Source organism: Scylla paramamosain, chromosome 29 (assembly GCF_035594125.1).
Source record: "Scylla paramamosain isolate STU-SP2022 chromosome 29, ASM3559412v1, whole genome shotgun sequence".
NCBI classification, from domain to species: Eukaryota; Metazoa; Arthropoda; class Malacostraca; order Decapoda; family Portunidae; genus Scylla; species Scylla paramamosain.
This window is the reverse complement of record NC_087179.1, coordinates 5,694,923-5,839,101: the sequence shown is the minus strand read 5'-3', so window position 1 is coordinate 5,839,101 and position 144,179 is coordinate 5,694,923. Positions and strand designations below refer to the sequence as shown.

General features: G+C 40.4%; 2 protein-coding genes across 2 annotated transcripts in view; one reads left to right on the top strand and one right to left on the bottom strand.

Annotated features, from left to right (window-relative positions):
- The window catches only part of LOC135115197 (uncharacterized), a 4,183-nt gene extending 4,063 nt beyond the window's left edge, over positions 1 to 120 (top strand). The window contains exon 2 of the mRNA XM_064031704.1: positions 1 to 120. This exon is cut by the window's left edge and continues 1,879 nt beyond it. The gene's annotated coding sequence lies outside the window, so the exon portion shown is untranslated.
- A 70,186-nt stretch (positions 121 to 70,306) lies between these two features.
- LOC135115196 (prolow-density lipoprotein receptor-related protein 1-like) lies at positions 70,307 to 119,240 on the bottom strand. Its single transcript, XM_064031703.1, has 10 exons — positions 119,137 to 119,240; positions 118,043 to 118,109; positions 115,133 to 115,176; positions 92,567 to 92,682; positions 81,995 to 82,085; positions 80,437 to 80,695; positions 79,666 to 79,953; positions 78,289 to 78,561; positions 70,714 to 70,958; positions 70,307 to 70,459 (listed from the first exon to the last, which is right to left on the bottom strand). The coding sequence occupies exons 2-10, from the start codon at positions 118,097 to 118,099 to the stop codon at positions 70,447 to 70,449; spliced, it is 1,386 nt and encodes a 461-aa protein (XP_063887773.1). The 5' UTR covers positions 118,100 to 118,109; positions 119,137 to 119,240; the 3' UTR covers positions 70,307 to 70,446.
- Positions 119,241 to 144,179: the final 24,939 nt, after the last annotated feature.

Here is a 144,179-nt window from a genome sequence, read left to right as displayed (position 1 = left end):
AAAAAAGACCATCGCAGTATTGCCATGCTCAATAAGCGGTGTTGAGTACCGGCAAATGATTGAAGAGAAACAGAGAAAGAAACGAGAGGAGGAGAGGGAGAAAATGGAAAGAAAAAGAAAGAGAGAAGAGAGAAAAAAAATTAAAGAACAAGAAGCTGAAGCAAAGAGAAAGAGAATGGAGGAAAAGAAAAGGCAGAAGGAAAACAACAGGAAAGAAAAAGAAAAGAGAAAAAGGAAAGAAAAACGATTCAGGACACTTCAGTATGTTTCCCAAAAGCAGAAAGACAAGGAAACAGAAACTTCAGAGAGTGCGGATGAGCCAGTCTTGGACGATGACTCGGATGATGTAATTGATGATATGAACGAGCTCTGTGGAAAATGTCAATGTGAAACAAAAGGAAAGTTAAGGATAAAATGTGTATTGTGTGACAGCTGGTGGCATGCAGAATGTCTGAGTGAGATGAATTTGAGTGAAAAGTCTCAGGAGGACATTGATACAATGGATACTGAGTTTTTTTGTAATAAATGTAATTAGGCTATTTTGATACTGTTGAATGATTTTTTTCTCGTCCTTCTTTAGTCCTGAGGGATTGCTGTGCATCCTCCCGTGTGCTCCTTATTGTTCACAGTTAGTCAGCAGCTGGCCTCCAGGCCATGAAGTCATAACTCTATACCTGGCAGTCTTTCTATTATACTGCGAGATATTTTACACTGTGCTGTTATCCCTGGACCTTGGACATTACTATATGTGCTGGCTCATCACCCAAGTCAATATTTGGTGGCAGTGGTGGAATATGAACCCACGACTCCAGCTTCCAAAGAGAGCTCACATGCTTCTTGAGCATTCCGTCTGCTTTGACATGTTATACATGCTTGCTGTCTCCGGCTCTGAGACCTCGCATGTCTCTTGAGTGTCCATCTAAATTCTGTCTTGTTCATGGTCCAGGTAATCACACGACAGAGGAATGTTTCAAAATTCTAGAATGGAAGTGAGAACAAGTTGTGACAGCTTCTCTGTCAAATTTTCTGACCTGTCAAACCCAAAGCTGGAAAAATTAGTGCTGTCTTCTCCGGAGCACTCTCTTGCTCTTCCCAATGTCATTGCTGCCTTTCAAGGTATGCAAGTTTACCAGTGCTTTTCTAATGACACTCCTCTTTCCTTGGCAGTTGGCAATGGTGCCTCTTGTAATCTCTTGAGTGTCCAGGCTTATTCCAAACTGAAGGACTTAAACTTCCCTTACAGCATAATGACAATAATCTTTTCAGTGTACAAAGTTGTTCCTTGCATGTCCTTGAGTAAAGTTGTTCGACCCTTGTCTCTTGCCAATAATTTACTACCATATGGAGCAAAATTTTTTGTAACCTCTGATTTTGTCTTCAACAGTCATGGTCTATTAGGACTTGACTCACTTGTAACTCATGGTATTGATGTTTTCCTCAACATCATGTTATCCCCTATCAGGATATTACTATCTCTGCAATGGATATTCCAGCACCACCCATTTGGATTCTAAAGTCGTGAGATTACTGCCTTTTTTATGCCATTATGAGTTGCTCCATGCCCCAATAGGTTTATGTAATTTATCCCTGACTTGCCAGCAACTTGTTAATTCTCTTTTTCGAGGTCTTACTGGTGATGGTTAGTTTGTATACCTTGAAGATTTGATCTTAGTGTCACATGATCTTGAGTCTCATTTTGACAAGCTTGACCTTGTTTTACAAAAATTCCAAGAAGTGGATCTTAAACTTAACATGCCTAAGAGTAAATTCCTTTCCTCACGCAGAGTTTTTAGGTCATGCAGCTGACAAGGATGGCATTCACAATACTGATGCTAAAGCTGGGGCAGTTAAAGACTTTCCTATCTTGAAGTCAGTAAACCACATGTGTTCTTTTCTCTGTCTTATGGGTTATTACCGTGCATTCATCAGAGACTTTGCATCCATTGCATCACCTCTCACATATCTTCTCAAAAAGGATGTCTCTTTCATATGGCACAACACCCCGCAAACTAGCTTTGACCGACTCAAACATGCACTCAATCATGCTCCAGTCCTTGTCTTTCCAGATTACAGTCTGCCTTTTACACTCCGTACTGATGCAAGTGCTTTAGGTGCAGGCGTTGTTCTAATGCAGCTGACAGAGTTCTCCTCCTCATGTCATTGTGTATGCCAGCATACCCTGAATACTGCTGAATCTTGTTACTCTGTTATTCATCTAGAGGCTCTGGTACCAGATGGGCTTTATGTCAATTTCATGACATCATCTATGGCTACCAATTGACTGTTTATACTGATTATGTTGCCTTGCTTCACATCTTCAAGGGTAAAAATCTATCAGGTCATCTCGCCAAATGGTTAGTCATAGTTGATGAATTTAACCCGATGCTCAAGTATTTGGCCAGTAAAGCAAATGTGACTGAAAGCACTCTCTCTCTCTCTCTCTCTCTCTCTCTCTCTCTCTCTCTCTCTCTCTCTCTCTCTCTCTCTCGAAATGTTGCTGTTGCTTTTGTGCCAGAAATTACTAATTTCTCATGAGGAACTTTTTGCTGCCCAACATGAAGACCCTTTATGGTATGCTGTGGTACAGTAAAATCCCTCTTATTCGGCATCAACGACATGCCAGACATGCCAGATACTTGAATATTGCCGGATACTTGAATAGAAGCGAAATTATGTCCATAATCACCACCCTACACTCACGCATCTTACCATAACAAAGATCAGCTGATCTGATCAGCTGCTTAAGTGTAAGCACAACACGCTTCCTCTTTTCTACAACTTTAGGCATGATGAAGGCGTCAGGCGATAAACAGTGCACACATGGGACTGAGTCACTGAGTAAACACAGTGCAGTGGGCTGCAGGTGATGCGAAGCAGTGCGCTCTGGTGGCAAGGGGACAAAGTATGCCTCGTGCGGGAATTTTAATCGATTTTACGAGTAAACATTGATTTCTTATTGATTTTAAGGCTCGGGGAAAAATGTGCCGGATACTTGAAGCTGCCGGATAATTGAATGCCGGATGAGTGGGATTTTACTGTATATGCCTTAGAATCAGGAGATGAGTCTGCTTTACTCAAGTTGCATGTTCATTTGTCTCAGTTTACCCTTACTGATGGTATATTATGTCATACTGTGTCAGTTCATGATCAAACAGCAACAACTTGTCATCCCTACTTCTTTAGTTCTATCACAGCTTCAACTCATTCATGGCGCTCCCCAGTTTGGTCATCCAAGACGTAACAAATCTTTAACAATGGCTCATAAGCATTATTACTAGCCTACAATGAGCCTTGACATTAGAAATTATGTACCACAATGTCTTTCTTGTGCATAAACTAAAGGTACCACTCACATAGTTCCTATGCTTGAATATCCAACTCCTGCTGATCCTTTTGATACTGTTGCTATGGACCTTCTGCAATTACCTTGCAATCATCAAGGATCTTCTTATGTTTTAGTCTGTGTTGATCATTTCAGTTGCTTTGTTATTCTTGCACCTTTGCCTAACAAATCTGCTCCAGTTGTGGCTCATGCTTTGGTGTCCCACCTCCTTTGTCCATTTACTACACCTTCAGTTTTGCTTTCTGATAATGGGTCAGTTTAAGAATAAGGTCCTTAATATCATTTGCCAGCAGTACAGAATTTCCCAGTACTTTATTGCTGCTCACCATTCAATTTCTAATGGACTTGAGGAACGAACTAATAGAAAAGTTTTGGAAATCCTTTAGCATGTTGCAGGTAAACTTAATGAGTCATGGGAAGATTGGCTTCCACATGTAGCTGTTTCCATTAGTGGTTCTGTGAATTTGTCTACGGGAAAGACTCCTCACTATATTGCCTTTGGCAAAGAGAAATGTCTCCCTCATGACATACTAGTAACTTCATGTGTACCAATGTATTCTGCTGATGACTATGAACAGTCTTATATTCACACATTTCAGACTATCCATGCATCTGTGCAAGAAAGCCTACAGGCTTCACTTGTGAAGATGATTAGTCAGCAACACAGTACAGCCACGCCTGTGTTTCTTGGTGTTGGTGACGCTGTCTTTAAAGCCTCACCTTTGCGTCAGTCTAAATTAGAATCTAAATTTTCATGGTCTTTTCTCATTACAAAGAGCCTTTCTGGTGATATATTTTTTTTTATCCAAATGTTAATATTTCAGATGTTGTCCATGTTGACAGGTTGAAGAAGGTTCGGGACCACACCTTTCTTCTGCTTCTCCAATACCTCAGTTTCTGCCTGTCTCTCATATTTCTGTTAATTTTATCCCTACACATTCCTATCATCTTTGTAGTAAGAATATGTAAAATTTTTTGGGGGACCTCATTTCATATTTATCATGCACTTTTTCTTTCTCTTTCTCTTTGCTGTCCCAAGAGCTTGTCCATTTTGTTGTGCCCTTGGGAGGGTTTATTATTTTTTTCCATATGTTAGGATCAGACTGATTATTGTTTTTGTGCTGTCCTGCAGTGATATTTCTTTTTTTCTCCTGCAGGAGGGATGTTTTCTTAACATTTTTGTGTTTATATATTATGTCCTTATATTGCATCATCTCGTGTGTCTTGCAAAGATATGCCTGCTAAACATCCAAATCCACATATTTCTTATTGGTATCCTTATTATTATTGCATATTGTGATATTTTCTTAACTTTTTTCTGTTCTACATTCTTTACTGTTATGTCATTGTCTTTTGTGTGCCTTCCTCAATTACGCACACTTAAACATTTATCCCTATATAACATGTACACATATTTCACATTATCATTATTCTTCTTCTTGTGCCTCATGGTAATTTCTCTACATTTTTTTTTTTTTGTGTGTGTGTACTTACATATTTGTTTTGCCTTTATTTTAATTACTTTTGTGTGCCTCACACCGATAAGCACACTCCACATTCATATATCCATATTTCTCATTCTTATTCTTATTGCGTTTTCTTTCTTTTTTTTTTCATATTTTTCTATTTGATGTGTTTGTGCCACTCATATAATATATATATATATATATATATATATATATATATATATATATATATATATATATATATATATATATATATATATATATATATATATATATATATATATATATATATATATATATTTTGTTTGCTGCGGGGTTGCAGCATAAGTCTGGGTGTGCTATATGATAGGATGTCCATACATATATTATAAGTTTATTTTCTTCTTATTATTGTTATTATTATGCTTCTCATTGTTACTACATGAATTCTTATTTATCATTTATTCATTCATTTACGCAAGACGCTTCTCATCTTTCTTCTGTCCTGCAGGATTGCTGTGCACCCTTCCACACACTCCTTGTCTGCAATTAATCATGCCAAATCTCTCCCAGGTCCATTTTTCTCCCAAGTGACACCAATGCGCATGTGCAATGTATCAAGGGGACAGCATCAAAACATCACCCACGTATTTTATATATTTTTATGTATAATCAACTACTTTTAGAGGTTTTTATTGGCAAATTGCCATTGCTTCATTGTATATTGACATGTTAGGATGGGAATGCAGCGAGTAAACAAGAGTAGAGAGATAACAGAGCACCAAAATCTTCCTTTGCATATGTCAAGTCCTACCACTATGTTTTATGTTTATGTATTTTATGTATTATCAACATTGGTATGGAATTTTACTGACAACTTACTAATGGCCCATTGTCTGTGGAATATTTTAACCATACAACATGGTGGTAGGACTTGACATATGCAAATTGAAAAGATTTTGGTGCTCTGTTATCACTCACTATTCTTGTTTACTTGCTGCATTCCTACCTTAAAATATTTCACAGGCAATGAAGCATTAATAATTTGTCAATAAAACTCTATAATGATGTTGGTAATGAATAAAATACATAACATGATGGTAGGACTTGACACTTGCACAAGGAGAAGATTTTGGTGCTCTCTTATGATCTTATCATTCACTACTCTTGTTTACTTTCTCAGTTCCTAGTATATATCCTTATACTATGAAGCAATAGTAATTTGTCAATAAAACCTCAAAAAAAGAGTTGATAATATGTAAAAATAAATAAAGTACCTGGGTGGTGTTTTGACGCTATCCCTCAATATGGTATGCATGCACAGAGGCATCACTTGGGAGAAATATGGATCAGGGAAAGATTTAGCATGACACCGGCCTCCGGGCCATGAAGTCAAAACACTGTACCTGGCAATCTTGGTATTATACTGGGAGATATTTTACTTAATGTTCGCTGTTATCCCTGGACCTTGGATATTACTATATATGCTAACTCACCACCCTACTACAAGAGTGATTCCATCGTCATAGCCAGATGATGGAAAACTCGGAAGGTTATTGTCCTTGCGACATACTACAGGGAAGAGAGCACCGCGCATGCTCTGGTTCCCTACTCCACTTCACTTTGCAGCATTGCTAAGTGTTGACTTATATCCTTAGTACCCACACCCTTTACTTCCTCGCTATTGTTTCTACATACATTTTACACAACTCTTCACACACACACACACACACACACACACACACACACACACACACACAGTTACTAACATAGACACTTCCCTTACCAGTTTGGCTGTTTATTTTCTGACCACTAGTCCTTATTAGATTGTTTGTTTTTGGTTTGTTTATGCTTAACCTCTCCTTCTTACAAGGGTATCACTAACCCCTGTAGGTGCATTTGTCTGTGCAATTGTGTAATTTCAACAACAAGAAGAACACCACTTGCTCTAGCAGCATAAAATTTCCAAGGGAGTTGACCTGAAGCCATCAGCCCCTGCACCAACCCTGCCCAATCCTGACCCATTTTCCCACCAAGCCACACTATGCACATCCTGTTGTGTTGCTGTTTTCAGTCTTGACTGCTGTTGTTCCTGTTTCTTCTGTTGTTTAAATGACTACTACCGTTGCCACTCATTATGTCTTCTCTCCTCAGACAATGTAATGCCTGTCAAAGCAAGTTTGCTGACCAATACTCTAGGAATTCCTCAGCTTGTGGGTTGTGCCACATGCAGAGCAAGATTGAGAGGCTGTACAGAAGCGGTTTCAAGCGGCTTGTCCAGCCACTTGAAGTTCTCATGGACTTTGTTTCTTCTAATATTAGTTGCTCTCTCCCTGATGCTGCACCCACCACTGCCCTCACCCTTGCCAGACCCACCACCATCCCCGCCAGGCCCAAAGTGCCACGTCTCCCTGCACATGAGGAAACGTCCTTCACCATAGCCAGGAATCGTGCCATCCCCATTAATAAAAAGAAATTCCTCCCCATCTCTACCTACAAAAGAATCAAGGTCCTGAGTAAAGAGGAAGAAGATACCTTCAAGACAAGGCTGGTTGGTGACTCTATAGTGAGAGGCCAGCTATCCAAATTTTGTGGTTGGGCCCTTGAGTCACAGAAACGTTTGTGTATGCTTGGTGGATACCTAGTCAACATTACGGAACCATGCGATGAGGCAGCCAGTGGAACAGAAAATAATGCCCTTTTTTTTTAATCCACACAAGTAGTAATGATGTTGAGAACACCAGATCCAAGGAGCTGATGGAGGAGTACAAGAGGATGATTCAGCATCACAAGATTAAATCTCAAAATATTATTGTTGCAGGCATTCTCCCCTGGACCAGAGCACCGGCCATCTTCTATGATAGAGCCTTTAGTACTAACAGCTGTATAAGATCTCTCTGTGCAGATGAAGGTGTGGACTATGTGAGCCTCTGGGATGACTGTATAATAAACCCTTCCTATTCCAGGAGAACGGTTTGCACCTCAACAGCATGGGAGCAGCATGACTCAGGAGGTTGCAAGTAAAAAAGTTTCAGGCCAAAAAATGCCCAGCAGGATTGCACAGCCTCATCTACATAGAAGACTCATCATTTACTCAAAAGAAGCTTAAGGTCTTCTATGTGAAGCTTGCATAACAAATCTTCAGAGCTAGAGGAAATAGCGTTCACAGAGGATTACATTATAATAGGCGTAACAAAGTCACAGTTAAATGTAGAAGTCAGGGACTATATAGCAGAACATAAAATTCCTGGTTATATAATATCTGAAAAAAAAAAAAAAAAAATATGTAAGTAAAACTGGAGGTGACATCTTATTCTGCATCAAAGTCAGTCCCAACCCAGTTCTATTATCAAAACCTCTCATTGCAAATGTAGGCGCTCCAGTTCTATTATCAAAACCTCTCATTGCAAATCTAGATGCTCTATTTATATTATTAAAAAAATAATTATGGGACAAAACTAGATTTAGCTCTTATGTACAGACCCCCAGCCCAGTCAGTCCAAATTAACAACATTTTCCACCAAATCAGCAAGATAAGTGACACACATGACGCTGTAATCCTTGATGATTTTAATCTAAGGGTGACTAAGTGAGGTGAATCACTCACCTGACACCACGTATAATAACTTGAAGAAAGTTCACTTAAACAATTTGTGCAGAACCCGACATGTGATAACCATGTCCTTGACCTCGTGCTTTCTATGAATGATGAATTAGTAAAATATGTGAATGTCAGCAAGGAATTTAGTAATAGTGACCACTGCACAATCACATTCATCATAAATTTCATGGCTGACAAGTCAAATAAAAGCAAGGAAAAGTCCCTGACTACAGAAAAGCAAATTTCTGTAAACTCGAATCAGTGCTTAACCAAATCAATAGGAGTCACTTATGTACCACCACAGATATTAATGCTCACTGGAAATTTTTCATGGATAGATACTTAAAAGCAATACAAGAATGTGTATTGATGAAAAATTGTCCCACTCAAAACATCACGCCTAATTGGTGAAACACACAAATAGCTGAATGCTTGCATGCCAAGAGGGATGCCCATAACAGATTGAAATCCTTCAGTAATAATGAAGAACGCACTAGATTCATTAAGACGTGAAGCAAAGAGGTTAATCAAACACAGCAAAAGGTCCACCAAGTTATGTGTTGTGAACCAGAGTAAAACGAACAAGCTTTATCAGGGAAAAGAGAGTGATTACTTCAACTATCGGACCCATAACTGATGAAAATGAAGATTACACCAATGACAAGGAGCAAATAAGTAACATTCTAAACACTTTCTTTGCCTCAATATTTAAAGCAGAAGACCACAGTGACATCCCTACAGTGCCAGCAGTCCAAATTAATAACAACATCTTAAGAAGCATCAATATAACAAAGTGACGTGTCAAAATGCATCGATAAACTTGCAGTAAGAAAGTAACCCAAGCCTGACAAGATCTTACCACACATCTTAAAAGAAGTGAAATCCAAATTAGTTAAACCACTGTTCAATAAATTTCTTCCGTCCAGTACAATGCCTGATGAGTGGAAGCTTGCTAACATAACTCAGATTTTTCAGAAAAGGCAGTAAATCTTTACCATGTAATTACCAGCCAATTAGCTTAATCTCAGTCGTATGCAAAATGCTTGAAACACTAATAAGAGATAAACTCGTTAATCACTTAGAAGAAAACAACTTACTTAAAAGTATTCAACACAGCTTCCACAACAAATGCTCATTTCACAAACCTCTTAGATTTCTTCTATGGTATTCTGAATCAGTATGACAAGAATAAACTAGTAGATGTATCTTGATTTTCAAAAAAGCTTTCGACAAAGTCTCCCACAAATATTTACTGATTAAACTAAAATCACGTGGTATCCAAGGTGATGTGTTGAGATGGGTAGAAAACTGACTACACAACTCTAAACAAAGAGTAGTAATAAATAGAAAAGCATCCAAATAGATTAATGTAACCAATGGGGTGCTACAGCGATCAGACTTGGGACCTGTTCTCTTCCTTGTTTATATAAATGACATAGATGAGGATGTTACCGGTATAATATCATTACCAGTATAATATCAATTCCGTTGTCTCTAACTAACAAGTAATAGAAATGCAGAAAAATCTAGACAAGTTGTTAGAGTGGGGGCACAGCTGGCAAATGAGCTTTAACACAGATAAGTGCAAATTGCTTCACATAAGGTATAGAAACGAGAAAGCAAAGTATATTTTAAATCAGGATGGTCCAACTATGGGCCCGTGGGCCACAAGTGGCATGCCAGTTAATTGCCTGTGGCCCATGACTGATTGCATGATAAATTTAATTTGTGCATGAAAAACACAGGTGCAGTTTTTCTGTCTGTATATTAAATATTACTAGGAACTAGGATTATATATATATATATATATATATATATATATATATATATATATATATATATATATATATATATATATATATATATATATATATATATATATATATATATATATATATTAGTGGCCCTTCATGTAACCATTTAGTGCTGTAATGGCCCAAGATGTCAAAGAAGTTGGACCACCTTGTTTTAAATGGTACCTAACTTAAAAGTGAAATAGATTTAGGAGTAACAATATCGAGTAGCTTAAAACCAAGCCAACAATGTTTAGAAGTTGTAAAGAAAGCAAATAAAATAACTGGCTTAATCAGCAGATCTTTTAAATATAAATCTAAAATATTCAAATCTATAAATCTCACTTTGTATAACTCTTTAGTCCATCCCCTTTTGGAATATTGTATTCAAGCATGGTGCCCCTGCTACCAGAAAGACATTGATAAATTAGAATGAGTTCAGTGTAGAGTAACAAAAATGATTCCAAGCCTAAGAAACAAATCATATGAAGAGCATCTTATAAAATTAAATCTATTTCCATTAATACAAAGAAGACTATGAGGTGACTTAATACAGGTGTTTAAAATCATCAAAGGCATTGATAACATGGACTGCAGTAAATATTTCTCTACAGATGCTTCAAATTACACACAAGGTTGCAAAATTGTTGGGAATTCCTTCAACTCTCATGAATCAAAAAATTTTTTTTCCACTAAATGATAAAAATATGGAATGAGCTTCCTTGAGACATGATAGACTGCAATACTGTAGAGACTTTTAAATGCCATCTTGATAAATATTTTGCCTGCAATTTGTGGCCAAAAGCATTTGTTTGTTAGTGATTAACTTACTTGCTTTGAGGAAATACAGGTACTTCATTTCATCTATTTTCTTTCTTTTCTATAAATTTCCTTAAGTTTTTTCCTTCTCTAACCCTCTAAGGTATTTATTTCTGACCTGTTTTCCTGTACAGCTTATGCTGGAGGGAGTGGAGGGTGGGGAGAGAACCTTCTGCTTTCCTGTCTGTTTCTTTTACTATCATCTTAGTAGTCCTAGGTCAGGTTGCCTCATGACGACCCCAAGGTTTGTTGTGGCTTGGTTTTCTATGTAACTCTATGTAAGGTGGGCATGAGATCAATTTAAGTCATTGCGCATATAGAAACAACATCCAGCCTTGGATTGAAAATGAGGATAGAGAAAGTAGGAGGGAAAAGAAAAAGGGTTAGTGTTAGATGTCTCAGACACATATGTTTCAGCGAGGAAAAGAAGATGAGGTCTAGTAGAGAGGTGATGTTCTGCAGATTGGAAATAAAATCTAAGACTACAAATGTTGCATAAGTTAATGAAGAAAAAGTTAAGAGGGTTGTCAAAACACTTAGGGTCTATACCAGAAGAGCTGTCTGACCTGGGGACATTTATAGTCCCCTCCCTAGATGAGGACTATGAGGCTGGTGTAGGAGTTGTCATACTGATTATGAATTTTGAGTGAAAGGCATGTGTGTATGTGTGTGTAATTAGGTGCTTGTAGGTTTGCGTGAAGGAAGAGAGGTGTCCATACCATAAGAGCAGTCTGAACAAGGGACATTTGTGGTCCCCTCCCCAGATGGTGACTCCGAGGCTGGTGTAGGAGTCACCATGATAATTTTGAATTTTGAGTGAAGGGTGTGTGTGTTATTACATGCTTGTAGTTTTGTGTGATGGGAGAGAGTTGTCTTTAGAAGGCAGGCTGTGACTTCCCCTTTGTGTTGTGGGAACACAAAGGGAAATGTTCAGTGAGGATCACACCTGGGTTTAATTATAAATTCATAGCACCCTCTGATCCAGTGCTTTAGACCTCACTGGGAGTAGTTATTGTTGTGGCATGTGTCTACTGCCTCCTCCTCCTCCTGGTGAGATAGTATTAGGAATTCTTGTTGAGAATTCATTTTGTGCTGATTCTCTGGTCACATTTTAAACAAAAAATAATATTCAGAGAACAAAAGCTTATATATGTATGAATCAGTTAGTGTATCTTGAAGACTGAAGTACTCCCAAAAGTTGACCATGAAAACTGGCTTAATTGAAAAAGTAAATAAGAAAATAAATACCTTTACTTAAACACTTGAAAAAAATAAATAAATAAAAATAAAAGACTGAAGAAGATCCCTAATACACTAAAAAAAAAAAAAAAAAAAAAAAAAAAAAAAAAAACTGAAGAAGACCCCTATCTGTTAAAATCTTCTTTGGGGTGCACCACCTAACTAAATACTATGGATCCCGGAGTGCTTATCTGTCTCTATGTTTAGCGGTCATCTGCGCAGTTCCTTGAATGCAGGTTGGGGTCTAGCGACTTTATTATTAAATTCTTTCTTCCTATTCCTGTCCCCTTACCCTTCCAAACTTGGCCGTTTGTGCTATTATTAATATCACCCATCCCCATGGATGTGTTTAAAAATGCAGAGAGGAGGGTGGGATGGGATAGAAAAAAAGTGTTGACTTGGCAGGGTGAGAGTCGTATTATTAAATTGCCCCTTCCCCGTCCCGTCCCTGACCTCATCCGCAGGGCTTGGGTATTTGAGAACATCCCGTTACCATGCCCGGGTTCACCACAGTGGCAAAGATTAATGCTGGTAGCACTTTCAAGCCAATAATTCTGAGAAATGAGACAATGAATGCATTTTTCACTTACATTTTCACTAATATACATTATATAATGTAAAATAATGCATAAAGTTGATGATCTACAAGTAAATAGCAAATTAAAAAATCAGAGATATGTTAAACCTTGAAGATCACTTGCGGGAGTCCCAGAAGTTGGTTAGACCTACCAGTATGAGTTGCCAGTTATACCATGCATTTATATACACCATTGTCTAATGTTTACCAGTCTTGCTCTATATCACTCTTTGCCAAACACTGCTGGTAAGAGATGCTCACTTTCACAGGTAATATGTGTGTGTTGAGGAGCTGCACACCATTCTCTGGTATGATGTTCCCTACAGTCTCTCTCTCTCTCTCTCTCTCTCTCTCTCTCTAGGTAAGATTGATATATGAACACATTTACATCTCTAGATGGGTATAGTGTGTGTGTGTGTGTGTGTGAGTGATTCACTTACGGTCGTCTGCTGGTCACCCAGCCAGCCGTTCCCCTATGGAAAGTGACTGATCTTTGGGTAGGATTACCACTTACACCACACACTGGGACAGTGAGGTCACAGCCCCTCAGGTTACATCTCGTACCTACTTGCTGCTAGATGAACAGGGGCTACACATTAAGAGGCTCGCCCATTTGCCTTGCTGGGATTCAAACCTGGGCCTTCTTGATTGTGAGCCAAGCATGCTAACCACTACACTAAGCAGTGTGTGTGTGTGTATAGTATCTAAAAAAATGCATACCATTCTCTCTCTCTCTCTCTCTCTCTCTCTCTCTCTCTCTCTCTCTCTCTCTCTCTCTCTCTCTCTCTCCAGGCAAGACTGAGATATGATCACGTTTACGTCTCTAGATGGGCATTTTTTTTTTTGTGTGCGTGTATGTAGTATCTAAGAAAATGCATACCATTCTCTCTCTCTCTCTCTCTCTGGCAAGTCATGCCAGCAGTGGGAGGCCGCACTGCTGTGGGGTATGTTTACAATCACATGGGAACACCAATGTCTCCAGAAACATTATAAACATATCCATTTAAGTAGTCTGAAAAGTTACATCATTCATTTTTTTACGTTTATAAATGTATTACCTTTATAAAAGAAAAACAAATAAATGTGTTTTGTTTCCAAAAATATACAAAGGGAAGGTGAAGGTGTCTTGTCTCTCACCCCACCGAGTCAACACTTTTTTACCTCATCCTACCCCCGTATTTTTAAACACACCTCGGGGAATGGGGGAGATTAATGATACCAAAAAAGGCCAAGGGAAGGTTAAGGGGATGGGAAGAGGAGGGGAAATTTAATAATATGGCTGAAGACACCTTCAACTTCCCTTCGTATATTTTTGGAAACAATATTTTTTTTTTTATGTAGGAAGGACACTGGCCAAGGGCAACAAAAATCCAATAAAAAAAATGCCCACTGAAATGCCAGTCCCATTAAAGGGTCAAAGCAGTGGTCAAAAATTGATGAATAAGTGTCTCGAAACCTCTCTCTTGAAGGAATTCAAGTCATAGGAAGGTGGAAATACGGAAGCAGGCAGGGAGTTCCAGAGTTTACCAGAGAAAGGGATGAATGATTGAGAGTACTGGTTAACTCTTTCGTTAGAGAGGTGGACAGAGTAGGGGTGAGAGAAAGAAGAAAGTCTTGTGCAGCGAGGCCGCAGGAGGAGGGGAGGCATGCAGTTAGCAAGATCAGAAGAGCAGTTAGCATGAAAATAGCGGTAGAAGACAGCTAGAGATGCAACATTGTGGCAGTGAGAGAGAGGCTGAAGACAGTCAGTTAGAGGAGAGGAGTTGATGAGACAAAAAGCTTTTGATTCCACCCTGTCTAGACGAGCAGTATGAGTGGAACCCCCCCAGACATGTGAAGCATACTCCATACATGGATGGATAAGGCCCTTGTACAGAGTTAGCAGCTGGGGGGTGATGCGAAAAACTGGCGGAGATGTCTCAGAACGCCTAACTTCATAGAAGCTGTTTTAGCTAGAGATGAGATGTGAAGTTTCCAGTTCAGATTGTAAGTAAAGGACAGACCGAGGATGTTCAGTGTAGAAGAGGGGGACACTTGAGTGTCATTGAAGAAGAGGGGATAGTTGTCTGGAAGGTTGTGTTGAGTTGATAGATGGAGGAATTGAGTTTTTGAGGCATTTGAACAATACCAAGTTTGCTCTGCCCCAATCAGAAATTTTAGAAAGATCAGAAGTTAAGCGTTCTGTGGCTTCCCTGCGTGAAATGTTTACCTCCTGAAGGGTTGGACGTCTAAGAAAAGATGTGGAAAAGTGCAGGGTGGTATCATCAACATAGGAGTGGATAAGACAAGAAGTTTGGTTTAGAAGATCATTAATGAATAATAAGAAGAGAGTGGGTGACAGGACAGAACCCTGAGGAACACCACTGTTAATAGATTTAGGAGAACAGTGACTGTCTCCCACAGCAGCAATAGAACAGTCAGGAAGTAAACTTGAGATGAAGTTACAGAGAGAAGGATAGAAACCGTAGGAGAGTAGTTTGGAAATCAAAGCTTTGTGCCAGACTATCAAAAGCTTTTGATATGTCCAAGGCAACAGCAAAAGTTTCACCAAAATCTCTAAAAGAGGATGACCAAGACTCAGTAAGGAAAGCCAGAAGATCACCAGTAGAGCGGCCTTGACGGAACCCATACTGGCAATCAGATAGAAGGTTGTGAAGTGATAGATGTTTAAGAATCTTCCTGTTGAGGATAGATTAAAAAAACTTTAGATAGGCAGGAAATTAAAGCAATAAGACAGTAGTTTGAGGGATTAGAATGGTCACCCTTTTAAGGAACAGGTTGAATGTAGGCAAACTTCCAGCAAGAAGGAAAGGTAGATGTTGACAGACACAGCTGAAACAGTTTGACTAGGCAAGGTGCAAGCATGGAGGCACAGTTTTGGAGAACAATAGGAGGGACCCCATCCGGTCCATAAGCCTTCCGAGGGTTTAGGCCAGCAAGGGCGTGGAAAACATCATTGTGAAGAATTTTAATAGGTAGCATGAAGTAGTCAGAGGGTGGAGGAGAGGGAGGAACAAGCCCAGAATCATCCAAGGTAGAGTTTTTAACAAAGGTTTGAGCGAAGAGTTCAGCTTTAGAAATAGATGTGATAGCAGTGGTGCCATCTGGTTGAAATAAAGGAGGGAAAGAAGAAAAAGCAAAGTTATTGGAGATATTTTTGGCTAGATGCCAGAAGTCACGTGGGGAGTTAGATCTTGAAAGGTTTTGACACTTTCTGTTAATGTAGGAGTTTTTGGCTAGTTGGAGAACAGACTTTGCATGGTTCTGGGCAGAAATATAAAGTACATGAGATTCTGGTGATGGAAGGCTTAAGTACCTTTTGTGGGCCACCTCTCTATCATGTATAGCACAAGAACAAGCTGTGTTAAACCAAGGTTTAGAGGGTTTAGGAATAGAAAATGAGTGAGGAATGTACGCCTCCATGCCAGACACTATCACCTCTGTTATGCGCTCAGCACACAAAGACGGGTCTTTGACACAGAAGCAGTAGTCATTCCAAGGAAAATCAGCAAAATACCTCCTCAGATCCCCCCAACTAGCAGAGGCAAAACACCAGAGGCACCTTCGCTCAGGAGGATCCTGAGGAGGGATTGGAGCGATAGGACAAGATACAGATATGAGATTCTGATCAGAGGAGCCCAACGGAAAAGAAAGGGTGACAGCATAAGTAGAAGGATTAGAAGTCACGAAAAGGTCAAGAGTGTTGGGAGTATCTCCAAGACGGTCAGGAATACGAGTAGGGTGTTGCATCAATTGCTCTAGGCAATTATTGATTTTTTTAATAGAAGGTAATAAGTTTGTAAATGTAATAAAAAAATAATGAACAATGTGGCATTTCAGACTTTGCTTAAACGGATATGTCTGCAATGTTTCTGGAGACAAGGTTCTTGTGTGATTGTAAGCATACCCCACAGCATTGTGGCCTCCTGCTACTAGTATGAGAGAGAGAGAGAGAGAGAGAGAGAGAGAGAGAGAGAGAGAGAGAGAGAGAGAGAGAGAGAGAGAGAGAGAGAGAGAGAGAGAGAGAGAGAGAGAGAGAGAGAGAGAGAGAGAGAGAGAGAGAGAGAGAGAGAGAGACTGTAGGGAACATCATACCAGATAATGGTGTGCAGCTCCTCTCACACACACACACACACACACTGCCTGAAAAAATTAGCATCTCTTGCCAGCAGTGTGTATGGCAAAGCGTGATGGAGAGCGAGACTGGTAAACATTAGACAATGGTGTATATAAATGCATAAATCACCCACACTGTAAAAAATATTGGGTAAGATAAAGGTAAATCTGGATGAGCTCAATGTAAACTTGGTAAAATAGGTAAACTGGGTGTACAGTTAACATTTCCCCTGTACCTAACCCTTTTTAAAAGGGTAAATCTTATTTTTAATTTACCCTTTGTAAATACCTTTTCATTTCCTCATTAACTTTCAATGTATCACTTATTTGGGTATTCATTTCTTTGTAAAACAGGCTTTGCATCATAATTATGACGGATGAAATGATAATGCCACAAATTTTCATAAATTTCTTTAAAAAAAATAAAGAAACAGCTCTTAAATAAAATAGGATACAAGTTGGTGGCATTTGGCACGTTTTCCATGGTTGCCAGGTATTTGCTGGTGCTGGCCTTTCAGAGTGCGGCATGATATATATATATATATATATATATATATATATATATATATATATATATATATATATATATATATATATATATATATATATATATATATATATATATATAATGTGTTGCACGTCTGTCAATCATGCTGTGAGGAAAGGAAAGACCCCGCCTTCAGGAGGTAAACATTTCACGAAGGGAAGCCACAAAACGCTTGACTTCTGATCTTTCTAAAATTTCTGATTGGGGCAAAGCAAACTTGGTATTGTTCATTGCCTCAAAAACTTAATTCCTCCATCTATCAACTCGATACAACCTTCCAGACAACTATCACCTCTTCTTCAATGACACTCAAGGGTTCCACTCATACTGCTCTTCTAGACAGGGTGGAATCAAAAGCTTTTCGTCTCATCAACTTCTCTCCTCCAACTGATTGTCTTCAGCCTCTCTCTCACCGCCGCAATGTTGCATCTCTAGCTGTCTTCTACTGCTATTTTCATGCTAACTGCTCTTCTGATCTTGCTAACTGCATGCCTCCCCTCCTCCCACGGCCTCGCTGCACAAGACTTTCTTCTTTCTCTCACCCCTATTCAGTCCACCTCTCTAACACAAGAGTTAACCAGTACTCTCAATCATTCATCCCTTTCTCTGGTAAACTCTGGAACTCCCTGCCTGCTTCTGTATTTCCACCTTCCTATGACTTGAATTCCTTCAAGAGGGAGGTTTCAAGACACTTATTCATCAATTGCATAGTTCAAAAGCTGCCCATGTGGTCATGTTCTATTCCCTGGTAAGATTGATTTCGCTGTACATCGTCCCTGTTCTCCCTGTAAGTACCCTCCTGTGGTCTCTGGGTGCCCATGCTGTGCCAGGAAACGGGGGGTGTGATATGGGTAGCTAAAGAAACACCGTCAGCGTCATAAAGCTAGTGAAATAGGCAGAGGTTTTGTGGGAAATGGAGAAACATCCAGGCCCTGAGTACAGTGTGTGGGTCTATAAGTTAGCATGCGTGCCACGCCAACCAATGGACAAATTAGAAGTGTCTGCATGCCGCTCACCCTGTAAGTGCCTTATGGAAGGGTGAGAGTGCCTGCAGTACTGTGTGGTTATCCATGGGTTCTGGTACCAGAGTTTAGGTGTTTAGCATCATGTGTGGCATGGGCCCAGTGATTAGCATGCCACCACTACGTATGATATTTGTTGTATCTTCTTAGTATCTAAATTTCATATTAAATTACCAATTTTGTAATGTTGCCACAACAGTTTACATGACATCTGAATCTTAATGTATTGTCAAATGGCTATTGAGCAAAGGAGCAGTGTTTCATCATATAGGGTACAATGTTCTGCTCTGGGGTTGTAGCTCCCTATATGCTGTGTTTTACTGTTAGCTACTTACATTCCATTATATTACTATACATGTTAATTTATATATTCCATTTCAAAAACTTCACTACCTAAGATATGTTTTTGTGGTCTTGCAATAGTTTCTTTTCTGTTATACATTATTTTTTATACAATCAGAGAATAATGAGCCTCTGCATTATCCTCATGTCACTACATCATTTTATTAGCAAGTGTCATACATTGAAATTCTGTTTTGAATGAGAAAGTGACCCCAAGGATGACCCAGACCAGAACATTATCTTATCACCCTCAATAGCTGTTTGACTATATATCAGTTAAGATTCTGATCCGGAGTAAAATGTTGTGGAAACATTGCAACACTGGAAATTTAATATGGAATGTAGATAACAGTAAAACACAATGGTATTACTGCAGTTTCAGTCAATAGATTATCAGTAGTAAGTCAGGCTAGGTTATCTTAGGTCAGGTCAGGTTAGGTTAAGTTAAATTTTGAGGGTATTGGTTGAAACTGTAGATTTACCAACACAACAAATAGCTAGCGTAGTAGCAGCATGCTAATTGCTGGGCCCGTGACATTGGAGAAACGGATATTAATATATAAAAAGGAGCAAAGTGGTTTACAAGTAGGGTAGTTGATGACTGCAATATTCTTATCTGCAAATTTGATAGGAAACTTCAAGAGAAGACTTGATGGATTAATGAATGGGATACAGAATGGAGTTGTATTTTTTTAAGAAATATAACAACTACCTAGTGTGTGTGTGTGTGTGTGTGTGTGTGTGTGTGTGTGTGTGTGTGTGTATTTACCTAGTTGTATAGTACAGGGTCCAAGCCAAAGCTCAATTAGTCCTGTCTCCATACCCGAATTTGTCCAATTTCTCTTTAAACATGTGCACACTCTTTGCCGCAACCACCTCTTCTTTTAAGTTATTCCATATTTCAACCGTTCGATGTGGAAAGCTGTATTTCTTAATATCTCCCAAACAATGACTCTTCTTTAATTTCTTCATATGTCCCCTTGTATGTCTATCTCCTTCCTCCACTTTTACAACTAGGTCATCTCTGTCTATCTTCTCCATGCCATTTACTAATTTGAACATTGTTATCAGGTCTCCTCTTTCCCTTCTTTCTTGCAGTGTTGGTAATCCAATTTCTTCCAGTCTTTCCTCGTAACTTAGGTCTTCCAATTCAGGTATAATTTTCGTAGCTGTTCTTTGTATTCTTTCCAATTTCCTTATATCTTTCTTTTTGTGTGGAGACCATACCACTGCTGCGTATTCCAGTTTGGGGCGTATCATGTGTGTTATGATTTTCTTCATCATTTCTTTGTCTAGGTAATTAAATGCCACCCTGATATTTGCTAGCAAATTATATGTAGAGCCAAATATTCCATTGATGTGTTTTTCTGGTGAAAGCGTGTCTTGAATTATTACTCCCAAGTCTTTTTCTTCTTTGCTCTTTGGTATTGTGATTCCTCCCATCTTATACTCCCATGAAGGTCTCCTTTTACTTCTTCCCATCTCCATTACATGGCACTTCTTTATATTGAATTCTAATTTCCATCATTTACTCGTACTCCATTCATAAATTCTATCAATATCCCTCTGTAGTTCCTCACAATCCTCTTGGTTCTTTATTACTTTCATCAATTTTGCATCATCTGCAAACATATTAATGTAGCTATTTAAACCCACCGTCATATCATTTATATAGACCTGAAACATTATAGGTGCCAACACAGACCCTTGTGGTACTCCGCTTGTTACTTCGCACCAACTTGATTTATTATCTCTGATTACTGTACTCATTTCCCTACCTTGGAGATAATCCTTCATCCACTTAAGTATTTTTCCTTTTAGCCCTCCTCGATGTTCCAGTTTCCATATGAGACTTTTATGTGGAACTGTATCAAAAGCTTTTTTCAGATCTAAATAGACAGCATCAACCCAACCATCTCTCTCTTGTAGTTTATCTATTACTCTTGTATAAAAGCTCAGTAAGTTTGTTACGCAAGCTCTCTCTTTCCTGAAACCGAATTGTTTTTCTGTTATTATATTTTCTTGTTCAAGATATTGCACCCATCTGTTTTTAATGACTATTTCACAGAGTTTACTTACAATACTCGTGAGTGAGACTGGTCTGTAATTCAGTGGTTCCATTTTATTACCTCCTTTGTATAACGGTACTATATTTGCTCTCTTCCATTCCTTTGGTACTTTTCCCTCCTTTAAAGAACTGTTAATTATCTCCCATATTAGTTCTTCCAATTCCTCTCTACATTCTTTCAATATCCATCCATTTACTTCGTCTGGTCCCATCGCCTTCCTAGTATCTAGCTCTTCCAGTAGTCTTTTAATTTCTTTTCTTTCCACTTGTATGTTTGCTATTCCTTTCTGTTGTTCCTCATCTCCCAGTGATGCAAAGACACTTTCTCTTGTAAATACAGACTTAAAGCTTTTATTCAGTATCTCAGCCATCTCTTGTGTGGTTTCATAAATTTCTCCATTTTCCTTCAGCTTTGTAATAGTATCTCTATGCTTTATTTTTCCATTTACATATCTATAGAAAAGTTTAGGTTCTTCTTTACACTTTCCAACTACATCTCTTTCAAAATTTCTTTCTTCTTCTCTTCTTATTTTAACATAATCACTTCTAGCTGTCCTGTATTCTTCTCTATTTATCTCATTCCATTGTTTCCTCATTTTTTTCCATGCCCTCTCCTTTTTTCTTTTTTGCCTCTGCACACTTTGCATTAAACCACACTTTCTTATTTTCTTTTACCTTATATCTTGGCACATATCTTTCAACACCTTCTCTAAACTTGCTTAAAAGCACTTCATATTTTTTCTGCACCTCCATACCTCTTAATAAATTATTCCAATCAAGCTCTCCGTAGAATTTCTTTAACCCTGTAAAGTCTGCCTTAGCATAATTTTTTCTCTCATTTTTATATTCCTCATTGAATTTTGGCACTTCTTCTTTGATCTCTATCTCCATCTTCACATGATCACTTTTTCCCACTGGACACAAATATTCTATACTTGGTTCATTTTCTGGCTTTTTTGTAAAAACCAAGTCTAGTAGCGATGGTTCATCTTCCCCTCTGTACCTAGTATTTTCTTTCACCCATTGATCCATCGTGTTTACCATCATAGTCTGTAAAAATTCTTCACTCCATGTACTGGCAATCCCTGTCACCTCCATCTCCCCCCAGTTTATCTCTTTGCTATTAAAATCTCCTACTAGTAACACCTTGTTTCTTATCTTTAGCATGTCATCTATACTTTTTATGAACTCGCTTTGCATGTGTGTTACTGTATGTAAAGCGTATGTACCTCATGTGATTATTCCTTGGCATATATAAGTGAAATGTTCAATAGTTTTCTATTTGCATGAAAACGTGTAATATGTGTGGGTATCAGTATTTAATGCTATATTAAGCACCGAAGCCGATGCTCACTTGTTAGTAGTGTGGGGTTAACCTGCTAGTTGCCTGCGGGCATCACTCACGGCCAAGTCGCGCTCAGACAAAGACAGGCAGGATGGTGACCGAGGTAAATACTTTAATTTTGTAGTAAAAACTGATTGTCATAGTGCCAAGTCAATTGCATGTATTGTTAATGAATATTGTAATATGTTGAAAGTGTTTAATATCAGTGTATAATGTTATTTTGTAAGAAATTGAGACCGAGAACTTGTTTGCAGTTCTTACGGTCATGCCTACCTCATCAATAAACGTCAGAGAGAGAGCTGCCTTTCCTAGACCCTACGATGATGGGTGTGATCAGTAAAACAGATCACCTGAGAGCCAATTGATGCCCAGCCGGTGCGGCTACAATGTGCTTATAATCATCAGTCCCCCAAGTGTTGGGTCTTTGGAGGCATGTATGCAACAATAATTTTTCTGCTTTCTTGTCCTTGGATCTTGATCTCGACACTCAATGTTTCTGACCTCCCTTCACCATATTCCACTGTTTCTATCAAGATGTTTTTTCTTACTAGAATCATCACTCCTCCTCCTCCCTTATTCTTTGTCTCTTCTCCATGTGTTATATCCTTCTTCTTCAAATTCAACATTAAGCTCCCTTGTTAGTTTTGTTTCCGTAATGCATGCCACTTCTGGTTTCCTTTCATGTAAATAATCTCTTAGTTCCCTTAGGCTGTGTGTGTGTGTGTGTGTGTGTGTGTGTGTGTGTGTGTGTGTGTGTGTGTGTGTGTGTGTGTGTGTGTCTGTTTGATCATGTCAAGATTAGCAAACAGATTTCTTTACATTAGAATAATCAGGTTTAGTTAGGTTTAGTAACTTTAGGTTAGATTAAGTTATGTAGCCTAATCTAACCTAATCTAACCAAATCGGATTATTCTCATGTAAAGAAATGTTGGGTTCACTAATCTAGACATGATCCATGTGTGTGTGTGTGTGTGTGTGTGTGTGTGTGTGTGTGTGTGTGTGTGTGTGTGTGTGTGTGTGTGTGTGTGTGTGTGTGTGTGTGTGTTCCCTTCAATTCCAATACAGATTTTGGACATGTGTAGTGAATGGGGACTGAATGAGGTAGACAACTGGCTGGCCTCTATAGGGTTAGAATTTTTTGTTTTCAATATTTTCTTGTATACTTATTTAGGTAATTTTTTTTGCCTCTACAGGATACAAGAAGTTATGCTGTAATAGTATTGAGCAGCCAGTACACGATGAAATGTCCATATTGTGAAAGGACACAGTATAACTTTTCACAGTATTGTAAACACTTGCAATTATACCATGAATATGAGGGTAACTTTTCAGTTTTCTGTCATATCTCAGGATGTAACAAAAACTTCAGAAATTTTCTCAGCTTAAAAAACATGATTCAAGGAATCATGGAACAAAGATGTTTCTTAATACAGATGGTGGTCAGGTTAGAACAAGTAGTATGGATTCAGAACTTAATCCTGCAGATGGTGGAGACGGATGTAGAGAAGTAACTGTTGAATAAAGTTATGACTTTGATCCCACTCATTGCAAGAGTTATTCTGATGATTTCACTAAGCAGTTTGCAACTTTTATATTAAGTATTAAAGAGAAACATCTCTTACCAGATAGTATTCAAGAAACCATAATTTGAGTCAGTGCATCTCATAACTCACAGACTTTTATAAAGCCTCAATAAAAAAAGGACTTTTAGAACTTGGCTCTACTCTTGCAGATTCTGAAACTTGTTCCAACCTTCTTAATAAAGAAACAGGTTTTGGTGAGAAAATAAATTTAGACTCAAGTTATAAGGTTAATGAATATGTAAAGAAGGTGTTCCCATTTGTATGTGCACAAGAATACTACTTGTCATGCCATATTGCCCAATCTAAATATCATTATGTGTCACTTCATGAATTACTTATGACTGCACTTAAAAAGCAAGATGCCTTTGAACTAGTGTGTAAAAAACAGACACCGCATGCATCAACATAATGTATTGCATGATACTTGTGATGGTAAACTTGCTACTACATCTATGGTGGATGATTCATGTGTAAATTTGAAACTGCACTTGTATGTTCATGAATTTGAATTGTGCAACCCCATTGGAACCAAACATGGGAAATACAAGTTAGCAGCAGAGTACTGTGCCATTGGAAACATGCCAGTTAGGTATAGAATTAAAAGCAACATGATATTTTTGTGTTTGTTACTAAGGCACAAGCTTAAGATTCATGATCCAACATATCAAACATTGTTTGAACCCATGCTGCTGATATGCTAATTCTTCAGTGGAATTGACATGAATGTGAATGGGAAGGAAGTACATGTTAAAGCAGTACTTGAGCTTATACTTGGGGATAATTTATCTTCTCATGCTATTGCATGGATTTCAGACTAACTTTAATTCTGGTTCCATTTGTAGATATTGCACAATAAACTAGAATAATAAAATCAGTATCAGAGGTGGTAGAAAGAACAGATGCAAGCTATGCAAACCAGATCAAGTATATTGATGATGACCTGCAAGATGCTGCTATTTATGGCATCAAGCACAGCTGTGTTTTTTCTAAGCTTGAGTACTTCTCTGTGGTAAATGCTTTCTCACCCAATATAATGAATGACTTCTTAGAAGGAGTGATACCAGTCAGTTTATTTAGTACTGGAAGCCCTTCACTCACAAAAACTTATCACAGTTATTGACTTTAACACTTCCCTCAGTCAGATCAGTACACCAAGCAATAATAAAGCTAATATGTTCACTGATGCTTTCTTTACACCTGGCAAAATTATTGGAAGTGCTTCACAAAAGATGGAGCTGCTCCTATTGTTACCCCAACTAGTAAATCTAGAGAGTGAAAAATTTAGCAGCATGGGATGTGTATTTAACGTTAAGGCAGTGTATGGATTACATTTTAAGCCCTGTAGTTATAAAAGAATCACTGCCTTTTTTGGCTGATAACACTGTGTCTTACATTTAGAAATTTAAAGAAAATTTGGGTGAGGAAAAATCAATCCCAAAGCACCATTATATGTTCCATATTCCATCAATGATGGAGAAGTTTGGTCCTTTCAGGAATGTATGGTGTATGAACTTTGAAAAGAAGCATCAGTATTTCAAGAAATTAGTAGCAAACACCAAAAATTTCAATAATGTCACTCATACACTAAGAGACATCAGATGAAACTTGCATATAAATTATCAGCTGACAAAATTTTTCCAGTAGGAAGTGAGCCTCTCTCGCCTATGAAAAGCATAAGTTTTGGCAGTCTACCTCAAACTCTCAGAGTGACAATTCAGGATAAAATCAGTGCCTCCTTAAATGATGATTACATCATGCCAGCTGTCAAGTCATTGCTTGTCAATGGAATCAAATACAGTGTCAACTCTAATTCTTGTTTAATATTAGATTTCATTAAAGAATTGCCTGTTTTTCTACAAAGTATATCCTGCAATTGAAAGGAAATTGGCATCTGTGTGTCAAAATCTATCTCCCTATCAAATATAACAAGACAGCATATGCTTATGAAGTAGAGTGCCAACCATCATGGTTAGCTGTGCTTCCTCATGATCTTACTAAGTCACCAGCACAGAATGTATAGAAGAAACAAAACTTATGCCTATACTGTATTTAATGTAACAGAATACAGTAACACTTCAGAGTAATATTTTTCTTTGTTGTTATCCTTATCTGTATTCCATTAATTGTCAAATTGTACATAACTTAGCTTCTGTACTTGTTTTCCTCTTACATATGATGTAAGTATTGATTAGCTTCTTCATGCATGATCCTTAAATGCATTTAATCTACCTACTTGCTTCCTAACGAATAACTGTTATTCATGTAGGCATGCCTTCATGCCCATATATTCATATAAGTTTATTAATGGCACTTTCATTGTTGTCTTTATGGTTCACTATTTTTTTATTATTGTGCTCCCTTAAACAAGTAGAATATGTTATTTCTTGCTTGGCATTAACTATATGGATTGGCTCTATCTTCCAAGATTTTTTTTAATGTTCTAAATTGTTCCATGATTCCTTCTAAAACAGGCAATTACCATACTTTTTGGTTTTTGCTTCAAGATAACATCTTAAATGGCTCTCGACTATTAAAGCTGATGGAATGTTTGGGAGAATCACTAGTACCTATCACTAGGCATAGAATAGTACTGTTAGAAGAGTTGGAGAAGCTTAGAAGAAAACTCTTCTGAAGATGATCAACATGCAACACCTGTTGATGGAGAGAATACTGGTATCAATGATGAAACTTTCATATATTTGCTTGGTGTACAAGTAACTGTTTATATCCACAGAGACTTTGTCATTGTTTTGCTAGTTATGATTATGAAAAATTGAAAGAACAAAAGATGGGAGAGGGGAGCAATTCTTAGTTCGGTAAATGCTCATGAGATTTTTTCTTCTTTTTAACTGAGTAGCTTAGCATCAAGTGTGCTCAACTCACAGTCTTATATGGCTTGAATATAATTGGTTTTCCACAGCAGTCTCATGGTCAGACAGGCAACGCTGTCATATTATGCTATAAGAGTTGTATTGGCTCAATCCTAGCTTCCGGGTGCAATTCAATCACTCATGGGCTTATGTATTTCAGGAGCTGCCTCCAGGTGATGATGAAGCTATCATCAAGCTTCATTTAAATGTTCTGCACATGAGAAAAAATAGTCCAGACTTCCAGTTGCATCTGCAAAAAAATGGAAAGAATGTCCTCCTACAGGCAACAAAGGAGGTACAATCTAGAGGTTTTGGTGTCAGAAATTCTTGAGGAATTTCCAACACTACAGTACAGGAGCTTTGTAAGTTCCTTTTGTTTTATTTATTTTTTTTTTTTCACAATTTTTATTTCAATTTTGTTGGGAGGCTGACCAGTGACCATTGATACATTTTACAAAAATTCTGAACCATACAAGTTACATCTGTAAACAAGTTATGCAATGGCCTTTCTGACCATTCTATTGCTGCTGTGGTAGACGGTCACTGTTCTTCTCCTAAATCTATTAACAGTGGTGTTCCTCAGGGTTCTGTCCTGTCACCCACTCTCTTCTTATTACTCATTAATGATCTTCTAAACCAAACTTCTTGTCGTATCAACTCCTACGCTGATGATACACCATGCCTGCACTTTTCCACATCTTTTCATTAATGTCCAACCCTTCAGGAGGTAAACATTTCACGCAGGGAAGCCACAGAATGCTTGACTTCTGATCTTCCTAAAATTTCTGATTGGGGCAGAGCAAACTTGATATTGTTCAATGCCTCAAAACTAAATTCCTCTATCTATCAACTCGACACAACCTTCCAGACAACTATCACCTCTTCTTCAATGACACTCAAGTGTCCCCCTCTTCTACACTGAACATCCTTAGTCTGTCCTTTACTTATAGTCTGAACTGGAAACTTCACATCTCATCTCTAGCTAAAACAGCTTCTATGAAGTTAGGCGTTCTGAGACGCCAGTTTTTCTCCACCAGTTTTTCTCACCCCCCCCCCCCCCAGCTACTAACTCTGTACAAGGGCCTTATCTGTCCATGTATGGAGTATGCTTCACATGTCTGGGGGTGGTTGCACTCATACTGCTCTTCTAGACAGGGTGGAATCAAAAGCTTTTCATCTCATCAACTCCTCTCCTCTAACTGACTGTCTTCAGCCTCTCTCTCACCGCCGCAATGTTGCATTTCTAGCTGTCTTCTACTGCTATTTTCATGCTAACTGTTCTTCTGATCTTGCTAACTGCATGCCTCCCCTCCTCCTGTGGCCTCGCTGCACAAGACTTTCTTCTTCCTCTCACCCCTATTCTGTCCACCTCTCTAATGCAAGAGTTAACCAGTATTCTCAATCATTCATCCCTTTCTCTGGTAAACTCTGGAACTCCCTGCCTGCTTCTGTATTTCCACCTTCCTATGACTTGACTTGCTTCAAGAGGGAGGTTTCAAGACACTTATTCATCAGTTTTTGACTACTGCTTTGACCCTTTTATGGGACTGGCATTTCAGTGACATAGAACATAAGAACATAAGACATAAGGGAAGCTGCAAGAAGCGACCAGGCTTACACGTGGCAGTCCCTGTATGAAACACACCTACCTATTTCCATCTGCTATCCCCATCCATAAACTTGTCTAATCTTCTCTTAAAGCTCTCTAGTGTCCTAGCACTAACTACATGATTACTGAGTCCGTTCCACTCATCTACCACTCTATTTGAGAACCAATTTTTTCCTATCTCCTTCCTAAACCTAAATTTTTCAAGCTTGAACCCGTTATTTCTTGTTCTACCCTGGTTGCTGATCCTAAGAATTTTGCTTACATCTCCCTTGTTATAACCCTTATACCACTTAAAGACTTCTATCAGGTCCCCTCTTAACCTACGTCTCTCTAATGAATGTAAATTTAACAGCTTCAACCTCGCCTCGTAAGGGATACTCCTCATCCCCTGTATCCTTTTAGTCATTCTCCTCTGTACTGATTCTAATAGACCTATATCTTTCCTGTAATGTGGGGACCAGAACTGCACCGCATAGTCTAGATGAGATCTGACCAGCGCCAAGTATAACTTTAATATTACTCCCGGCCTTCTACTTTTAACACTCCTAAAAATGAATCCTAGTACCCTATTTGCCTTGTTTCTGGCTTCTATGCATTGTTTCCCTAGACGGAGTTCTGAGCTAACTATAACTCCTAAATCTTTCTCGTACCCTGTACCTACCAGAGTTCGGTTGTCTAATGTGTACCTATTGTGTGGGTTTCCTCTACCTACGCTAAGCACTTTGCATTTATTGATATTGAATTGCATTTGCCATCTATCCATCCATTCATTCATTCTATCTAAGTCTGCTTGCAAGGCGATGGCATCCGATTCTGACCTAATTAATCTACCTAGATTAGGGCATTTTTTTTATTGGATTTTTGTTGCCCTTGGCCAGTGTCCTTCCTACATAAAAAAAAGTGTAAAAATTTTCCAACGTTTTACAGTCGGTACATGGAAAACTTGGACAGCATTCTGAATGAAGAAAGGAGGAAAGGCTGACAACAGAAGAGCAGTAGGAGCTGCATATATATATATATATATATATATATATATATATATATATATATATATATATATATATATATATATATATATATATATATATATATATATATATATATATATATATATAAATGGTCAATGGGCATAACTATCCATTAACATTAACCAAACAGCCCAGTTAGGTATAATTAACAATAATGCACGATTATGCCTACTGTAAAATGTATGTGTGTGGGAAATATGGCTCACATATCACTCACCATTCATATAATTACTTCTGCATTACATGTAAAGTTTTATATATGTTTCTGAACATGAATTACTGTTTGCTGTCCAGATGATTCCATCACTCTTCAGAGAGGATGAAAAAATGGTGATAGTGGACAGTATGTTTGATTTCTTTTACCCTGATATAAGGTGGGGGAAATAATGACAAAATATTCTTTCCATGTCAAAAATGATGATTATGGCACAGAGTGAGGGGGCTTAGAAGCCCAGGAGGAAGAGAGGACAGTATTTAAGTTTTTTATGTTCTTGGTGTGACTGATATTTGCATTCTGAGAACAAACTAGTATTCCGAATGCTCATGGCTTTCTATCCACCAGTGCCACAAAGACTGAAAAGATGTATATACCTAAGGGTTTAAGAACAGATTATTGTTTTGCAGAGTATACATACTAATAACAGTTTTCTACAGTCACCAGGTGATCAAGTCTCCATCTCCCACATTGGTGGCACAAAAGGACTTCCAAGTTTTCATCAATAGGGAACCCATCTTGATCACAAAGACAGCAAAATTTAGTGCAGGGTTTGAAGCCCTGTTTCATTGCTTTTGGGTGTTTGGCCTCCAGTACCATCCCCCCCTTCCTCTCCCCCCCCAAAAAAAACTTCTATGAAAAAAATAATTTTCAAAGGCAGCCCAGAAGTTCCAGCATCAGTTATGTCATGGGCTAAAAAATATAGGAATTGCATGAAACCTAAAAACAGTAAAGCCACATTAATTTTGAACCACTTACCCATGAGGTATTGTTTTTCTAAACACACAGATAAACCAAAATGAGTATGACACAGCTTGTCGCACATCATCATCATCATCCTCCGCCTCCTCATCAGATTCCACTGCAGGACAGCAGGCTTTACTCAACAGCTTTCACTTACAAGTAACTCTGTCATCTGCTTGTCTGCTCCAGGCCTTTCCAGCATAACTTTGTATCTCATCTCTCCACCTAAGTCTCTGTTTGCTCTGCATTTTTTTTCCATCCCTAGGTTGCCATTCTGTTACCCTGACTGTCCATCTATTATTGTTTGTTCAGCACATGACAAGTGCTGCCCATGTCCACTTTTTTGTTGTAACATGTCAAGATTTCTTCTTTTGTCTGCTCCCTGATCCATGATGCTCTTTTCTTGTCTTTTAATATTTTGGCAAGCATTATTCTCTCCATTCCTATATATATTTATATATTCTGTGTGTGTGCTACACAACGCATTCCTATTTATTTTTATTTAGAACATACATATATATGATGTTTATTCTGTGTAATAAATAGATATACTGTATTTATGTTTTGCAATCCCTTTGTTTTAGATTTTGTGTGCAAGCCTAACAGTTGAAAGAAAATAAGGACCAATAAGTATTTCATTCCACTGAATGAAAGGGTATATTGAAAAGGGTGGGTTATTTTGAATTTACCCCAATGGAAAGGTTAGCATGTGGTAAATCAGAACAAAGTTTTACCCTATAAAAGAGTAAATAAGATGACTATGGGGCAAATCAGCATCGAATTTTACCCCACAGAACTGGTAAAATATTTACCATAGGAGTACATCAGTATTTCAGTGTACCCTACAAATTGGGGGAAAAATACTTGACTTAGCCTTTTTGAAAAAAAAAGTAAATTACTTATCGTTTAACCATTTTTGCTAAAGGATAAACTGTGCATGATTTATCCTTTAAAAAGTGTGCTATTTGGGGCACTAGATTTACCCTTGCCTGTATTTATTTATTTATTTATTATTATTATTTTTCTAACAGTGCTGCGTGGCATACTCATAACTGTCAACTCATGCTGGTAGGCCTAACCCCGGCGAGTGATCTTCAAGATCATCAGCATATCTCCGATTTTTTTTCATTTGCTATTTGTAGATCAACTTATGCATTATTTTACATTGAATAATGTATTTTAGTGAAAATATAAGCGAAAAATGCATTCTTATAAATCAACTTATGCATTATTTTACATTAAATAATGTATTTTTGTGAAAATATAAGCGAAAAATGCATTCCTTGTCTCATTTTTCAGAATTATTGGCTTGAAAGTGCTACCAACATTAATCTTGGCCACCGTGGAGAATTCCGGACACGGGAAGGGGACGTGTTCTCAAATACTCCAGCCCCGCGGATGACGTCGGGGAACATGACAGGGAAGTTGGAATTTAATACTACGGCCGTAGGTGTCTGGTGGGCTGGACTCACTACCAAGTGGACTCACCAGTAGGTAAGAGGCAGCGGGAGGAGAGATAACGGCGTTACGGAAGGCCCATAGGTAGCCCTTTCGGTTCCTCAAAGCCTCGTGGTGGTCCCTCTTTGACAGCACCTACAGGTAATGCTGCCAGTCTCCTTTCTGCTGGTTGCTCCTCAGAGGGTGGGGGAACGGGTGTAGTCAACACACAGTGGCCACCAACTCACCGTTCCTACCTTTACTGGACGTCTAGAGTGAAGTTCTTGAAAAAAGCAGAGTGTATATCTTTGCTGCATGTCAGAGCCAAAGCGAGCGAAGACGATGGCTTGTGCCCCAGCTAGGTGTTGATAACACTCCGCGCCCGTCTTACAGCTGCTGATTTGCCACACTCGCTCCCGCACTCTAGTCCTCTAGGAATTCTCCTATTCCCTATTTGCTCTTCCTAAATCTAATTAATATAATTCTCTGCCTGGGTTTGGCATCATTATTACACAATATTCACATTTCAGTGAGTTCTCTAGGCGTTTTGAGTGAAGTGGCCTGTAGTGAGCACTTTTCAAGACAAGGAGGTAAGTACGGCGCCCATGAAAGGTTTTCAGGGATAACTAGTATAAAGTCCCCTTCTAAGTATAAAAGCCACGATATATGACTCATCCCTTACTTAGTCTGAAAATTTCTCATGCATCCCACTGACCTTTACATTAGTTAAAAATAATCTTAACATTTATATACAAGAAAAAAAAAAAAACACGGGTGTCGGGTTGGTGTCCATTTTGAGTTAACATCTTCCCTCGGATTTTCCTGGAAATTAATCTCCCTCTCCCGGGAGGCTTTAACACTTCTTGGCACTCCTGTGCCCAGCTCTGCTACTGCTTAGCACTGTAGTGCCCATGAGCCTTATTGGGGTCCGACCCCTTGGGCGGTTCAGATCTGTTCTCACCAATCCTGGACCTGAAGTGGTGTGATAGGGGTATGGCAAGCATCCTATCCTGTCCTTACGCCAGGGAGAATGCTGTACCACCCTCTTGGGTTCACTTGGTAACCTAACAGAGCCCGGGGCATCTTGGGCTCTACCAGTTTTCCAGGGCGGGTCCAGTGTCATCAGCTAGCTCCTCGTCTCAGCTGTAACAAATGGGAATATTGGAATCAACCTGTCCTACACTTCCCAGTGTAACAGGGGCCTTTCACTAACTGTTCCTAAGGAGTCCCCTAATACTCCTCAATACATGTTCTTGCAGGCTGCCTAATCCTAACAGGTCGAGTCTCTGTTTCATCCTCTTCTTCATCCTCGCGGGGAGCTCCTCGGGCTCCACTATTAGGTGGGTCATCACCATAGTATGGTTTCACTTTGCGGCTCGCTGCACACCTGTATCGTCCCAAAGATTCTCCAGGATATACGCTCTCCCGTCCCATATAATTAGTTTCACTTTGAAGGGCCTAACCCAGAGGTCGGCAACCTGCGGCTCCGGAGCCGCGTGCGACTCTTTCAAGAGACATGTGCGGCTCCTGCCACCTACATAAAATTGTCTAACTTATCGTAGGACACGTAGGAGAGAGAGAGAGAGAGAGAGAGAGAGAGAGAGAGAGAGAGAGAGAGACGCGAGATCTACGTCTATAGTACGAATATGATTCCTGTATTATACACGTCCATCCAACCACCCCAGTCTCTGCGCAACACTGCCTGGCAGTGTAGGCAGGCATCTCGTTCAGTGAAAACGCACTCCCATAATTACTAGGACGGCTATTTTTCTTCCTGCTCCTATTAGTACTGTTATACTACTACTACTATACTACTACTGCTACTACTACTACTACTACTACTACTATACCAGTACTACTGCTGCTGCTACTACTACTAAATACTAATACTACTATACTACTACTACTACTACTATATTACTACTACTGCTGCTGTTACTACTACTACTACTACTACTACTACTACTACTACTACTACTGCTGCTGCTGCTGCTGCTGCTGCTGCTGCTGCTGCTGCTGCTGCTATTACGAACTTTTCTTCAGTGAAAGATATTAAGACGTAATCAATTACTGGAGAAATGGCATCGAGGAAGAGGAAAATTGAAGATGAACATAGAGTTTAGGAGTGAATGGACCGAGCATTTTGCATTTGTTTAGAATTCTAGAGGGCGCCCTTTGTGCCTCATATGCAATGAAGAACTGGCCAACAATTTTCAGAGGAAACACAGTGACTTTGCTGAAAATTATCCAGCTGGAGGTGCCAAAAAGAAAGCTGTGTAGGAACTGCAGCTCAGAGCAAAGCGGAGTCAGAATGTATTCGCGAAATGGGTGAAGTCCTCGAACGATACAACAACTGCCAGTTTTGTGATGAGTCATGAGATAGCAAAACGTGGAAAGCCTTTTACAGATGGTGAATATATAAAAGATTGTCTCATCAGTGCAGCAATGCATCTGTTCAGAGAATAAAAAAAAAAAAAAAAACAAGGATGAAATAATTAAGAAAATTAAGAATGTGCCATTGTCTGCTAAAACGATGAGGGACAGAGCATTGAAACTTGCACAAGACATCACCAAACAGCAAATTGTGGACATCAATTTAGCCTGTGGCTTTTCGATTGCTTGTGATGAGTCATGTGATGTTGACGACATTGCACAAGTTGCTCTTCTTGGCACGTATGTCAACTCTGAAGGCCCACAAAAACAACTCATTGACTTGTTGCCTCTTACTGATCAAACTAGAGGTGAGGATATATTTTCAACAATTATAACCTGCCTTAAGGAAAAAGGAATTCAGACCAACCACATTATTTCTGTTGCAACTGATTGTGCACCGAGTATGACAGGTATACGTAAGGGGTTTGTTTCTCTCTTAAAACGAGAGCTGAATCGTGAAGTAATATCATTTCACTGGATCGTTCACCAAGAGGCATTGTGTGCACAAACTTGCCCATCAGAGTTCACTGAAGTAATGGACTTAGTCGTAAAAATTATTAACAAAATAATGGCAAAAGGCTTAAACCACCGACAGTTTCGTGAACTTCTGGAAGAAGTCAATTCCCACGATTCCCAGTATTCAGACCTCCTCTTACATAATAAAGTCCGTTGGCTTTCTAGGGGTCGGGTGCTTGCACGATTTGCAGCATGCCTTGAGGAAGTGAAGAAATTTCTGGAGGAGAAAGGCCACCATGAATATGCATACCTTACAAATCCTGAATGGCTACAGAAGTTTCACTTCTTGGTGGATATCACTTCACATTTAAATGAGCTCAACAGGAAACTACAAGGAGAGGGAAACACTGCTCTGATGCTTTTGGAAGAAATCCTTTCCTTTGAACGAAAACTATCTTTGTTTGTTAGAGATGTTGAGAGAGGCTCTCTGATTCACTTTATTTCATTAATGCAATTTGGAGAAGGAACAGACTTCGAGCTGGATATTGATATAATAAAAAATGCATTAATGTAAATGAAAAAAAAAAATCATTTGAAGGACGTTTTCAAGAATTTAAAAAAGAAAAGGTCACGTTGCCACTTGTGATCAATCCCCTTGATGCAGATACAGATTCACTCAATTTTTTAGTATTTACTGGAGTGAATCAAGCAGAACTGGAACTGGAATGAGCTGATTTGCAAGGAAAAGACTTATGGACTTCAAAATTCATAGGCATGGTCTCCGATATTGAAAACTTGGAGAAGTAACTTGCTACACTGGCATTTCAACACAAGTTGAATTGTCTGGGCTACAAAAACGAGATCAGATTGTGTATGAAGTGTGGAATTCCTTACCAGACACTTACACACACATAAAAAGATATGCCTTTGGCATTCTCTTTATTTTTGGATCTACTTACCTGTGTGAACAAGTGTCTTCTAGCATGAAGTTTATATATATATATATATATATATATATATATATATATATATATATATATATATATATATATATATATATATATATATATATATATATATATATATATATATATATATATATATATATATATATATATATATATATATATATATATATATATATATATATATATATAACTACGCAGTCGATTGAATGATGCAAGCCTGCAGTCCTGCCTGAAACTCAAAACGACAACATATTTGCCAAACATTGAGCATCTCTCCAAAGAAACACAAGAGCAGAAATCACATTAATTAAGACTTCATTCTCTCTCTCTCTCTCTCTCTCTCTCTCGCCGGTTTAAACTCATCATGGTGGCCAGATACTGATATAGTAAGTACACTTAACTTGTTTGAAAAATAATATATCATATTTGCTCACTTGCTGCCATCATGGAATTATAAAGTTAAACGAGTGTCTTCCTACTTAATTGCTATAATAGTTTATTTTATGACAGCTGCCATTACTATTGATATAATCATCAATAATAATAATAATAATAATAATAATAATAATAATAATAATAATAATAATATTATTATTATTATTATTATTATTATTATTATTATTATTATTATTATTATTATTATTATTATTATTCAGAAGTTCACAAATTAGATGATGATATATTGAGATGAGAAATGTGCGCGAATGAATACAACTTCCTCTCCGCCACGAAACAAGGAAAAACAGAAAAACCGATGTTCCCGACTTTTGCTATACCAGCCATATGAAAAATCCCTATCACAAGATGTTGTAAATTAAGTGGAAACTTGGAAAAACTGATAATGGAATAACTGATAATATTTTGTAATTATGTACTTAGGAAGAAATCTGGAGTTAGTATTTGAACCCTAAATTTCGTAATCAACCGTGTTAAGTTTTTGGAATACGTGGGACCATTAACGAAAATGTCAAGAACAATTTTAAGGTAGAAAAGGGTGTTAAATTCTTAGGTAAGTGCAAAAATAATGACATAGTTGGCGGAAGGTTCTCGTTTTTTATGTGATGCGCCACGATGCAAGGCCTGATGCTACACTCGCACTGGCCATGCAGTAAAACAGCCTTCAGAATTTAATTTGTAATGTGATTGGGTTTGTTTAATGTTGTATGGAATATATGTATTAAGATATGATAGTCTGGGAATGGGTATTTGTTATGGTAAAGGCAGTGTGGGTTTTGAAATGTAACAATGTCTTATTAGAATAAAAGCGTTTGTACTCCTATGGTGGGGAGGATGTTGGAGCCAAGAAATTAATTAGTTTCTTATTAAATGGGAAGAGAAATCGGGATATAGAATTTGATTCTTAATTTAAGTAACTGAAATTAATATATTTTCCACACATATTCTGATAAATTAGACTAAAATGACATTAAAATACCATTGTAAAATTTTCTGTTTATTCGTAATGATATATACCAATTAGGGGTTGAAACGTCAGCCTGGCTTGCCACGACTTCTGTTGACATGTACTCTGCTCCGAGAATAATATAGTCAGTCCACCTCACTCAGCTGCGCTGTTTGGATCTGCCCTTGACCTCGATCTGGTCTCTCACGCCCATGCTTAAGAGTCTTCGCCGTGTTGCTCTCGTGCCTGTGTTGGGGAGTGTAACAGTACCTACAACTACGTAGAGTCGAGACACCGGGAAGTAGCGCGTGCGCAGTCATTACTCTTAAGAGAGGTTGTAGAATCGCGAATCCCATGTTAAATTGCTATGTTCAACTGGTATCTCCTCCCTTATTTATAGACCAATTTCTTTAATTCAGAAAAGCATTTTAATAAAGAAGGATAGGAAATCAATGTCTGCTATCGTTTTTCTTGTAAAAAATGAAAAAAAAAATGAGTTGAAAGTAAAAAAAAAGAAAAATTAAATATTTATCAAAAATCAAAATCAACTCCAAACAATAATTCCGATAGCAGACATTCGCCTCTCATACTTTCATAAGCTGCAATAGTCCATATATGTGTAACAGGAATAGCAAAGAAGGAGATAATTTTTATATGCCAAAATCCGCCATTTTGAGATACCAAGCGATAAACTTGAAGGGGTTACTATAACTTACCTATTGCAGCTAGGAACTTGAAATTCACAGGATATATACATCAGGATATGTTGAAAAAGCAGACATAATTTCCTTTAGTTACTCAGATTGGTTTTGTACATAGGCCTAAAGCGATTCATGATTTCACGCCTGATTACCGAGGGGGGGTGTGCAGAGGGATGATAAAATTATATTTCGACATATTTCTAATCAAAAACCAATGTTCCACTGCTTAAGACAAATAAAATATTAATGCAAAAGATATCTGATGCAGATACATATATTATTTGTTGGATTTAGGAAGAAATAATTATATATCTTTATTTTTTATATATAAATCCAAAAAATATTTGTTTGAGCTAAAAAATTCTCATTCTCTAACATTGTACGCAGAGAGACCCTTAGATTTTCAATGGACACTAAAGAAAAAATGGGTATATAAAAAAAAAATGGAAAAAAAGGACATCTCATAGCATAAGGGAATGGAATGTTCTTTTTTTATCAATACTTTGTATATGCCAATAAAAGTGTAAAAAAAAAAATGCAAAAAAAAAAAATCAGATTGAGGTCCTACAACCCTTTATTAACCTTAACAACAGAGTGTAGTATTGGGCTGACATACAAGGGGATGGTTTCAGACACTCGTGTTTTGTAGTGGTGGGCAGGATCCGAGATTTTAGGATTCGTGGATCCGAGTACTTGAGCTTGCTGGATCCGTGGGATCCGGGGTCGGATCCCAGTATCTGCAACGCGCGGGGAGACCAATGAGAGAGAGGGATCCGCGCGGTACTCGGGTCCCGGCTGGTAATCGAATCCCTTGGCTCCTGACCAGTAATCGAATCCCAGGCTGCTCGCTGATCCCTGCCGGTACTCGGGTCCCGGCTGTAATCGAATCCCGGCTAGTAATCGGGTACCAGGTCGCTCTCGGATCCCTGCCGGTACTCGGGACCCAGCCAGCTCACGAATCCCTGTCTGTACTCGGGTCCAAGGTCTCCTGTCAGTGCTCGGGTCCACAGCGGCTGGTTGCCTCATCCCACAGAGTTATCTCACCCTCGTATTTTACCTTCCAGTGTATTATCATTATATTTCACAAATTTATTTTTGTTATGTATTGAATAATGAATATTAATTTGTTAGAATATTAGTTTGTTAGTTGGTGATATTCTAGGTGTATTTTGTTTAGAGTATGCAATGCACATTATTCATGTAGCTATAGGACGAAATATATATTAGTACAAGTGTGGCTATCAGGAATTATAAGGGTTAAGGCCATGGATAAGGTGTCTAAACTTTTGTCTTCTACGACTGACAGTGGCTGCAAATCTTCCACAATCATTCTAACAACTAGATTATCTATTTCCCTCTTCTTATTCGAGTCATTTCTGTATGGTGTTGATTTGGTAATACTGTCAAAGTTGGTTGTATAGTCTTGGTTGTGTCAAGATATGAAAATAGGATAAATGAGAGACGGCCCTATGGTTTCAAGTTGTATTTGGATGTCCTAAAACAGAAACAAAAGCAAAATAAAGATTTCATCTTCATTTACCTACCCTTTTTTTCGACTGAATATTTGCATTTTTGACCACTTTCCGCTAACTAAATTTATGTTTTTAAAGTCCTTTTTATCGTATCCAAAACGTAAAAAAAAAAATGTATTTGAAAGCCACAGACCAAGCTATGTTATAAAATATCCATACTGCGTTACACCAGCTTAGCTATTGATCACCAGATTAGCCATTGATTTCCTTTTCATGACAAAGAAACTGAGAACAGCTATTTACACAACCATATGTAGAAGCATAACAACTGTTGGGTCACTTCATAGAACATTGTGTGTTGCATTCGGATACTGGAACAGTCTTCAGATGTGGTCACCAGAAATCACAAATCTGCCACAAAACTAGTCACAAGAAATCTGACTGCACTTCAGAGTCGTTGCAGAGGTTTAATTGGATTTCATGTAGCTATATACAATCTACTTGGTAGTGATCTTTGTGATGCTGATGAGGTCCTGCTTGCTGTTGATCCAGGGTACCAGCTCGATGTGCTGTGCCCTCCCTCGGATGAACCCATCTCTCCGCTCAGCACCACAGACAGCACTGGCTGCAGCTGTCACCTCCTTCACAGCTCTCTCTATCGCCTGTGTGTGGCAGGGATAGTACTTCACTACCATGGGCTTCGCCATATACTCCAGTAAATCAGACTTGGTCAGGTTACAGGTGACCATCGGCTCTGTGGCGCCTTCCCAATCGATCAGGTTCTGGAGATTGGTTGCCTGGAAGTTGAGGTAGGGAAGCGTCCGCATTCTGAGCGAGCTGTCCCCCATCTCTTACTCACCCCTGATGGAAATGATCTTGAGGACAGTGAACCTCCTCTCTTTTCCCTCCTCGCTGTAGAGTATTGTCATCAGGATCGCTTCGGAGTGAGCGAACCATGCAGAGGACCGGGCGGTCGACATGAGAGTCAACTACACCTCTTTGGGTTGGATGCGGAGGCAGGACAGCTCGAACAGGATGTTCCTCGGACCGTCCACCCAGCTGTGGTTGATCTTTACATGGAACCAGCAAGGAAAGTAGACATTCACTATGAATGACAAGATCTCCCTCAGCCTTGCGAGGAGTTTGCCCTGCAGCCCGTGCTTACAGCACCACCAGTCACAGAACAGGTTAGCTGTGGTGAGCCATCGGCTATGTCCTGTCTTGCCAACTGTCAGAGCTGCGAGATCCTTATCCATCTCACCACATCTGATAGCCTTGGTGATCTGGTAGGCGTAGTGTTGATCGGTGGAGAGATCTTTAACTATATCCTTTGGAAGATTGGGAAGACTTGTCTCTCCTGGGATGGCAAGGAAGGTGAAAGTCCTCTCAAGAGAGCCGACAGTCGGTAGCAGCTTTCCCAGCTCTCCCTCCCACCCATCCTTGCTGCTGGTCTTCCCATCTCTCTTGCTGATGAGCTTCCTCAGCTTCAGCTCGTTGGTATTGAGCTGACACACGATCCAGAACAATCTTCTAAGTATTCTTCCAAGAAGTGGAACATCCCGCCCTTGTATCTGGTGTTACTGTTGGTGCTATCTCCAGCGATGAACTCCAGGGTGTCAGAGACTCCATCTGGAGAGCTAGAGCCTGGGATGATGACATGGTGGAGTTGTTTTTTTCTTTGATGAAGTGGTCGAGGAGGCGGCCATCTCCATCCGTCCTGGTGTAGCTGTCTTTCTTCTGGGTGGAGGTGTAGAACTTGTCCTCATTGAAATCACGAACCGTGATGTTGGTGATTCTCGAATCTATCATGATGGCCTTGACTTCCTCTTCTAATATCTCCTTCTCCTTAGCCATCACCTTTCTCATCACGTCTTCCCTAGCTCTGTGAATCTTCTTGAGATCAACAGCGAGGCACTCGCTTCCAGCTGGCAGAACCTCAGCACCTATCAGGTCCTGGATAAACCCGAAGGTGATGGCAGCAGCTTGTCTGTTGGATGCCTCAGTCCTTATGGTGACTAGAGCAGTGTTCGGAATCTTCATCGTGTTTCTCTTCTTCATAGTTTCCTCAGCTGTACCCTCAGCTATTGCTCCATTGTTCTGTTCTTGTGACAAGAGCTCGGTCTCGGCATCTCTCCTGTCATCTACTCGTAACTCCTCCTGCCATGCCTTCTTCTTGTTTGCTGTAGCCTTCTTGGTCATGCCCTCCTTTTCTTTTCTTTCAGCAGCTTTCTGTAGTATCTTGTTCCCCGTGACGTCAATGCTCGCCATCATCATGGAGACCTTCTGTTCAAGAGGACGTTTAATTCTCATGGACATCACGGAAGCCAACTCCAGCTTCAGAATCCTTTTCTCTCTCTTACAGTTACAGTCTATCAGATGTGCCCCGTCCTGACAACTCTCACACACTGACTCAGAGCAGGGGAGGATCTTGTGACTGCAGGAAGCGATGTTGAAGAGGAGGTCAAGTTTCTCCTGGAAGACCTTCCTATCCTCCTCTTTCTTCATCTCTCCTCTGTTCCATGCAAATTTTTTCAAGAGCAGTCTAGGCCACCTGGATCTTCCTCTCTGTGTACTTGTCTGTGATGATGACTGGAGGACTGAACTGAGAATTTGCCCTCTGCAAACAATTCACCACCTCTACCCTGACATCTTTGACCAGCTTGCTAATGCTGTAGTTCCTCCTGTCTACGTCCTCCTCCATTAATTTCTTCTCCTGTATGTAGATGCCATGCTTCAAGATACTCCGGAGAGTAGGCAGCTCGGTATGGGTCATGGGTTCTCCTGGACGTGTCACATCGGCCAGGCTTGTGCTAGACTCGTACTTAGTCTTGGGACTCATCCTCACTCAAGATTACACTCTGAAAAGAAACAATACATACTTAAAACATAAAATTCAAACTACAAAAGGTCTACTAACTACAAATTTAAAACCAGTCATTTTATGCAGAAAGGGTCAAAGTCCACCAAAAATGCCCCCCCAAAAAAAACGTTATTTCAATTGAAAAAGGGGGTAAGTAAATAAAAGCCAAATCCTTATTTTGCTTTTGTCTCTGGTTTAGGACATCCAAATACAACTTGAAATCATAGGGCCGTCTCTCATTTATCATATTTTCATATCTTGACACAACCTATTGTACACTCATCTTAGGCTGTTTTGGTAAATCGTGTCCTGGATCATTTTCCTTCTTCAGCGGGGCATATTCAAGGGGATGTCTGGTGCGGAGGTGTCTGATGAGACTGGAAGTCGTACTTCCATGGTGCTTTAATTTATCTTTGCAAGTCAAACAGACAACCATATCCTCGTCTGTTTGTTGCATGTAGCTCCATATTGGTGTACATTTGATCCGCTTTGCTACCATTGTGCAAATAAGAGGTTTACTTTAATTGAAAAGTGAATTTGTGGTCAATAATGCTGACTATTTATTGCTCCAAATGACACAAGCTACACTTTCTTAAGTTTTCATGAAAGACTTAGATTTTAAAATGAATATTTATTCGCAGTTTGGTAGACAAGGAACCAAGGTATATTACATATGTATTTATTTTAGAGTATTTATCGAATTTTCATATAGAGATAACTACTACGCCAACTGTAACAGATTCCCCCTCGATAATGTATCTGCAGCTACTGGCGCGAGTGGGTTGTTGTTGTTGTTTGAGACTGTCACCTTGTAAATGTGACGCGTGCCTTTACATGGAGATGGCCCACAGGCCATCTCCATGTAAAGGCACGCGAATAGTAAGTAAGTAAAATAAAAGAAATAGAAAATATATAGTGGGAAGAATAGGGGGATAATAAGATAATAATTGTAGTAGGAAGAAAAGTCACTGGGGCTTGACTCAGGTGCAATTTGAATTTTTGGTTACTTTATCAGGGAAAATATACCAATGGAGACGAGATATATCAAGAAACAAGGAAGACAAGGTTTTCGTCATGGGAAGCAGTGAGAGACCGTCACCAACCGAGCCAACCAGGTACAACACAGCCACAGCCACGGACGCCGCTCACGCACCCAAGCGCCGGGGCCGAACCCGCACGAGCTCGGGGTCAGACCAGCACAGCGAAACAGCTCCAGCCAGAGCCAACACCATCAAGATACAACGGGAAAAATCAGTGAAGGACAGTCAGAGTAGAAAGTGTTTTTTTGTTTGTTTTTATTGGTTTTCCAAAGAAGGACAGAGAAAGAAGTACATCCGTACAGCGGAGGGACCTACAGTTTTACGTGGGGATCCGAACCACGGATAGTAGTAGCATGGGTGGGTGATAGTAAGGATATGAGACTTTATTGTATGGGATGGGTGAAGAGATCGGTGTCGGTCCTTTCTGGTTGTAGGGGAAGTCTCGGTCAACTGGCACGCCCTGCAAGGGGTCAACCATATATTTTTTATATTGACCCCTGCAAGGGGTCAATATAAAAAGAAAATAAAAAGGGCCGATTTGATGGGATGTGCAAGGTGGAGGAGGGAAAGAGGATGGTTTGCGATAGTGATTGACGTGACGGCAGGATGTGTATTGACAGAGGCTCGAAAGAGTCCACCACCGCAGTGCGGGGTCAGACCTACCGCCATCTGTTTGCACGCGGGAAGTCGCCGGTGGTGGGGGATGAATGGGGATTCCTGCATGGATGCCTCCACGGCCCCGCCCCACCATCTCTTTACTACCTTCCTGCCCAGCGCTTGCCGCACCCAACTACCTCCTGGGGGGGACGGTGTTGAGTGGCTTCCACTGAATGCTGTGGTTACCGTCCCCGCCATCAGTACTGGCCGCTCCGTAACTGCCACGTGGGGGGGGGCGGGTACCACTACCGGAATGTCATGCCGACGGCCGGGAGCTCCATTGCCTTGGCGCGAGTGAACTGAACTGAAGTGAACTGATAGGAAGATGGTGAAGAATAATGAGTTTGGACCGAAGAAGAAAGAAAAGTTAAATTAAGAAAGTAGGAGATAAAAGTTTGTGGCCAGACCACATTGCTATTTTTATTTTTTTATTTAACTATATTAGCTGTGAGCACACGAGGTTCTTCGGTGTTATTGTAGTCTAGTATTAGGTATAAACACCCTGCCTAGAAGGTTGCATTTTTTTTCTTTACGCAAGCAGAGGCCAGTTAGCACTCCACCAGTCCCTATCTACAAGACTGCTAGGGTACACCCATATTTATGTACGCATATGCATGCATATACTTATATACGAATATACTTATAGTTTTTTTTAAGCTGATCCCAGCTAACCCACCACCGATCCCTAACGACAAGACAGCTTGCCTTTTTTTTTTTTTTTCCGAGCCAGTGGATGTCTACCCACTATCGTCCCGGGTGGGGTTACTTTGCTGAGCATTGCCTCCTTTATAGTCCTTCGCTGGCACGACCGCTCCCTATTTCAAGCCAAAAGGTTGGATCCGAGCGATCGCCGCGACTCAGGATGCAGGTCGACCCCAAACCAACCCTGCTGCCGAGTGCCTGCACGGCTATCCCGGAGGAACAGTATCCCTCGCGGAGACAGGGTTGCCTACTAAGGCTGCGACCGTAATCAGTGTCACTGAGGCACACATATTGTTTCCACGCTCAGTGAGCAGGGCCGGGATAAGGGGCTAGACAGTGACACCACACCACAGAGGTTGGCTATGTTACGGAAGATTTTCAGTAATTTTTTCTTTTCCATTTCAGGTTCATCATTACCTGTGTTAATAATTCGAAGCTAGTCACGTCCAGGTGAAGTAAGTAATATCCAGGTAAGTGATCTTAATTTTTGTTTGCCTGAAGTAGTTAGTATTATTTATATGTAGGGGTGGGTATATTTGTGCATGCTTTCAGGCTGCTTTGGTAGTCTCGATTAAATCTTATTATGTTATTATGATTTTCTTTTAATCGCCTGTAAGCAGGAGAGTCAAGATCGTCTAATCTTTCCCATATTGCCAGTGCTCTATTGTGAAGTCTAATATTAAGAGGTATTGTATTGGTGTATGTATGCATTTGAATTGTAGTCAAGGTATAAGGGTATTTTTGGTTTGTGGCAAATCTTAGTGCTCTGTTTTGTATTTTTTGTAATTTATTTATTTGGGTTTTACTCCTCGTGTGGGTGGGAATGGGTGGGTAGTCCAGTATGGGGAGAATTAAATCCTTGACTAAATGAATTTTTATATTCTCAGGCATATTGTAAAATTTATAAAGTTTCTTTAATGCAGCTGATGCCTTATTATGTCTGTCGCCGATGTGTTTATAGTACCCAGAGGATGTGATATTTAGCTCTAGACATTTACCATTGTTTTTAAATTCAGTTAGATGATCATTTATGTTTAGCGGTAGTGTTCTTTCGGCACCTAGATGAATTCGTGTAAATTTATGTACGTTAGTTTTTATTTTCCATAAATTTTCATAGTTGTTGATTGCTTCTATTTCCCTCTTTGTTTGTAGGTTTATTAAATTTTTTTGATTTACCTGGATAGCCAATAACTTGGGTAATGTCATCTGGATAACTTATATTAAGATGTCTTATTGAGGTCGTTATATCGTTGGTATAAATACTGTATAAGGTTGGTGATAAAACACTACTTTGAGGTACTCCACAGTTTAGATTGAATGATGGACCGATATAATCTCTCATTTTGATTGAAGCTGTCCTGCCGGCCAAGAAGTCACAAAGTAGTTTTTCGGTAGTTATGGGTAAATTTAGTTGGAGTATTTTATATTCTAGCCTACAATGCCAGAACTTATCAAAGGCTTTTGTCAAGTTCCACAAAATGATCTGGCGCTGTCCCTTGTGAGCTTTATTTTGGGCTATTTGTTCGGTTATTAATGCTACGGCATGTGTTGTCCCTCTCCAGTCCTGAATCCGAATTGGTTTTGTATTGTACATGTTATTTTCAAGATAAGTTCTTAACCTTGTATTGATGACACGTTCGAGTATTTTTCCAGGAACTTCTAATAAGGATATTGGTCTATAATTTTGTACAAGGTATGTTGACTTTCCTTCCTTTGGGATTAATCTAAGTATAGTTTTTCCACTTGTCCGGAAAATATCCTGCTGCTATTGCATTATTATAAATATTTGTTGATCTTTCAATTGCTTTATCAGGGAGATGTTCTAATAATATTTTATTGACCCCCACTACCTCCAGGGCTTCCTTAGCTTCTTTATGATTTCGTTAACTTCCTCTTTATCAATAGGACATGATTAATCTAGATAAATCTGTGTTAGCGTATGGTATTGTTCTTAATAAATTATTTTGTAGATATTCAAAAACAAATTCAGTGTTATTGTTATCTTCCTTTTCTTCCTCCTTAAAGACATCTTTCCAAAGTTCTTTGTGTATAATTTCTTTACTTTCGTTGGTATAGACTTTTACGTTGTTTCTATCTTTTAAATAATATGGTTCTGGGGTGATGTTTCCATTTAGTTTATTTACGTTTTCTCCCAAAAATACTTGGGTTTTCATATGTATTTGTAATGTCTTTTATGAGTATATACCAGTTGTCAATGTTTTCTTATATTAATGCTTCTTGTGAGACCGTTTGTAAGTTTCTGTAATATCTGTATGTGTGAACATTCCACCTGTGAGTTCTTGAATGCTGTTTTAGTTCCGCAAATAAAGACATAATTATTTTAGTTGTTTCACTGTGTTTTGGTGATGATAAGCGTTTGTACCATTTTAGAGGTATGTATTGATTTGTTGCATTTTGTATTGTGTAATGCCAATTGTCTACAACATCATCGATGGATTCAAGGGATACTTGGTTAAGATTGTTAGTGTTGAGGTTACTATTTATTTGTGTTTTGAATTTTTCCTAGTTAGCCTTATTGTTGTTGGGCCTGGGAGAAACAGGGATATAGTAAATATGATTGGTATGTGGTCACTTGTAGTGAATAGACCTTGTGCGGTATGTGGGGTTATGATAGGTTCTATAGTTTGTGAGTATATCTCGGGTGGTGCCTCGTCCTTGGGTGTAAAAGGATGGGAAATCAGAGCCTGTTTGTTGTAATGTCCTATTTTGTATTAGACTGTTAATCTGTCTACCTTTTGTATTTGTGTGGTTATATCCAAGGATTGGGTGGTTAGCATTTAAATAACCTTTGAAATAAACCGATATGTTGCGTCTAAATAATTTAATAAAATCTGGGATAGGAATAAATCCTCTGATTGGTGGTTGATACAGTGTAGATAAAATTATTTTACCAGTGGAAGTAGATATTCCTATTGCTAGGAGGTCTGATATAAAGTGCTCTATTAGTCTGTAATGTATGCTTTTTCTTGCGGCTATTGCTGTGCCATCTGCTGGATTAATTAGTGTATTCTTATAGTGTGTATTATATCCATGTTTTTCCGGTATGCTGTGGTTGTTAATTAACATGATATCCGGATCTATTATTCTATATATGTTTGAAAGTGAAAGTCTTCTATTTGACCAGTGTTGTACATTATGATATATTATTTTAAGTGTATTTAGGGCCATCTTTGTAATGAGGTTTAAGTACTTTTTTGGCTTTTAGTTTGAAGTTAGTCTGGTTCTTCTTTGCTCTCTCGGAGGCAGTGCTCTTTTGTCTATTTGTCCAGATCTTATTTTCCTATATATGCTGTCTTCTTGGGTCACCCAGCTGCCTTCTAATATGATGTAACCTTTTTCTATTAAGTCTATTATTTCATGTGGTTCTGTACTTGGTTTTGTATATTTATGTATATTTATATGTACCTTCTTCTATTCCTGTAACAAGTTGGATTATGGTGATGTCCTTTGCCCATCCTTTACTTTGCTTTGTATATATCTTTAGATTAATATCTTTGCTATGAATTTTCCATATCACCTTTGGTTCTGGTGTCTCTCTCCGATTTCTTTGATGAGTGTCTTCCATTTTAGATGCTTGATGTTCTTCTTGCATACTGGATACTTGTTGTTCTGCTTCCTTGGTTCCATTTTGTCTCACTGCTTTCCAGTTGGGTCATAGTAGAGAGCAATTTGCTGGAGTTGGGAGTCCCAGGTATTTTTATTGTAGGTAGATTATTAGCTTTCAGTGTTGCGTTTAGTTCCATCGCGAAGCAACTCGGTTCTACAACATTCATGAGGTGGGCATGAATCATGCATGAATAGATTTTTAAGTGTGATTCTTCGTCTGCTTGAGTGATTCCAATATTTCTAGTCCCTGTATGCATGTTATTTCTCGTTGCTTGAGCGTACGTGTTCTTGTCTTCATCTCTGTCTTGTTGTCTCATGATCTTGTTCACGTCTTTCCTTTTTGTACACTTCATAGACATTGTGCGGTGGTTTCCGTCGCAGTTAAGGCATCATTTTTCCTCCTTGTTGCAGTCTCTCCAAGTATGTCCTGACTCTGAGCATTTTGAATATATCTTAAAATCTTTGTCTTTAGGACATTCATTTGTGAAGTGATCTTCAGTTTTATAGCACCTAAAAAATATTTTGATGCTATAAAACTTCTCTTGATAGATCTGATGTTTTGGAATTTTTCATTTGGAATAATTTCAGTCCTTGCTCTTGAGCTGTGATAGCCAAAATTGCTTGGGAGAATGTTATTTTCATATTCCTTGAGTTGGGGAATTTAAAAAAAAAACTGTGTAAATCCTATTATCAATCCAGATGTTGTGAATGTTGAGTTCTTCCACAATGTCATCTTCTGAGTTGTTATAAATATGATGGTCAATGTTGAGAATTATTACTGATCTTTTAGCTTTGAGTTCTGGAGGAATTATTGGAAAGAAGTCATTGTTGGTTAATTCTTCCTTTATGTTGTCTAGGTATATCTTATCTTGGTCTTCGTCAGATGTGATGATGATGAAGCCATCATTTAATGTTAACAGTTTGGTAACATATATTTCTTTCTTAGAGAGCATACCGAGCAAGACCGTTCTCTTCCTCGGATCTTTGGAATTAGTTGTTTTGATCTTAAGTCTTGTCATTCTTTTTATCAAGACCACTACATAACCAGGTAACAGAAAGGCCATCAGCATTTCTCTATGGCGAAGAATGGCAGGTGTTCTGTGTGGGCATTGAAATCGAGCAGTATATTCTCCTAGGGAGGGAGGGAGAAGGTTGGGAGTGGGGCCATCTAGTGTGACACAGGCATACAAGGGAAATATAAGAAGGGATTGTAATTTAGGAAAGTTAATTTCCACCTGTATCAGGATTCCGGTGGGGGGGGGGGGGCCTTCTATTCTCAGGAGTCTCCTGGGGAACCTAGCGTGCTGCCGGTGTGGAGCCTTTTTTGTACAGAGCCTGCAGCGCCTGTTACTGGTACCATCCCTCGTCCTCCATCCGTTGCCAGACCTTGGCGGCGATCTCGTCGAGGCGGACATTGAGGGCTGGGAGGGACGCGGCCTCATGAAGCAATGCCGAGGTGGTGTAGTCGTCCCATCTGATACCGAAGGCGAATCTCAGGGCGCTGTTCTGCACTTTCTGCAGTCTGCTGATAGCTGTCTTGGAGAGAGCATGCGAGGGAACAGGAGGGTAAGTAAGAATGGTCAGTATCAATGCCTTAATAAGGTGGAGCTTCAGACCAGTGGTCAGATCCCTGAAGCGGTACAGCCTGGTGAGGGCTGTCTTCGCTCTTACCACACGCTGGGACACGTGAGTAGTGTATCCAGTGGAGCAAGATGGTCTCGGTGACCAGAGCGATGGCGTGGACGGTCCCCCTACTGCTCCGGAAACCGTACTGCGCTGGGTGCAGGGCGCAGCCGCGAGGTGACGATCCTCTCCAGTATCTTCCTGGGGACCTCAAGCAGGGGGATGGGTCGGTAGTTCTCCGGGCGAGTGGGGAGCTTACTGGCTTTGGGGATCATCCTCATCTTGGCCTACTTTAACCCATCAGGGAAGTAACCAGCTGAGAGTGCCGCATTGAAAATTGCCCGAAGTCAGGAAAGAGCAGAATCTGGGAGATATGAGAGAATGGATCTGTTAATCTTGCTGCCCCACGGGCATGTTGGCCTGCCACGTTTTATAGTGGTGGCCAGCTCCCGGACAGAGATAAAACAGTCCTGGTGTGAGGTACCAGTGAGACAGGCAGGGTCGGCGTTGTCGAATGGGTATGTCCTGTGCATGGCAGCAGCCATGTAATCCTGCACAATATCGTTGGTGTCAAAGTCGTCGTCATAGTCTTCTCTGTAAATGCGGTCCCAGATGGATGTAAAAGTTATTCTTTGTCAGCGTTGGTGAATTTTTTGTCTCCTATGTCATCAATTAAGTAGGTGTCGTGTCCTGTTGTTCTGCCTGAGAGACACTTAATCTCTCGCCAAAACTTCCTGGGGTCACGGTAGTTGGCAGCTAGGCCAACCAACTTCCTTCCCCAGTGTTCCCTAGCCTCCGTCTGTTGTGAGTCCTGCAGTGCATCCTTTAGCTGGGTGTACTGTCTGTAGTCGTCATACGTCCAGCCTCTTATCAACACTCTGTCTTGCAGTGCCCAGAACCGCGTTCTGAGCCGCTATGTAGTCTGGGAAGGCCGTGGGGCCGACCTGAGCTTGAAGGAGGTCAAAGGTATATGTCGGTCAGCAGTGGTCCAAACCGTAGTTATCCATGTCCCTAGTGCGTCGTCAATTTCCTCCAGGGAACCGTAAGTGATGTCTGGAAAGTCTGACATCTCTAAGGCATCGTCCTCCCTGAATGCGTCCCAGTCAGTCTTGTGGAAGTTGAAAGTTCTGGTGCAGGGATTAGAAGAGGGGAGGTGGAAATGTCGAGGATGATAGGAATGTGGTTGCAAGTCGTCAATGGTCCTGGTGCAAGGGAATAATGGAAGAAATTAGCTCTGTTAGTCAAGGCGATGTCAGGAGAAGAAGATCGGTAGTTGAAGTAGGTGGGGAAATGAGGCTCAATGTGTAGAGCTGTCTGTTGTCAGAGGTAGTCCACGATGTCTCTCCCCACCTGGTTGATATTGATGTACCCAAGGTAAGGGTGTATGTTGTGCATTCATATCACCTACCAGAAAGACTGGTGTCTGTCTGCGGAATAATCAAAGAAAATATGGGTGGGGTAGGTAGGATCGGTGTGGAGGAAGGTAGCTAGTGGCATTAAGGAGAGGTCTGTTAGGTGTGTCAGTTTCTATTGCCAGAGTCTCGGATAGAAAATCATCACCAACTCTGTGGCGTATGTGGCATTTAATAGCAATAGCTACACCAACATGTAAGGAGTTGCTTACGTTCTGTTGATATACTCTGTATCCTGGAATTTTAAGATTTGTCTCGTCACGCAGTCCATGGCTGTTAATGAAAATGATGTTAGGTGTCTGTCTGCGGAATAATCAAAGAAAATATGGGTGGGGTAGGTAGGATCGGTGTGGAGGAAGGTAGCTAGTGGCATTAAGGAGAGGTCTGTTAGGTGTGTCAGTTTCTATTGCCAGAGTCTCGGATAGAAAATCATCACCAACTCTGTGGCGTATGTGGCATTTAATAGCAATAGCTACACCAACATGTAAGGAGTTGCTTACGTTCTGTTGATATACTCTGTATCCTGGAATTTTAAGATTTGTCTTGTCACGCAGTCCATGGCTGTTAATGAAAATGATGTTAGAGTCATATTGTCGATAAGTGTTTGTGAGGTCGTACTTACGGTTGTCCCAGAATAGTACATTGTGCTGGATCATGCATAGTCGAGGCATTACTTACGTGCAACAAGAAGTCTACCTTGGAAGAGGTCTGCAATTATGCGGTGGGGAGCATTCCTGGCAATCTCGTAGTTCTCTGTGGAGAAGATTGTCCAAGACTGGAGGGAAGCCAGGTTCTCCTTGACATAGTTTAGTAATATCTCACTCGCTTCCAGTGGACCAGTATGGTAGAGGACCAGGGTTCCCTGCTGGAAGCACTGGTCGAATTCGCTTTTGGTGTTGGGAGTCTTCCGCCTCTTCCGGTCGTTTTTTGCCACAAAGCCAAATCAGATGTCTCCGAAGCTGCGTGTTGTCTGGTCCTCTGAGTCCTCAATACTGGAGAAGGAGGAGGTGCATCATTGTTTGATGTTAGCACGCTTGGCTCACAACTAAGAAGCCCCGGGTTCGAATCCCGGGCACGGCGAGGCAAATGGGCAAGACTCTTAATGTGTAGCCCCTGTTCACCTAGCAACAAGTAGGTACAGGATGTAACCCGAGGTGTTGTGACCTCGCTGTCCTGGCGTATGGTGTGTCAGTGGTCTCAGTCCTACCCAAAGATCGGTCTCTATGAGCTCTGAGCTCTTTCCATAGGGGAATGACTGGCTAGGTGACCAGCAGACGACCGTAGGTGAATCACACACACACACATTTATAAACATTAAAATTTCCCGAACTTTTTTTTTTTTCCGTTGAGGGAAAGGCAGCCGGTACCAGTACCGTAGAGGCGACGAGGGCGGTTCCGGTTGAGAAAGCCCTGACGAGCGCCTCAGGCGCTTGGAAGGGTGGTGGTGGAGGCAGCTTTACATCCGGCAGTCCATTCTCGGCTAGACTAGCCGAGAGAGTCAGCTGGAAGCAGCCCGGGGATGAGGCGTTGGCCAGATGCGCGTGAAAAAGGCACATCAGGCCGGTCAGCATCTTGGAGGGGTCAACACCAGTTGAGTTTGGGGGGGGCTGACCAGCCTGGGCGTATGTGACGCTAAGTCTGGCTCGAACCTGGCGGGCAGTCTCCTCCTTCCTGAGTGCCTCCTTGCTGGTGGGACAGCGCGTGGCCCAGGCACTGGCCTCACCCCCGCAGTTGAGGCACTTCTTAATGGTGGCAATGCAGTTCCTGTACGTGCGCTCTTGGCTGCCGAACTCCGAGCAGCGCATGTACTCTGGTGGGGTGGTCTTCCACCGCGTTATATCTGTTGCAGGTCAGGAGTGGAGTGTACACCTCCTGCCGCATTTGGTGCCCTGGAACGTGAATGTGGAAAAGGTGGAGCCCTTCAAGTAGGGCTTTTCTGGCCATGTCACCGTTCTTAAATGTAGCCTTCACAGTGGTGGAATGTAGAAACTTGAACACGCTCTCGGTCTGGGCCCAGGCGTGTTGGGCCCCCACTTCTGCGGCGATCTCCTCTGCTGAGTGTTCATACACTAATTCGTCTAGCCCAGAACAGATCACTGTGCGTTGAGCACGAAGCTTCGGGAGGGGGACTATGGGGGTGAAATCCTTAGCAACAAGCTGGTTAGGGATGCCATCCTGGAAGATGGCATCAGCATCCTGGTCCGTGAGGGTGAGAACCACTACTGCATAAGGAGAAAGCAGTAGACACCTGCGAAACGATAATTACTCCCAGTGAGGCTAAAGCACTGTTCAGGGGTTGCTGTGAACTTATCATTAAACCCAGCTGCGACCTCACTGAACGTTTCCCTTTGTGTCTCACAACACAAGGGGGCAGTCACAGCATGCCCTCTAAAGACAACTCTCTTCCTCCACGCAAAACTACAAGCACCTAATAACACACACATCCTTCACTCAAATATTTCAAAATTATCATGGCGACTCCTACACCAGCCTCGGAGTCCCCATCTGGGGAGGGGACCATAAATGTCCCCAGGTCGGACTGCCTTTCTGTCGACGATCCTAGGTGTCTTGACACTCCCCTCAACTTTTTCTTCATTAACTTCTGCAACATTCGCGGTCTAAGATCTAATTTTCAATCTGTAGAACACCACCTCTCCTCTTCTAAACCTCATCTTCTTTTCCTCACTGAAAACCAGGTGTCTGAGGGAACTAACAGTAGCCCCTTTTCTGTTCCCTTCTACTTTCTCTATCCTCATTTTCAATCCAAAGTTGGATGTTGCGTTTATGTGCACAATGACTTAACCTGCTCTTGTGCCCACGCTCTTGAATCTTCTGAGTTTTCCACCATCTGGCTAAGACTACAGAGTCACTCTCAAACTAAATTTATCAATGCTGTATACCTCTTACCTAACTCCTCTGACTATAAGAAATTCTTTGACTATTCAACTTCCAAAGTGGATTACATTCTGACCATCTTCCCTTTTGCAGAGATCTCCATTCTTGGAGACTTCAATGTTCACCACCAGCTTTGGCTTTCCTCTCCCTTCACTGACCATCCTGGTGAACTAGCCTTCAACTTTGCTATCCTCCACGACCTAGAGCAATTGGTGCAACACCATACTCGTATTCCTGACCGTCTTGGAGATACGCCCAACATTCTTAACCTTTTTCTGACCTCTAATCCTTCTGCTTATGCTGTCACCCTTTATTTTCCATTGGGTTCCTCTGATCACAATCTCATATCTGTATCTTGTCCTATCGCTCCAATCTCTCCTCAGGATCCCACTAAGCAAAGGTGCCTCTGGCGTTTTGCCTTTGCTAGTTGGGGGGACCTGATGAGGAATTTTGCTGATTTTCCTTGGAATGACTACTGCTTCCGTGTCAGAGACCCGTCTTTGTGTGCTGAGCGCATAACAGAGGTGATAGTGTCTGCCATGGAGGGGTACATTCCTCACTCTTTTTCTCGACTTAAACCCTCCAAACCTTGGTTTAACACAGTTTGTTCTCGTGCTATATATGATAGAGAGGTGGCCCACAAAAGGTACTTAAGCCTTCCATCACCAGAATCTCATGCACTTTATATTTCTGCCCGGAACCATGCCAAATCTGTTCTCCAACTAGCCTAAAACTCCTTGATTAACAGAAAGTGTCAAAACCTTTCAAGATGTAACTCCCCTCGTGACTTCTGGCATCTAGCCAAAAATATCTCCAATAACTTTGCATTTTCTTCTTTTCCTCCTTTATTTCAACCAGATGGCACCACTGCTAACACATCTATTTCTAAAGCTGAACTCTTCGCTCAAACCTTTGCTAAAAACTCCACCTTTGACGATTCTGGGCTTGTTCCTCCCTCTCCTCCACCCTCTGACTACTTCATGCTACCTATTAAAATTCTTCACAATGATGTTTTCCATGCCCTTGCTGGCCTAAACCCTCGGAAGGCTTATGGGCCTGATGGGGTCCCTCCTATTGTTCTCCAAAACTATGCCTCCGTGCTTGCATCTTGCCTAGTCAAACTCTTTCAGCTCTGTGTGTCAACATATACCTTTCCTTCTTGCTGGAGTTTGCCTACATTCAGCCTGTTCCTAAAAAGTGTGACCGTTCTAATCCCTCAAACTACCGTCCTATTGCTTTAATTTCCTGCCTATCTAAAGTTTTTTAATCTATCTTCAACAGAAAGATTCTTAAACGTCTTTCACTTCACAACCTTCTATCTGATCGCCAGTATGTGTTCTGTCAAGCCGCTCTACTGGTGATCTGGCTTTCCTTACTGACTCTTGGTCATCCTCTTTTAGAGATTTTGGTGAAACTTTTGCTGTTGCCCTTACATATCAAAAGCTTTTGATAGAGTCTGGCACAAGGCTTTGATTTCCAAACTACGTTCCTATGGCTTCTCTCCTTCTCTCTGTAACTTCATCTCAAGTTTCCTTTCTGACCGTTCTATTGCTGCTGTGGTAGATGGTCACTGTTCTTCTCCTAAATCTATTAACAGTGGTGTTCCTCAGGGTTCTGTCCTGTCACCCAATCTCTTTTTTATTATTCATTAATGATCTTCTAAACCAAGCTTCTTGTCCTATCCACTCCTACGCCGATAATACCACCCTGCACTTTTCCACGTCTTTTCATAGACGTCCAACCCTTCAGGAGGTAAAGATTTCACGCAGGGAAGCCACAGAACCCTTGACTTCTGATCTTTCTAAAATTTCTGATTGGGCAGAGCAAACTTGGTATTGTTCAATGCCTCTAAAACTCAATTCCTCCATCTATCAACTCTACACAACCTTCCAGACAACTATCCCCTCTTCTTCAATGACACTCAACTGTCCCCCACTTCTACACTGAACATCCTTGGTCTGTCCTTTACTTATAATCTGAACTGGAAACTTCACATCTCATCTCTAGCTAAAACAGCTTCTATGAAGTTAGGTGTTATGAGTCGTGTCTGCCAGTTTTTCTCACCCGCCCAGCTGCTAACTCTGTACAAGGGCCTTATCCATCCATGTATGGAGTATGCTTCACATGTGTTGGGGGGGGTTCCACTCATACTGCTCTTCTAGACAAATTGGAATCAAAAGCTTTTCGTCTCACCTCCTCTCCTCTAACTGACTGTCTTCAGCCTCTCTCTCACCGCCGCAGTGTTGCATCTCTAGCTGTCTTCTACCGCTATTTTCATGCTAACTGCTCTTCTGATCTTGCTAACTGCATGCCTCCCCTCATCCCACAGCCTCGCTGCACAAGACTCTTCTTTCTCTCACCTCTATTCTGTCCACCTCTCTAACGCAAGAGTTAACCAGTATTCTCAATCATTCATCCCTTTCTCTGGTAAACTCTGGAACTCCCTGTCTGCTTCTGATTTCCACCTTTCTATGATTTGAATTCCTTCAAGAGGGAGGTTTCAAGACACCCATCAGTTTTTGACCCTTTTATGGGACTGGCATTTCAGTAGGCATTTTTTTTTTATTGGATTTTTGTTGCCCTTGGTCAGTGTCCCTCCTACATAAAAAAAATAAATAAATCACTGGCTGGGATAAGCCTAGAGACCTTGATCTCTGGGGCCAAGATAGCCAGGAGCTGGCGGTGGATCCCTATGTCCCTGGGTCAAGGGTGCTTGATTCATGACTATGGTGGGCAGCCGCCGAACAGGAAAGCCAGAGGGCCCGCAACGTAAATCCCGGTCAGTAGGATAAACCTTGGCACAGAGGTACACTATGAAAACACTGAGGTACTCACTTAGGGGCGGTGAATAAATCCTGTGCACTTGCGATTAATCCTGGGTTCTGGGGAACAGAGCGGGGGCAGTGGAAACAATGGAGTTTCCAACTTCAATGGAGTTGCAGTTAAGAGCGTCTATGGGCCACCCATCCAGAACCCGACTGGAGCCAGCGCGGTTTAACCTCGCTGATCCGATCCGCAGGGCGGGGGTGGTAAATTCCAAGCACTGTGCACTGTAGGGCGTAGATACTGGAAGATCCTGGGCACTGTGAAGGCGTAATCCTGGGCACTGTTGAGGGATAAATCCTGGGCACTGTGGAGAAGGAGAACGGAGAGGGGGCACTGGGAAGCACTTTAATCCTGGGGGAGAAAAGTACACACGGGGGACCACATAGCAGCTCGGAGTACCCCTGCCGCTGCGAGGTCTCGCTGCCGAGTGGTGCGCACGGGGTTGCGAGTGGGGGGGTGGGGTGCTGGCCGCTGATTAGCTGAGAGTGATGCTCCCAGCAAGTGCAGGGCAGCGCGCCGGTGGCCGAGAATGTGTTCTCCTCCTAAGGCTGGGCCTTAGTGAAGCTCGGGAGACCTTGCCTCTGCGAGATCTGGCTGTCGAGTGAGCCGCGCGGGGCTGAGAGTGGGGCGGGGAGGTCGGCCGCTGATTGGCTGAGAGCTATGCTCTCAGCCGAAAGCGAGCAGCGCGGCGATTGGCCGAGAGAATTGTTCTTGTCCTAATAAGAACAGCTGGGCGTGTGGTGGGAGAGCGGCACGAGACGTCCTTCCTCCACGGTGGCTGGCAGGGTAGTATACCCTTTGTTATCCTTTTCTTTAATAGCATCACCATTTATGGAATGCTATTTAGGATGCAGGGCGTAGTGTTAAATGTTTATTAAACACCGCATTGGTAGATCTTTCGAGCGGTAAAAGGTAAATCACTGTCTTTTGATACCCAGTTAATTAGGAAAACCCTTTGTACAGTTTGTACATATATATTTACAGTTTACATATAACACCACTTAAGTACTGAGCCCAAGAGAACTGAATCTCAGCACAAGGATATGTAGTCTGTTTGTCACTGTTCTTGTCACCACAATAAAGTCACTTATACACTGTCACTTGCACTTATTTCCCTGCCTTATACACGCAAGGTACACACGCGTAGGAAAGACTCAGGGTGTAGTCATAGGGCAATTGTTCGTGGCAGAGTTCACACACACACACACACACACAGGACACCGCGCACCGCGCACACCCAGCTGGCCAAATCAGAGCTCTCCACCCAACTGCCCGGAGCAATGCGGCGTTTCTCAAGGTGAGGGGCTCGTGATCACGTGATATCGTAGATGATAGGTTTCACAGGATCATATTTCATATATGAGTTATTCTATCTAGCTATTGCCTATTCATATAGTTTAACATTTACAATTATTAATTATTATTTTATTATTGCATATAATAGCTATTCCTATCTTAATATTTATCAATAAACTAGGAGAGGAAACAGTAATAAGACACTACTCCCAGCGGGCGTCGGAATAGGAAATTTCCACTTATGCTTCTAGAAGGTTCTGATCTACAGTTACAATGGTTCCCTACACTATGTGCTAACATCGCTCGGCACTCCTACCCGGCGTGTCCTCTTGCCCTACGACAAAGCTATATGTATTTACCTACCCATGTCACTGTCATGTGTATTACTGACTCATGTTATTGTGCTTGATTCTTCCACTGAGGTAGTCATACAACTCCAGGGCTTTTCGAACACAGCATTACAAAAGAATCAGTAGGACAAGTGAGATAATGATGGGTATGATGATTGTTGAAAAATGCACATAGGGACTAAGATACACAGGTAGAGTCATGAACCGCATTTTCTAGTTCTGAGAGATTAGAGAAATTAAACTCAGATAAGGTATTGGTCACGAATTTGATATTTGCAAGATTTACCTTACTCAAAGTATCAATAAGAACGATTCTGGTAAGAATCGTTCTTATTGATTAAGATTAGGTCAGATCGCAAGGAACATGCATTTAAGATTGCAAAATGACCTGAAACTTCCTTATGTTCAGAACCAACAGGACAAATCACAGACACATGGTAAATTTGTGTGAAAAAGAAATAGTGGTGTCAATAGAAACTTGTGTGAAAGAAAGATTTATGGACCAAATGCTTATACTGACATAAGGTAAGGGACTTAGAAGCATTTTCTTGAGTAAGCACTACTTGGCAAATTCCGCCACTAGTAAGAGGCAAGAAGGCAAAAAGAGATGCAGGACAAAAAATATAAGTGAAGATAGTCAGTTTGGCATCTGTCTAAATCTGACAATTTACCTGTAGCATACATCGTAAGGTCCTTATTGATCAGTGCTACTGAACTGGGCTGATCAAGTGTCATGACACTTCCATTTACCTGAAATGAGAATGGCTCCACTCGATGAACCTCAAATATATGTTCTGATCTGAATGGAACATGAATAACAATGGATTCAAACGTCAGCATTGATTCCAGTAGTGGATAATAATGATGAATTCCATCTACATCAAACAGGGGTTTTAAGTTATAATCTGTTTTTCCCACTGCCAAGGCATGAAGAAAATCCTTCACAGAAAACAAAGATGAAGTGACCCTTCCACGAGCTGCGTCTACCACATTCCTTATTAGGTGTTCATTCTTATGCAAAAGAGAAGCTGTTGTACTTTCAAGCGCTGATAATGTTTAATGAATGACTGCAAAAGCTTGTAAATTCTTTATATTAGTTAAAGCTTCGTTAAGATGGATTCTTAAAGGCCCCTTTCACACGCGGCGTGAAATTCACGCCGCGTGAAAAATCACGCGGCGGGAAATTCACGCCCAACCTAAGCGGACATACAAAATGCATACTTCTGTTCAGACGTGGCAGTTTTTTCACGCGGCGTGAATTTCACGCCTGATGCCGCGCGTGTGTCTGCTAAAAACGAAGCGTGAAATTTCACGCCAAAGTTTAGCTTCCAATGGTGTTCAATGCTTTCTTTCATACTCGGCGTGTTTTGTCACGCCGCCACCTGGCAGTACAGTTCAGGCAGCGGGTAATGTGGACGTATGCATCTCCCGTACTGAATGAAAATCTACAATAGGTAAAAGGATAATTAAAGTCATTTTTTATTGTTACTGAATGTGTACTTATGTAATAACAAATACATAAACATAGAAAAATCTAAGTTTTTAAAAATAACATCCTTTTTTCAGATCAAATGATGACTGCAATTAATAGCGAATCCTTTTTTTTGCTGTCTTTTATACAACAAATATAAAAGGAGGGCTTTTTTTTTTCTTTACTCTGGGCAGCCATTTGTTCACCTGTTTTTACACACACTTGTGAGCTGTGACCACTCTCGGAGCACAGCAATGCAATAATGAAACAGAATTCCAGGAGTCAGGCGTGAAAAAAACCACCACGTGTGAACGATTGAGCGTGAACTTCCCGCCGCGTGATTTTTCACGCGGCGTGAATTTCACGCCTTGTGTGAAAGAGGCCTTAGGAGTTCAGCATGCCTGTCTAGATCCTTTATATGCTGTTCCAGCTTAGCAATGTTTTTGTTATATAAGTGAATAGCTTTGTTGTTGGCTGAAGTTATAGAGGTTAGTTGATTATACTGTTCTCTTAGCTTTTCTACATCTTCATTCATTGCAGTACCAAAGAGCATGCGAGATAATTGACCGATACCATCGATAAGACCTCTTTTCATGCGATTACTATCATGAATTCTGTCATAGTTTTCCAAGGCCAGCGTAACCGTGTCGTTTATATATTTAATCCTACTGTACAGAAGGGGTAACAACTCATCCGAAAGTGGTGAATCCTTCGGAAGAACCTCCTGTAGCCTCTGTAGGGCTTCATTCAGACACTCCACTATATTTTTAGTTTGCCAGGAATTTTCACCAAACTTGTGTAAGGATACCGCACCCAGAGTACATCCTCGACCAGGGCAACTCGGCCAAGATGAGCAGCGAGGGCTCCCGGTTTAAGGTGTGCTGGCTCCATAGCAGTGGTGGCATGCAGAGTGAAGAGAATTAGAAGAGCATGCATTCTGCAACAATTAAAAAGGTGTTACTTTCGAGAACGTAAATTGTAAGAATGTGTTTGATTAGTGGCTGCATCAAGCCGTGTAGCATTGCACAGATTGGCTAAATCAGGCTTGGCATTAGTCCGTTTGAGACGATCACAGTGCACGGTTTCCAACGTGTTTAACCATGATCTAGGATATCATATTTATTACCATGTAGCTGCTTTACTACCACGAATTTAGGAGCTAATTTGAAATTCCTTTCTGGGACCTGAACCATTACGGTGTCTCCTACCTTGATTTGAACTGGAGACGAGCGTCGGTGTTGTTGAGAACTCATAGTAGCTTCAGAAGCTGTCAACTTGTCTGTGACCCTTTTATAGGTATCAGAGAAAACCTTTAGTTGACTTTTAGCATAATCGTCAACATTATATGTAGGACTCTGAGGGCTATTCAACAAGTCATACGGGAGCCTTTTCTTTAGGCCAAATACTATGTAATGAGGAGACTCTCCCGTAGACTCACAGACATGGCTATTAATGCTTGCTGCTACATGTGGTAACAAATCTTCCCAATTTTCAAGGAAGTTGCTAATGGCTGGACGCAACACTTCCAGGATATTCCTGTTTGCGCTTTCAACGAGGCCATTACTAGCAGGATGATAAGTTACTGTGAACGTCTGTTTGATGTTAAATTGTTTTGCATATTTCTTCCATGAGCGCGTTGCGAAATTCTCCCCCATTGTCACTTAGTAACACTCTAGGTGTGGTGTAAGGACAAATTAGGTAGGTTATTAATGCATGTTCAACTGTCGCTGCAGATTTATCCTTCATTGGGGCTAAGACAACATATCTACCAGTACATGCCTCGATCCTTGATGGCTGGCTGGAAGTGTTAGTACATCTATTGCTACCACATCCCAAGGTTGTGCAGGAGGAGGATATTCCAGAATTGGTGCTGGTTTTGACACTGTCCCCTTATTCTGGGCACACTTGACACAACGATCTATATGTGCATCTATATCTATGCGCATGCTACCCCTTCCTTGGGTGACCGGCTATTACTGCATCATGAACTAGATGCAAGACTGCAGGTACCGGTGATTCTGGTATGATCTATTGTTCTATACTTTCCGTTTTGTTAGGCCAGTATCTACAAAGCACCTTGTCATGTGGCAAGTAAAACTGCGAGTAAGGTATTGGCAGTTTTGGTAAATTTGATTCATCTCCTGACTCAAGAGCATGTATCACCTCACTCCATACGTCATGTTGACGCTGAGCACACGCGAGTTCAGGACGGGAAAATTTTTGAACCACAGGTGCTTTGTCGGTTATTGTTCCAACAGGTACATTACGGGAAAGAGAGTCAGCTACAACATTAGCCCGACCTGGTAAGTACCTGAAGGTTGGTTTAAATTCCTGTATTACTAAATACCAACAGGCGACTTTACCGGTGAGATTTCTTCCTTTGAAAAGCTCGGTAACCGCTGCATGGTCTATAAATACAGTGATATCATATCCCAAGATTATGTCCCTAAAATGTTTAAGAGCCCAGGCAACTGCGAGGGTTTCCTGATGTGTAACTGAGTAATTAGACTCCGCTGGATTCAAAGTTCTACTCGCATATGCAATAACACGATTTTTACCGTGCTCATCTGGCTGCATTAACACTGCACCTAGCTCCAAAGCGGAAGCATCTGTGTAGAGAACAAAAGGAGCTTCATAGTTTGAAAACGCTAAAATAGGAGCATTGGTAAGGGTATTTTTAAGATCTTGGAAACTCTTTTCCTGAGCAGCATTCCAATGAAATGGTACATCCTTCTTTAATAATTTGGTTAAAGGCAATGCGATAGCTGCAAATTTGTTTATGAATTGCCTATAGTAACCAAACAAACCGGTAAATGATCGTACATTGTCTGCATTTTGAGGTCTTGGGAATTCTTTGACGGCTTTGATTTTATCATTCATAGTGTGGATACCGTCACCATCTACGGTGTGACCTAAAAATGTAATTTTGGATTTCAGGAATTCACATTTAGTTAGTTTTGCTTTGAAGCTATCCTCTCTCATCCTCTCGAGCACTGCTTCCAAGGTAGTAAAGTGAGTCTCAGCGTCTCGGCTGTAGATGATGAGATCATCCAAGTATGCATAGATATTTTTGCCTATCATACCAGCGAAAAGAGTATTTATCATCCGCTGAAAGGTAATCGGAGCTGATTTTAATCCAAGAGGCATTCGCAAGAATTCATAATGAGCACTGGGGGTACTAAAGGCTGTTATCTCCCTTGATTCCGGTGCCATTGGTACTTGCCAGTAGCCACTTAGAAGATCAAGACTACTGAAAGTTTTGTTTCCCTGTCCTAATGACATTAAGAGATCCTTCAGAACAGGCAAAGAGTATCTTTCATCCTTTGTTACTTCATTTACCCGCCTAAAATCAATAATGGGTCTAAATTGTCCATTCTTCTTTGGAACAAGGAATAAGGGTGAATTCCAGGGTGATCTAGAATGCTGTTTTAGCATGTCTTAGATTTGTTTATCCACTACTTCTCTCTGACTATGAGGAAGTCTATATGCTGGAATACACACAGGTTGAGTATCTGGTTTCAGATTAAGATGATGCTCTGCTTTACCAATTGCACCTAATGATTCTCCAGCCAAGGCAACAACATCACGATACTGTTCCAACAGTTTTACTAGTGAGGGCCTTAGCTCAGGGTAATCTTTTACAATAACAAGGGATTCAAGCGCCTGATCATGGATTACCTCGTCGTCATTTCTTGACGAATGCACTGATGTGATACAGGTGTCAGGTAAATCCAGTGGTTCGGATACTACCTTCCTATCAAAGGCTAACGTTTGAGTTAAAAGTACTCCTTCTTTTAACTTTATTGTACCACCAGTAGTATTCACTACAAGAGCGGTAGTTCTATGTCCATCTCGCACCGTATTAAGAGTTGGTTCCATAGCTAGTTTGTTTACTCAACTGGGACCTTCGAGGCAAATATCACAACCTACGGTGGCTTTTGGAACGTACACGGGAATGTGAATTGCCATACGATTAGGTATTTTATGATCCCCTATTACCGTGGCATTAACCATTTTCCATTCTTCTTGATTGTTTCCATTTTAGATCTTTAAACTTGAGGCAGTAGCCTGGTTTATTTCAGACTCTACTCTACTCCGGTTTGAACCGTTTGGTGTTGTTCTTTTGTTCTGTCCCGCAGTAAAATCCTGAACAGAGGGAACAATTTGAGCAGTTGTCAGAGCAACTTGAGATTGATTTGTACTGTGAGAGGAAAATATTTAGCATCTAGGATGATCCATTGCTCTAAAAGTCTTCCCTTGGAATCTCACTGTACTAGTATCTGTGTGAATCACCATCTTATTGGCCTGCATTGATTTCAAACCCAGTAATCCATCTGATGGCAAACTGAAGTCGGAAACAACGTAGAAATCCAAACGAATGGTTGCAGTATTTTACCCAATCTAACAGAAAGACGAACAATTCCCAAAATTCTGAGAGGTATGCGAGAAACTCCTATTAGTTTTTTATCACTTTGCCTGAGAGGCCATCGGCTTCCACGTGACGCGCGTTTTAATGCCAAATACGCTCTTTCAGAGAGGACATTTACAGCAGCGCCCGTATCTACCGCAAAAGAAGCCTTCACAGGTCCTACTTTTGTAGGTAGAACCATTACGCTGGTCTGACTGCAAGCAGCTATTAAAGACTCACATAGTGCACTATCATCTGCCTGATCTGTAGTCTTTTGATTCCTGCGATGGTTCTCTATCCTGGTTTGTGTTGTGTTTGTATTTCTCAATACATTTTCACAGTGTTCGATAAAATCACGTGCACTGTAACCACCTTCGGTGCCTGTGAACGCTCGAACCGATACCGAGGTTTGTAACAATTTGATTGGTGAATTAATGTGAGTTTGAGGTGCGGGCGGTGGTGACGATCCACCCGTACCAGATGTGGTTGGATTACTCATGATTACTTGAAGGGAAGAAGGAAGCTGCGATACAGAAGGATCAGTATCAGTAGGTGAAATTCTCGGGTGTTGAATACCACTTCTCAATGTCCGCTATTATCACTGCTGTCATCAGCACCTTGTATTTTTATGTTATTATCCGACTCGCAAAGCTTCTCATATTCTTTATTTAGTTTATCCCTTTCTCTTTCTGCCATGAATAATCATTAATCATTTAACAAATGTATATTATTATTATAATTATTTTATGTTTTCTACAGTGCCCTTAGAGATACTTTCAAAGTCCCTTAATTAAGGGAATAAGTAGAAGAAGAAAACATATAATGATATGAGACATACAACATCAATTAAGAGCTGCAATTTTACATTTGACTTTATTCAAATAGCCCATTAGTCAAGCTAAGAAAATGTGAGAGTCATATTCACCATCCCAATATAATTAAAGGATGTAATTTATATTTTAATTATGTAGTGTATAATGTAGTGTCAGCTCAGTGCATGATCTCACCTAAGGTGTGAGTATAATTTCTTCTGCGATGAAGGAAAGAATAGTCCTCTTCTCCGTCCCTCTCCAGTTGGCTACTCAGTGCAGACCTTGACGGCGTCAGACCGTCTGGTAAGGAAGTTTCGACATCACGGCACCTCTGTAGTCTCGTGCCGTTAGTACATCGCTCCTTGCAGTCCCTGCAACCGCTACGTGTCTCTGGAATTATGCAGAAATCTGAGAGCTACTCCTTGACTGAGTGATATGTAATCAACTCCTCAGTCGCGGCCAGTGATTAAGTAGAGGGTATGAATAAAAGACATGCGCGTGTGTGTGTGCGTTATAGGTTGTGGTTGTAGTGACAAGTTATACTTCTCTGTGAACGTGACGAGCGGTGAGGGGACTTTGGGGGAGCGAGTGGCGGGGCGCCTTGGCGGTTGTTGTGTCTTCCGGCTGCTGCTCCTGGCTGCTGGTTGCTGACCTCAGCAGGGCGACCCTCCGGTGTTTTCTGCTGAAGTGTGTAAACATCCACGTCCAAGCGCTCTCCACTACCACTTCGCTCTACCCTTTAGCCACAAGGGTTCACTCGCCGGAATGTTTCGTCTCGTTTCACAAAAAAAAAAAAATAAATAAAAAATAAGGGTTTTCTGGGTATTATGACAGCTTATTTGTAGTTTTCGTAGCTATTCATATAGTTTAACATTTACAATTATTAATTATTATTTTATTATTGCAAATAATAGCTATTCCTATCTTAATATTTATCAATAAACTAGGAGAAGAAACAGTAATTAGATACTACTCCCAGCGGGCGTCAGAATAGGAAATTTCCACTTATGCTTCTTGAAAGTTCTGATCTACAGTTACAATGGTTCCTTACACATGTGCTAAAACCTTTGCCGGCTAAGCTCCGACGTCACACATGCCTAGCCAGTCAGCGTTCGCAAAAAATACACGCGCGTTGCAACAGTAAATTTCTGCTATGCAACGCTAGCTAAGATATTTTTTATACGTATGACTAAAACTGATTTATACTCATCAATGGTAATATCGAGTTATAAATACGATGGTCATTACAAATAACGTTGAAACTGAATATCGAAGCTAAAGGGGAAAAATCCTGAGTAATCGTATGAGCATTCGTCCCACAGTGGTATTCGTGTCACTGGATTCGAAGTACCAGCGTCAGGAAATCGGATCCGTCAGCTCTCCTCGGATCCGTGGGATTCGGGTCCAGTACTCGGATCCCGCCCAGTCCTATTTATTTATTTATTTATTTATTTTTTTTTTTTTATGTAAGAGGAACACCGGCAAATGACAACAAAAATTTAATAAAGAAAAAAAAAAACAGATGCCGGTCCCGAATAGGATCCAAAGTGGTGATAAAAAAATGAAGAATAAGTGTCTTGAAACCTCCCTCTTGAAGGAGTTGAAGTCATAGGAAGGTGGAAATACAAAAGCAGGGAGTTCCAGAGTTTATCATGGAATGAATGATTGGGAATACTTGTTAACTCTTGCATTAGAGAGGTGGACAGAATAGGTGTGAGAGAAAGAAAAAAGTCTGGTGCAGCGAGGCCGTGGGAGAATTGGAGGCATGCAGTTAGCAAGATCAGAAGAGCAGTTAGCATGAAAATAGCGGTAGAAGATACCAAGAGATGTAACATTTCAGCGATGAGAAAGAGGCTGAAGAAAGTCAGTTCGAAGAGAGGAGTTGATGAGACGATAAGCTTTTGATTCCATCCTGTCTAAAAGAGCGGTATGAGGGGAATCCCCCTCCCCCCAAACATGTAAAGCATACTCCATACATGAACGGATAAGGCCCTTGTACAGAGTTAGCAGCCAGGGGGAGGGGGAGAAAAACTGGCGGAGACTTCTCAGAACACCTAACTTCATAGAAGCTGTTTTAGCTAGAAATGAGATGCGAAATTTCCAGTGGCTTCCCTGCGTGAACTGATTACTTCCTGAAGGGTTGGACGCCTGTGAAAAGACGTGGAAAAGTGCAAGGTGGTATCGTCAGCGTTAGAGTGGATAGGGCAAGAAGTTTGATGTAAAAGATCATTGACGAATAATAGAAAGAGAATGGGTGACAGGACAGAACCCTTAGGAACACCACTGTTAATAGATTTAAGAGAAGAACAGTGACCGTCTACCACAGCAGCAATAGAACGGTCAGAAAAGAAACTTGAGATGAAGTTACAGAGAGAAGAATAAAAGCCGTAGGAACGTAGTTTGTAAATGAAAGCTTTGTGCAAGACCCAATCAAAAGCTTTTTATATGTTTAAGGAAACAGCAAAAGTTTCACCAAAAACTCTAAAAGAGGATGACCAAGACTAAGTAAGGAAAGCTAGAAGATCACAAGTAGAACGGCCTTGACGGAACCCATACTGGTAATCAGATAGAAGGTTGTGTAGTGATAGATGTTTAAGAATCTTCCTGTTGAGGATAAATTAAAAAACTTTACACAGGCAGGAGATTGAAGCACTAGGACCACCAGAATCTCATGCACTTTATATTTCTGCCCAGAACAATGGCAAGTCTGTTCTCCAACTAGCCAAAAACTCCTTCATTAATAGAAAGTGCTAAAATCTTTCAAGATCTAACTCCCCTCGTGACTTCTGGCATCTAGCCAAAAACATCTCCAATAACTTTTCTTCTTCTTTCCCTCCTTTATTTCAACCAGATGGCACCATTGCTATCACATCTATTTCTAAAGATGAACTCTTCGAAAGGATCTTTGCTAAAACCTCTACCTTTGACGATTCAGGGCTTGTTCCTCCCTCTCCTCCACCCTCTGACTGCTTCATGCTACCTATGAAAATTCCTCGCAATGATGTTTTCTATGGGCAGAAATATAAAGTGCATGAGATTCTGGTGATGGAAGGCTCAAGTACCTTTTTGTGGGCCACCTCTCTATCATGTATAGCACGAGAACAGGCTGTGTTAAACCAAGTTTTGGAGGGTTTAGGTTGAGAAAAAGAGTGAGGGATGTACACCTCCATGCCAGACACTATCACCTATGTTATGCGCTCGGCACACTGAGACGGGTCTCTGCCACGGAAGCAATAGTTATTCCAAGGAAAATCAGCAAAATACCTCCTCAGGTTCTCCAACTAGCAGAGGCAAATCGCCAGAGGCACCTCCACTTAGGGGGATCCTGAGGAGGAATTCAAGTGATAGGACAAGATACAGATATGAGATTGTGATCGGAGGAGTCCAATGGAGAAGAGGGGATAACAACATAAGCAGGATGATTAGAGGTTAGGAATAGGTCAAGAATGTTGGGCATATCTCCAAGACGGTCAGGAATATGAATAGGGTTTTTTTTTTTTTTTGTAGGAAGGACACTGGCCGAGGGCAACAAAAATCTAATAAAAAAAATGCCCACTGAAATGCCAGTCCCATAAAAGGGTCAAAGCAGTGGTCAAAAATTAGTGGATAAGTGTCTTGAAACCTCCCTCTTGAAGGAATTCAAGTCATAGGAAGGTGGAAATACAGAAGCAGGTAGGGAGTTCCAGAGTTTACCAGAGAAAGGGATAAATGTTTGAGAATACTGGTTAACTCTTGCGTTAGAGAGGTGGACAGAATAAGGGTGAGAGAAAGAAGAAAGTCTCGTGCAGCGAGGCCGCGGAAGGAGGGGAGGCATGCAGTTAGCAAGATCAGAAGAGCAGTTAGCATGAAAATAGCGGTAGAAGACAAGGTAGAAGACAGCTAGATATGCAACATTGCGGCGGTGAGAGAGAGGCTGAAGACAGTCAGTTAGAGGAGAGGAGTTGATGAGACGAAAAACTTTTGATTCCACCCTGTCTAGAAGAGCAGTATGAGTGGAACCCCCCCAGACATGTGAAGCATACTCCATACATGGACGGATAAGGCCCTTGTATAGAGTTAGCAGCTGGGGGGGGTGAGAAAAACTGGCGGAGACGTCTCAGAACACCTACCTTCATAGAAGCTGTTTTAGCTAGAGATGAGATGTGAAGTTTCCAGTTCAGACTATAAGTAAAGGACAGACCGAGGATGTTCAGTGTAGAAGAGGGGGACAGTTGAGTGTCATTGAAGAAGAGGGGATAGTTGTCTAGAAGGTTGTGTCGAGTTGATAGATGGAGGAATTGAGTTTTTGAGGCATTGAACAATACCAAGTTTGCTCTGCCCCAATCAGAAATTAGGGTGTTGCACCAATTGCTCTAGGTCATGGAGGATAGCAAAGTTGGTTAGTTCACCAGGGTGGTCAATGAAGGGAGAGGAAAGCCAAAGCTGGTGGTGAACATTGAAGTCTCAAAGAATGGAGATCTCCGCAAAAGGGAAGAGAGTCAGAATGTGCTCCGAGGATTTAGGTGAGAGGTATACAACACATAAATTTAATTTGAAAGTGACTCTGTAGTCTTAGCCAGATGGTGGAAAAACTCACAAGATTCAAGAGCGTAGGCACGAGAGCAGGTAATTCATTGCGCACATAAACGCAACATCCAGCTTTGAATTGAAAATGAGGACAGAGAAAGTAGGAGGGAACAGAAAAGAAAAGGGGCTACTGTTTTGTCACTAGTCTGAACAATTGAATATGCGTGTCTTGTGATGCCGGACCGCTTCCGCCGTCATTACTGAAGGGGGCCGGTGACAGATGAGTAAGTGTTGTCTTATGATCCGTTTGTTTTCCGAGCCGCTTGCGCTGTCATTAGTTTTGCAAGGGGAGATGACGGCGCTGGTGTCACTAATACGACAAAGGGTCTCATTTGTCTCACTAAAACCTTCCATTTGCATACTCTGACTTGGGATCTTCCGCTCACGATAAAAGGAAAGAAAACACCATTGTTTGCTAGTACATTATATATATATATATATATATATATATATATATATATATATATATATATATATATATATATATATATATATATATATATATATATATATATATATATATATATTGCTAAAACAGAAAATCGTTGCATATGTTAGGTAATTTTTCATCCTTGTCCGAAATATTATTTATAAGATTTTCTGGTTTAATTCAGGGTGCTACATGTGCAAAAAATAAAAAGGAACAGATAAGGAAAACAAAAAGTGTAGTGGTATGTTGATCGCTAGTCAGGACGCGGCTGTATCATCCGGGAGTTGTGGTCACGCTTCAGCGTTGGGAACTGGGAAGAGAAAAGGGACAATGAGTTCAAGTAACAACATTATTTTTACCAACCAAACATTTAATGTGCATTTTTGTAGTGGCATCAAATTATAACACGTAGTTCTACGTTGAGCAAAATTATGCCTTTGCGCAAGTAAATGCATATATATATATATATATATATATATATATATCGCAAAATAAGAAAAAAATAAATCAATGAGTTGATATGTCAAAGTGAAAAGGATACAAGAAATATGTAAAGATACTTACTAAACACAGCAATAACATTTTGGATCGTCAGTGCAATTTCCTGTGTTTGATACTTCATAGCCCAGGGGACACCCATACGAATAGCATACCCCTCCTTCATTGCAACATTGTGCGTCTGGCTTGCAAAACTTGGTGCATATAGCTCCACAGCTATCATAAATTTGGTACGAAGCATAATAATTAAAGGTAACAGCATTCGCTGGGTATGCAGGAGTGCCATTGGCGAAGCAGTTGTCATACAAACACTGGGAAGAAACATTTGATATGAGTTTTAGTGTAGCATGATGATGGTATTTTTAGTTATTATTTTTCATGAAATGTAAATAATTTCTTGATATTGGAATTGCTTGATATTGGAATTAATTTTTAAATCAATATTAATTAATTGTAATCCCCTGCTAACACGGAAATGGGAAAAAAAGGAAAAACAAAGCAAAAAGAAATTAATCTTGTAGAAGCAGTTCTGCGCATTAATGAAGAAACCACAGAATAATTTCTACATACATGAAATGGAACAGTGTAGCTAAGAAAGTAAATGGAATGGTGTAGTTCTCACTGTTATGGTATTCCTTATGTGAGCGAATTTGTGTTCTAAGGTGTTAAGTGTTAGCCTTAAGAAAGAATAAAGAGTGTGGGTGAGGGATACCAAAGATGTACAGTTTTGTGTCTTTTGCAGCATCGACAAAGGAGAACAGTTTGAGAGATAGAAGAGCTGTAGATATTAAACAGTGGGAAAGCAGGAGCAGGGCGGAATGAAGAAAGAATATTAGCAAATGTAATTATAGTTTTATTTTAAAGATCAAGAGAAAAACATTTTAACACACACACACACAGAGAGAGAGAGAGAGAGAGAGAGAGAGAGAGAGAGAGAGAGAGAGAGAGAGAGAGAGAGAGAGAGAGAGAGAGAGAGAGAGAGAGAGAGAGAGAGAGAGAGAGAGAGAGAGAGACCTACACACACACACACACACACACACACACACACACACACACACACACAAACAAGCACATATAGAGATACATATAGAGATACACACACACACACACACACACACACACACACACACACACACACACACACACACACACACACACCAGTACCAGTGCCCCCTCCCCAGCTCTCAGTGGGCCCTCACCCCCTCCAGGTGGTCCGATGTGCCAAGCTCCTCGGAGTCACGGTGGACGACCAGCTGACTCAGACTCAGGCTCAGACTCAGACTCAGACTCAGACTCAGACTCAGACTGCGCAGACTCAGGTCGCTGGGGACGCCGACAGATGAGTTAAGGGGGGTTTATCTTACTTTCATCCTCCCCAAACTCATGTACGCCTCCCCAGCGTGGTCCTCCTCCCTCACACAAACTCAACAGCTACAGTTGGAGAGTGTGCAGAAAAGGGCGTGCAGGGTCATCCTTGGCCCGGCATACACCACCTATGAAAAAGCCCTGAACACCCTGAAGCTGTCCAGACTATCCACCAGGTACAGTGAGGCTCTGGAGAAGTTTGGAAGGGGACTTCTGAATCATCCACGTCTCAGAAACATGCTGCCGCCTGACGCGCCTCGCCCTACCCGTGCCACCAGACACCACAATAAGATAACGCTCCTAAAGGCGCCACGTACGGACCTGTACAGACTCAGTGCGATTCCCACCATGGTGCGAGCCATCAATCAATAGTCTCTTCTAGATTTGCTTTACCTTTAGGATTAATGTCAAGTATTTCCCCACCCCCAATGTACATTTTCAGTTTGTTGACTGCCTAAAGAATAAACCGTTTATTATTATTATTATTATTATTATTACACAAACAAGCACATATAGAGATACACACACACACACACACACACACACACACACAAACACACACACAGAAAGAGACAGATAGACGAACAGACACACACACACACACACACACACAAACACACACACAGAAAGAGACAGATAGACGAACAGACACACACACACACACACACACACACACACACACACACACACACACACACACACACATATTAGAGATCAGGAAAAAGTCAAGAATGTTGGGCGTATCTCCAAAACAGTCAGGAATACTAGTGCAACACACTATTCGTATTCCTAACCGTTTAGGAGATACGCCCAACATTCTTGACCTTTTCCTAACGTCTAATCCTGCTTATGCTGTCACTCTTTCTTCTCCGTTAAGGCTCCTCTGATCACAATCTCATATCTGTATCTTGTCCTATCGCTCCAATCCCTCCTCAGGATCCCCCTAAGCGAAGGTGCCTCTGGTATTTTGCCTCTGCTATAGCAGGTTGGGGTGACGTGAGGAGGTATTTTGCTGATTTTCCTTGGAATGACTACTGCTTCCGTATCAGAGACCCGTCTTTGTGTGCCGTGCGCATAACAGAGGTGATAGTCCGGCATGGAGGCGTACATTCCTCACTCTTTTTCTCGACCTAAACCTTCCAAACCTTGGTTTGATACAGCTTGTTCTCGTGCTATACATGATAGAGAGGTGGCCCACAAAAGGTACTTAAGCCTTCCATCACCAGAATCTCATGCACTCTATATTTCTGCCCAGAACCATGCCAAGTCTGTTCTCCAACTACCCAAAAACTCCTTCAATAACAGAAAGTGTCAAAATCTTTCAAGATCTAACTCCCCTCGAGACTTCTGGCATCTAGCCAAAAATATCTCCAATAATTTTGCTTCTTCTTTCCCTCCTTTATATCAACCATATGGCACCGCTGGTATCACATCTATCTCTAAAGCTGAACTCTTTGCTCAAATCTTTGTTAAAAATTCTACCTTAGACGATTCAGGGCTTGTTACTTCCTCTCCACCGCCCTCTGATTACTTCATGCTACCTATTAAAATTCTTCGCACTGATGTTTTCCATGCCTTCGCTGGTCTAAACCCTCGGAAGGCTTATGGATCTGATGGGATCCTTCCTATTGTTCTCCGAAACTGTGCCTCCGTGCTTGCACCTTGCCTAGTCAAACTCTTTCAGCTCTGTCTCCCAACACCTACCTTTCCTTCTTGCTGGAAGTTTGCCTACATTCAGCCTGTTCCTAAAAAGGGTGACCGTTCTATTCAAACTACCGTCCCATTATTTTAATTTCCTGCCTATCTAAAGTTTTTGAATCTATCCTCAACAGGAAGATTCTTAAACATCTATCACTTCACAATCTTCTGTCTGATCGCTAGTATAGATTCCGTCAAGGCCGCTCTACTGGTAATCTTCTGGCTTTCCTTACTGAATCTTGGTCATCCTCTTTTAGAGATTTTAGTGAAACTTTTGCTGTTTCCTTGGATGTATCAAAAGCTTTTGATAGAGTCTGGCACAAAGCTTTGATCTCGAAACTACCCACCTACAGCTTCTACCCTTCTCTCAGTAACTTCATCTCAAGTTTCCTTTCTGACCATTCTATTGCTGCTATGGTAGACGGTCACTGTTTTTCTCCTAAATCTGTTAACAGTGTTGTTCCTCAGAGTTCTGTCCTGTCACCCACTCTCTGACCCTCTAAACCAAACTTCTTATCCTATCCACTCAACCCCTAGCTGCTAACTCTGTACAAGGGCCTTATCCACTTATGTCCACTCCTACGCTGATGATTTCATCAGCGTGCATCATGATGCACTTTTTCTGGTCTTTTCATAGACGTCCAACCCTTCAGGAAGTAAACATTTCACGCAGGGAAGCCACAAAACGCCTGACTTCTGATCTTTCTAAAATTTCTGATTGGGGCAGAGAAAACTTGGTATTGTTCAATGCTTCAAAAACTCAATTCCTCCATCTATGAACTCGACACAACCTTCCAGACAGACTATCCCCTCTTCTTCAATGACACTCAAGTGTCCCCCTCTTCTACACCGAACATCCTCGGTCTGTCCTTTACTTATAATCTGAACTGGAAACTTCACATATCTCTAGCTAAAACAGCTTCTGTGAAGTTAGGTGTTCTGAGACGTCTCTGCCAGTTTTTCTCACCCCTCCAGCTGCTAACTCTGTACAAGGGCTTTATCCATCCATGTATGGAGTATGCTTCACATGTCTGCGAGAGTTCCACTCATACCGCTCTTCTAGACAGGGTGAAATAAAAAGCTTTACGTCTCATCAACTCCTCCCCTCTAACTGACTGTCTTCAGCCTTTCTCTCATCGCCACAGTTGTCTTCTACCGCTATTTTCATGCTAATTGGTCTTCTGATCTTGTTAACTGTATGCCTCCCTTCCTCCCACAGCGTCGTTGCACAAGACTTTCTTTTTATTATTATTATTAAACATAACGGAGAAGGCAGAGTGGGACGAGCGCAAGCGCTATAAGTTGCCAGATGACAACCCCCACCCACCTTGACCGTAGAAAGAAGAAAGGAAAAGCAATTAGCACAATAGTAGGATGAAATCAGAGCAGGAGGAGAAAATAGGTTAAACAATTATAAAGAACGCCTCAACGAACTGAGAATTATTGAAACTCACAAAAAAAATTCAACAAAAAAAATCAACAATTCTGACTTATTTAATATATGTCAGACAACACGAGTAAATGTAGTATAACTACTTAAAACTTGATGGTATAAAATCACAGGTATAGTTACACAATTTATCACCGGTATAGCTGCAAAAGCAACCAGAGTTTAATTGACTAGACTCTTCAAGATTTTGTTCGAAGCAGACTTGAATTTTTGCACATCACTCGCAGTGCATGTGCCCTCGTCAAGCATGTTCCAAAGTCTTACAGCACAAGGAACAAAGCTTCGCTGAAACTGACTGGTGTGACACCTAACCTGCTGTAAGCAGCGCGCATGTGAATTTGACGCAAGTCGAGTGTTTCTGGTGGGCACAAATGCATTTGGGATGGAGGCATTCAGCGGGTGAAGCTGGTTGGCATGGATCTTATATAGCATGCAGACACTGCTGACATTGCGTCGGTGACCAAGATCCCAAGCTGCTTCGCCACCACAGAGGAACCTAGCGGAGGAGACAACTCTGTCAATGAGACGGAGGTGGGACACAGCTGCGAAAGACCACACAGGAGCACAATACTCCAGCAGTGGAAGAATAAAACACCGGAAGCAGCTGGCAGAGATAGACTGGTCACCAAAAATCCAGTAAGCCTTCCTCACAACGCCAAGCTTTTGCGAGGCAGAACTGACAAGACGCCTGATGTGCCGTTCAAAAGACAGTTTTGAGTCGAATCTGACACCCAAAATATCAAGCTCATCACATACTGTCAGAGGCGCGCCATCAACAAGCTCTTCTTCTTTCTTTCATCCCCTCTCTGTCCACCTCTCTAATGAAAGAGTTAACTAATATTCTCAATCATTCATCCCTTTCTCTGGTAAACTCTGGAACTCGCTGCTAACTTCTGTATTTCCACCTTCCTATGACTTCATTTCTTTCAAGAAGGAGGTTTCAAGACACTTTTCCTTTAAATTATAACTACCGCTTTGGATCCTTTTGTGGGACTGGCATCTCAGTGGGCTTTTTCTTTTTTTCTCCTTTGGATTTTTTTTGCCGTTGGCAAGTTTCCTTCCTACATTATATATATATATATATATATATATATATATATATATATATATATATATATATATATATATATATATATATATATATATATATATATATATGCGGCTTCCACCAGGTACCTAAATACTACAGGAGCTACACTGCAAAGAAGTTCTCCACCGAAAGACTTCTGACTCCAGTGTCTGAGTGTGTGTGTGTGTGTGTGTGTGTGTGTGTGTGTGTGTGTGTGTGTGTGTGTGTGTGTGTGTGTGTGTGTGTGTGTGTGTGTGTGTGTATGTGTGTGTGTGTGTGTGTGTGTGTGTGTGTGTGTGTGTGTGTGTGTGTGTGTATGTGTGTCTGTGTGTATGTGTGTCTGTGTCTGTGTGTGTCTTCTTTGTGTGTGTTTGTGTGTCTGTGTGTGTGTGTGTGTGTGTGTGTGTGTGTGTGTGTGTGTGTGTGTGTGCGTGTGTGTGTCTGTGTGCGTGTGTTTGTGTGTGTGTGCGTGTGTGTGTGTGTGTGTGGTGTGTGTGTGTGTGTGTGTGTGTGTGTGTGTGTGTGTGTGTGTGTGTGTGTGTGTGTGCGAGTGTGTGTGTGTGTGTGTGTGTGTGTCTGTGTGTTTGAGTGTGTGTGTGTGTGTGTGTGTGTGTGTGTGTGTGTGTGTGTGTGTGTGTGTGTGTGTGTGTGTGTGTGTGTGTGCGCGTGTTTGTGTGTGCGCGCATGTTTGTGCGCGTGTGTTTGTGTGTGTGTGCGTGTGTGTGTGTGTGTGTGTATGTGTGCGTGTGTTTGTGTGTGTGTGTGTGTGTGTGTGTGTGTGTATGTGTGTGTGTGTGTGTGTGTGTGTGTGTGTGTGTGTGTATCTCTATATGTGCTTGTTTGTGTGTGTGTGTGTGTGTGTGTGTGTGTGTGTGTGTGTGTGTGTGTGTGTGTGTGTGTGTGTGTCTGTGTGTGTTTGTGTGCGTGAGTGTGTGTGTGTGTGTGTGTGTGTGTGTGTGTGTGTGTGTGTGTGTGTGTGTGTGTGTGTGTGTGTGTGTGTGTGTGTGAATTTAATATGTTTCACACGATTGTGGGATTAGTGAGGATTTGATAATAATAGTAGTGCGTATATGTCATGAATATTGTTGTTTATATATATATATATATATATATATATATATATATATATATATATATATATATATATATATATATATATATATATATTTTATAAACAAGGGTCCTAAGAATAGATATTTCTCCAGTGTTTATGTTTAGCTCGTTTATTTTGTAATAATAGACTTTTAGTAACTAATAGATGATGGACTACAGTTAGGAAGCGATAATAATTTAATATTATCTTGTAGATTATGTAATACTATTATGTACAATCCATTGGTATTATCTGTTTGCTGTGGTCAATAAAATATCTATCTATCTATCTATCTGTGTGTGTATCTGTGTGTGTGTGTTTCATTCACCTACGATCGTCTGCTGGTCAATCAGCCAGCCGTTACCCTACGGAAACGGAAAGAGCTCAGTGCAAATAGTGACCGATCTTTGGGGAGGACGGAGACCACTAACACAGCACACACTGGGATAGCGAGTACAAAACCCCTCGGGTTACATCCCGTACCTAACTGCTCCTAGATGAACAGGTACTTGCTGCTGGGTGAACAGTGGCTACACATTAAGATACTCGCCGATTTGCCTCTCCGCGCCCTGGAGTCGAACACGAGTCTTCTCGGTTGTGTGTGTGTGTATGTTTGTGTGTGTTTGGTTTCACCTTCCATCTTTCATACTCTCTCTCTCACACACACACACACACACACACACACACACACAGAGAGAGAGAGAGAGAGAGAGAGAGAGAGAGAGAGAGAGAGAGAGAGAGAGAGAGAGAGAGAGAGAGAGAGAGAGAGAGGAGTGAGGGGAGAGGAGTGATAGGAATGAGGGGAGAGGAGAGAGAGGAGTGAGGGGAGAGGAGAGAGAGGAGTGAGGGGAGAGAGAGAGAGAGAGAGAGAGAGAGAGAGAGAGAGAGAGAGAGAGAGAGAGAGAGAGAGAGAGAGAGAGAGAGAGAGAGAGAGAGAGAGAGAGAGAGAGAGAGCCCTCAACTTACAGCATTGGAAGTGTCCGGAACACAGCATATACACTCATCAGGATGGTGACAACAAGATCCAGTCAAACTCTTGATAAAACCGCCTATGCAACCGCCGTCACTTTGGTGTATGCAGATTCCGCCCTCCGAAGAGCATGTCTCGTCAGGATAGCAATACTTGCAACACTTTTCATTGTCAGGGCAGTAATCATTTGTCTCGTAATGCCAGCAATTTCTTTCCTGAGGTAAGCATAATGCACCATATCCTTTGCAGTCTGTTGACGTCCTACTACACTGTTGGTGAAAGATATAAAGTCACGTTTATAATTATTGAGGTATGATGATTTGATGTAACTATAGTATCGGTAGATTACTCCTTTTAACTATTTCACACATACAAGTATTTATAAAATGCAGGCTGTCCCTTGTGGAAAGTCACATACAGTGAAAGATCAAGACAGTCATTGTAAAATGGGAAATATTTTATGGTCAATTGCTTTTAACACCGTGATTTAGAAGTTACAGCACAATTATATAGCAGTTGGCGAGTTGGAAAGAGGGAGGGAGGCAGCCAGTACTGGGCGTTGCCATCTTTGGGATGTTACTTTATTACACATCAAGATTATCGCATACAAGGTAAGATGATATTCAAGGACGTGGTGTATCGTTGCAAGAATTGAGAGATAAAATATAATAAACTTCATATGGCAACAGCTATCTACTGGACGTTGTGCGACGCGACTGTGTAGCAACTTGTCACTGAGGTGCATGGATATTAGACGGAAATAGGTAGGTATTTTTCATACAGGGACTGGCACGTGTAAGCCTGGTCGGTTCTTGCAGCTTCCCTTATTTCTTATGTTCTTATGTTCATAATAAATGTCCTGTAACTTCTAAACCGTGGCGTTAAAAGTCCTTGACCATACAATGTTTGGCGACTTAGAATGAAGTGATGTTTTATTTCTATATGTAAATTTTCTTTCGGGACACCCTGTATATAGTGGGTTTCGTTATATAATAGAAATTTGTCTTTCAAACAAATGGATGAAAACCACATGCACACACACAAAAAAAATGAATAGATAAATAGCTGCATACTTGAGGTTAAGGAGAGCAAGAAAACGCGTCTATCGTCATGCATTATTTGCTGTTAGATAAGCAGATATTTTTTATTATTAGTATGACATCCACACACCCGACACCCCCACCCCCCCACCTCACACTCACCCACTCACTGAAACACACACACACACACACACACAAACACACAAACACACCCACAGATACATCGGTTATGCTTTTCCCGTAGGACAACGGGTGGCTGGGTGACTAGCAGACGAACGCAGGTGAATGACACACACACACACACACAGGTAAAAGATAAAAAAATATACTAACCTCATCCCGAATACAACAGATGCATTCATCACTACAGCAGGCTCCACCGAATAGACTCTTCCTAAATCCACTTGGACACTGCGTATGTTTAATCTTGTTGTAGCACACGCCATTTTCATTAGCACATAACAGATCAGGTGTGCAGGTCTTGCAGCACGAACACTCAAAAGTACTATTACTATAACACCCATCGTTAAGAATGTATTCATTTTTCCCGTTGCAGAAGGACGAGTTGGTCACGCACCTTCCAGGATTGTGACCTCCGGAGCAAGCGCTTGAAGGCGTGCACTAGTGGAGAGACACAGAAGGCAGATAAGGATGGCGTATCTTTATTTCAATAGGACTGATGCATGACAGTCTAGGGTAAAATATAACTGAAAAGTCGTTAAGAGTATTTAACATGGTGATGCAGTAAAGATACTGATGTATCTTTAGTCTCATTGCATGAAAGAGATTTGTTTTTGAAGGACGATAAGAACAAGGAATGATAGCTTTTGTGAAATGATATCGGTGAAAACCATGAAAAAGTGAGCATGCTTGCTAAATCTACCACTGATATGAGAAGAACACGAGAGAATACGTAAAAGAGCCAGTCTGTTTAATTTACAGGAAAAGGTGATTAACAGATGCATATTTTCATATGAAAAGATAATGACATGCTTGCACAAGTCACAACGGTAACGCTAGCTTACCGTTGCATTTCCGTGACGCATAGCTAGTTACATTGTTGGATAAGAAAATACTTAAAAGGACTATGGCTTTACAACTTACAGCAACACAGCATTTGCAGTTTTGGTCTCCACTACACCCAAAGTCAGGATTGATCCAAGTGCCACATGGACAGTCATTCCCAGCAGCGACACAGATCCCTCCTGCTCCTGCACACTGATCGTCTGGAGAACCACAAGCTACACAGCAGGCGCAGCTGCTTCCAGTACAGGTCCCATCAACATACTCGTTAACGTTGCAAAGGCTGCTGTCGCTCACACACCGGCCATTGCAGTCAACAGCTACACAGGGCTGACAGCATCTACATACGAATATATATATATATATATATATATATATATATATATATATATATATATATATATATATATATATATATATATATATATATATATATATATATATATATATATATATATATATATATATATATTTTTTTTTTTTTTATGTAGGAGGGACACTGGCCAAGGGCAACAAAAATCCAATAAAAAAAATGCCCACTGAAATGCCAGTCCCATAAAAAGCGGTAGTCAAAAATTGAAGGGTAAGCGTCTTGAAACCTCCCTCTTGAAGGAATTTAAGTCATAGGAAGGTGGAAATACAGAAGCAGGCAGGGAGTTCCAGAGTTTACCAGAGAAAGGGATGAATGATTGAAAATACTGGTTAACTCTTGCGTTAGAGAGGTGGACAGAATAGGGGTGAAAGAAGAAAGTCTTGTGTAGCGAGGCCGCAGGAGGAGGGGAGGCATGCAGTTAGCAAGATCAGAAGAGCAGTTAGCATGGAAATAGCGGTAGAAGACAGCTAGAGAAGCAACATTGCGGCGATGAGAGAGAGGCTGAAGACAGTCGGTTAGAGGAGAGGAGTTGATGAGACAAAAAGCTTTTGATTCCACCCTGTCTAGAAGAGCAGTATGAGTGGAACCCTCCCAGACATATGAAGCATACTCCATACATGGACGGATAAGGCCCTTGTACAGAGTTAGCAGCAGGGGGGTGAGAAAAACTGGCGGAGACGTCTCAGAACACCTAATTTCATAGAAGCTGTTTTAGCTAGAGATGAGATGTGAAGTTTCCAGTTCAGATTATAAGTAAAGGACAGACCGAGGATGTTCAGTTTAGAAGAGGGGGACAGTTGAGTGTCACTGAAGAAGAGGGGGATAGTTGTCTGGAAGGTCGTGTCGAGTTGACAGATGGAGGAATTGAGTTTCTGAGGCATTGAACAATACCAAGTTTGCTCTGCTCAATCAGAAATTTTAGAAAGATTAGAAGTCAGGCGTTCTGTGGCTTCCCTGCGTGAAATGTTTACTTCCTGAAGGATTGAACGTCAATGAAAAGACGTGGAAAAGTGTAGGATGGTACCATCAGCGTAGGAGTGGATAGGACAAGAAGTTTGGTTTAGGAGATCATTAATGAATGATAATAACAATAATAATAATAAATAAATAAATAAATAAATAAATAAATAAATAAATAAATAAATAAATAAATATATATATATATATATATATATATATATATATATATATATATATATATATATATATATATATATATATATATGAAGAAGGGTAAGGAGGTGAAATGTACTTGTCACGTCTTACTTGCAGAATGTCCCATGGTCGCTCACAAGGAATTCATCTACATTACAAGCTTCTCTTAAAGTGCCGGTGCATTCGTTAGGGGAGTCACAGACTGAAATAAATAAATAAATAAATGAATAAATATATAAATAAATACAATCGAAGTGATTAGTTTGCAGTTAATATATATATATATATATATATATATATATATATATATATATATATATATATATATATATATATATATATATATATATATATATATATATATTATTTACTTAAAATTTATTTTTTTTATCAGCTTTTCTTGTATGATGGAATTTTGCGTACATTGAACCTGTTCCTAAAGATGAACTGCTCTAACTCTAGACTGCCTTCCATATATATATATATATATATATATATATATATATATATATATATATATATATATATATATATATATATATATATATATATATATATATATATATATATATATATATATATATATATATATATATATATATATATATTATTTACTTATAGGAGGAGGCAGTAGACACCTGCCGAAACGATAATTACTCCCAGTGAGGTCTAAAGCACTGTTCAGGGGGTGCTGTGAACTTATCATTAAACCCAGCTGTGACCTCACTGAACGTTTCCCTTTGTGTCTCACAACACAAGGGGGCAGTCACAGCCTGCCCTCTAAAGACAACTCTCTTCCTCCACACAAAACTACAAGCACCTAATAACACACACACCCTTCCCTCAAAAAATTTTAAAATCATGGCGACTCCTACACCAGCCTCGGAGTCCCCATCTGGGGAGGGGACCATAAATGTCCCCAGGTCGGACTGCCTTTCCGTCGACGACCCTAAGTGTCTTGACACCCCCCTCAACTTTTTCTTCATTAACTTCTGCAACATTCGCGGTCTAAGATCTAATTTTCAATCTGTAGAACACCACCTCTCCTCTTCTAAACCTCATCTTCTTTTCCTCACTGAAACTCAGGTGTCTGAGGCAACTGACAGTAACCCCTTTTCTGTTCCCTCCTACTTTCTCTATCCTCATTTTCGATCCAAAGCTGGATGCTGCGTTTATGTGCACAATGACTTAACCTGCTCTCGTGCCCACGCTCTTGAATCTTCCGAGTTTTCCACCATCTGGCTACGACTACAGAGTCATTCTCATACTAAATTTATCTGTGCTGTATACCTCTCTCCTAACTCCTCTGACTATAAGAAATTCTTTGACTACTTAACTTCCAAAGTGGAGCACATTCTGACCCTCTTCCCTTTTGCAGAGATCTCCATTCTTGGAGACTTCAATGTTCACCACCAGCTTTGGCTTTCCTCTCCCTTCACTGACCATCCTGGTGAACTAGCCTACAACTTTGCTATCCTCCATGACCTAGAGCAATTGGTACAACACCCTACTCGTATTCCTGACCGTCTTGGAGATACGCCCAACATTCTTGACCTTTTCCTGACCTCTAATCCTTCTGCTTATGCTGTCACCCTTTCTTCTCCGTTGGGCTCCTCCGATCACAATCTCATATCTTTATCTTGTCCTATCACTCCAATCCCTCCTCAGGATCCCCCTAAGCGAAGGTGCCTCTGGCGTTTTGCCTCTGCTAGTTGGGGGGACCTGAGGCGGTATTTTGCTGATTTTCCTTGGAATGACTACTGCTTCCGTGTCAGAGACCCGTCTTTGTGTGCTGAGCGCATAACAGAGGTGATAGTGTCTGGCATGGAGGCGTACATTCCTCACTCTTTTTCTCGTCCTAAACCTTCTAAACCTTGGTTTAACACAGCTTGTTCTCGTGCTATACATGATAGAGAGGTGGCCCACAAAAGGTACTTAAGCCTTCCTTCACCAGAATCTCATGCACTTTATATTTCTGCCCGGAACCATGCCAAGTCTGTTCTCCAACTAGCCAAAAACTCCTTCATTAACAGAAAATGTCAAAACCTTTCAAGATCTAACTCCCCTCGTGATTTCTGGCATCTAGCCAAAAATATCTCCAATAACTTTGCTTCTTTCCCTCCTCTACTTCAACCAGATGGCACCACTGCTATCACATCTATTTCTAAAGCTGAACTCTTTGCTCAAACCTTTGCTAAAAACTCTACCTTGGACGATTCTGGGCTTGTTCCTCCCTCTCCTCCACCCTCTGACTACTTCATGCCACGTATTAAAATTCTTCGTAATGATGTTTTCCATGCCCTCACTGGCCTAAACCCTCGGAAGGCTTATGGACCTGATGGGGTCCCTCCTATTGTTCTCCGAAACTGTGCCTCCGTGCTTGCACCTTGCCTAGTCAAACTCTTTCAGCTCGGTCTGTCAACATCTACCTTTCCTTCTTGCTGGAAGTTTGCCTACATTCAACCTGTTCCTAAAAAGGGTGACCGCTCTAATCCCTCAAACTACCGTCCTATTGCTTTAATTTCCTGCTTATCTAAAGTTTTTGAATCTATCCTCAACAGGAAGATTCTTAAACATCTATCACTTCACAACCTTCTATCTGATCGCCAGTATGGGTTCCGTCAAGGCCGCTCTACTGGTGATCTTCTGGCTTTCCTTACTGAGTCTTGGTCATCCTCTTTTAGAGACTTTGGTGAAACTTTTGCTGTTGCCTTGGACATATCAAAAGCCTTTGATAGAGTCTGGCACAAAGCTTTGATTTCCAAACTACCCTCCTACGGTTTCTATCCTTCTCTCTGTAACTTCATCTCAAGTTTCCTTTCTGACCGTTCTATTGCTGCTGTGGTAGACGGTCACTGTTCTTCTCCTAAATCTATTAACAGTGGTGTTCCTCAGGGTTCTGTCCTGTCACCCACTCTCTTCTTATTATTCATTAATGATCTTCTAAACCAAACTTCTTGTCCTATCCACTCCTATGCTGATGATACCACCCTGCACTTTTCCACGTCTTTTCATAGACGTCCAACCCTTCAGGAGGTAAACATATCACGCAGGGAAGCCACAGAACGCCTGACTTCTGATCTTTCTAAAATTTCTGATTGGGGCAGAGCAAACTTGGTATTGTTCAATGCCTCAAAAACTCAATTCCTCCATCTATCAACTCGACACAATCTTCCAGACAACTATCCCCTCTTCTTCAATGACACCCAACTGTCCCCCTCTTCTACACTGAACATCCTCGGTCTGTCCTTTACTTATAATCTGAACTGGAAACTTCACATCTCATCTCTAGCTAAAACAGCTTCTATGAAGTTAGGTGTTCTGAGACGTCTCCGCCAGTTTTTCTCACCCCCCCAGCTGCTAACTCTGTACAAGCTCCTTATCCGTCCTTGTATGGAGTATGCTTCACATGTCTGGGGGGGTTCCACTCATACTGCTGTTCTAGACAGGGTGGAATCAAAAGCTTTTCGTCTCATCAACTCCTCTCCTCTAACTGACTGTCTTCAGCCCCTCTCTCACCGCCGCAATGTTGCATATCTAGCTGTCTTCTACCGCTATTTTCATGCCAACTGCTCTTCTGATCTTGCTAACTGCATGCCTCCCCTCCTCCCGCGGCCTCGCTGCACAAGACTTTCTTCTTTCTCTCACTCCTATTCTGTCCACCTCTCTAACGCAAGAGTTAACCAGTATTCTCAATCATTCATCCCTTTCTCTGGTAAACTCTGGAACTCCTTGCCTGCTTCTGTATTTCCACCTTCCTATGACTTGAATTCCTTCAAGAGGGAGGTTTCAAGACACTTATCCACCAATTTTTGACCACTGCTTTGACCCTTTTAAGGGACTGGCATTTCAGTGGGCATTTTTTTTTATTAGATTTTTGTTGCCCTTGGCCAGTATCCTTCCTACATAAAAAAAAAAAAAAAAAAAAAAAAAAAATATATATATATATATATATATATATATATATATATATATATATATATATATATATATATATATATATATATATATATATATATATATATATATATATATATATATATATATATGTTATTTACTTAAAGTTTTATTTTTGATCAGCATTTCTTGTATGTTGGAATTTTGCGTACATTGAACCTGTTCCTAAAGATGAACTGCTCAAACTCTAGACTGTCTTCCTATTGGTTTAGTGTCCTGTCGTTCTAAAATTTTCAAATCTTTTCTTATTGGGAAAATTCTTATGCATCTATCACTTCACAGCCTTATATCTGATCGCCAGTATGGGCTCCGTCGTGGCCGATGTACTGGTGAACTTCTGGTATCCCTAATCTTAGTCAACCTCTTTTTGTAACTTTAACGAAACAGCGAAAGTTTCACCAAACATATAATTTTATTGAGCCTAGCACAAAGCATTAGTTTCCAAAGTATCGTCATACGGCTTTCATCTTTCTCTGTAACTTTTTCCCAAGCTCCCTTTCTGACCGCTCTATTGCTGCTGTGGTAGACGGTCACTGTTCTCCTAAGTCTATCAACAGCAGTGCTCCTTCAGGTTCCTTCCTCTTACCCACTCCCTTTGTTATTCGCCAATGATCTTCCAAGACAAACGCATTGTCCTATCCACTCCTAGGATGATGACACCACTGCACTTTTCCTACACGTACAACCCTTCAGGAATTAAATAACACACGCAGGAAAGCCACAGAACATCTGACTACTGAGCTTTCAAAAATTTCCATTGTTGGGCTGAACATATTTAGTATTGTTCAGAGGCTCCTAACTCAGTTCCTCCATCTATTAACTCGATACAACATTCCAGTTAATTTTACCATCTTCTTAAAGAACGCTCAACCGTTCCCTTCTGCACTCAAAATCCTTGATCTATTCTTTACAATTAATATAAACTGAAACTTTACATCTCATCTCTCGATAAAACAGCTTCTATGAAGTTCTGTGTTCTGAGTCGTCTAAGTTAGTTTTTAAAACTTTTTCTCAGTCCCCAGTTGTTAACTTTGTACAGGCGCCTTCAAATATATGGGAGGTTCCACTCATACAGCTCTCTTGAACAGGGTGAAATCAAAAACAGTTCATCTAATGAACTCTCCTATGGCAGCATTCACCCGTATCTCTCTCTTTACCACAAGAGTTCGTATCTATTGTTATATTCTGTTGCTACTTTCTTGCTAACTGATATGATCTTCCTAAATGCTTGCCTCCCCCTCTTTCCGGCCTCGCAGCACAAGTGTTTTTACTAACACCTATTCTGTCCACTTCCATAATGCAAGAGTTAATCAGTATTTCCAGTCATTCGAACCTTTTCACCGGTGAACTCTGCATGAATTTCGTACTACCTATGAATTAACTCTTTCAACATCAATATTTCAAGAAACTTTTTAATTCGGACATTGCTTATTTCACCTGGGACCTTCAATGGGCCTCAAGTCTCATTTGTTGTCATTGACCAGAACTCCTATTACACGAGAAAAAAAAAGTCAACATGCACTTTTCTTTCTTGTTAGAAGTTTGCCTACATTCAACCTGTTTAGAAAAATACTGCCATTTTCAGTAAGACTTCTTCTTTCGTCGTTTTTGTTGCCCTTAGCCAGAACCCAGAGAGAGATTTTGTTGCCCTTAGCCAGAACCCAGAGAGAGAGAGAGAGAGAGAGAGAGAGAGAGAGAGAGAGAGAGAGAGAGAGAGAGAGAGAGAGAGAGAGAGAGAGAGAGTTACAAACCTTGTGGTTTTTCACGAGATAACCTGACCTAGGACTACTAAGGTGATAAAAGAAATAAAAGCAAAACATATTTCTCTTCCTACCCTTTACTCGCTCCGCTCCAGTATAAGCCATACAGGGAACAGGTCAGAAAAAAATGCCTTATGGGGTTGAAGTAAACACCCAAAGGAAATTTTATTGGAAAGAATGAAAATAGATTAAATGAGGTGCCCCATTTCCTGGAAGCAAGGAAGTCAACCTCTAACAATTGTTGTTAACCGCGGATTTAAGGCAAAAGATCAACAAAACAATCTTTTAAAAGTCTCAAGTGTTGGAATCTATCACGTCTTGAGGAAACCCACAGAATGACGATACGATGGAAAAAATAAGCTTTTATTCATGAGAATTGAACCTAATTCTTGTTAACCGCGGATTTAAGGCAAAACATCAAAACAGCTTTTAAAAGTCAAGTGTTGGAGTCTTGAGGAAACGTCTTGAGGAAACCCACAGATTGACGATACGATGGAAAAAATAAGCTTTTATTCATGAGAATTGAAAGATTTAAGAATTTTACAATCTTTTCCTGGCGTGTTATTTGAAGACGTACTTGTAATACTTAATACAGTCTTTGATATCAATGCTTTTGATTTTAAACATTTGTGTGACGTCGTCTCTTATTCTTTGTTTGTATGACGTCGCCTCTTATCCTTTGCTATGTGGGTCTATCGGTGCAGGCACGAAACACACCCATAAATGCAACGAACACACGTAGGCGTGAAACAGGAACACAGGGAAATGTACTTGAACCCGTTTATTCGCAGTGCTACGTGGTCTATCGGTGCACACACAAAAACACGCCCATGGATGCCACGAGCGCACGGCGGAGTAAAGACAGAGTGCCAAGGTGCGTGGTGATAACACTGCAACTTTAAGGTAAAGGCTTCAAAACTAGACTGGGCTGGTTGTGGGTTCCTCTCCAAACGGACTAAGGCTCGATCCGAAATGCCCTTTCTCGTGACTGCTAGCAGTACTTATCACCTCATATGAAGCTCGGCGTCAGCAAAGCTCGAAGCTTCAAGCATCAAAAGTGAAACCTCGAAGCTTCATGGAGAATCTAACATCACAACTGAAAACCAATTAAACCCTTTTACCGCCCCCTTTCTGATTTGAAACAACTATGTAGTTTTATCAAATAACCACTTTCTCTCCCTCTCTCTATAACATCTTTTTTTTTTAGTTAATGGGAATAAATTTTTTTTTTAAGTCATTCTTCATATGATTTGTTTCTTAGGGTTAGTATATTTTTTGTTACTCTACGCTGAACTCGTTCTAATTTACCTATGTCTTTCTGGTAATAGGAGCACCATGCTTAAGCGCAATATTCCAAAAGAGGACGAACCAAGGAGTTATACAGACGGAAAATCGTATCTTTAGATTTACATTCAAATGATCTGACGATGAATCTATTTTGTTCGCTTTCTTTACTTTTGAAAGTTGTTGGCTCGATTTAAGACTGTTCGATATTAGGCATCTTCTTATTTCTTCGCAAGCGCTTCGGAAACATGCATTTTCTGACGCATTCCTTTCACGCAGGTCTCCTGTGAGTTTCGGAACCTTACAACTATCCCGGGCCACAAGCTTTCTAAGGGCTTACGAGAATTGTAGGCGGGCAGCGGGGCGGAACGTAAGACCCAGCCATGCGATGCAAATATTTTAGGTGAAACCAAGCCGATGTGCGTGTATTGTTTTCACTAAAGTCTCGAACATGCAGAATTATCTGCATACAAGTCAGTCATGAGTGAAAACCATTATTAAAACCGTGTAGCATGAATTGTTTCAAGTTCAGTGAATAGTAACATTAGCTTACAGTGAGCGTGGAACAGTCAAGCCTTCCAGCGGCGTGCGGCATTCTGGCAGGGCAGGTAAAGGTGTCTGAATCGCCTTCCTGTCTTGGGACACGACTTCCAATACATCATTGTGTCCTGGTACAATGCAGTAATGCAGTTTGAAGTCATGACTGATACAACCAATTCACGCTAAAATACTCTGCAGAGTGGCTTGTATTTGCACAGGTGATGAAGTAGGACAGGTCTGAAGAAGCAATACACGGGATAGAACGTTACCTTAACATTGCGGAATCTGAGGACTGGAGCAAGGGACCTCGCTCTCACCACTATGAATGACCTGTGACCTGAACAACAGCTAGAAGAAGCTACATCACAGTTTCCCCTTGCTCCATAATCGCTAGATCATATTTAGTTATATTATAATATTTGCAGTCTGTCTAGACAGACCAGGATAATAAATAGGGATACATAGGAGATGGAACGCACCCAAAACGCGGAAATAGTGTGAAAATACCAGCAAAGAGACGCTTTGACATTTTATTTCATAACTGCTTTATGTACCGTACCATGCAGCAAGTTTTACTAGTCATATTTGGCCAACATCAGGCATCATTTTGACCCGGAATGTCTTAACCAGACTATTGCATATTACTATATCTCTTCTTTAAATGTAACAACCGCTAAACAAGAATAACCAATGTGTCTGCCTCTTTCCTTCGATCAGAATAAAAGAAAAAAACAAAGAATCGATCTTATACGATTACCAGAAGGCCTGGAAGATACTATTCTCTTTTAAATACCATAAATCTCAAGGAGCGAGTGGTCAAGGATGCTGTGATCTTTGTGAGGGACACATCGCCAATGAACAATAGGACACTTTTTACTCGGGCAGCACGCCAGGCAACTCAGCTGGTCTGTTTTTCAGTGGTCAAGTGGGCGAAGCTCCGAGTAGCTAAATATTTAAACCCTTATGAGAACTGAAGACGTCTATTGTTACTCGTATATTAATTTCGCTATCTATACTCTCAAGTTGTGTACCATTCATGATATACATTGTTTTCTCTTTCCGATTATGAAGCACTATACACTTATGCGCATTAAAACTCATTTACCAGGTTTGGCACCACTCTAACAACTTGTCTAGATTGTTCTGTATTTCTTTTACTTGTTCGTTAGAGACTACGGTATTCGCTATTTTGGTGTCATCAGCAAACTTCGATATTATACCGGTAACATCCTCGTCTTTGTCCTTTATATAAACACGGCGGAGAGCAAGTTCTAAAACTGACCCCTGTGGCACCCCGTTGGTCCACTTACATGCTTTTCCATTTATAACTACCCTTTCTTAGCAGCTGCTTAGCCAGTTTTCTATCCATCTCAACATGCCGCCTTGGATACCATGTGATTCTAGTTTAATCAGTAAACGTTTGTGGGGTGGGGGGGATTTCGTCGAAGGCTATTTGAAAGACGAGTATATTATATCTACAGCTTTAATTTCGTCATACTGGTTCAGAATATCATAGAAGTCTGAAAGGCTAGTCAAACAAGAGCGTTTGTTACGGAAGCTGTATTGAGTATTTTTAAGTAAGTTGTTTTCCTCTAAGTGATTAACAAGTTTATTTATTCTAAGTGTTTGTAGCATTTTGCATGCGACTAAATTAAGCTAATTGGCCGGTGATTGCATGGTAAAGATTTACTGCCTTTTTTTTCTTAAATCGGAGTTACGTTAGCGAGCTTCCACTCATCAGGCATTGTACTGCAGGGATTTATTAAACAATAAAGTTAGAGGGGTAACGAATTCACAATCAGCTTCTTTTCAGACGCGGGGGAAGGTCATGATGCCATGCCCGGGTGACTTGCTTACTCTAATTTTATCGATACATTTTGACATGCCTCTTTCTGATACTACTAAGGATATCGCTGTTAATCATTTGGACTGCTGGTACCATAGCAATGATGCAGAGCAAGTGTTAAGAATGCTATTAATTTGCTCCTCATCGTTGATGAAATCTACATTTTCGTCGGTATAATCTAACGGTGTAATCCGAAAAAACTACTAAACAAAAGTAAACTACTGGTTATTAATTACTACGTATTTTATTATGGTGTATTTATTGAAGAATCTCACTGTCCTTTCTCACACACTCCCGTGATATGCGAGAATGGGACTATACCCATCCGTGATATGCGAGAATAGGATTGTACCCATAAGTAGGTAAGGATAGGTAAGGTAGGAATAGGTAGGATTTTTGTTCATGTAGTGTAGGAAACATTAAAAAAAAAAAAAATGCATGAGAGACAGAGAGTCTCATAACTCGGGGGCTACACCTGTTGCATCGGCGCCGCTGCCAGATATCATTCCATAACAGTGTCACTAATCTCGCTAATTTGTTCGTAAGTGTCGCTCTCGGTTTGGACTGGCTGGGACTGAAGGTCTGTACAAAAATACTATTGCTTATTTCGTCCCGTATCTATTTATATATATATATATATATATATATATATATATATATATATATATATATATATATATATATATATATATATATATATATATATATATATATATAGAACGTCTACGTTTGCAACAAGAAGTTTCGATAAAAGGACTGGGCTAAGACTGTTTGATGTAAAATAAGATGTTGCCTCCATTTTTATTTACTCGACTTCTTTTAAATGTTCTGTAACTGGGAATTTTACGTTCAGCCAAATAGTCCCTGACTTCTGCATTTTGCCGTGATTCTGCTTTGTTGATTATATCGTAGTTCTCTTAGAAGACTATTTCCTCTAAGTCTGAAGATTTGTTACGTAAGCTACGAGGTTCACAGAAAAAAAAAAAAACTCAGCTTATTGCGAATACATGCATGCGCGTTTCTTTGATCAATTACTCTGCCCTGGCTTTGCAAGCAAGGACATTCCCGTTTTTTTGTACGGAAATCCCCCACTGTGCCATTTAGAATGTGGCCAAAAAGGGCAGCCCTCATAATATGCAGGCCGTCACCTGAAAACAAGGAAGAATCATAGCAGAAGTTATTCCAGGCGTTTACAAAGCCGATATGAGAGAGAGAGAGAGAGAGAGAGAGAGAGAGAGAGAGAGAGAGAGAGAGAGAGAGAGAGAGAGAGAGAGAGAGAAAAAAAAAAATACTCACCGGCACAACAGATGCAATTATCAGACTTGCCATTTCCACTATATTGGTCAAGCAAAACCTCACAGCTTTCTGTTTTTCGAACACATCGTCTTCCCTCAGCTTCACTACAGTTTGACCTGGTTGAGAGACACATACGAGGACTGAGTGTATATATATATATATATATATATATATATATATATATATATATATATATATATATATATATATATATATATATATATATATATATATATATATATATATATGAGAAAGTAGATAGTGTTGTGGAACGAGGTGGTGAGAGGAGGGAAGGCATGCAATTAGCAACATCAGAAGAGCAGTTAGTGTCATTATTAGTATACCACAAACTGAGGTTATTCAACATAAAAGGGGACATTCGAGTGTCATTGAAGAAAAGAGTTATTTTGAAGGTTGTGTAGAGATGGCATTTTGAAGAATTGAATTTTTGAGGCATTGAACACCGCAAAGTTAGACGTGTAGTAAAAGACGTCGGAAAGTGGTATAGCACAAGAAGATTGGCTTAGTTTACTGATGAAAAATAGGAAGAGAGAGAGAGTGATGAGACAGAATCCTTGGGAATACCACTGTTGATAGACATAGGAGAACAGTGACCATCTACCATAGGAGTAAGGAAGTTTGAGATGAAGTTACAGAGACAAGGATGTTACCACATTCTTCACCTGGTGTCTTCAATTAGTATCTCCGGAAACAGGGAAAAACACCGTTTGCAGAGAAGGGAGGGATAAAGTAGAGGTTCTTTATTACTCCTTTCTCTGTAAACGCTCCTTCCAAATTCAAGTTTACTGTTCTATTTGAATAAATGGACAACGGCAAAGAGAAATCTCAGTACAAATAATATAGCTATTACTCTTATAAAGTACCATTATGTATTAAGAAACCAGTGGAAACTGGGAAGAATAACACAAACATATTTTGATCATGATTACCTGTTAAGACTGTAATCTTGACAACCAGAGAAGATTAAAAAAAGCCAAGGTCATCATAGAGAGGCCAATACGTAGTCTAGTATTGTTGTTAGAAAGTCATACATAATGTTGACCGTAGCAACCCCGCCAAAAAGCCAGTGTAACAAAAAGTTTCTTTATCTGCCAATGTTAGTTAGTTACAGAGTTTAGGGAAACCATGTATCTCATATCGTTATTCCTCTATAATCGGCAGTAAAATGTTCAATACTTTATTATTTGTATTTTTTATGTAAGAGGGTCACCGGCAAAAAAAAAAAAAAAAAAAAAATCCCACTGTAGTGCCAGTCCCAAAAGAGATGTCGAGAGAATAATAAAAAAATGAAAGATTATTGTCTTGAAACCTCCCTCTTGAAAGAGTTCAAATCATAGGAAGGAGGAAATACAGAAACAGGCAGACAGCTTCATAGTTTACCAGAGAAAGTGATGAATGACTGAGAATAGTGGTTATTTCTTGCACTAGAAATGTGGAGAGAATAGGGGTGAAAGAAACAAGGAAGTCTTGTGCAGCGAGGCCGCGAGAGGAAGGGAGGCATGCAATTAGCAAGAACAGAAGACCAGTTAGTATGAAAATACCGGTAGAAGATAGCAAGAGATGCAACACTGCGGCGGTGAGAAAGAGTATGAAGACAGTTAGAGGAGAGGAGATGGCAAGACGAAAAGCTTTTGATTCCACCCTGTCAAAATAGCGATATGAGTGGATGCCCCATACATTTAAAGCATACTTCATACATGGACGAATATGGCCCCTGTACAGAGTTAACAGGGGGGAGGGAAGGTGAGAAAACTGGCGGAGGCGACTCAGAATGCCTAACCTCATAAAAGCTGTTTTAGCTAGAGATAAGATGTGAAGTTCCCATTTTAGATTATAAATAAAGGACAGACCGAGGATGTTCAGTTGAGTCTTATTGAAGAAGAGGGGATAGTTGTCTGGAAGGTTGTGTCGAGTTGATAGATGGAGAAATCGAGTTTTTGAGCATTGAACAATACCAAGTTTACTCTGCCCCAATCAGAAATTTTAGAGAAATCAGAAGTCAGGCGTTCTGTGGCTTCCCTGAACTGTTTACTTCCTGAAGGATTAAACGTCTATTAAAAGACGTGGAAAAGTATAGGGTGGTACCATCAGCGTAGGAGTGAATACGACAAGAAGTTTGGTTTATATTAAAAAATCATTGATGACTAATAGGAAGAGAGTGGGTTGTAGGTGAGAATCCTGAACACTTAATAGATTTAGAAGAAAAACAGTGACGTCTACCACAGCAGCAATAGAACGGTCAGAAAGGAAACTTGTTGAAGTTACAGAGAAAGGGATAGAAGCCACAGGAGGGAAGTTTGAAAATCAAAACTTTGTGGCAGACTGTCAAAAGCTTTTGATATGTCTAAGGCAACAACAAAAGTTTCACCAAAATCTCTAAAAGAGGATGACCAAGATTCAGTAAGGAAAGCCAGAAGGCCACCAGTAGAGCAGCCTTGACGGAACCTATACTGACGATCAGCTAGAAGGTTGTGAAGTGATAGATGTTTAAAAAATCTTCCTATTTAGAAATAAGATGAGATGGCAGTCGTGCCATCAGGTTGAAATACAGGAGGGAAAAATGAAGCAACGTTATTGGAGATGTTTTGGCTAAGTACTAGAAGTCACGAGGGGAGTTAGATCTTGAAAGATTTTGACAATTCCTGTTAATAAATGAGTTTTTGGCTAGAACAGACTCTTGGGCAGAGATATAAAGCGCATGATATTCAGTTGATGGAAAGCTTAAGTACCCTTTGTGAGCCGCCTCTCTATCATGTATAGAATGAAAACAGGCTGTGTTAAACTAAAGTTTGGAAGACTTGGGTCGAGAAAAAGAGTGAGGAATGTACGCCTCCTTGCCAGACACTATCGTCTCTGTTATGTGATCAGCACACAGAGGCGGGTCTCTGACAAGGAAGCAGTAGCCATTCTAAGGAAAATCAGCGTAATACCTCCACGGGTCCCCTTTAATCAGCAGAGGCTAAACGCCAGAGGCACCTCTGCTTTGGGGGATCCTGAGAAGGGATTCAAGGGATAGGCAGACATGACATTGTGATCGGAGGAGCGCAACGAAGATAGGATGACAGTATAAGCAGAAAGATTAGAGGGCAGGAAAAGGTAAAGAATGTTGGCCGTATCTCCATGACGGTCAAGAAAGTGTTGCGCAAGTTGCTCTAGGTCATGGGGGGATGGCAAAGTTAAAGGCTTGTTCACCAGGATGGCCAGAGAAGGGAGAGGAAATCCAAAGCTGGTGATGAACATTGAAATCTCCAAGAATGGAGATCTCCGAAAAAGGGAAATGAGTCTGAATGTGCTCCACTTTGGAAGTTAAGTACTCAAAAAATTTCTTATTGCCAGAGAAATTAGGTGGGAGGTATACATAGATAAATTTAGTTTGAGAGTGACTATGCAGTTGTAGCCATATGGTGGAAAACTCGAAGATTCAAGATCGTGGTCACGAGAGCAGATTAAGTCGTTGCGCACACAGACATACCATACAGCTTTGGATTGTAGGAGGGAACAGAAAAGGGGCTACTGAAAATATATGTTATACATAAGTATTAGTATTATGTAACGAGAAACTGAGAACGATTTTTTTTTTCAGTTCATGCTCATATTTTGCTTCAATAAATGTCCAAGAGATTGTCTTTTCTCGATCCTACGATGAGGGGTGTGATCAGTACAACAGATCTATAACTTGATACGACCTGTCTGTGCAGCTTCAGAAAGAAAGTCGCTCTTACTTAGGTAAAACAACGGGCAAGAGGTAAGACCTCACGTAGCAGTGAGTCGGGAGACCTTGCCTGCTGATGAGAATCTCCAAGTCAGCACTTCTACCCTTGACGATAGCCAATCCATTCCGCTCACAGCACCTCACCTCCATTTTGTAAGACCATGGTCACAGGCAAGAAAGTATAGTATAGTAAATGGGCATTGAAATGAAAAGCCAAAGTGACAGCAAGATTACCCGATTAGTGAGGATTAGAGTGATAATTTTAGTTACTCTTTCAGTGTTCCTTAATTCAGTCAGTGTGCCTTAATTCACTATTGATATAATTGTTAGATATATCAGATGGTGCGAAAACAAATGTCATAGGTGGTCTTGGGGAAAATGAGAAGGAGCGGGTGGACAAGGATCAAGTTAATGGAAAATTTATTCAGGACAAGACTGCCGACCTCTAAAGGAAGGGAATATCAAGTTAGTCTAAACGTAAACGTAGTTAGTCTAACCAAACGTAAATGAAGCAGTATTGCCATCAAAATTAAGTAAACATTAAAAAGTGCACTTAGCAATTTTGACTTGCATAGAGCCTATGACAAGGGAAGAATTACAGACGATTCATCAGTATCACACAGAATATGCGAAATTGGTGGAACTTCAGCCGGAAAAGTCAAAGGAGCTAAATGATGAGCAGGAACTTAAAAAAAAGAAGTTCACCATGATATATTAGAGAGTATAGAAAGTAAAAGGAAAGAGTTAAACAGTGACAAAGGATCAGTTTGTTCACGTTTTAGTAAACAGTCTAGACATTCTAGAATATCATGATAGTTTGGTAGAGACAGAAGCTTCGTTAGCTAAGGCGAAACCTGAGGCAGAAGTTATGCTGTCAAGAAAACAAAGGCAACGTTATCAAAGAAAATGAGAGAGATCTAAAAAAAAAGTGCAGAAAAAGAGTGAGAATACTCCCAGATGATGAAAGTGTAGGAAAACAAAATAATTTTCAACAATACATATAGTCACGCAATGAGAATAAACCACAGGCATTTGCAAATTAACAATGTGACAATACCAAGGCCTGACACAGCTTGCAACTGGCTCTACTTAAAGGCAATTTCTGACGAACTGATGAAATATGACCCAAATATTGACACAGGACTTCTCACTGGTCTTGACTGCACAGCAGTCATTAAGGCACAAGAGCAAAAAATAGATGATAATGCCAATTACCTCTATGCGCCTACGATAAAATTAGGATAAAGGATTATTAGTAGAATCTCTCCTCATGCAAGTCCAACGAAGGATATAGTAGCAGTCTACAGAACAGTAACACAAGAAGTAGAAATCAATGAAGAATATAATAGTTTCTAAATGGTTCCTATTAAGACCAAAGAGGTGATTAGTCCTACTAAAGTTAATGATATGTTTAAGTTTGACTTCACTGGTAGAAAGTCAGCTGATGCTCCATTATCATATGAAGATCAGAAGTTTATGAGTAAGATCTAAGGAGTTCATCAGCTCAATATGTAGTACCTCGAAATAAATTCGAAACCAGGGGAAGGTGAGAAGAGGATATTTGCCCTAGCAAGAGAGAGGGAAGTCAACAAAGGATTTTACGCATATCAAGCAGGTTAAAAATAAGGAAGGAAGAGTTCTAATTCATGACAATGAAATAAGAGAGCGATGGAAAGAATATTTCAAGGCACTTTTGAATGAAGAAAACCCAAGAGGAGTGTTGGAGGATGGGGACCCAAATGACAGGAGAAAAACAGCAATTTCAAGGGAGGAAGTCAAACAAGCACTGATGATGATGAACGATGGGAAGGCAACAGGGCCGGATAACATACATGTAGAGGTGTGGAAGAGTTTAGAAGAGGAAGGACTTAAGTGGCTGTGTTGGTAAATAGATCTATGAGAAGGAGAAAATCCCAAATGCATGGAGATGCAGCGATATTGTCCCAATATACAAGGAGAAAGGAAACATACAGGACTGTAAAAATTACAAAGGAATTAAATTAATGTCGCATACAATGAAACTGTACGAAAGGATAATTGAGAGAAGAGTAAGGGGAGAAACACAGATGGAAGACGAGCAATTTGGATTTGTGCCGGGGAGAAGTACTACCGATGCAATCTTTGCGCTAAGACAATTACTGGAGAGGTATGGGGAGAAGCAAAGAGAGTTTCACCTTATTTTTATTGTTTTGGAAAAAGCTTATGATAGAGTACCACGCCAGGAAGTTTGGGCTAGTATGAGAAGGAAAGGAGGATCAGAGAATTATGCGAGAGTGATCCAGGACATGTATGAAGCCTCCAGGACGAGGGTAAGGAGCACTGTGGGAACAACAGAGTTCTGTGTGAGAGTGGGTCTGCACCAGGGTTCTTCTCTGAGCCCATATCTGTTCAACCTACTCATGGATGATAGTGTTCAAAATATAAAGGAGGAGGCACCGTGGACCATGTTGTTCGCGGATGACATCGTCTTGGTGGATGAAAGTAGAGATGGGGTAGAGAGAAAGTTGGAGAGATGGCGAGGAGCATTGGAAGGGAGAGGTTTGAGAATTAGCTGGGAGAAGACGGAGTATCTGAATTTTAATGGTTGACAGGAGAGTGAAGTATGGATGCAAGATATGAAGTTAAAGGGCGTCAAGGAGTTCAGATACTTGGGCTCTCATATATCAGCGGACGGCAGCCTGGATGGAGAGATCATTCACCGTATCCAATCGGGTTGGAAGAATTGGAAAAGAACAACTGGAGAGCTCTGTGACCGAAAAAATTAGTGCCAGAGTAAAGGGGAAAGTGTTCAAATCGGTGGTTAGACCCGCATTGTTATCTAGTGCGGAGACGTGGCCAATAAAGAAAGCACAGGAGAATAAGTTGGAGGTTGCTGAGATGAGAATGTTAAGGTGGATGCTTGGGTTGACAAGGAGTGATAAAGTGAGAAACAATTTTATAAGAGGAACAGCCAAAGTAACGGAGGTGACAAAGAAAGCACAAGAAAGGAGAATGCGATGGTTCGATCATATCAAAAGGCGAGAAGAAGGGTATGTCGGCAGAAGGATATTGGATATGGAAGTGGAGGGTAGAAGACGACGTGGCAGACCAAATAAAAGGTGGAAGGATCGCATTGGAGAGGACCTGAGGGAGAGAGGATTGAGTAGAGAGGAGGTTGGAGACAGAGCCTTGTGGAGAAGACTAGTGAGGAACAGCGACCCCATATAAACTTGGGAGCAGCTGCAGAAGAAGAAGAAGAACATCATGTAGTGCCTCGAGTCAATGCTCAAAAGTCAGGAGGGTGCGGTTCCCTCACTTGTGGCCAGCAGCTTCTCTCTCTCTCTCTCTCTCTCTCTCTCTCTCTCTCTCTCTCTCTCTCTCTCTCTCTCTCTCTCTCGCTGCCATTTTCAATTTGCAATATCTTCTTGGGCTACTGACCTTGGCTTCTGTTTCTCTCCCTCTAAGCTTTCCCCATTCTTTTCATCTCCCCCATCCCTCTTCCTCTATGATGTTTCTTTCCCGTATCGCCACCTGGCAAATTCCTCAGAGTTACCTTTGACTCCCTATGCCTAATGCAGACTCTCCCATGAGTCTCGGGGCATAGACCGCAACATCCTCATCCATCTTCACAGTACTCTTTGCCTCTCCACTCTTGGCTACTGTTGATATATCTATTCTTTTACCTCTCTGCCTCTTTTCTTAGCCTCCATGACGCGGTTCACCATTATAGGTCCTTGTTTGGCCCTTGGTGTGTTCCGCTCTTCTTCCGTAGGTAGCCTATTTACTGAATCTGGCCTACCTCTCCGTCTTGCACCTTTGCCTCTCCATTCTTATGCACGTTTCCACCAGTTCTCTCTTCCTAAACATGCTGTTCTTCCGCCACTTCGTGCAGTGTTCTTGTTTTTCCCTCGTTTGTCTGTCCCCTTGTCCGTTCGTATGGATGCTCTCCTATCACATTCTCCCTTTCCTTCCCTCTTCCTCCTCCTCCCTTTCTCTGTCCATGCATTGCCTCCCTTGGTTATAACTGGCTCTTGTCTTTGCCCCTCAGTCTCTGACTTTTCTAAATCTGCATTCTTCAATTCTTCTCAGTTTTTTTTTTCTTACATCTCGCTCATTTTTTCAACATCCATACCAATACTGAGGCTTTAAATCCTATTTCGGGTCTAGTTTAACCGTTTCTTTTCCTTCCCAGTCACGACAGAATTAGAACATAAGAACATAAGAAATAAGGGAAGCTGCAAGAAGCGACCAGGCTTACACGTGGCAGTCCCTGTATGAAATATACCTACCTATTTCCATCTATTATCCCCATCCATAAACCCGTCTAATCTTCTCTTAAAGCTCCCTAATGTTCTAGCACTAACAACATGATTACTGAGTCCGTTCCACTCATCTACCACTCTATTTGAGAACCAATTTCTTCCTATCTCCTTCCTAAACCTAAATTTTTCAAGCTTGAACCCGTTATTTCTTGTTCTACCCTGGTTGCTGATCCTAAGAATTTTACTTACATCCCCCTTGTTATAACCCTTATGCCACTTAAAGACTTCTTTCAGGTCCCCTCTTAACCTATGTCTCTCTAAAGAATTTAAATTTAAGAGCTTCATTCTCGCCTCCTAAGGAATACTCCTCATCCCCTGTATCCTTTTAGTCATTCTCCTCTGTACTGATCTAATAGATCTATATCTTTCCAGTAATGCAGAGACCAGAACTGCACAGCGTAGTTTAGATGAGGTCCGACCAGCGCCAAGTATAACGTTAATATTAACACTCCTAAGAATGAATCCTAGTACCCTATTTGCCCTGTTTCTGGCTTCTATGCATTGCTTTCCTAGACGGAGTTCAGAGCTAACTTTAACTCCTAAATTTTTCTCGTACCCTGTACCTACCAGAGTTTGGTTGTTTAATGTGTAACTACTGTGTGGGTTTCCTCTACCTACGCTAAGTACTTTGCATTTGTTGATATTAAATTGCATTTGCCATCTGTCCGTTCATTCATTCATCCTATCTAAATCTGCCTGCAAGGCGATTGCATCCGATTCTGACTTAATTAATCTATCTATCTTTGTGTCATCCGCAAATTTACTAACATCACTACTAATTCCACTATCCAAGTCATTGATATATATATTGGAAATAACAATGGCCCTAATACTGATCCTTGTGGCACCCCACTAATTACATGACCCAACTCGGATTTCGAGCCGTTTATTACAACTCTTTGTCGCCTGTCGCTAAGCTATGACCCTAGCCAGCTTAACACTTTCCCATCTACCCCGTGTGCCCTAACCTTTCTCAGGAGCCTTTGATGGGGTACCTTGTCAAATGCTTTACTAAAGTCCAAATATAAGATATAATAACTATCACCATTATCTACTGCCTCGTACATTTTATTGTAAAAACTTAACAAGTTTGTCAGGGAAGACTTCCCCTTCGTGAAGCCATGCTGTGACTGATTTATCAAAGCCATGCTGTGACTGATTTATCAAGTTATGTTTGTGTTCCCTAATGTTCCTCGCTATTATTGACTCCAATATTTTACCTAGAACTGAAGTTAAGCTGACAGGTCTATAGCTAGACGCTAAAGTTTTATCTCCTTTCTTAAAGATGGGTACTACATCAGCCTCTCTCCACATTACTGGTACCTCACCTGACAAGTGATTTCCTAAAGACAGAAACTAACGGCTCACTAATAATCTCTTTGCATTCCTCAGGTACTCTGGGATAATTTCATCTGGTCCTGGTGTTTTGATATTTTTTAGCCTATCTATCTCCTATCTAACAAGGGGGATGTAAGCAAAATTCTTAGGATCAGCAACCAGGGTAGAACAAGAGATAACGGGTTCAAGCTTGAAAAATTTATGTTTAGGAAGGAGATAGGAAAAAAAATTGGTTCTCAAATAGAGTGGTAGATGAGTGGAACGGACTCAGTAATCATGTTAGTGCTAGGACATTACAGAACTTTAAAAGAAGATTAGACAGGTTTATGGATGGGGATAATAGATGGAAATAGGTAGGTATATTTCATACAGGGACTGCCACGTGTAACCCTGGCCGCCTCTTGCAGCTTCCCTTATTTCTTATGATCTTATGTTCTTATTTGGCATATCCTGCATCCTGGGTGAAGACAGTTAAAAAGTATTCATTCACAATTTTACTAATCTCCTGCCCAGAACTAACCAGCTCCCCATCTGCTGCCTTTAATGGACCTGTAGTATCCTTATCTTTCGTCCTGTATACCTGATAAAATCCCTTGGGGTCTGTCTTCGCCTGGCTGGCTACCTTTAATTCATAATTGCCCTTAGCTTTCTTTGTTAACCTCCTGACTGTTCTAATTCATTATATTGTGACCTTAAAACTTCTTCACCTGCCCTTAATCTCTTGTATATATTTCTCTTACGCCCTATATAATGCTTTAACCTAGCAGTCATCCATTTAGGGTAATTTTTCTGTGATCCTATTGTCCTATACGGGATTCTTGCTAACTGACCTGTATGAACTTTATCTACGAAATATTTATACAACTCATCTACATTTACTTCACCTAATCCTCTCATCTCGGCCCCTTCCATCCTCTCCACTCCCTCATCTACTCGCCTCGACCTCACCTTTCCCATTTCAGCATGACCTGACCTTCCAACATACTCAAACCTATCTCCCCCTCCCTCTCTCCTCCGCCCCTTCCGGACGCCCCTTCCCTCCTCTTGTCCTACACCCTCACGCCTCACCTATCTCTCTCATTCTGCCTTATCTCTCTCAACTCCGTCCCGGACCTGACCTCACCCTGCATCCGTTGCCAGTCAACTCCTTGGAGGTACCTTTTTAATTCCTCAAAATCTGCTCTCCAAAGTCAGGTATTTTACTAGTGTTTTTGCTTTTAAGTTTCCTCCCATTTTAAATTGTACCTAATTTCCCTATGGTCCTCCAACCTCTACCTGCGTGACTGCTTCCTCCCTGTTAGTAAGAATTAAATCTAGAATACTATTCCCCTTGTGGGTTCTACGACTACCCGTTTTAAAAAATTATCCTGAATTACCTTAAGAAATTTCTCTGCTTCCTTGTTACCCACCATCAGACTCCAGTCGATATTCCTAAAATTAAAATATACCACACATACCCGACAGTACCTGCCTACTCTGTTTATTTCCTGCCACAGTGAGGCGTTAATTTCCTTTGCACTGGTCGGTGGTCTGTACACTACTCCCATTACTACTGACTGTGATCCCTCCTTAATATCTACCCATATCGACTCTGTTTTGTTATCTTTTAATTCTTCTCTTAATACAACACTGTAATGACGCGACGCCTCCTCCTTTCCTGTTTTCCCTGTCTTTATAGAACAGTGTATAACCATCAATCTTAAACTCTGGATTAAATACTTTTCCTGACATATCTAACCAAGTTTCAGTTAAAGCAATGATATCAAAGTTCTCTACACACGCTATTCCTCTAAGCAAGTCTGTTTTATTCAAAATACTTCTACAGTTTGTATAGTAAACACTTAAGCTATTTCTCACCTTCCCTGAGCTAGTTATTTTTCTAGATTTAACTAATTTGTCCTTCGCTTTCACCTCACAACCCCTTCTTCCCTCCCGACTAACGAAAAAAGCGCTGGAGTGCAGTTACCTCCCGCTCGAGTGTTCTGGCCAAAACCCGAACACCCTGGCGTGATAAATGCACTCCATCCCTGGCGTATAAGGGGCCTCTACCATAGAAGAGGTCCCAGTTGTCGATGACATGCCATCGTCTCCGCCTTGCAGTGCCTTTTGTATTTCTCTTCCTCCTCTTTTTCTGTTTTTACCGACTCTCGTAATTCTCTTTCCCTCCTGCAGTCCTTCTCGAACTACCTCCTCGTATTTAGTGTCACGCTTCTCTCCCTCTTGCGATGTCCCTTTCTCAGTCCAACATATCCATCTGACATGATTTCGCTTTATAGCGGCCCGTGGTGTCACTCTCCCATACTGATCTCCTTATTATATATATATATATATATATATATATATATATATATATATATATATATATATATATATATATATATATATATATATATATATATATATATATATATATACAAACACACACACACACACACACACACACACACACACACACACACACACACACACACACACACACACACACACACACTTTTTATTGTCACTGTCATCTTTGTTTTTGGTCTCCCTTCGCCTCTCTCTGCATCTGAGAGAGAGAGAGAGAGAGAGAGTGTTGCGTCATGGGACACAGCCAAGCTCACTGGCTATGTCACTAGTCTTCCCCATTCTCTCTCTCTCTCTCTCTCTCTCTCTCTCTCTCTCTCTCTCTCTCTCTCTCTCTCTCTCTCTCTCTCTCTCTCTCTCTCTTCCATCTGCAGATCATTTCCTCCCTAAAAGGAATCAACTCCTGACACGGGTAGGTCCTCCGCTAATGTTACCCGCGCCTCCCCGGTCACTAGTGGGCACGTAATTTTCATCACCGCAGTGAAGTTTTCTACTGCGCCGATCCCACAGCACAGCGCAGCCTTATAGGAGACTACACGCCTCCCAGTAATATTTCTACATAAAGACTGCTGAGCCGCCCGCAGCACAGTGACAGGGTATTCAACCCTAGCAATCTCAACAGTGCCTTGGGGCAAAAATGAACAGCACCAGTCCAAACCAGACCTTAATGGGGACGGTAAAGTATCAACAACAGATGAAAGGCCAAATAGTCCTGCCTTTCATTTTACCAAAAACAGACCGGACATTCCCATTCTCAAAGTCTTGGTTGTGTGACACCAGCTTCTTGGGGGACTTACGAGCCGTGGCTGTCACAAGAATGGAGCAATAAAGCTCAAGGTGTTTTGTATTCTTGCAATAATGACATACGAGTAGGCTGCATGATAAACCTGGGAGTGTTGTGCACCATACTCCCAGTCTGTCTCCTTCGGGGGCTTGGTGGACTTATTATCAACAGCACTTGTCCTGCTAAACCTACTAAACCTGCTTCCACCACAACTACTATGACCGATTTCCCGCCGGGCCAACTCCAGCCGCGCCTCCCGGCTAACCGTCATTGGCTACGCTCAACACTACTTGTCCAGCGAGACAGAACGGTGGGTCAACACATGATCATCTGCCCACGTAGCCGCCTCCTTCAAGGCACTGAATAGCTTTTCCCGGATCAGTTGGACAATCTCCTCAGTCACATCAACAAACTGCTCCATAAATATCAACTCCAGTTCACGAAAGGAGGTAACCCACTCGCTAGCAGCCCAGTTTTTAAAAACCTCGAGGTAGCGAACACAACTGAGATAATCTTCGGGTTGTTTCTTAGCCCCTCTAAACTATATTTATACATCTCCGACCGTAGCTCGCAGGCTCTCAAAATGTCAGCCTTAAACTTATAATCCTCCAAATCATCTACTGACATCCTACCATAAACTTCTAATGCCTTGCCCTTGAACATACTAGCAACAAGGCCAACACATCACTAAACGGGGCTAATCAAACTCTGCTGCTTTCTTTTCAAATTTTCTAAACCACTCCGTCATCTTTCTTTCATCAAACTCCGGCATCAGCTTCAAGCTTCTCACCATCTGGCTCTCCACCGTATCTTTCTTAATTACCTCTCCTCTCTGACTACCATCCTTCTCTCTGTAACTTTATCTTAAGTTTCCTTTCTCACCGTTCTATTGTTGCTGTGGTAGACGGTCACTGTTCTCCTAAATTTATTAACAGTGATGCTCCTCAGGGTTCTGTTTTGTCACCCATTTTCTTCCTATTATTTGTCAATGATCTTTTAAACTAAACTTATTGTCCTATCCACTCCTACGCTGATGATACCACCCTGCATTTTTCATGTTTTTTCGTAGGCGTCTAACCTCTCAGGAAGAAAACAGTTCACGCAATGAAGCCATAGAACGCTTGGATCCTGATCTCTCTGAAATTTCTGATTGGGAGAGCAAACATAGTATTGTTGAATGCATCAAAAATTCAATTCCTCCACCAAACAGCTCGACACAATTTTCAAGATAAATATTCCTTTTTTTTTTTTTTTTAAATGACACGCAACTGACCCCCTCGCCTCATCTACCCAGAGCATCCTCGGTCTGTTCTTTACATATAATCCAAACTGAAAGCTTCACATCTTAACTCTGGTTAAAACAGTCTCCATAAATTTAGGCGTTCTGAGTCATCTCTGCCAGCTTGTCTAATCCCCCCAGCTGCTAATTCTGTATAGGGGCATTATCCATGCATGTATGGAATATGTTTCACATGTATCAGGGCTACCCTCACACCACTACTTTAGTAAGGGTGAATCAAAAGTTTTTTGCTATCTTCTGCCACTATTTTCATGCCAACTGCTCTTTTGATCTTGCTAACTGCATGCCTCCCCTCTTCCCGCGGCCTTGCTGCAGAAGACTGTTCTTTCCTTAATCCTATTCTGTCCACCTCTCTAAAGCAAAAGCTAACCAGTATTCTCAATCAATCACCCCTTCCTCTGGTAAACTCTTGAACTCCCTGCCTGCTTATGTATTTCCTCCTTTCTATGATTTGAACTTTTCAAGAGGGAAGTTTCAAGAAACTTATCCTGTAAATTTTGAATATCGCTATCGACTCTTTTTGGTGACAGGCATCTGAGTGAGCCTTTTTTTTTTTTCTTATTGGGGTTTTGTTGCCTTCGGCCGGTGTCCCTCCTACATAACACACACACAAACACACACACACACACACCGCGTAGTGTAGTGGTTAACAAGCTCGGCTCACAACCAAGAAGGCCCGGATTCGAATCCCGGCCGCGGCAAGGCAAATGAGCGACCCTCTTAATGCTGATAGATGTGCAGCCCCTGTTCACCTAGCATCAAGTAGGTACGGGATGTAACCCGAGGGGTTGTGACCTCGCTGTCCCGGTGTGTGGTAAGTAAGTGGGTAAGTAAGTGGTCTCAGTCCTACCCAAAGATCGGTCACTATGAGCTCTGAGCTCTTTCCATAAGGTAACGGCTGGCTGGGTGACCAGTAGACGACCGTAGGTGAATCACACTCACAAACACACACAGTAGGCACACAAACTTATCATTAAATCCATCTGTGACCTCACTGAACGTTTCCCTTTGTGTCTCACAACACAAGGGGGCAGTAGCAGCCTGCCCTCTAAAGACACCTTTCTTCCTTCACGCAAACCTACAAGCACCTAATTACACACACACATGCCCTTCACTCAAAGTTTAAAATCATCATGGTGACTCCTACACCAATCTCGGAGTCACCATCTGGGGAAGGGACCGCAAATGTCCCCAGGTCAGACTGCTGACTCTGAGACTGGTGTAGGAGTCACCATGATAATTTTAAACTTTGAGTGAAGGGCGTGTGTGTGTGTAATTAGGTGCTTGTAGGTTTGTGTGAAAAAAGAAAGGTGTCTTTGGAGGGAAGGCTGCTACACCTTTCAACTTTTTCTTCATAAACTTCTGCAACATTCGCGGTCTTAGATCTAATTTTCGATCTGTAGAACACCACCTCTCTTCTACTAAACCTCATCTTCTTTTCCTCACTGAAACACAGGTGTCTCCGAGGAAACTGACAGTAGCCCCTTTTCTGTTCCCTCCTACTTTCTCTATCCTCATTTACAATCCAAAGCTGGATGTTGCGTTTCTGTGCGCAACGAATTAACCTGCTCTCGTGGCCACGCTCTAGAATCTTCCGAATTTTTCACCATCTGGCTACGACTACAGTCACTCTCAAACTAAATTTATCTGTGCTGTATACCTGGCACCTAACTTCTCTGACTATAGGAAATTTTTTGACTACTTAACTTCCAAAGTGGAGCACATTCTGACTCTTCCCTTTTGCAGAGATCTCCATTCTTGGAGACTTCATTGTTCACCACCAGCTTTGGCTTTCCTCTCCCCTCACTGACCATCCTTCAACTTTGCTATCCTCCATGACCCAGAGCAACTGATGCAGCACCCTACTCGTATTCCTGACCGTCCCAGAGATACGCCTAACATTCTTGACCTTTTCCTAATTTCCAATCCTTCAGCTTATGTTGTCACCCTTTCTTCTCCGTTGGGCTCCTCTGATTACAATCTCATATCTGTATCTTGTCATATCGCTCCAATCCCTCCTCGACATCCTCTAAAGCGGAGGTGCCTCTGGCGTTTTGCCTCTGCTAATTGGGGGACCTGAGAAGGTATTTTGCTGATTTTCCTTTGAATGACTACTGCTTCCGTATCAGAGACCCGTCTTTGTATGCCGAGTGCATAACAGAAGTGACAGTGTCTGGTATGGGGGCGTAGATTCCTCACTCTTTTTCTCGACCTAAACCTTCCAAACCTTGGTTTAACACAGCCTGTTCTCGTGCTATACATGATAGAGAGGTGGCCTACAAAAGCCTTCCATCACCAGAATCTTATGCACTTCATTTTTTTTGCCCGGAACCATGCCAAGTCTGTTCTCCAACTAGCCAAAAACTCCTTCATTAATAGAAAGTGTCAAAATCTTTTAAGATCTAACTCCCCTAGTGACTTCTGGCATCTAGCCAAAAACAACTCCAATAACTTTGCTTGTTCTTCTTTTACTCCCTTATTTCAACCAGATGTCACCACTGCTATCACATATATTTCTAAAGCTGAACTCTTCGCTTAAACCTTTGCTAAAACTCTACCATAGATGATGCAGGGCTTGTTCCTCCCTCTCCTGCATCCTCTGTCTACTTCATAGTACCTATTAAAATTCTTCACAATGATGTTTTCCATGCCTTCGCTGGCCTAGACCTCCGAAGGCTTTTTGACCTGATGGGATCCCTCCTATTGTCCTCCGAATCTGCGCCTCCGTGCTTGCCCCTTGCCTAGTCAAACTGTTTCAACTCTATCAGTCAACATCTACCTTTCCTTCTTGGTGGAAGTATGCCTACATTCAGCCTGTTCCTAAAAAGGGTGTCCGTTCCAATCCCTCGAACTACCGTCCTATTGCTTTAATTTCCTGCCTATCTAAAGCTTTTGAATCTATCCTCAACAGAAAGATTCTTAAACATCTATCGCTTCACAACTTTTTATCTGATCGCAAGTATGGGTTTCGTCAAGGCCGCTATACTAGTAATCTTTTGGCTTTCCTTACTGAGTTTTGGTAATCCTCTTTTAGAGATTTTGGTGAAACTTTTGCTGTTGCCTTAGATATATCAAAAGCTTTTGATAAGAGTCTGGCACAAGGCTTTGATTTCCAAATTATCCTCCTCCGGATTCTGTCCTTCTCTCTGTAATTTCATCTCAAGTTTCCTTTCTGACCATTCTATTGCTGCTGTGGTAGACGGTCACTGTTCTTTTAAATCTATTAACATTGGTGTTCCTCAGGTTTCTGTCCTGTTACCCACTTTCTTCCTATTATTTATCAATGATCTTCTAAACCAAACTTTTTGTCCTATTCACTCCTACGCTGATGACACCGCTCTGCGCTTTTGCACGTCTTTTTCTAGACGTCCAACCCTTCAGAAAGCAAACAGTTCATGCAGGGAAGCCACAGAACGTCTGATTTCTGATCTCTCTAAAGTTTCTAAATGGAGCAGGGGAAACTTGGTATGGCTGAATGTCTCAAAAACTCAATTCCACTCCATACTTCCACTCATACCTCTCTTTTAGACATAGTGGAATTAAAAACTTTTTGTCTCATCAATTCCTCTCCTTAACTGACTGTCTTTTTAGCCTCTTTCTCATCGCAGCAATGTTGCATCTCTTGCTATCTTCTACCGTTATTTTCATACTAAGTGCTTTTCTGATTTTGCTAACTACATGCCTCCCCTCCTCCCGTACCCTCACTGCACGACTTTTGTTCTTTCTCCCACCCTTTTTCTGTCCATCTCTCTAATGCAAGAGTTAACCAGTATTCTCAATCATTCATTCCATTCTCTGGTAAACTCTGGAACTGCTTCTGAATTTCCACCTTCCTATGACCTGAACTCCTTCAAGAGGGAGATTTCAAGACACTTTTCCTTCAACTTGTGGCTTCGGACTCTATTCGGGGACCGGCATCTTAGTAGGCATTTTTTTTTAATTTTTTTTTATTGGATTTTTGCTTTCCTTGGCAGGTGTTCCTCTTACATAAAACACAGACATACACACACACACACACATGCATACGCAAACACACACACGCACACGCACACACACACTTTATATATCACACACACACTCTTTATATATATATATATATATATATATATATATATATATATATATATATATATATATATATATATATATATATATATATATATATATATATATATATATATATATATATCGACATACTGAATGGAGACAGATATTAAACAATAAGGCAAGTTGAATAAAAAAGTTGTACAAAGTGGACCTACCTGGTGTGTTTTCGTTGGAAGGAGGGTGATGACTCCCCTTGTGAAAATTAGATTGATTGCTAACTCAGAAACCGAAGCTCTGAGCAGAGTTTATACGAGACACAGTTGAGATGATGATAATTGGTTATTTAATTAAGGTTTGAAGTGTTTAATGTAAATAGCTTCTAACATTATAATGTCTGTATGTGCATCAGCTTTATGTAATATTCTAAAAATTCTTCTCTGAAAAAGGATGGCCGTGTTCGTGAGAATGTGTTCTTATTGCTGAGAATTGGAGATGAGATAGTTGTCTATGTGTACGTATCGAATTACTTTTATGTTCACTCATTCTTTGGTTTCTCCAATATATCAAGTCTTGGAACTCGAAGAACTGAATACATACATGATGTTTGAGATGAGTCCAATAAGAATGCTGTCTTTTAATTTAAAGAAGGAGGCAATACTAAAATTATTTGTGAAGATGAAAATTAAATAATATCAAGGTATTGTGTTTTAAGTATGGTACTGAGTCTCTTTCTAACAGTATAGGTAAGGTGGCCATAGCAAGGTAATTTTATTAAATTTTTTAAGTGACATCTGAGTGTCATTAGTGGACTGATTAAATGTGCGTTCTAAAATGTTGTATATTATAGATTATATTATTGTTATAGATGAGGCTTAGCGGAAACCCGTTATTATGGAAGAAAGTCCTTAACAGTTAATTTCATGGTCAAAGATAAACCAGTTAGAGGATAGACTGTAAAAGCGATAAAAAAGTTTTAATAGCATTAGTCTTAAACAAATGAGGAAGAAAAGAAAGATAAGTAATCCCCAAGTCAGTGAAGGTTGGTTTGCGGTAAACTGCTGTTTGCAATTGATTATTATTACGAGTCACCATTACATCTAAAGATGCGATAGAGCCATTGTTTTCTGTGTCACATGTGGATACAATATTGGGATACTTGGAGTTTAGATAGCTGAGGAATTTTATCTCCTGTAAAACATAGGTTCGTATTCACTAGGGCATTCATTCAACCAATTGGTTCCCTGGTGACATAAGAAACCATTAGCAAGACTGGACATATAATTTAATACTAAACAGAAAAGGAGAGTCTTTAATTGCTAAGTCTAAATCTGATTTTTTTTTTTTTTGTGTAATTAAAATAATTGTCTTGGTCTTTAAATAGATCATTACAAATTGTCTGAATGTTTTCATCAAGGGGGGTATTAATAAATAGTGACCATATCAAAACTTGCCATGACAGTATTATGGACTTCTAATTTATCATAGGAATTCTTTAAGGTGAATTTATTTTACGTTTGAACTTCCAATATGGGGACAAAGTATTTAGCTAATTTACAATTAAAAGTATTAGTGGTACTAAGAATGGGTCTAATAGGATAACCGGCTTTGTGAGCTTTCGGAAGGCCATAGATGATGCTAGGAGACGAGCCACTAGTGAAGAGGTGGTTAAAGATATCTTTAGTGATGATATTTAGTTTAAGGAGACTTCTCTGCAGTCTTGCTAGTTTATCTTCAGATTTAGTAATACAGTCAAAGGGTTTGTCTTTAATTAATTTAAATTTGGATATATCACTTGAGACATGTTTAACTTTGCTAATATAATCTTTTCCATTCATAACCACTGTGCCATAATCTTTGTCTGGTCTAGTGACAATAACTAAGTCATCTGATCTTAATTTAATGAGAGTCATAGAGAGCTTGTGGTAATTTTAGGAAAGAACGTTTAATTGTGTTGAAATCTTGAAATCTTGAGGAAAAATCCTTAATCAAGCTTCCCCATTCCTTGGCAAGCTTGACATTCCTATGGCAAGCATTGAAGAGTACTGACTAAACTTTCAAAAGCAAAGAAATGGTTCACGAAGTTAATTTTACATCTAGGGAGGGAGTATGATAGTCTTTGTAAAATTACATTTATTTCTGAGGTAGTAAGTGTTCTATTTGAGATGATAACTAGGGATACTTAGAGCTTCTAATTTCTTATTATGATTGATTTTATCATGTATTAATTTGGACTCATTGCTGCGTTTTAATCTAGTATAAAGGCATTTGAAATCTTAATATGAAACTGCGTTTTTGAAGTTAAGGTAAGCTTGATCAAGTTCAGTTGTTTTGTTATTTTAGAAGATAGTTTTTGCTGTTAATTTCAAGGTTCAGTAACTTAAATTGACAGGTGATATAAGTTTTAAAGTTTCTGATGTTAGGGTTGTGTACGTAAAGTGAAGGAATTTAGGTATTATATCGTGAACCTTGTATTTACTGAGGAATTCTATACCTAATTTTGTTTTGTTGACCTTATAGTGTAGTATTCTAGATTACTGTAAAATCCCATACAACCATTGCCATGCATTATACTTAAGACATCACTAAATGATAGGTGTTTAGGAAACCTAACTATAAGTAAAAATAAAACACAAAGGTGCTAACAGCTAACTATTACATGGTGTGGAGAAGCTGCATAAAAATCCAGCCAGCGCTGTATCCACTGGAGTGCTGTGAAGTCTATGAGCCACCTCCCGCTTCAATGAAGTTAGTTGAAGTAGGTTGTTTCCTGGGCCAGGTATGTTAATAGATGATAAAATTCCGAGCTATAGGAGAGGTGAACAGAGAAAGCATCCAGAAGAAGAAAGAAAACTCTGGATGCTTTCTCTTCGCACCTCTACTATTACAGTTAAAATCTAAAATAAATAACCAGTTATCATTATCTCAATTGTATTTCTTATCAACTCTGCTCGGAGCTTTGGTTTCTGAGTTAGGAATCAATCTAATTCCCACAACGCCACCCTCTGTCAGTCCTCATCCTCCCTCCAAAGAAAGCACACCAAGTCAGTACACTTAGCTACACCTTTTTTTTTTATTCCACCGGTCTTTTTGTTTAATATATATATATATATATATATATATATATATATATATATATATATATATATATATATATATATATATATATATATATATATATATATATATATATATGTATATATATATTATTGGGGAGAGTTGCTTTATTAACTGGAAGAGAAGTATGAGAGATGAAGAACGATGAGAAAGAAGCGGAGAGGGAAGTGAGGGCAGGAGAGAGAAGAAGGGAGCGTTAATTGAGTCATGCTTGCCGGGTGCGTGTTTGCTTGTTTTATATAATAATTTTCAATAATAATATAATATATAATATTTCTTCCCTTTAATCTGGTCCTTTCCAGTAAACCTAGTAAGTTGAGATCAAAACCCAAGAAACAAGAGAAGCGTTAGTCCAGTATGGAAGAATTGGATGTTAGCTACCCCCTATGGATTTCCTAAAATTGATTAATAAAGATAAGAGAGATTCTCAGCCTCACGGCCTATCAAGTGGCGCGTGGTATGGAATTATTTAAATCTTTCATCCACCCTGCTTTCCCTCCATCTCTCCCTCTCCCCATTGCCACTTGCTTGGGGCCTGCGTGGAAAAGCCATGGCCACTGGACTCCTATTTTTTTTCTTTTGTTCCAACTGCCTCGCACCTTTTCTTTGTTTCTCAGATGGCCGGCAGGTTTCAGAGTGAGAGGGCACGTTACATTTGGTGCTTGGTTATGAGGTACGTATTTGCAGGGGGTAAAAGTCAGTAGTATCTATCATTAGTAGCTATACACTTCACAGTTCAGTTGAACATATATCGTCCTGTATTTTGGCCTGGACTGACTGCCTTCTGCGTCTCGAGAAACTATGGATGCCCTGTAACCCCAAGTCGGGTTACTGTTGTGCTTCATTGTGTTGCTCTTATGTTGGAGTTGTGTTGACTCACCTGTGAGTCTTCGTAAATGTAACTGGCCTTGTGAATTGTCCGTGTTTCTAGCGGCCAGATGATTTCTTTGTTTGGTGTCTCATATTTAGCAGTCTGTTTTCTCCCCGGTCTTATCTGGTTTGAGGCAAATAGGTCCGTCTTCTGGGAGATTGGAGATCAGCTAAATACAAACTAGAGTACTATAATATTCTGCGGGACATGGGTGGTACTTTACTGAAGGAGGTAGCTCTAGAGTATTACAGTCTTTTAAATGTGGCTTCAGTCTTGTCTGTGTTTCTCTAGAACATACCTTTAAAAGTCCTCCTAAACAATTCCAATTATTGCTTTATTCTCCTGCATTAGAAGGAAGGGGTGACAACATAGAGGCATCTGCTGTATACTGCCACGTGAGGTGGCTGGACTCGCACGAGTTTACCCGCACTAAGCTCCAGAGTGATAACCTGGGGAACCTGACCCAAATGTAGTGACAGCTGTTGATAGGCCTGGGCTGTGATGTGTGGCTGTAACAAATTATTTATATATATATATATATATATATATATATATATATATATATATATATATATATATATATATATATATATATATATATATATATATATATATATATATATATATATATATATACACACACACACACACACACACACACACACACACACACACACACACACACACACACACACACACACACACACACACACACACACACACAAGAAAACTTACCGTCCGGAGGCAGGACTAACATGCGAAGGAAGATCACGAGGTATCTGAAAAAGAAAAGATAAAAAAATATAAAAAACTTGTGGATATCTCTTATGATGCTCACTATAACTGTCTCACTATTATTTCATGATATCTTCTAGAGAATGGTGAAAGACTACAGTAAATCTGTAATCAATCTCCCAAGAATATGTGGTAAAATGATATCTGAAAATGATTGGTCAAAATAGTTATAGAACGCGAAAACATTTCAGTATGTTGGGTAATAATAGGTATAAAGATTAACGGATTTAAGACTATTTGAAAAAAAAAATCTTGAAATAGTCAAACACTTCAGTCGACCCGACTGAAGACCCGCCTGCAGTTATCTACCCTTTCATTGTCATCGATGGTTATAAGAACTGCACTTTTCAGCAACGTAATAAGGCAAGTAGTACATGGATACCAAGGAACACGGCATGGCAAACAGAAGCGATGGAGAATGAGTAAAAGGATACAGGGGAAGAGGAGTATTCCTTACGAAGCAAGACTGAGAGTGTTAAATTTACATTCTTTCAAGAGGCATAAAGTAAGAGGGGACCTGATAGAAGTCTTTAAGTGGTATAAGGGTTACAACGAGGGAGACGTAAGCAAAATTCTTAGGATCAATAACCAGGATGGAACAAAAAAAAAAAAATAATGGGTTCAAGCTTGAAAAATTTGTTAAAAAAAGAGATACAAAGGAATTGGTTCTCAAATAGAGTGGTAGATGAATGGAACGGACTCAGTAATCAAGTTGTTAGTACTGAGTCACTGGAAAGCTTTGAGAGAAGATTAGACAGATTTATGGATGGGGATGATAGCAGAAATAGGTAGGTATATTTCATACAGGGGCTACCATGTGTAGGCCTGATGGCTTCTTGCAGCTTCCCTTATTTCTTATGATCTTATGCTCTTGAGCAAGAGAACGATTGGCTCGGTGGAAACGTCACCCTCATTGCTGTCACTTGAATCTCTTTTTTAATGAAGTAAGAGAAAAATTATTTACGAGTGTCATTCACATGTCGATATCCCTCACCAGCGAGCCCGGAGGTCTGCCTTTTAAGATGGATTCGCAACTCAGACATTTTCTTATTATCGAATGTGTAGTTTTTCACTTTAGGTTGCTGCTGAGAATCTGATACTGGAATTTTGACTTTTTTGATTATTAAGAAAATAGGAGGTAACCACAATTAATCATACAGTACCATAAAGATCTTTTTAGCTTTAAAGGATTTCTTGTTTCTTTCTTCGCTACCTACAGTGTTCTCGCGTAATGGTGTGACAGGTGACGCCAGACTTGGTAGAGGTAATGTGAGCCTCGCAGTGGCATCTGAAACATGTTCTAAATCTTAATGAACGTAACAGTTGTATGAAATTAAACATCAGTTACAAGGATGCCATCACACCAGAGGCGGCCCTTACTACTCACCCCAAAAGTTCGCCAAGTTCAGAGAAACTCTTGAGGGTTTGGTGAAAAAGGGTTGACAAAGAAATCTCTCCGCTAATATAAATCAATCCACAAAGCTAGTGATTTTCAAACTGTGCTTTGCGACGCAGAGTTCGCTGCGACTATTCCCCAAAGTGCGCCGAGCAGTTTTCATGGATAGGTATACACTACACATAACTGAAAAGTTGGTGGATCGTTAAAGTCCAAGATATATCATTCTTGCGCCACCAAGCAATAAAGTCTGAGAACCTCTGCACTATTGCTCAATTATCTGGCCCTTATCATCAACACTGGATCCAGCCCAGCGGTTCTCAAATTACCTTCCTTTTAAATTGAAGTTCCATTTCTTTGCATTCATTCAGAAATTGATTATATAATCATCCTTTCCCCACTTAGTGATGGCTCTGACTGGAACGATTGCCTCAAGCGCGTGTGTTGAACTGCTGTATGGTGGGCCTGAACCCGACACCCAAAACGACAGCCGACCAGTCAGTCAGTGTGATTGTGAGTATTTATTTTTTTATCTGCTATTCCATTATCATAGTTAAGAAAAAAAAAAAAAAGGAAAACATCAAAAATTTCTTGGAGAATTAAGATTCGCAGTTTATTTATTTATTTTTATTTTGAGTCGCGAAAAGCTGAAAAGTTTCAAGTAATTGCGCTCATGAAGAAGTTTAAGGACTACCAGTCCAACCGGTTCCTACTACTTATGTTCAATCCGGCACATCAAGCTGTATCGATCTTCACCACACACGCAATCATCCTTTGAAGTTAATGTCACTACAATATGTCAAGAACAAGCGCAGGGGAATTCAATGGAGCACAGACAAAGGGAATAGCCAGTCATCGCAGCTGTGTCCCAGCCAATTATACAAACTTTAGCAACCTCGGACATTAATAATGAAGAACGAGTTGAAGGCTCTTAAGTCTCCCAGAAAACCTAAAAACAGACAACAAACATGTTGCATCCAGTGTTAGTGAGCTACATGATGGTGTTACTCTTGCCAGCCATAATCAGGGCCTGAGCTAGAAGCCAAACACAGTCATTCAAACCGTCTCGCAGCGTTACTATTACGTCAAGCCAGTCGGCACCATATCAGCACCACGCTCTAAATCATTCATGCTCTCGCAACGCAACTTTTGAGTAAAAACGAAAGACTGCAATTCTTTTCCTGTTGCTGTATTGCCTAGTGCCTACTATTTACACGGTTTCAAAAGAGAGCATCAAGACACCTCAAACATAATTTACCTCTATCCGGTTTCTTCTATTAGTATTTCATTTTAGGAATGGCAATGTGAGTTGATTTTTTCCCTTGTCACCAGTATACAGCTCTCAGAACAAGTAAAACGACAAACATTTTACGTATTTCCTGGCAATGATTATTTGCCATGTTTTGGAAATGGCGTGTGTTCTAATAAGGCATGAAGTTACAACACATACTCACCTTAGAGTGACAACCGGGCAGGGCCACGAGCACCACCAGCAGTATTGCAGAGACCATCTCGGTGACTCTGTTGAAATACATTTACGGTGTTTCCTTGAAAGCTACATCAGTTTTTGTGATGGATATTGAGATTCTTGCAGTGGTATATATATATATATATATATATATATATATATATATATATATATATATATATATATATATATATATATATATATGCAGTAGGGTTGTTTAAAGCTAATATACATATATATATATATATATATATATATATATATATATATATATATATATATATATATATATATATATATATATATATATATATATATATATATATATATATATATTAGCTTTAAACAACCCTACTGCATATCCTTACTCTGCAAAGATTTGCAAATTTTATGATGTGCACTGAATGAGGAATATCAGTATCAGAGGTGTGGGGAGCCACGCTTCACGTACCATAACATTGTGCGTATAATCAAGTAATAGTTATTTGTTATTTGTTTGTACAGAGTTATTTATGTAACACGCCAACGGTGTCATGCCCTTCCTAGCGTATCAGCACTTCCAAGGATGGAACAATAACAGAATAATGATCCATTCTTGGAAATGTTGATACGCCAAGAAGGAAAGTGACTACGCTGAAGTGTTGCTTAAGCAATGCTGTATGAACAAATAACACATAACAAGTACTTCATTACGCGCACAGTGCTATAGCACGTTCAACGTAGGTTCATACAACTGACCAGTTAAAGGACTAAGTTATAAGAGTGTTACAACTGACCAGCTAAAGGACTAAGTTGTAAGAGTATTCTTTATTCATTTATTCATTCATTTTTTTTTTATTTAATGAACTCTAAGTTACTAATTACGCGCTCACAGTATCGAAAACAGCGAGTCGCTAAGCTCTCCAACAAACGCTGGTCATTGACTCCAAGGGCGAACCTTACCCAGGCAATAACTGGTATATATGTAAGGTGTCACGTGTGTAAGAACCTGAGCTGCTGCCGTTAGAGTGTTTCCCTGAACTAGAGAAACGGCCAGCCTTACAGACTCCACTGAGAGAATATGTCGGTGTGTGGACTCACCTGAAGTTGATGCGACAGTGACAGCAGACTTGCTGGCAGACTTGCCTATGTGCTGCAAGTGTTCAGACGTCAGTGTGGAACTCTTGCACCAGTGTGGCTATATGATTATGTACACTCAGTTATATATGCATCTCTTCTTGGGTTGCCATACTGATCAGATCAACAAAACTTACCAGATCTAAATAAAACGTACCAACATCTAAAATATAATTAGAAAGAACAGGATTATTTCCTTACCTTTTACTAAAGTTGTAAATCCTCTTCCCCCTTTGTGTCTTCCGGTGGAGTCCACTTTCGGCTCATTTTAGAAAGAAGATCCTTGAAGGAATTCCAGGTTTTGCAATTGTAATCCTGAAGCATACATTTGTTACGTATCAATCTATTCAGAATCTGTCTTCAGTTGTGATCGGTTCTTTGTTTTTATATTTATAACGTGGGGAAAAAATCTTTTCTGCGGCAGCAGACGAGTGAAGCAGAGACGTCAGGTTCATGATAAGATTAGAGCAGTGATTCTCAAACAGTGCGCCTCGGCACAGAAGTGCTCTGTGATTATTCCCCAAGTGCTCAGCGTAATCTTCATGGATAGGTATACACTACACGTGATTGGAGAGTTGGTGCGCTGTCAAAGTCCAAGATATATCATTAGTATGCCACTAAACAATAAAGTTTGAAAACCTCTGGTTTAGAGACATTTGGAAACTTTGCCTCATCATTACATTTTGCTTATGAAACAGCATACCAAAACTTTTCAGGCTCCTTCGTTGCTTCAACGCAGCCTTGCACAAATAGGGATGGATTTTCTTTATTTTAGCAGTGCCATGACTCCTCCTTTTTCTCCCATCATTACACTTGCGTTATCACTGGCAAAGCCGATAACATTTTTCAAAGGAATTAAATGCATGTCAAAGAATTGTACTATTGAGCTAAAATACCTTAAGCTGTACAATAGTTTACTTCAAGTAAACTAAAAAGTGATCACATGTTTTCTGAACATTAACGTCATAAAACCGAACAATCAAGACGAGGTGCTTTTGGGTGGAAAGATCTGTGGACTCATCAATGATGAGAGAAAATAGTGTGCCCCGACGAACAACAAGATCTGATAGACAAGCATCACCCATTTACATTCCCAAGGATAGCTGAGGCCTTTGTTCTGCCATATTGAACAGCATTCCCAAATTTTGAGTCCGGACACAAATTATCAATAAATCTTGGTAAATGATCCATAACAGAAACAGGCAAGTTATGTTCTGCAATGAATGCGCACATCTTAAGCTCTGAGGCTGTGACTTGTTTTTCAAAGCGTGCTGATACACATGATTGAAAGGAATTGGTGACTTTTTAGGTTGGTTTCTTGTAATCATATTTTTCTCGTGTGTCTCAGTTGACCTATGCGTCTCTAGTAACGTTATGGTGCCGGATACTTCATGTTCACATACGGTGAAAAATGCTTTATTTGGGTTCTTACTATGAATCATCCACGGTGAAAATTTGGGGTTCACTTGACCATTTCAAGTGAAATTTACGATCATACTTGATATTTTTTCCTTGTAGTCTGAGGACCACCATCATCACTGCCCGAGTTAATTGGTCTACTTATCTTTCTTACATCCCTCATGTTCGTATAATGTAATTAACCTCGGATGAAAAACAATATGAATGAATAATATTTGTAACCATAATGTATGAAATTAGTTTTATCGAGCCCTAGGTCGCTAGCACACACACACACACACACACACACACGAATCCTTCCCCACCCATCCACACACACACACACACACACACGTGCGAGCTTCCCCATACCCCTAACGCACATGCTTCTCAATCCACATCCCCCCCGACCTACACACACACACACACACACACACACACACACACACACACAGGCTTCTCTACCCATCCCCAAACGTACACACACACATGCTTCCCCACCCATCCCCACACACATACACACCTACGTTTCCCCCATCCACCCCCAATTACACACACCTAACCGTAATTTATCAGTTTAACGACTGCAGGAGTTTCAAGGCGCCTGTATTCTAATACGTGTTAGTTACGTGACGCTGAACGAGACAAGTGCCTATTCGAAAAGGAATCGCCAGAGTCAGGTGGGAAAGAAAAAAATTACTGAGACAGTTTAGTACCACAATTTACTTAAAGATGTATCAAACGTGCTTTTGAGTTCAAAAGTACCGAAGTTGGTACATTAGTACCAAAACTAGCAATCCTGCATTCTCTCAGCAAGCATAAAACATGGGCTGGGTCAAATTGACTTATTGCCATATCAAGTGTATCTCTCGTCCTCACTCACGCCATAGCCATGGTTGCCAGGTCTGTCTTTTTAAGGACAGTCTGTTCTTTTTTGAGATCCAACTGTCTTCAAGTTTTCACGAAAAAAGGACAGTCTGAAATCTGTCCTTTTCTGTCCTATTTACACAATCCGTGCTAGATTCTTTAAAATGAAATAAAATTTAGAACTGAATCATATATAACCGGCGTAGAGTATGTGTGGATAGCCTGAAAGAAGACAGATATAGAATGCGTTTAGGATTCATCCCTCAGGTACCAGCCAGCTTGGTATATGTGGCCTTAATGTCTATACAACAACGCCCATAAACTGGTCACTGCATGTAGATGGTGGACTGGAGAGAAGAGGTTCCATAAAAAGAACAACAGCAACACAAACGTGTCGGTGTCATATGCTAAGGCAAGTACACATGCATCGGGATTGGTCCCAATTGCCACAACTTGTTGAACAATGATGCTGTCAGCTTCTTCAAACTTTGAGGCAAGGTCCATACACAGCGATTTTTGTCCCTTGTGCACCTATATGGGGATGGATTCCTCGCCTATGACAATTAGAACATGGGAATCTCAGACCACCTTGAGGAATGTGTCAACAGTCAGGATCTCCTGGCAGAGAAGCTTGTTGAGCTGGACCTTGTTTATGTAGTTCCTCAGAACTGCATCCCGAGATGGAAGTGGAGTCTGCAGGGTGAGTTTATAGACTTGTGCTGTCATTCTTCTTGCTTTCCTTGCGCTGCTCTTAATAGAATAGTCATGATATCTATCATGCTTTCGAAAGACCAGTAAGGCTGCGATCTCGGGTAATTGAAGTGCTATGATCTCATCACCAAAGTGTTCACTAACCTCCTTCATCAAGATTCGCCTTGAATGCTCACTGTCTCCGTTTAGAGGACAGGCTGTGACTGCCACCTTTTGTTGTGAGACACAAAGGGAAACGTTCAGTGAGGTCACAGCTGGGTTTAATGATAAGTTCATAGCACCCCCTGAACAGTGCTTTAGACCTCACTGGGAGTAATTATCGTTTCGGCAGGTGTCTACTGCCTCCTCCATAGTATGCTTTCCTCATTTTCTTTATTTTCTTTTGGCATCATATTAGGAAAGTCCTGATACTTTTGAAGTAACTGACTTACTCTATGGCAGGAAGGTGGCCCAAAGGTAATAGTAATTATGCAACGCAGAACACCTGGTGTCATGCCAGGCAGTTCTACACGAGAAAAGGTGTCACGAACGAGGGAGCCCAGGAGAGAAAAAATAGGTCAAAATAACAAACATGGAAGCGGTCGAATACACAATAAAAAGGAGATTAAGGTAGATGCCGTGGAAAGAAGACGAAAGGAGAGGGAAATCTGAACTTAAACAGGGAAAGAGGGAAGAAATTAAGTAGGGAAACTAGATTGACAATGTAACATACCAAAGAAAACATACCTCCCCTTAAAATCTGTCGTATTTCCTACTGATCGAAAATATTCTCTGACTAGCCAGAGGTGCATGTAACACCACGTTTATGAGGCGGTTCATTTTGTATGATTGTTAAGGAATATCATGTCATGTAATGAAAGCATATCCCAATAGCAGACGGAAGGGCAGAGGTTCCAGAGGTCCCAGACGAGAAAGGTTGAGACGGGATGGACAAATAAACCTTGTTACTTGCAAGTAGAGCTTAAAGGTTTGTGCAATGCAGTACAGGTAATTGAATATATCGTATGGAGGTGAAAAGGAGGAGTAGTAGTAAGATGAATTGTAGGATGTTTGTGCTATTTTAATGATTAATTTTATATGATGTTGTGTATTGTGTTTTCCTGTGTACGAGTTTATGATTTACTGACATGGATAGTACGTATTGAAGTACTATACCATACTATTGCGACTCATATAACTGGAAATTAATGTGCGATTTGTGTAAAAGTCAATATCCAGATAATATTAATATACTCAGTTTTGGTTACTTGAATATCGAAAATTAGCAATGTGTAATATACACACTCATAGCCACCCTTAGAACAATACCTTTAAATCAAGCGTGCAGTATTGCAAGCACGACATGCACACACACAAAAAAAATGTTGACATTACTTTAATGTACATTCAGTTTCTCGTATACTGAGATGTTGCATAGATTTGATATTTGAAAGCTACTGGAAAACTCACAAACATTTTCATGTTTTAATTAATAACTACTAATTATTTACATTTCTTCTAAGTCAAAACTCCTCACTCGCATTCATCTTCAGTTCGTTCAAAGTTATTTGGTGTTACTTTATATCCCTTCAACATAGTCATCATCGTGCAGGACCACAGACAATATCAAATAAGAAAACACAGCTAATATTCAATCGATGCAATTAATGTTCAGTTATAAAAACACACATGATATCAACATCACACCAATTACCATAAGTATTCCGTAATCAAGTAAATATTCGTACACCATACAAATCTATCATACCAAAACATAAAACATTAAATAAACATCCTACTCCTCCTTTATTAAGACACTTGATTTCTAAACTGTATGACGCTTTCAAGTTCCACTTACTTAAGTTATTCCGTCCATCTCGACCCCCTCTTTGGCCAGGCCCTCTGGAACCACTGCCTCTGTCTGGTACTGACCAATTCTCTCTGTTGCTGTATTCATATGCTGTTCTTTGGGACTGCCTACTCCCCTCAGAAAATTATCTTTACTTTCATAACGTTTTACATATCGATCATTCACGTTTCTCATTTACGCATATGATCTGCCCACAGGTGTGGTACTTGATACAGAACGCCAGTCAGGATATAGGGACAATTTGGAGGCGGAGCTTAAATGGGCGTGGATATGTTTCTACAGGCTGACCTTTCCTTCTGGTGCCTCACGCCTCCCGACCTACTTTTACTTTTATTATTTGTCGCTTTCTCTGCCTTGTCTCCTATATCAACACTGTAGCATATCACAGACACACACACACACACACACACACACACACACACATTGAAAATTGTCATAATGTAATAAATAATTTTAGCCACAATAACCCACTGAATGTCTTAAATACTACATCTTATACTATTATTTTTCTACTACTATTAGAGCTGCTGTTGCTGCTATGGCTAATACTACTATAACTACCAATATTACCATTTCTACTACTACTACTACTACTACTACTACTACTACTACTACTACTACTACTACTACTACTACTACTACCACTATTACTACTGCTATTACTACTACTACTACTATTACTACCATTACTACCACTACTACTACTGCTACTATTGCTAGTACCACCAATACTATTACTAATAATGCTACCACTATTAACACAATTGTTACTATGTCAACGATTACTGCTATTATTACTGCTGTTTTGACTACTACTGCTACTACTACTACTACTACAACAACAACAACAACAACAACAACAACAACAAATACTACTACTACTACTACTACTACTGCCAATACTACTATTACTATTACTACTACTACTACTACTACTACTACTAGTTACTTTCTATATATTTTCTAGTGTAATTATATACTGTGGTATGAAGTCTATTTCACGAGTGTTATGTTTATTATTACTATTATAGCTATTGTTGTTATTGTTGTTATTATTATTATTATTATTATTATTATTATTATTATTATTATTATTATTATTGTTATTGTTGTTGTTATTATCATTTTTATTATCATCATCATCATCATTAATTGTTGTAGTTTTATAGATTAATTAAGTAAATATTGGCAGTTTGTGTGCCAGTGTAAACACTAAATCAAATAACATGTAAACATGTCTGTCGGGAAGCTTCGGCTTGACAGGCTGTGCCATTGTCATTTGTTATGTTTATATTCAGCAATGTACTTACAATTTAAAGGCAATAAAACTTTACTTACACACACACACACACACACACACACACACACACACACATACAATTTAATTAAGATTTTCAAGATTATGTATTTTTTCCGAATAAACAACTTGCTATGAAATAAAGGTTCATAGCTTGATTAATAGAAGATTAATTAATGAAATGTGCATAATGCATAATGTAAGTGGGGGAAATGGTAGGCGGACTGAACCAGACGTTTAGATACGTCATGGTTAAACCAGTGCTGCCACTGAATCATCTACCCACAAGACTTGATACTTGTGTGAAACACTAAGCAATGGCAGGAAGACTGAAGCACAATGAGGAAACAGGAAGAATTTTTTTAGTAACTGCAGCACGTGCAGTATCTGTCTAGAAGCGAGATGCACTGCGATACATTACCATCTTCACGAGTTGGCAAAGTTTACTGGAACCAAAGTAAAGACATTGCGAACATGGATTTTTGTTTATGAAAAGCTGAGGCCGCTTCGATAAAATGTCGTCATAAGAAACCTGCAACCTGAGTGCAGCTGTTTCCCATTGCATCAGCGAGAGGTGCGCGTCCTGCTACGTGTGGCCGTGGCCCGGCTCCGACGTGTCTGGCCTGGAGAGAACGACACGTGTCCTAGTATAATAGGTGCGATCCGAACGTGAGGAGGAACACACAGGTGTAACGTTAACATGATTCATCTTTTTATGTCTGATTATCCTTGTTCTGATATTCAGAAAAGCAACTTCGGAGCTGCTTAATGAAGCGTGAAATGAGTAAAGATTATATTATACAGCTGCGCAGTTGAAAAGTCTACATGTGTTATATGTTTCCTAAAACTAATTCTTTTTCTGGTCCATGGCTTATGTGCATCAGTTTTTATTTTTATGTTTCTTCTTTGATGCAGTTTATTAGTTCCTTTGTTAGTGATGTATCAAATACTGATTTTTAGAGGTCCGCCAGATATGCATTCTTTTTATGTCTGATTATCCTTGTTCTGATATTCAGAAAAGCGACTTCGGAGCTACTTAACGAAGCGTGAAATGAGTAAAGATTATATTATACAGCTGCGCAGTTGAAAAGTCTACATGTGTTATATGTTTCCTAAAACTAATTCTTTTTCTGGTCCATGGCTTATGTGCATCAGTTTTTATTTTGATTTTTCTTCTTTGATGCAGTTTATTAGTTCCTTTGTTAGTGATGTATCAAATACTAATTTTTAGAGGTCCGCCAGATATGCATTCTTCATAAAATGAGGTTGCGGATAAAATTGAGAATGTTGAATTAACATTTCCGGATGCAGATGTAGTTGTGGATGTCTTTTACTTCCATATCCATGGTTGCAGATGGATATGTGGATAATTTTTGCACAATTCAGTAATACAACAAAGTGCGTCAAATCTGCGACACAAAACTCCAGAGAGGAGAGAAAAAGAGAAAAGGAAAAAAGGAAAATAAAAGTTAGTAGAAAAGGATACAATATCACCCCAGGACCGCTGGGGCTTACAGCCCTCACTCCACGGCCGCTGGGAGTTACAAGCCTTACTTACCCCAAGACCGATGGGGTTTACATGACTCACTCCACGGCCGCTGGGGCTTACAGGCTTCACTCCACCGCTGGTAGGGCTTAAAGGACTTACTCCACAGTCTCCTGAAGCTTAAAGGACTTGTTCCAATGTTGTATAAGGCTTACAATCTCATCCCTGCATATTGATAGTGAGAAAATGTGTTGCCCGGAAACAGGACGTCAGTGTAGTATAATAAAAGAGCTATATGCACAAGTGAGGTCGAGCTCAAGTGTTGAGAAACGATTTCTGAAAATTAATTGAGTTGTTCAGCTTTACGACCTGAACTTGAAAGGTAATGAGATGGAAATATCACTTAAATCATACTTCCTAGTAATAATTATTGAATGTTTGGTCTCTCTCTCTCTCTCTCTCTCTCTCTCTCTCTCTCTCTCTCTCTCTCTCTCTCTCTCTCTCTCTCTCTCTCTTTCTGTGTGTGTATATATATATATATATATATATATATATATATATATATATATATATATATATATATATATATATATATATATATATACACACAGAGAAAGAGAGAGAGAGAGAGAGAGAGAGAGAGAGAGAGAGAGAGAGAGAGAGAGAGAGAGAGAGAGAGAGAGAGAGAGAGAGAGAGAGAGAGAGAGAGAATATCGTTACCAATAGGGATAATAGGCCATATTATGCAAGTGAATTTTGAACAGTAAGGATAATGATCACGTTAGATTAATGTTATTGAGTAAACCATTAACGTTAGTGGCCCATTATCCCTGTTGAGCATGATATATATATATATATATATATATATATATATATATATATATATATATATATATATATATATATATATATATATATATATAGAACATCACTTTTCCTGTAATAAATCTCATCTTCTTTTCCTCACTGAAACACAGGTATCTGAGGCAACAGACAGTTACCCTTTTTCTGTTGCCTCCTACTTTCTCTATCCTCATTTTCAATGGAAAGTTGGATGTTGCGTGTATGTGTGCATTGGTTTAACCTGTTTTCGTGCCCAAGCTCTTATATCTTCTGAGTTTCCACCTTCTGGCTACGACTACAGTCACTCTCAAACCAAATTTATCTGTGATGTATGCCTCTCATTTTACTCCTCTGCCTATAAGAAATTCTTTGACTACTTAACTTCCGAAGTGGAGGAGATTCTGACTCTTCCCCTTTGTGGAGATCTTCATTCTTTGAGATTTCAATGTTCACTACAAACTTTGGATCTCCTCTCCCTTCACTGACCATCCTGGTGAACTAGCCTTCAACTTTGCTATCCTCCATGACCTAGAGCAATTGGTGCAACACCCAACTCATATTCCTAACCGTCTTGGAGATACGCCCTACATTTTTTACCTTTTCCTATTCTCTAATCCTTCTGCTTAAGCTGTTACCCCCTCTTCTCCGTTAGGTTCCTCTGATCACAATCTCATATCTGTATCTTTTGCTATATCTCTAATCTCTCCTCAGGATCCCCCTAAGCGGAGGTGGCTCTGGGGTTTTTCATCTGCTAGTTCGAGGGATCTGAGGAGGTATTTTTCCGATTTTCCTTGGAATGAGTACTGCTTCCGTGACAGAGACCAGCCTCTGTGTGCCGAGCGCATAATAGAGGTAATAGTATTTGGCATGGAGACGTGCTTTCATCACTCTTTTTCTCGACCTAAACCTTTCAAACCTTGGTTTAACACAACCTTTTCTATGTTCATCCGTGCTAGCAGCTTGCCTGGTCAAACTCTTCCATTTCTGTCTATAACCATTTACATGTTTTTCTTGCTGTAAGTTCGCCTATAATCATCTTGTTCCTAAAAAGGGTGACCACTCTAATCCCTCAGAGTACTGTTCAATTGCTTTAATTTCCTCTTTTCTAGAGTTTTTGAATTCATCCTTAGCAGGAAGAAATTTAAATTTATGTGACTACTCAATCTTCTATCTTCCGTCAAAGCTGTTCTGTTAGTGATGTGGCTTTCCCTAGTAAGTCTTGGTCATCTTTTAGGGACTTTCGCGAAACTTTTACTGTTGCCTTTAACATATAAAAAGCTTTTGACAGAGTCTGGCATAAAGCTTTTATTTCCTCTCTGACCATTCTGCTGCTGCTGTGGTAGACGGTCACTGTTCTCCTAAGTCTATTAACAGTAGTGTTCCTCAGTGTTCTGTCCTGTCACCGACTCTCTTCCTATTATTCATCAATGATCTTTATAACCAAATTTTGTGTCCTATCCTCTCCAGCACTGGTAATACCACCTTGCACTCTTCCTCATCTAATCGTAGTTGTCCAACCCTTCATCAAGTAAATAACTCACACAGGGAAGCTACAGAACGCCTAACTGTATTCGCCTTCTGTATTTCCTCCTCCATTTGACTTTACTTTTTCAAGAGGGAGATTTTAAGACACTTATCCTCCATTATTTGTTTTTTTTTCTATTTGGATTTCTCTATGGGACTTGACATCAAATGGGCTTTTTCTTTTATAAAATATTTTGTTGCCCTTGGCCAGCAGCTTTCTAACATAATATATATATTTGGAAATCGCTACTTTTGCTTGGATAGGTGAATGAAATAAGAAAAAATAAAAACTAATAATTTAGCTTATTATTTTACTTTCCATGAAAATTTGAAAAAAAACAAGTTTCTCCCAGAAATATCCATTTGGGCATTTTCTGGAAAAAATATGATATAGTTTATTACTCTACCGTTTTACGTAAAATTTTACGACTGTATGAGTTGCATCAGTCATATCAATTATTATCATATATATTCATCATTTATATATTTCATTCTACGTGCGCTGTCCTCACGTGGCCAGTTTCACCTATTTTTAACCTTTTCTCCTTCCTATCGCCCTCTCAAGGGAATACCACACGTTCTCTACATTCCTGCCAGTCCTTAGAGAAAACACTTGCATTGTCTGCAATCCTCCTCCCTGGCCATTGGCTGGAATAATGACCTTTACCATTGGTCTTTTCACCTCATCATTGGTCATTTCTTCATCTCAGATTCTGAATCCTGATCCATTTCTCTCAATAAATAGAGCTTGTACGGGTAGCTAGAGAGAGTCCAGATCAGTTATATCAGATTCATTATATTGTGTCCTTAAAACTTCTTCACCTGTCCTTAATCTCTTATATATACTTCTCTTACGCCCTATATAATGCTTTAACCTAGCAGTCATCCATTTAGGGTCATTTTTTTGTGATCTTAATGTTCTATACGGGATATTTGCTAACTGACCTGCATGAACTTTATCTACGAAGTATTTATACAATTCGTCTACATTTACTTCACCTAGTCCCCTCATCTCGTCCCCTACCATCCTCTCCACTCCCTCATCTACTCGCCTCGACCTCACCTCTCTCATTTCAGCATGACCTGACATTCCAACATACTCACACCTATCTCCCCCCCTTCCTCTTTCCTCCTCCCTTCCGGACACATCTTCCCTCCTCTTGTCCTACACCCTCACGCCTCACCTCACCTCTCTCATCATGCCTTATCTCTCTGAACTCCGCCCCTGACCTGACCTCACCCTGCATCCTTTGCCAGTCCACTCCTTGGAGGTACCTTTTTAATTCTTCAAAATCTGCTCTCCTAAAGTCAGGTATTTTATTAGTGTTTTTGTTTCTAACAGTTTCTTCCCATTCTAAATTGTACCTAATTTCTCTATGGTCACTGTTACCTAGCTGTCCTCCAACCTCTACCTGCGTGACTGCTTCCTCCCTGCTAGTAAGAATTAAATCTAGAATATTATTCCCCCTTATGGGTTCTACGACTACCTGTTTTAAAAAATTATCCTGAATTACCTTAAGAAATTCCTCTGCTTCCTTGTTACCCACCATCAGACTCCAGTCGATATTCCTAAAATTAAAATCTCCTACCACACATACCTGACTGTACCTGCCTGCTCTATTTAATTCCTGCCACAGTGAGGTGTTAATTTCCTCTGTACTGGTCGGTGGTCTGTAAACTACCCCTAGTACTACTGACTGCGATCCTTCCTTAATATCTACCCATATCGACTCTGCTTTGTTATCTGTTTTAATTTTATTGTTCATACAACACTATAATGTGTTCCTAACGTATAACGCGACGCCTCCTCCTCTCCTGTTTTCCCTATCTTTATAGAACATTGTATACCCATCTATCTTAACCTCTGGATTAAATACTTTTCCTGACATATCTAACCAAGTTTCAGTTAAAGCAATGATATCAAATTTCTCTACGCTCGCTATTCCTCTAAGCAAGTCTATTTTATTCAGAATACTTCTACAGTTTGTGTAGTAAACACTTAAGCTATTTCTCACCCTCCCTGAGCTAGCTACCTTTCTAGATTTAACTATTTTGCCCCTCGCCTTCTCCTCACTACCCCTTCTTCCCTCCCGACTAACGAAAAAAGTGCTGGAGTGCAGTTACCTCCCGCTCGAGTGTTTCGGCCAAAACACGAACACCCTGGGGTGACAAATGCACTCCATCCCTGGCGTACAAGGTGTCCCTGCCATAGAAAAAGTCCCAGTTGTCGATGAACGTCCATCCATTACTCCTACAATGATTCGCGAGCCTGCGATTCACTGTAATAGCCCTGGACAGCCACTCAGCACCAACTCCCCTCCTCGGCAAGACACCACATACCACGGGGATCCCTCCCTTGTCCCTAATCCTGTCCAAAGCCTGTCGAAACCTCCCGATAAGCTCCTCACTCCTGACCTTACCAAGGTCATTCCCTCCCGCACTGAGAAAAACAATGGGCTTGGTCCCATCTTTTTCCAAGCACGTGTCTAGCCTATCAGCTACCTTCCCTATCCCGGCCCCCGGGATAGGGAACACACCCTCGACCTACGCTTCCTATCCCTAGCACAGAACGCACTATCTAAGTGCCTAACCTGACTATCACCAAACACAAGCACTCTACCTTGGGGCAGGGTAACTGCATCTGCCCCCTCCTTCTTGCCTTCTCCCGCCATGTCCACCTCCTTCTCCTTCCCTTCCTCCAGCACATTGAAGGGATTCTTCGTCTCCACGCAAGGTGCCCTGAGGACCTCCACCCTCTTGGCTCCCCTGCACACAACCGACCACTGCTCCTCCGTCGCCTTACTAGGTAAGGTGACGGTGGGGCACGACCCTCCCACAGGTGCTGAGCTCCTCTCATAGAACTCAGCCTGCAGGTCTGAGATCATCTCACGAAACTCAGCCTGCACCTCCGAGATCCTTCGATGGAACTCAGCCTCCACCTCTGAGACGAAGGCCTCGAGAACAGGAGAACTAACACAACCAGTCGACTCAGCAACACAAGGTGTCATGTCTACACTAGCCAGCTATATTAGCGTCAGGTCACTGCTCACTAAACACGTCCGTTCACTAGGAACCCTGACCTGAGACTGACCTCACTATCCAGACTCGTCCAAGGTAATTTCTCCACGTCTGCTCCTAGCGGTGATATGTCTATCTATCTATCTATCTATCTGTCTATCTATCTATCTGTATGTCTGTCTGTCTGTCTGTTTGTCCGTCTGCCTATCCATCTCCTGCCTGCCTGTCTGTGTGTCTGCCTTTTTTTTTTTTAATGTGGGAGGGACACTGGCCAAAGGTAACAAAAATCCAATAAAAAAAGAAAAAAGCCCACTGAGATGCCAGTCCCAGAAAAGGGTCCGAAGCGGTAGTCAAAAATTGAAGGATAAGTGTCTTAAAACCTCCCTCTTGAAGGAATTCAAGTCATAGGAAGGTGGAAATACAGAAGTAGGCAGGGAGTTCCAGAATTTACCAGAGAAAGGTATGAATGATTGAGAATACTGGTTAACTCTTGCATTAGAGGTGGACAGAATAGGGGTGAGAGGGAGAAGAAAGTCTTGAGCAGCGAGGCCATGGGAGGACAGGAGGCATGCAGTTAGCAAGATCAGAAGAGCAGTTAGCATGAAAATAGCGGTAGAAGACAGCTAGAGATGCAACATTGCGGTGATGAGAGAGAGGCTGAAGACAGTTAATTAGAGGAGAGGAGTTGATCAGACGGTAAGTTTTTCATTCCACCCTGTCTAGAAGAGCGGTATGAGTGGAACACCATCATACTCCATGAAGTGTACTGCATACATGGACGGATAAGGCCCTTGTAGAGAGTTAGCAGCTAGGGGGATGAGAAAAACTGGCGGAGATGTCTCAGAACATCTAACATCATAGAAGCTGTTTTAGCTAGAGATGAGATATGAAGATTCCAGCTCAGAAGTAAAGGACAGACCGAGGATGTTCAGTGTAGAAAAGGGGGACAGTTGAATGTCATTGAAGAAGAGGGGATAGTTGTCTGAAAGGTTGTATTGAGTTGATAGATGAAGGAATTGAGTATTTGAGGCATTGAACAATACTGTTTGCTATGGCCAAATCAGAAATTTTAGAAAGATCAGAAGTCAGGCGTTCTGTGGGTTTCATGCGTGAAATGTTTACTTCCTGAAGGGTTGGATGTCTATGTGATGTATATATTATTCCCTTCTGTCCATTATTATTTATTGCTGTCTTGTGTGCTATTCTGTTTCATATTGTATGCTATTCTGTGTGTTTCGTATTTCTGTGTATGTTATTCATTGATTATCTGTGGGCTTCACGTCTCTTATGAGAACACAGCCACAGTGTGCACTGTCTTCATCACTACCTGCCACAATGTCTACTGAAAACACTACGACACCTTAGATCACCTTTATTCATGAATCTCATCAACTAATTTTTTTCTGGAGTTGGCACAGAAACTGTTCATCAGTTTATTCAGAGGATTGAGGAGGAATATACGAGGCGTTCAGCCATATATGATAAGGAGAAAATATCCATTTTGAAATCATGTGTCTGTCACGAGCCTTCGAGTCTCGCTGGCCTGTTGGTGAAACCAAATAAATTTGCTCCTCTTACTACCTTTGATGACTTCATCACTCACCTCAAACATCGTTTCCAGAGTCATTCAAATCTTTTAACCATCCATTCTTTCCTCAAACGCTGAAAATCTAACACACAGCAGGTCTGCTCACACACTAATCCTTAAAAGGCAGAAAACATTGCTCGCTCAGCTTCAAGACTCAGATTGGTTTACTAATGACTCACTATCTAAGGATGAATAAGACTCATAGACTCATAGCTTATCCCTTGTTCATCACCTTCCTTGATTCTCCCAATTTCCAGGTCGCTTGTGACATCGAATTTAACAAAACAGATTACACATATGATGTCTTCAAAGTCATATCTGATAAGCGTCCTCTTCCTAGCTATGAGCCTGTTCAGGTACTTGATGCCTCTTCACCTCACTCTTTCATCTCACCTCATCACCCACCTTCTTGTTCTTCTTCACCTTCTCGTGGACGTTACACTAGACGTACATCCCCTTCGCCTAGATATCAGTACACTCGATCGAAATCGAGATCAAGAAATGCCACCTGCACCCGTTGCTGCCTGGTCATGTTATCGCAGTGTAAGGTTGTTCTTGATAGCTCAGAAAGACACTCATTCAACCCTGTTCCTTCCAGAATAAAGGTAGGTAATTTCTTGCAAGACTCTAGGCTGTTCAACAAACTTGGCTGGGAAACTTTTAGCGCCATTCTCTGACCACTCAATCATAACATCGTCATCAATCCTCAGATCATCACCTTTTTATGTACCTAAAAATATACAAAACACAAGGTATGCTTCATCCATCATCCTAACTCAGCACTTCCTTCAGTTAACATTAGATATGCCGGATTATTAAATGGCATTGTCCCATATGTTGTATCACTGCATCATACAAAGCTTTCTTTGACATGAGTGCTGCTATTAACCTTATTAAGATGGATGTATTTAGGAGTCTCTTCCTCTTCTTAGAATAACATCACTGCTTTATTTTCTGATATTAATCTCAGTGGTATATCTGAGAAAATTATCTTATCCCCCCCCACAGGAAACTACTCTTATCACTGTCTTTATCACCCCAGGAACCAGACAAATGTGAATATTTCTACATTGTATCAAATGTATCTTTTAATGCTGAGCTTCTCATAGGCTTCAACTGCATGTGCAAGTATGACATCAGCTTATTCCCTGCTATCAATGAAATCGCTCAAGGGGATACTTATATTGCTTCTTCCTTTACCAATAATGTATCTATCTGACAGCCATAACATGTCTTCTCTCCCACCTATCACGAAAGATCACATATCTGTTCTTGATTTTCCAGAACTTCAACAAGAATTACTCCATCTCCTAAATTCTTTCAGGAATGTTATCTCACTCCTTGACTCTGGCTCACACAGACGTCATCACACACACTATCCATTTGACACCTGGGTCTAAGCCATCTTACAATTCCCAGCTACAGGGTGCCACACAAACGTAGAGTACTGCTTGATGAAGCTGTACAAGGTATGTTGCTTCAGGATGCTGTTGGACCTACCTGTTCTCACAACGCCCCCTTGTTACTCGTTCCTAAGAAACTAGGTGATTGGCTTGTTGTTGTTGACTTCAGGAAATTAAATGTATCTGCTATTCTTGATCGTTATGCAATGCCGAAGTTAGGTAATCTTCAGTCTCTAGGTGATTCAAATGTGGTATTTTCTACCCTAGCTTTATGTTCAGGATTCTTTCAAGTTGAACTGGAGGAAAGTTCATGGCCATACGCTGCCTTCAGTGCCTCCTCTGGCCAGATCATGTTCAAACGCTTGGCTCATGGTCTACATATCTCGTCTTTGACGTTTCAACTCTGTTCTCTCAGGTCTCATCGGTAAAAGTATCTTCTGCTTCCTCAGTGACGTTATCATTGCATCAAAGAATCTACAATAGCATTTTCACACAGTGTATCTCGTTCCGTCACGCTTTCAAGCTTCTGGCTTAAAAATCAAAATCAGCAAATGCTCATTTCTAAAAGAGCAAGTAAAATTCGTTGGCCATAAAGTCGACAGATGTGGTATTCACATTTTAGATGACAAGGTAAATGTTGTGAAAAGATTCTCTGTTCCTACTAATATCAATCAGATCAGGCAATCAATCATCTTGCTGGATTTTATCGCCATTATATATATATATATATATATATATATATATATATATATATATATATATATATATATATATATATATATATATATATATATATATATATATATATATATAATTAAATAATATCCTCTTATCGCTCAACCTCTCACTCATTTGCTCAAGAAAGAAATGTTGCATTCATTTGGTCTGAAAAGGAACAAAATGCCTTTGATCTTCTTAAAACTGCCTTGTATCAAGTATTAATCATTGTTTTTCCTAATTTCGAGAAAGATTTAATCTTATACACAGACGCTTTAGGCTTTGGAAATGGTGCTGTTCTCATGCAAAAGGATTCAGTGTTTAGGCCAGAAAGGGCATGGGAAACATCACTGCGAAGAATTATAATAGGTAGCATGAAGTAGTCAGAGTGTGGAGGAGAGGGAGGAACAAGCCCTGAATCGTCCAAGGTAGAGTTTTTAGCAAAGGTTTGAGCGAAGAGTTCAGGTTTAGAGATAGATGTGATAGCAGTGGTGCCATGTGACTGAAACAAAGGAGGAAAAGAAGAAGAAGGAAAGTTATTGGAGATATTTTTGGCTAGATGCCAGAAGTTACGAGGGGAGTCAGATCTTGAAAGATTTTGATACTTTCTGTTTATGAAGGAGTTTGAGAACAGACTTGGCATGGTTCCGGGCAAAGATATAAAGTCCATCATGAGATTCTGGTTATAGAAGTCTTAAGTACCTTTTGTGAGCCACCTCTCTATCATGTGTGAGGAGTCAGGCGGAGCTAGACACATCGTAATGTTCAGCTGCCTAGCGTGGGGTTTAATGGGAAGTGTTTGCTTTGGAACGAGAGAGAGATTTTGGCGCGGAACACGGACACTTGAGGCGTTGTTTTAGAGGTCTGGATTGTGTGGCTTTGTCAGCATAGCAGGTATGTGATAGTGTATATCATTGTGAAGATATTGTTGGGCAAAGTATTGGATGTTAATGAAATGTAGGGAGCGGGAGAGAGGATGATTAGAGTGCACCATGGGTGTGTTGCAGGAGTTTCATGGTGATGCTTAAGGACCGTAGCCGCAGTCGTCTTCACCAGTGTGTGCCTGTCCACTGGAGGAGTGGTGTAGTGTGTGGCCATCCTGAGACCTATCAGTCTGTGGTGACAAGAGGGAGACTCCTGTCATCACTCAGGGGAAAAGAAGCGTTCGTGTGAACGAGGGTTACCCGTGGTGTCCCTCAAATGGAAATTCTGAGGTGTATAAGTTTCCTTTAGTTATTTCTTTCTTTTTTTTTGGTTGTGAGTTTACACGAGTTGTGTATTGATTTATTTTGATATCCATTAAAGCGTTATTTGTATGTTTTATGTTTGTTTACCCTGGCAGGAGATTTTTTTTAGTTTTCACTCCAGTGGTGAAGTTAAGGTGAGCCCAGGCTGGCTGGTGGGCAGCTGGTACTTCATTACACATGTATAGCACGAGAACAGGCTAAACCTTCCAAACCAAGGTTTGGAAGGTTTAGGTCGAGAAAAAGAGTGAGGAATGTATGGGTCTCTGACACGGAAGCAGTAGTCATTCCAAGGAAAATCAGTAAAATACCTCCTCAGGTCCCCCGACCTAGCAGGCAAAACGCCAGAGGCGAGGTGATCCTGAGTAGGGACTGGAGCGATAGGACAAGATACAGATATGAGATTGTGATCAGTGATTGTGATCCTCTAAGGACAGACTGAGGATGTTTAATGTAGAAGATGGAGACAGTTGAATATTATTAAAAAAAAAAAAAAAAGAGATATCTGGAAGTTTGTATCAAGTTGATACATGGAGGAATTGAGTTTTTGAGACATTGAACAGTACTAAGTTTGCTCTGCCCTAATCAGAAATTTTAGGGAGATCAGAAGTCAGGAGTTATGTGGCTTTCACGCATGAACTATTAATTCCTAAAGGGTTGAACGTCTATGAAAAAACTTGGAAGAGTGCAGGGTGGTACCATTAATGTATGAATGAATAAGAAAAAAAGTTTGGTTTAGATCATTGATGAAAAATAGGAAGAGAGTGAGTGACACGACAGAACCCTGAGGAAAACCACTTTTGATAGACTTAGGAGAACAGTGGCATAAAAAATAGAAGGTTTCGAAAATAAACTTGAGATGAAGTTACAGAGAGAAGGATGGAAGCCATAGAAAAGTAGTTAGATAAATCAAAGCTTTGTGCCAGACGCTATCGCAAACTTTTGATTTGTCAAAGGCAACAGCGAAAGTTTCACTAATATCCCTAAAAGAAGACGACCATGACTAATTAAGGAAAGCCATATGATCACCAGCAGAGCGGCAACTGGCGATCAGATATCAGGTAGTGAAGTGACAGATAAAAAAATAAATAAATAAATAAAGACAAAAAAAAAAAAAAAAATAGACTGGTAGTTTGAGGGATTAGAGTGGTCACACTTTTAAGAGGACAGGCTGAATGTAGGCAAACTTCCAGCAAGAAAGGTAGATATTGACACTTACAGCTGGAAGAGTTTAAATAAGCAAGGTGCAAGCACGGAGACAGTTTCAGAGAACAATAGGAGGGACCGTATCAGGATCATAAGCCTTCCGAGTGTTTAAGCCAGCGAGGAAATGGAAAATATCACTGCGAAGTATGTTAATGGGTGGATGGGTGGAGGAGAGAGAGAAACAACCCAGAATAATCCAAGGTAGTTTTTTTTTACCAATGGTTTGAGCGAAGAGTTTAGCTTTAGAGATAAAATGAGATGGCAATGGTACCAACAGGTTGAAATAAAGGAAGGAAAGAAGAAGAAATAAAGTTATTGAACATGAAGAAATAAAATTATTGGAGATGTTTTTGGCTATGTGCTATAAATCACGAGGGTACTTAGGTCTTGACATTTTTGTATTGATGAAGATTTTTTTTTTTTTTATTGTAGAATAGACTTAGTATAATTCCGGGCAGAAATACAAAGTGCATGGGAATCAGGTGATGGAAGGTTCAAGTTAAGGCTGAGTTAAAGAAAAGGAAAGTTTGGAAGGTTTAGGTCGAGAGAGAGAGAGTGAGGAATGTACGCTTACATACCAGACACTATCACCTTCCTATGTGTTCAGCACACAGAGATGGGTCTCCGACACAGAAGCAGTTGTAATTCCAAGGAAAATCTGAATAACACCTTTTCGGGTCCCCCAACTGGCAGCGGCAAAACACCAGATGCACCTCCTCTTTGAGGGATCCTAAGAATTGAAGCGATAGGACAAGATACATATATAAAATTGTGATCGGAAGAGCACAACGGAGAAGACAGAGTGACCGCTTTAGTAGAAAGATTAGAGCTTGTGAAAAGAATGTTAATCTAGGTAAATTTAAAAACAATTGCTCGAAAAATAATTTCTCGAATTATCAATTCCTGGAAAAATAATTTCTCGAATTATCAATTGCTCGACAGTAATTTGATCGAAATAAATTATTTAACGTAGTGAGCACTGGTACACTGATTACTTTTAAAAATGTGCCTTTGATTTTTGGTCAACTGTATACAATACGTAGTGTGAAGTCAGGTAATATGACACCCCTTGTATATGCACTGTTACCTAACAAAACCGAAGAAACCTATAAGAGGTTCCTAAAGGCCTTAAAAGAAAAATCCCTATATTGCAGCCATTAACATTAATGATTGATTTTGAACTTTCCAAGGTTAAAGCCATTGAAACGAGAATTTCCAATGTCTAAATGTAGTGGGTGTTTTTTTTTTTTTTTTTTTTTTATTTCAGTCAAAGCTTTTATTGAAAAATTCAAGCAAGTGGCCTTAAGGTATTGTTCGACACCAATTCTGAATTTGCTCTTAAAGTTCATCTGTTATCTGCGTTGGCATTCATACCTGTACCCAATGTTGTGGAAATATTTGAATTTCTAGTTGAAAATGAAATTTTTCAAGATGAACTTCAAGAAGTAGTGGATTATTTTGAAGACACGTGGATAGGGCGGCCCCCTAGACGCAGCCTAGACGTGCTCCTTTGTTTAAACATGAAATGTGGATATGTTTTGATAGTATTGTAGAAGGAATGTCGAAAACAAACAATGCAATTGAAGGGTGGCACAACAGTTTTGAACATCAATGAAGTGCTCGTTATCCGTCTATTTGGAAGTTTATAGATGGACTAAAGAGAAAACAAAGTTTACAAGAAGTGCGAATAATACATGTGGGAGGAGTCAGTTTTTTTTTGTTTTTTTTTGTAGAAGGGACACTGGCCAAGGGCAACAAAAATCCAATAAAAAAAAGCCCACTGAGATGCCAGTCCCAGAAAAGGGTCCGAAGCGGTAGTCAAAAATTGAAGGATAAGTGTCTTGAAACCTCCCTCTTAAAGGAATTCAAGTCATAGGAAGATGCAAGTAGGAAAATGCAGAAGCAGACAGGGAGTTCCAGAGTTTACCAGAGAAAGGGATGAATGATTGAGAATACTGGTTAACTCTTGCATTAGAGAGGTGGACAGAATAGGGGTGAGAGAAAGAAGAAAGTCTTGTGCAGCGAGGCCGTGGGAGGAGAGGAGGCATGCAGCTAGCAAGATCAGAAGGGCAGTTAGCATGAAAATAGCGGTAGAAGACAGCTAGAGATGCAACATTGCGGCGGTGAGAGAGAAGCTGAAGACAGTCAGTTAGAGAAGAGGAGTTGATGAGACGAAAAGCTTTTGATTCCACCCTGTCTAGAAGATCGGTATGAATGGAATCCCCCCCCCCACGGACATGTGAAGCATACTCCATACATAGACGGATAAGGCCCTTGTACAGAGCAGCTGGTGGGGGTGAGAAAAACTGGCGGAGACGTCTCAGAAAACCTAACTTCATAGAAGCTGTTTTAGCTAGAGATGATATGTGAAGTTTCCAGTTGAGACTATAAGTAAAGGACAAACCAAGGATGTTCAGTGTAGAAGAGGGGGACAGTTGAGAGGAGAGGGGATAGTTGTCTGGAAGGTTGTGTCGAGTTGATAGATGGAGGAATTGAGTTTTTGAGGTAATGAACAATACCAAGTTTGCTCTGACACAATCAGAAATTTAAGAAAGATGAAAAGTCAGGCGTTCTGTGGCTTCCCTGCGTGAAATGTTTACTTCCTGAAGGGCTGGACGTCTATGAAAAGATGTGGAAAAGTGCAGGGTGGTATCATCAGCGTCGGAGTGGATAGGACAAGAAGTTTGGTTTAGAAGGTCATTGATGAATAATAAGAAGAGAGTGAGTGACAGGACAGAACCCTGAGGAACACCACTGTTAATAGATTTAGAAGAACAGTGACCGTCTTAAACAGCAGTAATAGAACGGTCAGAAAGGAAACTTGAGATGAAGTTACAGAAAGAAGAATAGATGCCGTAGGAGGATAGTTTGGAAATCAAAGCTTTGTGCCAGACTCTATCAAAAGTTTTTCATCTATCCAAGGCAACAGCAAAAATTTCACCAAAATCTCTAAAAGAGGATGACAAAGATTAAGTAAGGAAAGCCAGAAGATCACCAGTAGGGCGGTCTTGACGGAACCCGTACTGGCGATCAGACAGAAGGTTGTGAAGTGATAGATGTTTAAGAATCTTTCTGTTGAGGATAGATTAAAAACTTTAGATAGGCAGGAAATTAAAGCAATAGGATGGTAGTTTGAGGGATTCGAATGGTCACCCTTTTTAGCAACAGGTTGAATGTAGGCAAACTTCCAGTAAGACGCAAACTTCCAGCAAGAACTCCAGTAGAGTTGGGGGCAGAAAAAAAAAAAAAAAGTACCTTGACTGCACAATGCGATTAAACCATGATAAAAAAAAATGTAGAAGAATATTTAAGAAGTGTTGCATAAAATATTTCATGGTAATAGAGTAAATATTGGCAATAACATTTTTTTTTTTTTTGCGTATCTATGCGTATCTCTAATACATTGAAATATTCAAGAATGGAGATACAACACAGACTTAACTTCCAAAGTAGAGCACATTCTGACCCTTTGGCGGAAATCTCCATTTTTTTTTTTTGGAGACTTCATTGTTTAATGTTCAAGGGAAAATTTAGCTTTCCTCTCCCTTCGCTGACTATCCTGGTAAACTAGCCTTTAACTTTGCTATTCTCCACGACCTATAGCAATTGGTGCAACACCCTACTCGTATTCCTAACCATCTTAGAGATACGCCCAACATTCTTGACCATTTTCTAACTTTTAATCCTTCTGGTTATGCTGTTACGCTTTCTTTTCTGTTGGGCTCCTCCAATCAGAATCTCATATCTGCATCTTGTCCTATTGCTCCAGTACCTCGTCAAGATCACCCTAAGTAGAGGAGGCTCTGGCGTTTTGTCTCTGCTAGTTGGAGGGGACCTGAGGGTGTATTTTGCTGATTTTCCTTGGAATGACTACTGCTTCTGTGTCAGAGACCCGTCTCTGTGTATCGAGCGCATAACAGAGGTGATAGTATCTGGCATGGAAGTGTACATTCTTCGCTCTTTTTCTCGTTCCAAACCTTGGTTTAACACAGCTTGTTCTAGTGCTATACATGATAGAGATGCCACATAAAAGGTACTTGAGATCCATCACAAGAATCTCATGCACTTTACATTTTTGCCTGGAACCATGCCAACTCTGTTCTCTAACTAGCCAAAAACTCTTTCATTGATAAAAAGTGCAAAAATCTTTCAATATCTTACTCCCCTCGTGACTTTTTGGCATTTAGCCAAAAATCATCTCCAATAACTTTGCTTCTTCTTTTTCTTTCCCTCCTTTATTTCAACCAGATAGCACCACTGCTATCACATCGATTTCTATGGCTGAACTCTTCGCTCAGACCTTTGCTAAAAACTTTCCTCCACCCTCTGCCTACTTCATGCTACCTTTTAAAATTCTTCACAATGATGTTTTCCTCCCTGGCTTAAACCCTCGGAAGGCTAATAGACCTGATGGGGTCCCTCTTATTGCTTTCGGAAACTGCGCCTCCGTGCTTGCACCTTGTCAAGTCTTTCAACTCTTTCAACTCTGTCTGTCAACATCTACCTTTCCTTCTAGCTGGAAGTTTGCCTACGTTTAGCCTGCTCCTAAAAAGGGTGACCGTTCTAAACCCTCAATCTACCGTCCTATTGCTTTAATTTCCTGCCTACCTAAATTTTGTATTTATTTTTTTTTCTTCAACAGGAAGACTCTTAAACATTTAAACATCTATCACTTCACAACCTTCTATCTGATCGCAAGTATGGGTTCCGTCAAGGCCGCTCTACTGGTGATCTGGCTTTCCTTACTGAGTCTTGGTCATCCTCTTTTAGAGATTTTGGTAAAATTTTTGAGGTTGCCTTAGGCACATGAAAAGCTTTTGATAGAGTCCGGCACTTTAAATTCCAAACTACCCTTTTATACCTTCTACCTTTCTTTCTGGAACTTCATGTCAAGTTTCCTTTCTGACCGTTCTATTGCTTCTGGGGTAGACTCGGGTAGACTGGGGTCACTGTTCTTCTCCTAAATCTGTTAACAGTGGTGTTCCTCAGGGTTCCGTCATCCATTCTCTTTCTATTATTCATCAATGATCTTCTAAACCAAAGTTCTTGTCTTATTGACTCCTATGCTGAAGATACCACCCTGCACTTTTCCACGTTTTTTTTCGTAGACATCCAACCCTTCGAGAAGTATAAAATTTACGGAGGGAGGCCACGGAACGCCCGACTTCTGATCTCTCTAAATAATAATAATAAAAAAATATAAATTTAGTTTGAGAATAAATCTGTCGTAGTAGTCATATGGTGGAAAATTCGTAAGATTCAAGAGGGTGGGCAAGAGTGCAAGTAAGATCATTAGTTCTAAGCTAGATATAAGGCCGCAAATGTTGCACGAGTTAATTAAGAGAACTAAGTGAAGATTCCTCGTGTGGAAGGTCGAGATGGGCGTCTGATTGGCGGCGAATGGGTATTTCCGGGAGGTATTTCCGGGAGGCGGTCTCGTGAGCTGACAGCAGGGCCACAGTCAGCACAGCCCTCGACTCTAACAGATAACTGAGCCTGTCCAAGCTCCTCTCTCCAACATGGTGAACCTGAATAAGGCGGCTCCGCCGCCTTATTCAGGTTCACCATGTTGGAAGCCTTCCTCCAATATCAGCGGAAGCCTTCCTCCAATATCAGAGCACACGGCTGATAACTCACCATTTTCACCTTCGACTGGCATCGGTGAGGGGTAACCTGTCCATGCGCGAGTACGCAGTGCTCATGGACAGAATTTTCGACGCCCTCAGCAACGGCCATGGCCCCGGACACTTGAGCAGGCAGCTTCCCCGCTTTTCGTGGACCTCCACGGCTCAGACAGCCATCCACGGTGTGTCGATTTGTTCTATACACCAGGACGCTACCCTCGCACGCCTCGTG

Excerpts from the sequence above, each read along its gene's own strand:
- LOC135115196 (XM_064031703.1), bottom strand. The coding sequence starts at position 118,099 with ATGGTCTCTGCAATACTGCTGGTGGTGCTCGTGGCCCTGCCCGGTTGT. Across the intron at positions 79,954-80,436 it reads ACTGCAAATGCTGTGTTGCT|TGCACGCCTTCAAGCGCTTG; the intron begins GTAAGTTGTAAA and ends TCTCTCCACTAG. Across the intron at positions 78,562-79,665 it reads TCTGTTGTATTCGGGATGAG|TGTAGTAGGACGTCAACAGA; the intron begins GTTAGTATATTT and ends TTTCACCAACAG.